The sequence below is a fragment of the Pogona vitticeps genome, chromosome 3 (assembly GCF_051106095.1).
Source record: "Pogona vitticeps strain Pit_001003342236 chromosome 3, PviZW2.1, whole genome shotgun sequence".
Lineage (NCBI taxonomy): Eukaryota > Metazoa > Chordata > Lepidosauria > Squamata > Agamidae > Pogona > Pogona vitticeps.
The window spans coordinates 41,923,877-42,062,500 of NC_135785.1; the positions used below are offsets into that span (position 1 = coordinate 41,923,877).

Here is a 138,624-nt window from a genome sequence, read left to right on the forward strand (position 1 = left end):
TCCTGCAGGTCATTAGAAAAGCCAGAGGTCATTGTCCAAACATTCCAGGTGCCCAACTTTAGGGCAGAAGTGTTCTTATGATTGTTGCATGGTGCAGGTTTATCGACCTGCTTGTTGGCTTTCACCTTAAACCCCACGCATCCTGTGAGGTTTAACAGACCATGGCAAGGCAGTATCTTACTGGCTGGGGGCTGCCCAGGTTAAGGTGGGTGGTAACTACCTAGTGAGGTGCAATGCCCTCTCCTGTCAGAAGTAGCCCCTGATGTCATGCTCTACGCCAATCGAGCAAAGACCTATAACTGGTAACTGCTACTTCCTGTGTTATTTCTACACTGTATGCAAAGCTAGAGTGTCCTCTCCAGATCACAAAGCCTGAGTAAAATAATATGGGGGATAGGCTGTTACCCAAACAGCACCCCCCCTCCACATCACTGAAATAGTCTAATGGAAAGGCAAGAGCCAATACAATTGGTTCCAGCAATGTTGCAGGAGTTGCCAGAACAGCCCGAACTGCCTCCGGGACTCCAGCTCTGGATTTTGCCTTGAAGTTAACTCCTGAAGCCTTTTCCGGCAGTAGATATAGCCCCAAGGCAGTGGAGGTTTGAAATCAGCGTTTTCCTGCTGCTAGATGGGCTGCCTTCCAAGGCTGATGAGCCCCACCTACCTGGGGATAGGACACAAAGAAATGAATTCTAAGTACAAGTAAAGACATTTCAGCCAAATGGTAGAAGAGAATTCTCAGTAGCGAGAGCTGTTCAATCATGGTTCTGAGAGACAACTGCTAGGATTCTACAAAATGATTTCTGTGAGAGACTGAAAGCAGTAGAAGGGTACTGCTCAGGTTTTTGGATTCCAGTTCTCAGACCCACACCTGACAGGCCTCAAAGACTTAAATTTCACTCACCTAGAGAATGACCTAGCTCCAAGGGTCCATGGCCCAACTCCAGGCTAGCTTGGATTATGACAGTTGGTCCAAAACATCCAAATGGTATATCCCCAGAAAACAGCTCTTTTAAATTAATGAGTTTATTATCTTGAACCCATTCCCTCTCCCTGAAGAGACTTGCCTTTACACATTGCTCCTTGCTTTGTGGAAAGACCAGACAAAGGTTTATAACATAGCTTTTGATCTTTCAAAATGCTGGGGATTAAATCCAATTATTAACCCTAGCTGGAGCAGATCTACTGAATGAACGGGGTTTATTAATCCAGCATTTACATCATGGGTCTAGTGTTTGGACTACCTGTTGAATTTAGCTCAGAAATCCAAATCCTGACTGCATGAAGAAGGAATCATTGTTTTAAATAAATAAGAAAATAAATATCATACAATATTCTATACTATTCAATAAATATGTGCACTATTTTCAGACAAATGTGTAAAAATGAACAGACTCAAGAAAGTGTTTCCAGGCTGACCAATGGGCAGCAAAGAGTTGAGCAGCATTATTGGGGTATAATGTTACACAGAGATCCTCCATAGGGAGTCCAATGTTCACACATTATGATTAAAAGCGGAGAAAGAGAAAGAAAATCCTAGGAAGTCACTAAAATGGTAATAAAAGAAAAGAAGTATATGCTCTTTACTTAGAAATGAAACATTTTTGCCTTTTCTCCTACAAGGTCATCTGTTAAATACTCTTCCATACCACTAAATTCAGATATAGAAAAGAGGGAGGATGTGAGGAAAGAGAAAAAGCAACAAAAGGAAAGTATACTTTTCAAGAAAGAATTTAAAAGGGCCATGCCCACTGCAGCCTCCCAAATCCTTTCCCTATGGCTGCATTAAGAAGCTGACAGGAATTTATTCTTGGCAGCTATTAAAAGGGGGGGGGAATAGGGCACCTAGCTCTGCACATAAGTTGTTGCCTAGCCAGAAGCCTTTCTGTCGTATCCATGCAACTCAGTCTATAACCTAGCCTTGATGTTTGTATTTTCTCACTGATGATAATGGGGTTTTCCTGGAGAACCGGAACTACATAAATACCGGCAGACACTTGGACAAAAACAGGATTAGCGTGTCTTCATAAGGACCACAGCAAACTATGGCAAGTTCTTAAAGAAATGGGAGTGCCTGACCACTCTATCTGTCTCCTGAGAAACCTATATGTGGGACAGGAAGCAACAGTTAGAACTGGTCATGGAACAACTGAGTGGTTCAAAATTGGGAAAGGAGTACGGCAAGGCTGTATATTGTCCCCCAGCTTATTTAACTTATATGCAGAATACATCATGCGGAAGGCTGGACTGGAAGAAACCCAAGCCGGAATTAAGATTGCCGGAAGAAATATCAACAACCTCCGATATGCAGATGATACCACTCTGATGGCAGAAAGTGAGGAGGAATTAAAGAACCTTGTAATGAGAGTGAAAGAGGAGAGTGCAAAAAACGGTCTGAAACTCAACATCAAAAAAACTAAGATCATGGCCACTGGTCCCATCACCTCCTGGGAAATAGAAGGGGAAGATATGGAGGCAGTGTCAAATTTTATCTTCCTGGGCTCCATGATCACTGCAGATGGAGACAGCAGCCCTGAAATTAAAAGGCGCCTTCTTCTTGGGAGGAAAGCGATGACAAATCTGGACAGCATCTTGAAAAGCAGAGACATCACCTTGCCAACAAAAGTCCGAATAGTCAAAGCTATGGTTTTTCCTGTCGTGATGTATGGAAGTGAGAGCTGGACCATAAAGAAAGCAGACCGCCGAAGAATTGATGCCTTTGAATTGTGGTGCTGGAGGAGGCTCTTGAGAATCCCCTGGACTGCAAGGAGAACAAACCTATCAGTTCTAAAGGAAATCAACCCTGAGTGCTCACTGGAAGGACAGATCCTGAAGCTGAGGCTCCAGTACTTTGGCCATCTAATGAGAAGAAAAGACTCCCTGGAAAAGACCCTGATGTTGGGAAAGTGTGATGGCAAGAGGAGAAGGGGACGACCGAGGATGAGATGGCTGGACAGTGTCTGCGAAGCAACCAACATGAACCTGACACAACTCCGGGAGGCAGTAGAAGACAGGAGGGCCTGGCGTGCTCTGGTCCAAGGGGTCACGAAGAGTCGGACACGACTAAACGACTAAACACACACATAAGGGCACAGGGCAGAGTAGGCCTATTCCGGCACAGAGAAGATCATGGGACAGTTGTAGAAATATCAGTATTTGTAGGGATACTTATTTCAGTCCCCTTCTTCAAGTGCTGTCATGTCTGCAGCCAGAATGGCAGTCCTTGTGCATATATGATCAGACTTGGAATAACAGCAATTAAACAACTAGGAAAATTTGGAGGGGAGACTCCTAAAAGGGAGTATCAAACAAACTCTGTGCCTGTTTGGTGGCTGTGTGATGCCAAATGACATTTAAAAACAGAAGATGGGTTGGAAAATGAAGTGGAATGGAGTGGCTGGAAAAAGGAGGACAGAAGAAGAAGAGATATACCTTGTCTCAACACATAATTTCCTGCCTCGTTCTGAAAATAATGATGGGGAAAGGTATACACAGACGGAAAAAGAAGCCCTAACAGAAGATGGACTGACTGAATAAAGGGAAAAACAGCCTTTAGTTTACATGTGGTTAACTGGCAGCCATTAAGTTGCCTTAAATTGGAGAGTTTTCCAAAGTTCTCAATAATGTACTAACATTATTGTATGGAAGCACAGTAGCCTAATTCTAATTCTTTGGACTTGTGTCTATTTCATATGGATTTTTATTCTTATTTTGTCTAAGCAGAGGTGATCCAGCACTAAACTGTGAGGCAGATCAGTGGTTTAGTTCTCTGGCTACGAAGCCAGAGATTGGGAGTTCAGTTACTCACTGTGCCTTCTTGACAGGGACTGGACTCCATGTTCGATAGGGTCTCTTCCAGCTCTTCAGGTCTAAAATGAGGAGGAGGAGGATGGCCTAAGGTATCAATGTAGGAATAAGGTGATCTAGAACGAAACTCAGTAGCTTTAAAAAAATACTTAGGGGCAACTAGGGAGAAACATTGAGAGGGCGGGTATTCCCATCATCCAAAATATCATACTGTACTTAGTACATCACCAGAATACCACCCATAGTCATTCACCCCATTCTTTCTGAGAGAAAAAACACACAACTAGTCACAAAGTAACGAAGCCATGCTACAGTCAGTACTAATTGTGAGGATCATCTCTGAGGAATTACTGGAGAATTTCTCATTTCCCTGGAGATTTTAGGTGAAAATGACCAACTAATTTTCCTTCTCACAAAGAGGCTGGAGCATTTCAAAATGCCATTCACACACCACTACAGTTTGGGTAAAATACTGACCGAGAGAATTCCCACCATCTCACCAAACTACTATTTGCAAGGAAAACACGCCAGGTGAAGTGGTTAAAAAAAAAAAATCAATATGCATTTGTTGAGCAGCTGTGCCCTTGGGAAACTTTTTAGTCACCCAGCATTGGCCTGCTTTGATGCCTCACATTATTCATTTTCTGTCTTTCATTCACTGAGGTCAGCATGGCATTCACTCAAGAATAGTGTCCTCAAATGGCTTCTAATAGCAAGAAAAGCTGGGCCAAGAAGCCACTTTAGCCAATGCAAACTCCCTAGATTTCACGGAACATTGTAGACTGAATTGATTCTTTTTCAGTGTCATTATATAAAATGTCTGTAGTTTTGTTTTTAGTTACAGTAAAGTATTATATGGGTCTTGGTTCTGGGCAAGGATGCTCTAGGGCAGTAGCCTTGCTGTTCAAATGAGCTCAACAGCAAAAGGATAGGAGCATTATGGAGGCATAGAGAGCTGCTCTGAAACCTACTGTTTTTTGCCTTGAAACACCACCACCCCCCCAATTCTGCCTGGAGATTTCTGGGTGAGTTCTTGAAGTCCTAAAAATTCCAAAGCCCCACCCCTGCTCATCCTTATGGAAGAAAACATACACCATTCATTTGGTTTTCATCAGAATGTGATCTAACGGTAATGATAAACATATTACAATATCCCAACTCTAAACCATTATTCTCCTTCTTGGTACAGATGTGTCTGGACTGATACTATGCGGTAAATATATTTGCACATAGGTTTGCATTTGCAAGCATGGCAGGTGACTGAGATCTGATTGATAGTTGTCCACTGGATGTGTATCAGGAGAGCCAGTTACATTACAATGATTGAGAGGTGTGGAAAAATGTTTGTGAATAATTGGCATGATTTTTGCCTGGAGAGATGCTATTTTTTAATATGTGTATGTGTGAAAGAGACCGAGAGCCCCATCCCACTATTAAAAAACTCCTATTTAAATCGAGTTTAGCATGTTTTCCTTTAGTCATCCTTCAGTCTTGTGAGACTATGGTAACATGCTCTGAATAGAGGTCTTGGAACAGCATCTAGTGTGACTGAGAAGGCCAATTCGAGAGTGCCAATCCCTTCCACACTGAAGACAAATACAATCTGTCCCCTGTCCAGCTCCTGGTTTTGCTGGTTTTGGGACTGCCTCTTTGCTTCGGCCTCCTGAACAATTGTCTCTTCAAATTGGGAGAGGCCATGCTGTACCACCTGCCCCCAGGCTGAACGCTCAGATGTCAGAGTTTCTCATCTGTTGAGGGCCATTCCTAAGGCCTTCAGATCCCATTTGCGGATATCCTTGTATCACAGCTGTGGTCTCCCTCTGGGGTGCTTTCTCTGCACTAATTCTCCATACAGGAGATCTTTTGGAATCCGACCGTCAGCCATTCTCACAACATGCCCGAGCCAACGGAGATTTTGCTGTTTCAGTAATGTATACATGCTAACAATTGCAGCTCATTCTACGACTACTCTGTTTGGAACTTTTTCCTCCCAGGTGATACCAAAAATGCATTGGAGACAACGCATATGGAACATGTTCAACTTCCTCTCCTGCTGTGCACAAAGGGTACAGGACTCACTGCAGTTCAGGAGTTTACTCAGGACACAGGCTCTATAGACCTGGTTTACAGAGTCTATAGACCTGGAGCATGTTTTCCATCTATTTAAATTTGGGCATTTACATGCAGCTTAATTTGGAAGCGGATTTGGTTTTTGTGTGTATGGCAGTGAGTTGTTTTACTCCTCCATTAGAGATCTGTTTTGTTTTAGCACAGATGTGGAATTGATTCCACACATGTAAACACCCCTCTCCACCTTTTAAAAATTCCTGATATCTGATATACCACTACACCAGCTAGGAGGATTTATTTGAAAAAAAAAGCATCACAGTCCACTTGGCTTGCTCTCCTGCTCTTCCTGCCTTGCTTGTTTGCCCCCCGTTTACCCCCCCTGCTCACCCATGACTCAGCCACCCTCCCTGCCTTGCTAACCCCCGGGCCTCTACTCACCCCTTGCTTGCTCGCTTATATCTCCTGCCTTATTCACTGCCTGCCCACACACATACCTTGCTTGCTTGCTTGCTCACCCAGCTCTCTCATGTGGAGCCCTCTCTCTGCAATGGAGCACAGGTGGCACAAACTCCAGCAGCAGTGAAGATGAGTGGTGAGGATGCACACACTGTCTTGAGTGCAGACTGAAGTCAATGGGACATTAGCCCTAATCCAGAAAAAGATATTGTTCTGATGGTTTATTGGGGCAGTGGGGTCAGGGCCTGAGAGGGAGGGAGTAAGAGAGAAATATTTTAGAGAAAGGGTTGTGCTGTTAATTCAAAGTAAGGGTGGTCTGCTTTTGTGAAGAAGCTGTGAAAATTTGTTGGCCCTTATGTCAAAAACAAGTGTCCATCTATTCATTTCTATGCAGAAAGAACTGACTTTAAGTAGGATGGATTTAAATCAAGTTGATTAAATTATTAGGAAAAAGAAAGTGTGGTTTTAATGACTCTTTTAAGACATGTTTTCCATTGGTATACACAAATTTTATAAACTACAATGCAAATTGACTAGCTCATTTATCATGTTGCTGTAAATGCTCCCTATTTAGTTATAAATAATCTTGAATGGCATGTTTTCCTGCTTGTTTTAGAACTTATTCAACTGATAACCTGCTTTTCTCAAGACCAAGAGTTGACAGTTAATTGCAGAGAACAGCTTACTGTCAAAAAAGATGAAATGAAAATGTCTTTTGTGAACAGATCACTTTGTTCATTATGTCAGCCAGAACTGGTAGTTGCTGGGCACAGCAGTTTATTTTCAGAAGATTAAAAAGAAATGTCCTTGTCTCTTAGGCTCTAAATGTGTTTAGTATGAAAGCTGTGGTGCTCAGGTAGTTACAGAGCATTAGAACAGGAATATGAAAGATCAACTAGAGTCAGATAAGAATTATGAATGTTTAAACTAGTGGCACACATAGAGTGCTACTGGCATTTCATGACCAAACTAGGCAATAGAGTCCAAAAGTCATTAAAAGGGAAAGACAATTTGTTTATTCTAAAAGGAGCATTGGCTGTCTGTATGGCTGGCATACTAGGCACATAGTGCTGAAAGAGTTGCATGCTTGGAGGGATTATGTTGTGAGAAGAGGAAATGTACATTTGGTTGTTGTGGGTTTTTTTGGGCTCTTTGGCTGTGTTCTGAAGGTTATTCTTCCTAACGTTTCGCCAATTTCTGTGACCGGCATCTTCAGAGGATAGCACTCTGTACTCTAGTGTAGTTGGCTTGGGAGTGGAGTATTTATGGCTGTGAGACAGGCTTTTGTCTTTTTCTGTAAATGGGTGATTAGTGTGTCTTGTTGTGGGTATATTGTGGTGATAAGGAGGAGAGGTTATCTGTCACTGTGACTGATGGTCTTTTGTGTGTAGTGATCCCTGGTCCTTGTGGCTGGGTAGAGTTTGTTGACCTTTTGGACTCTGCATTTTTGAGAGCTGGGAGCCAGGTTTTGTTGAGTTTCAAACTTTCCCCTTTTTTGTTAAAGTTCTGCTGGTGCTTGTGGATTTCAATGGCTTCCCTGTGTAGTCTGACGTAATGATTGCTGGTGTCATCCAGTATTTCAGTATTTTGAAATAGAATTTCATGTCCAGTTTGTTTTAGGGCATGTTCATTTGCCTCAATGTGTGATCTGACCCTAGAAAACTGTGGTAACTTGTGAGGCCTTGGTCCCTATTAGCAAGGCCATTGCAACTATATAGTCTATGGCCTGTATTTGTAGTGATTTATATCAGAAAAGATATTGTCATTGTGACTTATTTAAGAAATGATTATTAGTTTGTTTTAGGACCACTGATTCATTTTTAGGAGACTATAAGTGAAATGTTGATATGCCTTAGGGTAGTGTTTGGAGGAGAATCGTGTTACTGTATGGCATGAAAACAACAAAGAGTGGCACAAGCTGTTGTTTTGACTTACATGCTTCCAGACATAATCTTCAGAATACTGTAAAAAGATTAAACTATTTTTAAAAGAGATTTTGGTAACAAAATCACTGATCCTTATTTTATAGCATAGATAAAAATCAATTCAATTCTTTAAAAAACTCAATTTTATGAATATAGGATATTGTGCTTCTCTATCCATGATTCAAAACACCAGGAAATGACTCAATATTGCTGCATAATATGATGTCCATGTTGCCAGCAGGAAAAAGGATGCTAAGTTTTACATAGCAAGGGGCAGCCTGAATGTTGAGAACACCAATGGCAGCAGTCAATACATTTTCTTGTGCTTACCATTGTTAGCTTTTAACACTGTCTTTTAATGATGTAAGCTGCCTTAGGTCCTTTTTAAAGAGAAAGGTGGGATAAAACTATGTAAATTAATTAATTTCCAGAAACGGACTACTTTTTTCATCAGTTAACCACTTCTCAGCCAAACCCAAAGCAATGGCCAAGGTTATTTTTTGACAAGTGTGAATGGCAGTAAGCATAAGAGGGTATCATATAGACCTGTGATTCCCAACCCAAGTGTTCTTAGACTGTGATTCCCAGAAGCCTTCACGACCGGCTGTGCTGGCTGGGGATTCTGGGGGTTGCAGTCCTAGAACACCTGGGTTACCCAAGGTGGGGAACCACTACTGCAGACCTTATCTTAACTCCTGCTATTAGTGTTGTCAAAAACAAAACAAAACAAAAAAAAGTCAGGCATCCTTCTTCCTACAGCAGCACAGGCACAATATTCTACAGCATTATCAGGCCATTTCCTGGCATTTTGAATCATGGGTACAGGAATACAATATTCCACAGTGATAAACTGAAGGTATTTTTTAAAAGAATTTTATTTCCTGGCTTTTAAAAATGGAAGTTTAGTATAAATGCACTACACACAAAGTCCAACAGAAACCTTCCTCATGTCAAATTACCCAGCGATAGAGGAACACAGAAGATGAACCTATGGATCCGTACAATCGCTGCTGGGAAAGGAGAAAAGGAAAAACAGCTGGGATGTGCCTGCAGTCCATCTGTACCAAAATATTTTGAATGGCTGTTTTGGATTTAATGAGACAGTGAAGCAAAGATGTGAGTAAGTGCAACACGTACATTGGAGAAACACACACATCCTTTAACCGCTCTTTAAACTAATGTTGCTCGGTCTGCTCTGCAGAATGCAGACTGAAAAGCCATCTTGCAATTTCAAAACCCTTTTCTTGGGATAAACATCCTGAAAAAGAGAGGCTATATCAGAACAAAAAGCTCTATGAACATGATGTGTGTATGTTTTTCAAACAATGTCCCCTCGCCTTTTGAAATAAAATAAAAGGGAAAGCTAGGAGCTGTCAAAGATAATTACTGGAAACCAAAGTCAAAATCATCCATACTATTAAAAGAAAGATGGTGAACAAAGACAGGGGCAAAAAAAAGAGAACTCATTTGGAAGAGATCCTTACAGATACCACAGACAGCCAGAAAGGCAGAAAAGTGGAGGCTCAAACAAGTCAAGCGTGAACTCACACTAGAAGAAAAATTATTAAACTGAGATTGTCTTACCATGTACATATAATTAAAATACAGAACTGACCATAAAAGAGAATATTGCTGAGGAAAGTGGAGGGGTAGGAAGAGATGAAGACTTAACATGAGACAGATTGTCTCAATAAAGGAAGCCACAACTGTTAGTTTGCAAGACCTGAACAGAAATTAATGGAAAAGATAATATTGCTAGGAAGGGGTGGGTTGGGGGATAGTAGGAAAAGAGATCAACCTAACATGAGATGTTGTTAGTTTGCAAGATTTCAGCAGAGCTGTTAATGTTAAGACATGTCATTAACTCATTAAGTCACCACATATCAGAAGTGACTTGACGGCTCTTTGGAAGTCTTTTGCCTTAGTTACCAGATTATTGTACAGTGGACCCTTGACTTACAGACGGCTTGACTTACAGACTTTTTGAGTTACAGACTTCTCTGGCCGCAAAATTTAGGTTTGACTTGCAGACTGAGATTTGACTTACAGACCAGAAAAAAAAACCAAAATGGAACAAAAACAGCCTGTTACGGGATTAATCGGTTTTCAATGCACTGTAGGTCAATGGAGACTTGACTTACAGACTTTTTGACTTGAGAACCGCCTTCCAATACGGATTAAGTTCTCAAGTCAAGACCCCACTGTATATTGATAAAATGGGTGGAATGTAGGCACTAAAGCTTTGGCTGGTGAATAAGACCATTCTGAGCCACAAAGCAAAAACAAACAAACAAAAAACAGTAATTTCACAGCTTAAATGAGTGAGCTTCTGAAGATTTGTTCTTTTAAAAATATATATATATATAAATATTTTTACAACCAGACACAGAATCCCTTTGTCAACAACGAATGCTTGTTTGGCCAAGAAGAAATTAAGAAGTTCTCCTCCAGAGAGTCAGCCAATTGGGTCCTGACTGATAGGGTCAAGTGTTCAGAACCTGGTTTTTTTTAACTATTCCAAGAAAACCTGTGTTTTGACTGTCTTTGTGAGAGGTCATTGCCCTCAAAATATCTCCCTTCCCAGCCAAGGAAGCTGCAATGATGTATTTACTTCGTAATGTTCTTGCTGGTAAACCTGTTCCATGCACTTCTAACAAAGTGGTTGTTTTTCCTTTTAGAAATAGTTTTTGCACTGTGGTGGGGTGGGTAACAATTCTAGTTTGAAAAGATCATCACTTGAAAACTCTTACTGTATTTGTCACAGAGCAAGAGCAGGCTGCTACACTTGTGCCATTGGTGCTGATCTGAAGTCCCATTTCAAAGTTATAATTTTTTGTTTGGGCACCCCCATTTTTAGAATTGCCTTGTAAAATGTTGATTTTCTTTGCTGCGCAATAAAATTGCTACACTCTCATGCACCTATAATAAATCAATGAAACAATAAAACTTATTCATTGATTTTTGTTTTTTTCACCCTAGAATATATATGCATATAATTTAGGAACATCTGAAAGCAATTCTGATCATCCCACTGGCAACATTACTGATTTTTTGTAACAGATACAAGATGAAACCGAATGGTAAATATGGTTCTTATTTTATTTTAACATCACACAGACACAGAGCCTGAAGGAAGGAAAATTATACCTTCTCAGGAAATCTGCTGCCTGGAATGCCTGTTTCATGTTATTTTGTGCTCCATTTGGTCCTGGATAATTTAGCACCACCTGTATTCAAAATACTTGGGTCTTCTTGAAACAGGATATTCCAGAAATGCAGTCTTTTTGTACATGCTTTAACGTCCCTTACCGATATCCAGCTAGCATTGTCTACAATATTTCAGTAGCGGGAAGTAAACATTGAGGTGCAAACAACAGAATCCAGACTAAGAGTAGAAGAACATGAGAAAAATGTTACAAATGCTACAAAAATGATGGATCTGGTGTTGAAATTATTATAGGAATTGTATCAGAACAGAATCTTTCTTTTCCTGTTAAGGCTACTGTTGTTTCAGTTCTCCTTAATTCATTTCTACAACAGAGTGGATAAAAATAACTAAAAAGAAGAAGCTGTGGCCATATAAATCTTTCAGTGAAGCCGAGTGCTGCCTAACATGTCACAAACTGAAAATAAACAATGCTTTGGCACAGTGGGAAGCACCTTGAAAACAGTTATCTTGTATTCAGTCATTAAGTGAAATACTGGTGCAAACTTAGAGGGAAAAACAATGTTTCTGACATCGACCTACTTGGGAGTTCCAAATTTAGTTTTTTGTTGCCACCTAAATTCAACTTTACCAGCAATGCCTCTACCGACAAGGGAAGATGGCAAACATTGACAGAACTGAGGAAATTGAAAAGTGAAACTGACTACACATCTGACTTTCTACTATGGTGAAATAGAACTCTGTTCAAAAACATATGGTCTGAGGGGAGTAGGGTGATGAAGGTTGATGAGAAATGATTAATTTTACACATGGTTCTGTGATAAATAAGGTTAAGGAAAGTGTTGATATGTGACTGAAAGGAAGATTAAGTTGGCTGATGAAAACATCTTAAATAGATTATAATGACAGATTAAGATAAATTGAGTGTTCAAGACCTGGTAAACTAGCCTATCTCTAATTAATGTTTAACCACCTCTACTAATGAATTAATATTTTAATCTAATCCACTGACATTCTAATCTAAATTTATCAGTCTGTTTCTCTGTTGTGGCTATTTCACGCTAGCAGGAAGGAGGGCTTTAAATCTAATTTAATAATCCATTACTGATTCATCATAATTAATATTTTCCAATAATTACTATATAAATTGTTTTCATTGTGTGCATTTCATTTCATTAATTTATAGCTACATTTTAGAGCTTTGGAGCTTCATGTCATCAATGTGCAGATGACATCCAGTTCTATCTTTCCTCCCACCCTTCTGCAGTGGATGCTGTCCCGTTCCTTGAGTGTGTCTGGATGCCGTACTGGGGTGGATGAAGGATAACAGACTGAGGCTGAACCCAGACAAAACAGAAATCCTGGAGGTAGGGGCCTCTAGTGTCTGTGGTCTGGGTGCTTCCCTTTCTTTTGGAGGGTTTCTCTTGCTGTGAAGGGGGAGGTGCACAGCTTGAGCATACTTTTGGACTGAGCACTATCAATGGAATATCAGATAGCGTCTGTAATCCACACCACCTACTTCCATCTAAGGCAGATTGCTCAGCTGTGTCCCTACCTTGACATCGGGTCCTGCATCAATTTTTTTCTTGCACTGATAGTCTTGAGATTAGACTACTGCAATGGTCTCTACGTGGGGCTGCCCTTGGTGCTGTTACAGAGACTTCAGCAGGTCCAGAATTGACTGCCAGATTGCTAAGTGGAGTGAGGAGATATCAACATATCTCCCCCACCCTGGCAACATTGCACTTGCTAGTTGCTCGTTTCTGTGCCAGCTTCAAGGCAATGGTGTTAACATACAAAGCCCTAAGTGATTTGGGACCTTCTTATCTGGCAGAATGCCTCCTTTTGACCAGATTTGCCCATCCTGTAAGATCTTCCCAAGCTAGGCGGATGAGAGTTTTGACCCCAATAGAAGCTTAGAAATCAGTGACCAGAAACTGGGGTTTCCCCAAAAAGTGGGAATTATTGTATACTGCATATTCTTTGTGAGAGTCATGTATATGTCCTTTTGGTAAGTTGTGCCTCACACATTTCCCACTAAAATTTATCCTATGCATCTTAAAAATAATCCAGATGTCTAGGTGACATCATCCCCAAACCTATTTTGAGACAGCCTTTAGGAACATTAGTAATAGATGTCAGCTGCATGTAGTAAAGTAGTGTAAAAACTGCTCTTATAGTCTGACCAACTTGATTGCTTAAAACCATAGATCATCACGATGATCATCAACAACACAAAACATATATGGCTCTGACATCACATAAAGGTAAAGGTAAAGGTTCCCTTGACAATTTTTGTCCAGTCGTGTTTGACTCTAGGGGGCGGTGCTCATCCCCGTTTCCAAGCCATAGAGCCAGCATTTGTCTGAAGACAATCTTCCGTGGTCACATGGCCAGTGCAACTTAGACACAGAACGCTGTTACCTTCCCACCAAGGTGGTCCCTATTTATCTACTCACATTTGCATGCCTTCGAACCACTAAGTTGGTGGGAGCTGGGACAAGCGACGGGCGCTCACTCCGTCATGTGGATTTGATCTTACAGCTGAAGATCTACAGACCTTATAGCACAGAGGCTTCTGCAGTTTAAGCCACAGCACCACCACGTCCCTCACCTGACATCACATATTTACACAAAAATATAAAGTGAGATAGCTTCCCACCTTCCTTAACTTTTTTTAAAAATGTATCATCTTTGCTGCCAAAGCAAATTTTGCTACTTGATAGGTAGTGGTTGCATCCCTGCCCGCAAGTACCATAGGAAGCTGAACCAGGGCAGCTGGTCAAAGAATGTCAGCAAGAAATTGACTTCTGGGGTGCTCAAATAAAGGGCAACTTAATAAATAATGGAAAGCATTATTTATTTTAATACAATCTCTCGTAATCCACAAATACAGAATCTTTGATGGAATGGGACATTATTATATTTCCCCTCCAAAATGGCTGATATCATACACTGAAAGCATAGAGCTGTGAATGCTTTGATCAAAGGGGCTGTAGTTAGATTGAAATAAACTTCAACAGCCGGCATCTTCAACATCTATGTGGATTTCCCCCCAAAGCAGCTAGAAAAGGGGCTGCTTATCCAAAAAGCAAAGTTGTCCCAAGTAATTGGAAATACCTGGAAATAACCAACTTTCCTTATAACAGTCAGGAGAATGAATCAGTACAATTTCATTACTATCAGTTATTAAGCAAGTGAATAAATAGGCCATGTCTTCGTTGATGTTTTAGTAAGAAAATAATAAATGAGATTTAATGACCACTGTTACAAAAGACCTTGAAATAACAGAAATGATCTCTTTTTTCCCTGGAAATACAAAATATCACAATTATCTCTGACAAATACGTGTCTGTTTGCAGGCAGACAGATAGCAATGGCAAATCTTTATGCACTGATGGACATTTCAAAGTCCAATGAGGGGTCAAAGGCCAAATTTTGCAGACAAAGCAAATATAGTACATATTATGTGACCCATGTTCTGAATAAACTAGAGTTCAAGTTTGAGAATTCTAGGAATTAGGGCTTTTAAAAGGTCTGGGGGGGGGGGTTGGGGACAGGGAGTACAGGAGGCAATTGCCCTGGGCATCACGTATGAGGAGAGCCTCACATATGAAAAAAAATCACCAATATTCATTCATTGTGACCAGTTCCTTCTTTTTGAATCCCACCAATTTAAGCTTCATAAACCTAAAAGGGAGGATCATATAATTTATACTGAAGATGGTAGTGTACTTTTGTAATGAGCAAAAATGTTTTCAGCCACAGGTGTTATTAGTATCAAACCATAGTCAGACATATTTACAGTAGGACCCCCAAATGAGTTGCACAATCTAGTGTGGATACCTGAACCTGTGGATACAAGGGGACCCTATATGCAACAAGGGGTTCCTTTGTATGTTGTATACAGGGCTGCAGTAATCTGGAGATAAGTGAAACTGCAGAGATTGATCCCATGGATACAGGGATCCTACTGTATATTATTTAAGTTCAGCTTTTTTTCTTTCAAGAAACATACAATTGACTCATTCTTCCCAAACTTATAATACACAGGAAAGGAATGCAAAATTTTAGTGAGAGCTTATTTGAATGATCTCCCAATTTCCTTGGGAAAAAAATATTTTATTTATTAGTTAGACAGCACTGTTTTTCCACCGGGGGGAGAAGGGGCAGATGCACAATGCCCCAATAGAGACTATTTTCTAACTTACTCCTAGAAGATACAGACATCATTAAGAGCACAAATGACAGAAGGAAAAGCCAGGACAGGGACTGCAGAGGGATTGTGGAGCAAGAGGAAGCAAAGAGTAGCTGGACTGGTATCAGGCAGAGGCAGGCATTTGAGCTGTGCAGGTGTGTGCAGACATTGCTGCTTGCTTCAGTGGAACGGGAGGAAGTAAGGGCAGTGGCACCGCATCCCAGGGAAGCATCAGGGTGAACAGCAGCTGCCCTGGCCACCTGATGTTAATGCATATGTTTCCTGCTCACCTTGCCACAAGAGATGATTTTGGAGGCCACCAGTGTCTTGAATCGGAGAATCTCACCTTGAATAAAATTATTTGAAGAGATTGCTGGCTCAAGAGAGAGCTGGCCCTTAATAGGAAGCTTTTGTCTCTTTTAAGGGATGCTGTGTTGCAGAGCCTTGAATTTCTGGTAAAACCTATTTTTTGTTATACAGTAGGAGTACAGAAGCTCACAGAGCAGAACAGCTTCAAGTTCCCCAGAGTTCACTCCATTCTCATTAATTGGCCCTTAAAGTCTCCATTACTCACTCTGAGACATTTGTAGGAGAATGAATAAAAACATCTTTTTAAAAATTACATACTTGTGTATGCTGCTTTTTTATGCACTCATATTAACAACCAACTGAACAGATTAACAGCAAACAAACCACTGGCACCAGCCAAGGAACAAAACGGGGAAAGAAGGCTGGAAGAAATGATTGATTAGTGCTGGAAAGACATTCACCCCAGCCCCGAAAAGTCCCTCCCAGTCACACAATACACAGACAGTATGCAGTGTTGCAAGTAAAACTCCAACATGGTGCAGGTGGCACCTACATGTTAGCAGCCAGGGTTGCCACTCACTGTGATCTACCACCAGCTGCCACTGCTTGCCTTCACCAACACCCCCCCTTCCTACCTCAGTGATGGAGCTAAGTCAGTGGAACAGTTGTGTGTGTTTTTCTTCTTTTTCCTCCTTCTCCACTTCTTCCTGTTCCTGTCTCTCAAAAATTGCCTTTTTTGAATGGAAAGCCTCAGAATCCTCCAGTCAGCATAGTCTGTATATTACTATGTAGTAAAATTCTGAGCTCACGCAGTGGTACAAAACAGGCAATGCAACAAGTGCGCAAAAGTGAGGTCTTCCCACCAGGCTCTAAACATTAATAACTACCTATTTTTGAAAATTACCTTCTCCCCGTGCCTCCCCAAGAACCTGCACATTCGGATTAGGTCTTGTGAGAGACCCGATAATTACCACATTTCACAGGAGAACATTCCTTTTAATCCTAATCCCCCTACCCAGGCCTTTTACAATTTCTTTTTTGTGTTGTGAGAGCTTAGTCCAGCTCTTTTTGGAAAAAAAAAAAACACTTCCTGCATTCCATTTCAGCCATCATAGTCAACAGCAAGCAAGAGAAATGACTGTGATTTTTTTCTTTTAAATTGTCCCTTATTTTAAAATTTTGAACTATAAAATCCCAGGATGTTGAAATTGATGGCCATGGAGAGGTGGGGAGGATAGAGGGATTCTCAAAAACCCAAAGGTGTGGGCATGGTGCCGAAATGTTTGGGGACCTCAGCTGCAGAGGGAGGGAACACATCTGTGACTGCTGCACATAGTTGTGTGAAGAAACATTACAGTAGGGTCTTCTTAGAAGCTCTTCCCAAATGGTACCATACTATGGTTTGCAATCTTGGTTTGAAAGACAAGCATAACTCCATAGATCACTAATTCCGATGTTACAAAAAAATAAAGATTTCTGCTAAAGTGGAAATAAATACAGTGGACCCTCGACTTACAGACGGCTTGACTTACAGACTTTTCGAGTTACAGACTTCTCTGGCTGCAAAATTTAGATTCGACTTGCAGCCAGAGAATCGACTTACAGGCCAGAAAAAAAACAAAATGGAATAAAAATAGAATAAAAACCACTGGTTATGGGATTAATCGGTTTGCAGTGCATTGTAGGTCAATGGAGATTCGACTTACAGACTTTTCGACTTGCAGCCACCATTCCAATACGGATTAATTCCTTAAGTAGAGGGTCCACTGTAGTTGAAGCAAAACTGTATGAAAGCAAGAGCTATTTGTACACAAGCACAATTCTGCAGCACCAAACTGACCTGGCATTATATCTGGGCCACATTTCTTTTATGGACTACCAGAATCCCTGAAATCCCCCTATATATGCTATCTTCTAAATTGGTCCACTGGATATAGTCAGACATAATACTAGTGCATGGCACTCAGGCGCAATGTGTAGCCTGCATAATTCATTTGTAAACTGCCCAGAGACTGCTTTAAGTGCTATGGGGTAGGATATAAGCAGCACACTTTGCTTTGCTTTACTAAACAAGCCTCAAGCCCAGGAGTTACCCCTCCTCCTCGGTTTGTGAGGAGGACACTGGATGCTTTTGGCTGGCTTTTTAACTAATTGTAGTTATGTCCAAATCTGGACAAACTATGGGATAGTTATAACAACTTTGAACAACTTTATATGTAACTTGCTAATGGCTGGGCCATCACCACAACTTACATTGCTGAATTCTGTAGATGAACCATATGTTGTGTGTGAAAGTACTTTTTTTTTTTTTACCAATCTGGTACCTACTGTCAGTCTATTTCACTCCATCACAAAAATCTCATCAGTCCAACTTTTTCAGAACATCCATCTCCTGATGAATTATCTTTATTCAAAATTCTGAAGGTTGCTTGACTTCTGCTCAATGCCCTTTCCTCCCACACTTTCCCAGGTCTAAAGGCAAACCTTAGGGCTGAGGGGTGGCAAAAGCATGCCAGCTAGAAATGGATGTTCTGTATGTCATTAACGCTAAGAGCTGTTTCCCACCAATATTTTATTAATTTCTCTTCTCTATAGTGGGAGCTGCTGAGGCCTTTCTGATGGTATAATTATTTTCATGGATAATGGATGAACAATTGCCAATTTCTATTTCTCGTTCAGCAATTTTTGCTGCTGCTGCGTTAGATTGAGACTTTTAGGTTCAGAAATAGTGTACATAGATGCCTTGTGACCAAAGCACAGGGTGATTCCCTGTTTGGGGGTGAGATGTACTCCTGCTTGGTCCTCAAACTGCCTCTGTTGTCAAACAACAATATTATTGTTCTTGTGTCCTGCAGGTGAACATTCCAAAAGCATTCACTTAGTCAATAACAGAAACAAAATGAACTACTTTGCATTCCAACAAGACGCCTGCTTCTGGGGAGGAAAGCGATGACAAACCTTGACAGCATCTTTAAAAGCAGAGACATCACCTTGCCAACAAAAGTCCGAATAGTCAGAGCTATGGTTTTTCCTGTCGTGATGTATGGAAGTGAGAGCTGGACCATAAAGAAAGCAGACCGCCGAAGAATTGATGCCTTTGAACTGTGGTGCTGGAGGAGGCTCTTGAGAGTCCCCTGGACTGCAAGGAGAACAAACCTATCAATTCTAAAGGAAATCAACCCTGAGTGCTCACTGGAAGGACAGATCCTGAAGCTGAGGCTCCAGTACTTTGGCCATCTCATGAGAAGAGAAGACTCCTTGGAAAAGACCTTGATGTTAGGAAAGTGCGACGGCAAGAGGAGAAGGGGATGACAGAGGATGAGATGGCTGGACAGTGTCATTGAAGCAACCAACATGAAATTGAAAGAACTCCGGGAAGCAGTGGAAGATAGGAGGGGCTGGCGTGCTCTGGTCCATGGGGTCACAAAGAGTCGGACATGACTAAACGACTAAACAACGACAACACTTATGCTTATGCCATATCCCCTAACTGACATGCTGCTGTTAGGTGCTGTCCAGTCAATCGTGACATAATGGAAAATATGTGAGCTAATTGCCTCTGAAAGATGCTTTGATTAATGGCCCTGTTCAGCCTTGTAAACTAAAGGCTGTGGTTTCCTTTACTTAGTCTACCTCGCCTTCCTCTTTTTCTATTGCCATCAATATCTCCTAGCATTATGGTATTTTCCAGTGGGTTTTTTCCCATGGTATATCTACAGTCGGATAACCACAGTTTAGTCATTTTAGCCTCTACTGAAGTTCAGATTTCATTTGGTCTGTTACACCTTTCTTTTCTTTTCTGGCAGTCCACAGTATGGAACACCACATTTTCAACATTTTCCCTCTTATTTGACTGAGATATCAAACTTTAATAGGCAACATCTTCACCACAGCAGAGAAAGATTCAAATACTACATTTCTAAGCATAGACAACAATGAAAAGTATTGGAGCAGGGTGAGAAATGGAGAGGACAGCCTTATTAAACCAATAGACCAGTTAACAACTTTGTCTTTATCTTTAACTAATGTACAGTAACTGCCCTCTCCTGGTTCATACAAACACTACAACCAATCAAAATCCACAGGTGCACAAAATATTCATAAGGAACACATGTAAATCCACACAAAAATGGATCCTCAACTCTTCATCAGGCTAGATAGTTTTTTTAATGGAATGGGGAAATGGCATGGAAGCCTCTACATCCCACAGTATAAAAATGAAACAGGAAGGAGCCTTCTTTAAGCACTTCTCCTTGATTAGAGTTGAAAAGGTCATAAAAACAACTACTGTAATCAGTGTAGCAGTGCGAATATATTCCGAACATCTTTTTTATAAAGACATGATGCCACAGCTTCAACAAATAAATTTAAGCATACCTTGACTTGCTTGCAAACATACAACCATTTTCAAATCGCTCACTGGATCCAGGCCAAGCCATGCTTTAGTTAAAGGTAGGGAACCCTTTACAGCCTGAGAGCTGAACTCCATTTCAGAGATGTTATGGTGGTGGTGAAGGGAGTCATCCACTGGTGAGCAGGCTGAAAGGTTAAAAGAATGGGCAGAAGGATTTGGAAAATCAGGATTCCAAGTATGGCTTCTGCATGTCATTATATTCACGTTTCTTAAATGTAACTGTTGAAGTATTCATTACATTTAAGCTTAGTATAATCCTAAATTTAAGCTCTGGTTATTAAAAAACTGAAAATCCAAAACTATACTTTTACCCTTCTTTTGTCTTAACAATTGTTTAAAGTAATCAAGTCCCCCTGATTTCAATACCTATGTCTTCTTCATAGAAGGAACAAAAGTTTCTGCTCTGCACAAAAAAAGAAAGAAAAAGAAAGAAAGAAAGAAAAGAAAAAAGAGAGTATGCCTGAAGTTCTAGTGTGATCATAAATCTATTACAGCCATTACCTAGTCTATCTTCCTTTTCCTTTTTTTTTTTCTCTTTCTTCTTCTTTTTCCTTTTCCCATCATGGACTTTGTGATTAATTTGGATTTTACCTCCATTTATTTTTATGTTATATGTAAACCACCCAGAGTAGACATGTTCTAGATGGGCAGTATAAAGATCTGATAAATAAATAAAAAAATATAATATAATGCCAGTTGTCTGTATAACAAAAAAACAAAAAATGTGGCACTTTAACAGTTTTATTCCAGCATGGGTTTTCCTGGATTGCACTCCATTTCCTCGGACACATGGAGTAAAATATTTGCATTGTGTGTTGTTTGCTATCAAGTAGGGACTGATGTACAGGGACCCTAATAGGAAAATGTCAAGATAAATAAGGTATTTAAGGGGTGGTTTTACCAGTTTGACTCCCCTAGCAAGTTTCCAGGTGTCCCAAACTGTCATTTGTCACTCTGTCCACTACATGACACTACGTACAGTGAAGTATTTAGCCACAGGTTAATATACAAATGTATACTGTGGAGGGTGAGGATTCAGGGAAGATGGTTATATACAGAAAAAATTAACATTTGAAGTCTCCATTTCTGCACTATATTATAACAACCATCTCATTGTACTTTGGAATAAAGATTCAAACACCAAATATATCTTATGTCAGCAATGGCAAACCTATGGCAGGCGTGCCACAGCTGGCACACAGAGCCTTCTCTGTGGGCACGCAAGCCATAAGTCACTAGATCACTACCCCCAGCAGCCAAACCTGAGAAGGAGGCAACAGGCGGTGGGCGAGAATCCGGAGCAGCTGGTGGTGGTGGCAGGAGGCTGGCTGAGCTATAGGTAGTGGCGGGGTTGGGTACGACTGGAGGCGGATCCGGAGTGGGGTCTGGAGGCACCTCCATGCCCGGGATTCCTGCTTCTGCCACTGCTTCCTCTGTTGCCACGGCTGCCTGCCGCCCACTGGGTTGTTTGCTTTTTTTTCCAGTTTGCATACTCGGGCTCAAAAAGGTTCGCCATCACTGCCTTATGTTGTCCTTGTCTTGTATTATTGTTATATGTGACTCTAAGAAGAAAACACATACACATACAGAGAGGTTTCTCTGTTTAAGATGGGACTTGGCTATATCTAGGCTGATGGCATTCAAATACAACATTTTAGATACAATTAAAGGTCATGAAATATTTCACCAAGGTTTTCTTTTCATGTTCTAATCTATGAATGCATCTGTTTCCTCTCCTTGTCCGTCCCCTGCTTCTTCTTTTTTTTTTTGTAACAATATAATAATTTTTATATAGCATTTTATTTGAGTTAGGATGACACTGGAAGCCTTACTTGCATAAAATAGGATGAGGGCTGAAAAAGAAAACAAAAATAATTGGTTTGATTTGTAAAAAACAAAAAAATTGAAGACTCAGATGTAAATTGTTTTTAACTTTTCAAAGCAATGAAACCGCAAAGATAAACATGCAGACAAATATTGTCTTAGCCAACAAAGCTTGCTTGATCAAGAACAATGTGTTCTTAAGAACATCAGAACTGGTCGTGTTATCACAGGAAATATTGTACAAGAAACAGAACTTCCCTTCCTGTGAGAGTTACTACCGATGCAAGAAAGAGTGGATTGTATTTTTTTTTTTACAAAGTTGCATGTCTGTAGTTTCTCTACAATCTATATTTTAGATGAATATATTCATGACACAATGATGCAAAAGGGGGGGTTACACCTTTATTACTATGAAGAAAATAAACTGAGACAAAGTTGGAGATTATACCTGAGTGTAGTTATGGCAGCCTTCCCCAGATTTGCAGATGATTTAACCTGGAAGGGATAGCTGACATGTCAAAATATAAGAAGAGAAATTGATGTAGATAGCAAGAGAAACTAAACTGAAGACAACACAGTGAAATTCAACAGGGTTTCAGAATACATGGCCCAGTAAGCTTGGCACCCATCTCCACCTGTTTCCAGCTAGTGCCAAGGATCACTAGCAGAGCACAAAACTGTTTTTATGTCTATTTCATTTGCACAACATTGGTACATCAAAAATTCACAAGTGAGAGTTGGAGACTGGGGACAGACCTGGTGGTTTATAGTACAGTGGACCCTCTACTTAAGGAATTAATCCGTATTGGAATGGTGGCTGCAAGTCGAAAAGTCTGTAAGTGGAATCTCCATTGACCTACAATGCATTGAAAACCAATTAATCCCATAACCAGAGGTTTTTATTCTATTTTTGTTCCATTTTGGGTTTTTTCTGGTCTGTAAGTCGATTCTCCGGCTGTAAGTCGAATCTAAATTTTGCAGCCAGAGAAGTCTGTAACTCGAAAAGTCTGTAAGTCAAGCCGTCTGTAAGTTGAGGGTCCACTGTATATCCACTTGGCCCACTATGCCATCAGGAGCAAGGCAGAGCATTGCAACTCGCGAGCCTTCTTGTGGCAGTGCAGGATGTGAATCCTAGTGAGAACTGCAGTGTCTATTGCAGTTGATGAATCAATTTTGCTAGGTGGATAACTGCCCAAAAAATGCAGCCCTCACCACCACCACCCCAGTTGGTGACTCTGGATTGTCCTATTATGTGGTGGTTTGACCAGTTCTACTCCTGCAGTGTAGCTAGGATTTACTTGGATTCAGGGCTCATTCTCTTTTGGTGTTTTCACAGTCAGCTGGTCCAGGAGCTGTTCTGTCCTGCCATCATTTACCTGGCCTCTGTGATGTCCTGAAATCTCAAGGAAGGGGATACTGCTAAATAGCACCTGCACACATAAACACATTCCTTTATGCTGAGCCAGGAGGCCTTCCATTCTTCCATACTTCATGCACAAGAATAAGATCATCTTCTCTTCCGGTGCTGAATGCTGAATGCTGCCTGGAGATCCAGGGAAGCATAGCCATTCCATGATACTCCAGCTGGTTCTCTTAGTTGTCTGCACTGTAACAGGAAAACAGGACATCATGTCTCTGCATCACTTAGAATGTTGTCTGCAGGGCTTTCTGAAGACATGTTGTGGCCTTATGTATACAACAGTGCTACCCTCTCCACTCCACAAGCAGAATTTGACCAGACTTGCAGTCAACATGACTATAATCAGTGTCCTCCATCACACATGAGGCTTGCAGGCTAGCTTAGGATGTTTGGGGCAGGGAACATTTGAGAGGCTGCTCTTGTAACACTCTCCATGCCATTTGCCATCTGAGATATCTGCTTCATTTTATTTTACTTATAGGGTCAGCCCTGGCTGTCCAGTTACCTAGAGAATGTGATTTGGATAAATCTGCTGCATGTCAGGGGTGGATTTCCTTAAGCACCCTGATAATTCTTCCATTATTTCAGTGCTGGGTCTTCACCTTATGGACAAAAGTACCTTTAAGGGTTAACTCATGATATTATCTCTTGCTGGAGAAAGCAACAACCTGTCCAGCTGCCTCACATGCCAGGAGCTCTTGCATGTCCTAAGACAGAATGGTTCAAGTGCTGTCGTATCATGCAGCCAAATATAACTCATTGTATCACATGTATTGTATATTCCTCTTGTCACTGGGGCCAAAGGGGGTGGGAAATGGGATTACCGCCATCAAGGGCTGCACTGAATAAACTGGATACATTTAAAAGACAAAGGTAATCAAATGTCAAAATGTGAAACAGCGGTTCTAGCATGATAATGAGCCATTTGTATAAAAGGAGCCTTTCCTTTCCATTTTATGCAGCCCCCCCTCTCCTTATTGGAATCTGAAGAAAGAACTGAAAGCCCTTATCTGAGTTGAGAAAAACAGAATGAAATACCCCCAAAAGACAAATACAAGAAGCAAATATTGGTCTGGTTTTCATCTTATAAATCCACATGGACACAATTGCAAAGCTTTAACAAAGGGATTATGTAAGTATTTAGGTTCCATTCTTATCAGCTGAAATAGATATGATCTTCCCTGTGTGTGTGTGTTTAGTCGTTTAGTCGTGTCCGACTCTTCGTGACCCCATGGACCAGAGCACGCCAGGCCCTCCTGTCTTCTACTGCCTCCCGGAGTTGTGTCAGGTTCATGTTGGTTGCTTCGCAGACACTGTCCAGCCATCTCATCCTCGGTCGTCCCCTTCTCCTCTTGCCGTCACACCTTCCTAACATCAGGGTTTTTTCCAAGGACTCTTTTCTTCTCATGAGATGGCCAAAGTACTGGAGCCTCAGCTTCAGGATCTGTCCTTCCAGTGAGCACTCAGGGTTGATTTCCTTTAGAACTGATAGGTTTGTTCTCCTTGCAGTCTAGGGGATTCCCTAGGAGTGATTAACACATGACATTCTGAACAGGTGAATACTGTACTATTTTTCAGATACAAGAAAGGGTCTGAAGATTACATAACATAAGCCAGAAGCAAGAGAAGTCTACCTGCTCACTTCAAAGGATGAAAAAAACGCACAGTCTCTTAAATTAGGATCCACCTGTGAGTTAGGGCGAATACATCCCGACCCCAAACATTTGTTTGTTTAGCTCTCAAATTGCACATCTCAAGTGATGCCCAAAATAAATTAAAAAATCAGAATGGCATATCAGAGAGAATTGAATTCATTCCTGTCTACACAAGAGTAAGCTTACTGGAAGTTGGTCCAAGGCAGCAAGCTATAGGATTACCCTCTAAATATTAAAGACATATGTTTGTTTTAGTTGCTGTTGTCACTTACTGCTCCGAAAACGTAAAACTGTGATATCACCGATGTAGCAATTGCCAGAAAAGCAGATGAATTGCTCTGTAATCTTTTTGGCCTGAAGACTACTATTAGTCCCAATTAGAGTAGACCCACTGAAATGATGGGACTTTGGTAAGTTAGCTCTTAATGTAAGTCCCCTTAATTCAGTGGTTTCACTCCAGCAGAGACTAATAACTAAATAGAAGCCTTTAAACGATGCCTTGCTAGACAGAACACAATTAAAATAATTCCAAATTGATAATGAAATGGGAAACTGATATAAAATACCTAGATCTGAAATAGCTCACTCAGCAGCAAATGGAAGGACAGCATTTTAACTGACAGTTCCACATGCCTCAATATGATACGTGATCCAGAGCCCAGACTATTTTATCCACCACAGTTCTGATGTGACTGCAGCACATTCAGGACATCACCCAAACAATTGGTAAGAATCCCTTTTCATTAGAACTTTGTATTATGCTATTCAAATAGATAATATATTTTCTACAGAAACTATACAGTAGTTCTATTTTATGTAACAGCCTATGACTTAAAATGTGTTAACACACATAATTATGATGAAGATTGTATTGTTCTGTGTCCTTGGGGTGTCTGACCAGCTGTAAAGAATTAATTAAAATAATTCAGAAATGAGGAAAAAAATTCTTTTGAGAAGAACGTTATGAGAACAAAGTATCTTTCCGGAATCTTTCCGGCTTCTTTTGGTTACCAGATAAGATTCTTCAAGACTGACTGCCAGTTATATGCCAATGTAGACAGTTTAACAGGGTAATCCCATGCACATCTACTCAAAAGTAAGCCACAATGAATTAAATAAAAATGTCTCCTCAGGAAGCTGGCAACAAGAATAAAAGTTTTCCATTCTAGCCATGTGCATGAGTATATGTTGCATGGAAGAATGTAGCCTGGAAGAAGAGAGAGAGAAAGGGAGATAATTTTGTGCCCAAATTTAAAGTTAACTGACATACATGATAGCCTCTAATACTGTGATTGTCAAATGTTGGATTCTCCAGGCAAACATTTGTAACTATTGACAAGTTTTTATCTTTCTCTTATGATACAACGCAAACAACACTTGCTTTAGCTGTTTGTATTTCTCTTTGCTATGATATTCTTGCACCTTGGTCTTGTTGAGCCTAGTCGTGCTTGCACCATGCTTGTGTGACCTGTGATATGATCCATATAAGTGCATGTTTCTTAAGAATGCACAGGCCAAATGGATCTTGCTTGTGAAGTTTAAAAACAACAACAACACACAGAAAATATAGTCTAGAAATATTAATTTTTAAATGTCAGTTTGGTTTCTGTCATGAAACTTCAAGAACATGTAATACCATATAATCAGCACAGATTAGTGCAATATAACCCCAAATCCATTATATCTTGCTCTTATTTGTGTTGGGTAATCTGAGCCTATGTATCCTTACTTGAAACCACACCCCACTGAGTTCAGCAGAACTGACTCCCAGTTAGGTGAGCGTAAGATGTAGCCATCCATCCAGTCATATGCTTGTTGACTTAGGGGTAAGTTGCACTTTGTTCACTGGTTTACTTCCCTAATAAGTTTGCATAGAGCACCAGTCTCACAAGTCAATTAAATGCATCTCTATTCAGAAATAAGTCCTAGTGAGTTTAGTGGGCCTTACTCCCAAGTATGAATATATGTGTTATTCATCATCTCCATCATCCTTCAATTGCCTTCTGAAATTATGTTAGATATACTTAAGAAGAATTTTGTGTACTTTTGACTGAAATAGGTTCAATTTGATGGGTATCAAAATCCTATCTTCCTGCACTTCTTTACAACAAAATATTGGGAAGAAAGTCAAAGCATGTTGCTAGAATACCATGCTGAAGCATGGCGATGCTACTACATGCTGCCTGTGTGACGGGGTGTGTGAACATTTTTGCCTCCCAAATCAAAAGTTTGGGATGCAAAATATGATTGAACTGTTTGAAATGCAGCACCAGAAATGTACGTTGGCAACAGAGATATGCACTGAAACAAACACAAAAATTATATAGAGGGTGTCATCAGAATATGAAGAGGTGCATATTATATCCCAGATGGGCAGGATATAAATCAAATAAATAAATAAATAGTTGTACTGTATACTACATGCCTGTTCTTTATACTAGGACCCAAATGTTTACTCCTGGGTTATGTAGCAATGATGACAGCGAAGTGGAACAAGTATACCTCATCCAAATATGTACCTTACTGTCTGCCAAACATTCTGTTGTATATACTATGAAGATAATGTTTCTGGAAACAAAAGGTCATGTCATTGTTTCATCCTTGTTTGGAATGATTGGCTTATCATGAACTAAGAAGAACTAGTATGGTTAGCACAAAGCCTCCTTAGATCATAAAACGCACATGTCTGTACAGGACAGAGGATTACACAAAATGTCTATCCTATCACTCAGGATGAATTTCGGAGCACACAATATAACTGTGTTTAAGTAAAACTGCAATCATGTGCACACATACCTCAATATATGAATAAAAGGATTGACCTGAAGTAAACATAAATAAATAGGATCATAAGATGCATCTGTTTGTAGCCCTCGGTCCTTTTCCTAGGAAGCTGCCATGCATGCAGGGGTTCTTACATGTATGCATTATCTGATATATTTTGCTGCTAAGTTGGAGCAACAAATACCCTACCCCACTGCCTCACCCAAATATTACTATGAAAGAAAAAAATGTTACTATTGCACACAAGGCAAAAAATCCTATAAACACACTTGCCCATCCCCAGAAGGACAATGGAATAATAATTAATTCTTTACCTATCAGCTTGCGGCGGCTTCAAAATACCTGAAGTCTGTCTACAGCACCTGAAGCAACTGTCTCAACTCTGCCTAATGATAGGACTGCCTCTGATTACTTCACGGTTCCAGAACGCAGCATACATTTTCATATGGATCTATGGTGCATTTTGTGAGGGTTTTAGGAGTCCTTCCCTATTTCCAAAGCCTTTTGATGTAACAGCAGAGCTCCTTATAGCTGGGACTGAGAGGATGAAGAAAACACAAGGCTGGGCAGAGACTGGGCAGGTTTTGGAAAGTAATTACAAGCAGTGGCAGGCTTGTAAATAAAAGGGAGGGAGGCAGGAAGTTGTCAAAAAAGGGAAAGGAAATGGTGTGACAAGAAGGAAACTCTTCATGGTTCTTCCTAGACAGGAAGAAAACCGATACTGTGAGGTGGAAAGAAGCTAGATGTTATTGTTAGCCTGTGTGAAAGCTGATTCCTGAAATCACCTACAAAAGACTCTTCCATGAACAATGCATTTATTAGAGTTATAGTTTGAAGACCCAAGTAGTTGTGTTGTGTACTGCCAAGTCACTTCCGACTTATGACCATTCTAATAGTATATTCAAGGTATGAAAGATGTTTAAGAAGTGGTTTTATTATTGCAATCCAGCAGTGAATTGTCTCGGCCAATCAGGAAACTCAGGTCTCCTGAGTCTTAGTTCAGCATGCTACCCTTTATCTCATTTCCCACATAGTTACTCACCACTATAGTTACATTTTAAAAATGTAATTATTTATATTCCTATTATTTTTTAAAAAGCTCTGACTCTTACAAGCCACTGGCTTGGAATGTGAAAAAAAAACATCTCCCTTGTGACTTTGTTTCCATTTCAATATCCACAACACAATGCAAGACAGTGACACAAAGCAGCACCCAGAAGCAACACCATAGAGTGAAGCCAAATCTCTGTGACTAGAAGAGTACGTAACTCAACAGTTACCACTAGACTGAACAATAAATGAAGATTCCTTTATCAGTACACCTAGCGTGCAAGTAATCTATGCACTGTTGTTCTTCTGACTTACTGCAACCCTAATAGGTGAGAAATATGAGATGTTCAAGAGAGATTTATCAGTGTCATTCATTCCTCAGTTTCCATAGCCAAGTGGGGATTTCAATCCAAGTCTACTCAGTCTGACACTCTGTCCATGACAGCACATTGGCTTCTCAAGTCATTATACTGTATCTGTTGTAAAAACAAAGTCATGCACTAGAAAAGGAATTATTTACAATTAACTAGTGAGTTGTACTAGTAACTTCTAAGTTGGCAATTGTACTCCTGTGTTTTTCCCCCATCTGAAAGGCTAGAAATCAATTTACGCAAGCCTCAGTATTTTTGTCTCTGATTTCCTCTCTGTTCAGTAGCCCATCTGTGTCACATTTTGGCAACAATGCAATTACATCACTTTCGAGAATGATCTTTTTAATTATTATTATTTTTAAAGCAGCTTATGTAATGAACAAGGAAACCAAGACATTTCAATACCTCATTTGTTCTTTATGGATACAGGTTCTACATTAGCTTTTTAGAAGCAAAGGAAGCAGCTGATGATAACAGCCAAATGCACTAAAACAGTCCAAAGAATATCATAATGGGAAAACCTGATCATTCATAATGAATGACAGTGGCTGCTTAAATGGAACATTATTGTTCAAGTTGAAAGCTACTCATACTAACGGAGCACTTAGAAACATTGACTCCATAGCCTGGAGTCAATGTAGAGTTGAAACAGTAGTTCTGATGTAATAATAATGATGTAATAAATGAAGGTTCAGGATTTCATGGCTGCCATGACAACCATGGGGCTGTCTCAATATGTTATTGGCCCGACACATGAAAAGGGCCATACCTTGGACTTGGGTTTTCTCAATGGGACTGGAAGATGGTGGTTTAGATATGGAGGGGCTGGTTGTGACCCCATTGTCCTGGTCAAGTCTATTAGCTTCTTCTCCCCTCTGAAAGGGTCAGGAATCTAGTAAGATGATCCACCCCTGGAGACTAATGGATCCAGATGGTTTCCTGAATGCTCTGGGAGATTATCCATCTGATATGGTCAGCGCTCCTGTTGAAGCTCATGTCACCCTATGGAATAGGGAGATGACCCGGGCGGTTGACACGATTGCGCCTAAGCGCCCTCTCCCTGCATACAGAGCCCAGACAGCTCCTTGGTATACTTCTGAACTGCAGGAAATGAAGAGAGAGGGGAGACAGTTGGAGCGCAGGTAGAGGAAATCCCACCGGGAGTCCAATCGAACACAACTTAGAGCCCATTATTTGGCCTATTTTGTGGCAGTATGGCTGGCAAAATGGCAATATTTCTCCAGCTGTATTGCTTCCTCAGAATGTCATCCAGCAGAGCTGTTTCGGGTGCTCAACCGGGAAATACAGTGGAGGTCCTGGACTGCTCATCAGCTCGCTGTAATGTGTTTGCCATCCATTTTGAGGGGAAAATCACTCAGTTTCGCAATGGGTTGGACTCCACCGTTACTGCAGAATCAGAGGATGTGTCCAGTGTGCTGTGCTTAGGTCAAATATTAATGGATGAATTTCAATTGTTGAGACCTGAGGATGTGGACAGGGTGCTTGGATCTGTCCGTTCTACCACCACTCTGCTCAACTCTTGCCCATCTTGGCTAATTGGAAGATCTGCCAGGGGGGTTCGCACCTGGGTCCAGGAGGCTGTGAACAGCTCTTTGAGAGAGAGAATGGTCCCTACCACCTTGAAAGAAGTGGTAATTCGGCCACTCCTTTAAAAGCCTAACCTGGATCCAAGGCTTGTGGTTAACTACCGACCGGTAACGAACCTCCCTTACTTGGGCAAAGTGTTGGAGTGGGTTGTGACCGGGCAACTCCAGGTGCTGCTGGATGAAATGGATTTTATGGATCTATTTCAATCAGGTTTCAGGACAGGTTTTGGTATGGAGATTGCCTTGGTCACCCTGTATGATGACCTTTGCCGGAAGAGAGACGGGAGTGTGACCCTGTTGGTACTCCTGGACCTCTCAGCAGCTTTTGACACCATCAGCCATGGTGTCCTTCTGAATAGACTGGCTGGGTTGGGAGTTGGGGGCACCACTTTTTGGTGGTTCTGCTCCTTCCTAGCTGACCATGTCCAGAGGGTTGTGCTGGGGGAAAGTTGTTCTGTCCCATGGCATTTATGTCATGGAGTTCCTCAGGGCTCGATACTGCCCCCCATGCTGTTTAACATTTACATGAAACCGCTGGGAGAGGTCATCAGGAGGTTTGGGCTGAGGAGTCAGCAATATGCTGACAACACTCAGATCTACCTCTCGTTTTCCACCAATCCAGGTAGGCGGTTTCTATGCTGAACTCCTGTCTGGACCTGATAATGAACTGGATGAGGGTTAATAAACTGAAACTCAATCCAGACAAGACAGAAATGCTGTTAGTGGGTGCTTCGCTGGACAGGCTGGAGGGCCATTTCTCTGCCCTGAAATGGGTTACACTCCCCCTAAGGGACAGGGTCGACAGCCTGGGGGTGCTCCTGGACCTCAGTCTAACTCTGGAAGCCCAGGTGGACTCGGCACCTTCCTTCAGATGAGCAAATTATACAAAAAGAAAATAAATAAATAACTAAAAAAAACACAGTTTATAAATAAAAAACTAAAAATATACAGCAAATTTTAAAAGAACACCAGGTGATTAGCCCTGAAATGTAGTCCTGTTCTGTCTTCCTCTGTTGTGAGACCTTGTCCTCTTAGTTATTGCTGGTCTTGATGTTATTATCGATGTTATTGAGATTGCTGTTAATAATAATAAAGGTGCTGTTATAATAATAAAGGTTCCAAAGGCAGGAACGCTGGTCCAGCTGGGCCCTGGCACAAGCTTCTGGCCTTTACAGCCTTCCTCCCCTTCAAGCCAAGTGGCTGGTGTTGAAGAAGGGGTGAGGCAGCCTGAAGCAGCAACAGGGGCCCAGTCCTGCAGGGCCAAGGGAGTCCAAGCTGGAAATTCCCTCAGAACACTGTCTCTCACCCAGTATTTAGGTATTTCGTTAAAATTTGTATCTGTCATAAAATACCAGTTGGTATTTTTATAATTTTGATTGACTGCCTGATATCTTTGAATCATCATCATCATCACCACCATCTTAGAACTGCAGGGCTAGATGGGTTGCTATAAATCATTGAGTCCATCCTCTGTCAATTTGTACCCAAACCACTGAGCTCTCCAAGAGTTCATAAAACTCTTGTTCCAAATTCAACATGTTGGACTAAGTATGTGCCATGAAGTTCCTTCTCCCGTCCCATAAATAATACTATGTGGAAGTGGGGGGTGGGGAATTTTCATTGGGAACATAGCATGCAGAGAGATCAAATTATTCCCTCACCTGACATGATCCCCACTACACCCAGCAAAGCAATTTGCTTCAGAAAACTTTGCACAAAGTAATTGCTATTTGGTGAAGATTGGGTGTTCCCAACTTTCCTAGGGGGACCACTTTGTGGGTGTATAACTTTGATGTCTGAAATCTGATCTTCATCAAACGTGGAGGGATTGCAGAGGAGAGTCATTAGAAGCTTCTCTGGATTTTGGTGTATCTATGTGTCTGGGGAAAACTTTCCTGTTTTTTTCCCTTTTTAAAAATTATTTAAAACATGCTAAACCCAATTCAAATACATTTCCCCCAGTAAAACGAAGCTCTTAGACAACCAAAATTGGTAAAATACAAAATCAATGTTCTGCCCACTTCATTGGAAGTTGGAAACATATATTTTTTAGTACCAGTTATTGCACCTTGAGATTCTGCAAGTTCTAGTCCAAAAATAATAATTCCAAACACTGCTTCAAATACAAATTCAGAACAGTTCATCTTCACTTGCATTTTAACAAGGATTTGCTTCCCTGTGTTGCATTCTTAGTGTGCATCCCATTTCTACACTCCATGAGACTGCTAGAAATTAGAGATCAAAAAAAATTTCATTGTATTAGACAGCATTCATGGAACATTTTAACAGCTCCTGAGACTTGTTATAAGGGGGGGAAAAGAGTCCTCCTCAAGAATTCACACATCGTAAGGATCATGAGTGTTTCATAGGGGAAAAATCACACACAGAGAAATCTGCACATTTAAAAATGTGAAATGTTCAAATGTGTGCAATTGAAAAAAATACACAAACATACTTGAGTTAATGAGAAAAAGGGTGCATTAGGTGAAATGTGTAAATAAGTGTTCAGAATCATAAGAATAGATTAATGGTATACAGAATTCAGTATGAGGAGGAGTAAAACAACCACAACAGGAAATAAGATCGGAAAGAAATGCAGGTGGGGTTTGGAGAAAGGAAACAAAATTAAGGCTGAAAAATTTTCACATACGTATCTTATAGAAATGCAGGAAAGAAATAACTATCAAGGTTTATTTGTTCTCCTGGCAAAATTTTCAAGTTGTATGCCCCCCCCTTCCTGTTTCACAATCCGCCCTGGATGAGGGGCCAAGTTGGGTTTTTTCTACACGTTTCTTATGCAGACATTATTATTTCTAGCAGGTTCAGTATGAAGCAAAGATCAAGACTTCTTTTCTGTTCACTGGTCCTTCTGGTGAAACTTTGCTGTTACTTGGATGTAGTCGCTGAGGAAGACCCTCAACCCTCTGCTGGAGGAACTTGTGCAAACTGGATGGCAGGTGCACCTGGCTACCCAGGTCACAATGGAGCCCCAGGCAGAGACGGCAGAGATGGAAGAGATGGCGAAAAGGGAGAGAAAGGAGAACAAGGTGAGAGGCTTTCCTCATCCATTCTTTTCAAGGCAGCTGTTCCCTCAAGAGGTGTAAACTTTTGTGGACTTGTATATGACTCTCAATAAATCAGGAGGATTGTGATCAGAATTAATCAAAATTTAATTATACATGAATGTTCTCCCTTTCAATGGGGAAACATAAAAACAAAGTTAAAGATGGTCTTTGTTCTCCTCTCCTTAAAAGACAGACAGACAGACACATGACTTTATATTCATATATAATAGATAATAGAAAGTAAGAGATTCTGCAAAGTGGTAGTGCAAAACATGCCATGAAGTTGAAGCATTAAGTAAAATCTCAGTAATATCAGACATAAACTCCTACGTACTAGGAAAAAAACTAAGAGAGCCTGCCTGAAAAAAGTGCTCTGTTTTACTGATATTTCCAATGCAAGGGCACAGTGAAAACAAATACAAGAAGTGATTATGAGGACAATTATGAAACATTCCAATATATATATTTTATTACTGTTACCATAACGTTGCCAAAAAAAAAAAAAAAAACAATCCAGAGATGGGACATGTTTCATTTTTGAATATAATTTCCAAAACCCTGAAGCCAGCATGGCATTTTGGCATTAGAGAAAATCTGATGGGGGTGAGTCTACCATGTGGATTAAGAGGGAGGTCATCTTCCTGCCCTCTTGGCACCATCACATCCCTTCACCAGAGGACTCCAGAGCAAGATTTTCAGAGTCTTCAGAGGAAGAGGGAAAGGGGAAGAAGAAAGGGATGGCATACCCCACTGTTCTTCTATGTTAAACATGCTGGTTCATCAATATAGATGGGGAAGTGTCCAGTCTTTGCCACTTCTTTACATGCAGTAACGGTAATGCTATTTTCTGCTTACACATGTTGTTCCTTCCACTTTAGGGTAATGGCCTACTAATATGAAGAAGAAAAACACACACACACACACACACAAATATATCAGAAAAATAAGAAAAGGGAAAAGGCATACTTGGCTTCAGACTTACACAATCTGAAGAGTTCCTTCCTCACAAGTATTTGTCTTTGAACTTTGCATTGGGCCTTGCCTTCCTCTTCTATATTTCAGGCAGAGGTTTTAAATGATGGTAAATTGCACGGAATGAAAGATGGTGACATTAACAACAACAATAACATGAAATGAAGAGTTGAGAATAAAAAGACCACCTTAATAATTAAAGCATTTCAAAATTGAAAGAGCTGTTAGTTTTAGTTTATTTATTTATTATTTATTTATTTACAATATTTTTTAGCCGCACCATTGCCAGTGGCTTTGATCTCTATTCTTCAGCTGTTTCTTTTTATTCAGGCTTTTATATTATGTTTTATTGCCATCTAATATTTTATGGTTTTAATCTCACTTTTGTGAACTGTTTAGCGTGCACTAAATACTGGATATTACAGAAATGAATGAAATAAATATAATACACTTGAACAAATCAACAGAATCATAAAACCTAAAGGAAACTCAATAGCAGCAAACTCAATCTCTCAGAACATACTCGGGAGCAAATTACATAAAAACTATTAGGATCTGTGGCGGTTTTTGTTTTGTAATTTTAGTAGCCTTGGTGAAGGGTGTAGTACCTTTTATTGGCTGAAATCCAGTCATAGGACACAACTGGAGTAGGCTCACTGAATCAGTGGGACTTATGGAGTACTTGACTAACCCAATCTCCATCGATTCAATGGGATTTCTAGTTGCATCTTTCGACTGGATTTCAGCCAATATTTCTTTCCATGCCCCTTTTCCAAATGTCATTTCCCCCCACAACTCTTATGAGCATTAGTGAGAGAAATGGGAGCCTCACCTCAACATTTCAGAGTGAAGCACTCTATCCCCATTCATACCATGCACTCAGTACCCATGGTTAGAAGCTCCCACATTCTCCTCCTCCAGTGTTACTTACCCTGCAGTTTGTCTCTTTGCCTGGAGCCCTGGGCAAGCACCAAGTTATTACTAGTATGAAAGTATATTGTGATTTGTAGGCTTGATAACAAACAGGGCAGCATTACTTAGGCAGACTGAAAATATCATACAAAGTGATACATTATATTTTTGTCCTGAAGGAACGTGGGGTCTTTTCAACTTAGTTTCTTTGGATGATTGAGGATGTTCTGCTCTAATAAAAATCAATTTATTTGGTAGGTACACCTGGTCCAAAGGGGGATGATGGAAGTTTAGGAGCCATTGGTGCTCAAGGTCCTCGAGGTCTCGCAGGATCCCCAGGAATGAAAGGAGAAAGAGGCGACAGTGCTGCCATTTACCGATCAGCCTTTAGTGTCGGCCTAACAGCCAGAGTCCCATACCCAAATATCCCCATCAAATTCACAAAAATCTTCTATAATGAGCAAAATCACTACGATCTGACAACAGGGAAGTTCCGGTGCAACATTCCTGGTGTGCACTATTTTGCGTATCATCTCACTGTATATGCTGCAGATGTGAAGGTCAGCTTGTACAAGAAAGACAAGGCAGTCATCATCACCTATGACCAGTACCAGAAAAATGATGTTGACCAGGCATCTGGTTCTGTTTTGCTTCACCTAGAAGTTGGCGATGAAGTCTGGCTTCAAGTCTATGGTGAAGAAGAAAACAATGGGGTCTATGCTGATAATGTTAATGATTCTACTTTTATGGGATTCTTGCTCTATCCAGATATGGTTGTTGGGCAACCCCCTGAGCACTGAGGAGAACAGAGAAGAATAGTTTAATAATAGAATAATACTCGCCTCTCAGACTAAGCAAAGCAAAGTGTTAGATCAGTTCTAGGTGGTTCATATCTATGTAAATGTTCACTGCTAGAACATCGCGATGACCTATGCCTGTGAATGAGCCCAGATTTAGACCTATTAACACAACTTTATTATCACCTATGAAACTCAATGGTGTTTTAGGAAGCCGGTTCCTCTTCCTTACGGGTATAATAATCAAATATAGCAAAATCAAATTACATTCATGCATAAGGGATTCAAGGCTCTCTGCCTTTAGTAATGAGTTTTTTAAATAGTTATTTTAACAAGAAAAGTAAACAATGAATTTGTAATTACGTGCACAAAGTAACAGAGAAGCATTAATTGTACTTTTGGTAGATGTATAGGAATTGGTGGTTGAGAGCATCATTATAAACATGTGGCTTTCAGTGTGGATTTTCATTACACTTAACGTTTTCTGTTACATTTTAACACATATTATTACAGTTTCTTTTGTGGGTTATTTGGCTTCTGCAATAGCATATGGCAGAAATATAGTAAGTACTTTAAAAAGAAATAGGGTTTGTGACATATTTTAGGCATATAATCATTGAATTACAAATAAAAATATTGTCTAGTCACTGTTCTGTTTCTTTATTTGTTATGTATTTGAATTAGGTTCTTTGATCAGAAATAAATTAAGCAAGGAGAATCTGGACAAAACTGTTGCAATACAAACAGTTCAACATTCAGTGAAATTTCACTCATCTTGACTCTTTGAATAGTGCATATCCTTTATTCAAATACATTTATTCAAATACAGTCATGTCATCTTCTTCTGGTTGTTGCACAACGGTGGAGGGCAGAGTTTCGCTTAACTGGGGCTTATTTTTGGGGTAGGACTTATATTACAAGCATCCTGAAAAATCATACTAGGGCTTATTTTCAGGTTAGGTCTATTTTCAGGGAAAGAGGGTACAGGCATACATACAGTCTAAATTGTAAGAAATAATTGCTTTTCAAGCATGTGATGCTCCTTTAATTTGTATTGAGACACACCTGTCACAAGTAAAAGGCATGAGCAATATAATAATCACACTTGCAACCAGTTAAGATGGAGAAAAGTTGACTCAACCTTTGTGTTGTGTGTGACACTGAGCATGGAGAAAAGAATGAAGTGTAAAGAGTTGTCTGTGAATTTGAGAGGAAAAATATGGAAAAACATCAACACTCAAGGCTACAAGTCCATCTCCAGAGATCTTAATGTTCCTGTGTCCACTGTGCGCAATATCATCAAGAGGTTTACAGCCCATGGCACTGTAGCTAACCTCCCTGGATGTGGACGGAAGAGTAAAATGAGTGAAAAATTACAATGAAGGGTTGCTCGAATGGTGGATACAGAACCCAGATTAACTTCCCAACAAATTCAAGCTGATCTGCAGACACAGGGTACAACAGTGTCAGCTCACACTGTCGATTGCCATCTGAATGAAAAGGGACTCCATGGTAGGAGACCCAGGAGGATACCACTGCTGACACAAAGGCTTAAAAAAGCAAGACTAGAGTATGCAACTGCAGCAATTTGAGAGAGGGGTTGCATTTTCTGACACAATTGCAAGGGTGCCATGACTGTACATACATACATACATACATACATACATACATACATACATACATACATACATACATACATACATACATACATACATACATACATACATACATACATACATACATACATACATACATACATACATACATACATACATACATACATACATACATACAGGTCTGGCAAAATGTATTCTTGATAAATGTTGGCACTGAATAATCAAAGCATTGATTCTCAAAATAATGGGTGGGCAACTGTGACTCTCCCTATTTATTTATTTTTTTACTGGTCCTCCTCTAATACCATATAATTGGGAAGGACCTCTGGGCATTGTAGGCCATGAAGGAAGGACCACAGTCACCAGCTCCTATTCTAGATGCTCATAAACTGGAAATGTACTAGTAATCTTTTCTAGAACTGTGCCTGTATAAATATGAGGCTGATTAGTCTGTAGTTTTCTCAGATACATTGTGGTAAGAGATTGAAAAAAATGCAACAAATATTCTTTAAAAACACGAATTTTACACAATTCAACCCAGTAAGTATACATGTTTTCCCTTACATTTTCCTGAATCTTTCCTTGCCTAATGAAAGCTGAAATGTCTAGATTCTGAAAAAGTTACTCATCTGCATTAAACTCTCAATTTTTGCCCTAGTCAATATTATGAGTCCCAGAAAGTAATTTTTGCAGGCTGTAGAAATTGTGTCTTTTGACTTTGACTCATTTAAAGCTGCATTGATAAATGCTTACAGTCAAAAAGACTGAAGAAGCAGGACTAGGCTGTAGTCTCTGTAAGAGTCCACAAGATGGTGCAAGCATATCAATGATCACCCATTCATAGAGATTCCTAGATTTTTCTCTTTTGCTGGAAGGAAAGAGTCCCCTGAGGTGGCTGGCATTAAATCTCTCTCTCTCTCTCTCTCTCTCTCTCTCTCTCTCTCTCTCTCTCTCTCTCTCTCTCTCTCTCTCTCTCACACACACACACACACACACACACACACACACACACACACACACACACACACACACACACACCACTGAAACACTTGTTTCATCCTGTCTTGACCATTTGAACCTAACGGACTGCTTATCTGCCACAGTTGCAAATACGTCTATCACATATTTCAAAACACACAGCACCTGTAGAGCCCCTCTTATTGGCTTGATAATTATTGCTCAGGTGTTTCCTCACAAAGTTTTAGTGCCTTGTAAAAGCACCATCTGTGTCCTCAAGCCACATAGGCTTATATAGTACCCAGAAGTTTTATAAATTATGAATTCTGTTTATTAGCCAGTGGTTCCATACGGGTGGGCTAAGCACACTGTGCTAGCACATTGAAACAATAACATTGACAGCACATATTGTACTGAGAGACCTCAGCAAGTAGCACCAGCAAAAAAACAAACAAAAGTCCCCATATGGAGTGTTTCTGGCTGGCCAGCCACACCCTCTTCCAAGACATTCCATTGATGCCCATACCCCTGTTCCATGTTTTCAATCACTGAAAATCATGTCAGCTCTCTGTTCCATTGAACATGCTGTGTCAGTCCATGAGCTGTGTGTGTGTTTCTCCCATTGAGCTCCCCACACTTCACCAAAGATATTTTATGCAATAGCAAAAATGTGGCTTGCCCAAAGCCTCATGATTCTTCACCTGTTCTGTGAGGATTGCCTTATTTTGGCTGTACTGTATGAAGAGCAATTCTCAAATAATGGAGTTTGCTATTATTATGGGTCAGCTTACAGCTGAGGTGGTCTATGTATGGCCCAACAGGTATTGCTGGACCCTACTGAGCATAGCCAGTGTGAGAAACTGCATGAGCTGCACTTGAAAAATGTGCAGAGGATTACATTTACCCCTAGCCTATAGACATAATTAACAGGCCCTATGAGAGGGGCACAGGAAGACAGGCAACTGTAACCTAAAGATGAAGCTAAATAAAATTATTAAATAATGCATTATACAAATATTTTTTACATGCAGTTCTTTACATTAAACTATTTTTATGCCTCTTCTGAAAGAACGAGGGCCTCACAATGTGAAATCTCAGCTCTCAGAAGGCCTGATCATTAATCTTGCCCAGATCAAACCATGGAACCACTTTTGGCCCCTTTGAAAATATCATTCTGCCTGATGCAGTGTCTTACACTCGTGGGAGAACCATACAATCAGAAATAAAAAAGGACATGGTAGCTGGCTTTTCTTTTGGCTGCAGCAAATGGGATGTCAAAGTACATCTCCCCAGATGTTACTAGACTGTAAATTTTCGTGCAGATTTTTGAATTTCTGGTAATCCTTTTTGCTACACAGTAGAAGTACAAAGATCCACATAGGATAATAGCTACAAGTTCCCCAGAGTCCACCCCTTTCTCAACTGGCTCTTAAAATCTAAATAACATACTCTAAGATATTTATAGGAGAGAGAAAAAAATAAAACAACGTCTTTACTTACAGTTACATGAAATTAGAAACTTGTCTATGCTGATTTCGTTACTGCATATATACTTAGCAACCAACTGCATATATACTTAGCAACCAACAAAAAAACAAGCAACAGCCACCAACCAAGAAGGAAAAGAGACACTCAGCAAAGAGGTGGGACTCTCTTTGAAACCAAAGGCTGGAAGAAATAATTGATAAACAATCACCCCAGACCAGAAATGTCACTCCCAGTCACACAGACAGCATGCAAGGTTGCAAAGAAAACTCCTGACAAAAGCCACCAGTTCTTGCCAGTATAGTCAGTGGTGAAGAAATGCAGTCCAAGAGCTTTGGGTGGCCACATGTTGTTCACTCCATTTTAGGGCTACTTGCCATAAAATCAATAGACAAGGCTGATGGGGGAAAAACAGTCATTATTTGTTTGTGCTGTTGAAAGCTCCAAATCTCGCCCTAGCTCTACTTTTAACTAGAAAATAACAGTACGTACGATCATAATCTACGTAGCTGTATCACAGCATCATTTAATAAATTAAAGAAAACTATAGTACAATGCTATATATATTTATTAAGTTGCACTGAGTGGCAGCACTGAGAACAGTGCCTGGGGAAGTTACTCCTTTCAGGCAGAGCTTTCCCAGAATGCCCCAGCCAGCATGGGGCTTTCTAGCCATTACTCTAAAAAATAAAGATCCAAAGCTGAAATTTAGAATTCAGTCATTGTTGTATTTGCGAACGCTTTCATGGCTGGGATCTAATGGTTCTTGTGGGTTTTTCGGGCTCTTTGGCCATGTTCTGAAGGTTGTTCTTCCTAACGTTTCGCCAGTCTCTGTGGCCGGCATCTTCAGAGGACAGCACATAAACCAACGTTAGGAAGAACAACCTTCAGAACACGGCCAAAGAGCCCGAAAAACCCACAACAACCATCAGTCATTGTTATCCACCAACTCTCCTGTATTATCTACATTTTTCTATATCACAAATCATTTTATGGCAAAATGAGTGTAAGAAACAAGGCAGTTGATCCAACATACAAGTGCACAGAGAGAGAGAGAGGGAGAGAACTGACACCCCCCTTTTTTGCCTTGCCTTTTTTCAAGGACTTTTTTCTTTCGTATTTATTTTCAAACACACATACACCTTTTTTTCTTTCTTCTTTGCTGGCTCTAGGGATGGAGAAAAAGTTTGCTACAAGGGGAATTATCTGTATATTCACCCGTGCACACCCTCTCATGTCCTTGAAAAACAAGAACAACGTTGTAAGGCAATGAAAATTTAAAAAATAAATAAACCCAAATTATCAAGTGCTGTTTTCTTCCCATGAATAAGATTCCAAAGGCTTCTAGGAAAATAAAAATCTAAACACTCAATACTGAGAACTACAAGTTTCTCACTGGCACTTGAAACTGTGCCTTTAATTTCTAATATGCCATTCATGTTTCTAGAAATCGGAGATTTCTTAGCATTGCTGCAATTCCAGTTCTTGAGCTATTGAATAAATCATCCTTGCAGATGGTATTCTAGCAGTTGCGTGCACCACATAGAGTATCAGTGGCAAGCTCATATGATCCCATTTTGGGCAGTATCCAAGGTACTATAAGCAGCACCTGGATCAGCGAAAAGCAGATTACATCCATCTGACTGAAGTGAACAACACCCTTCCCAGCACTTGCTCTGCTGAAATGAGAAGGAAACATGCTGCTGAGGTCTTCTTCCTTCCCCCAGCCTAAACTGTGACCTCCTTCTCTTTCAGCCATGCCAGTGACAGTGCATTTAATCATATCTCCGTGGGGGCCCTGGAAAGAATGTTCTAATTGCTGCCCCTCCCCCGAGTTCCTCTGTGCAAGGGTGGTGACGAGGTTTCACTCTTACTGACAGCCTGATAACAGTTCAGCTTCAGGGAACTGCTTTTAGGCCATGCTGGGTCTCTACCTTGAGCGCAGCTTGCACAGGACAGGACAATCAATAGCTTGACAGCAATACAGAAAAGGTCTGGCAACACAGTTAATAGTGAGAAGGTAAGAGTGCCAGTCACCTTGATGTTGTTTTTTACATAGAGGTGAATGCTGCGCTTGTACCGACCATCCCTGGTGCCTTCCCCATAGCTGTCTCACGTCTGGCTGCAAGAGTCTACCAAGCTCATTCTACTTACTCCAATTCCAGTTCATCTGTTTTGCCTTATAGCATGCAGTAGCCATTCCAGATAAGACAGAAATGGATATTTCTCATATTATAAAAACCAGCATGAGGAAGCCATTATCAGGCTTGAATGTTGAAGGCTCAGGTTCAGGTAGCCACAGAGGCATGAAATCTTTGACTAATCTCTCTCTCTCTCAGCCTGGCCTACCTTATCAGGTTGTCATGAGAGCAGGAGACAGAGGAAAAGAATATGTGCTCCTCTTCAGGCTTTTTGGATGAAAAGCAAGACATAAATGTAGCTAATAAATACCTGAATATATATAAAACATTAATTTAACACAGCAACACTAAAATTGTTAATTTCCTGTTCAACAGGACAAGAAGCCAACATATGCGTATAAAGAATACATAATGTTTAACAGTGAGATTTTAATTTTTAATAGCAATTGTTTTCTTAAGATTGGATCCATTTGCTCATTTAGCTCAAAAGTAATCACAGTAAGATTCCCCGATCTGCAAGATCAGTAAGTATCTCCTGACTCACTCTCTCCTGATATTTGTAGAGTGTTTTTATATTTGTTGTTTCATCTGTTGTGAGCTGTCTTGGGTCCTCTGTGGAGAGAAAAGTGGCATATTAAACAAACAAATAAACATTTTTACATTCTTCAGGAATATTATTTAAATTATATTTCATCAGAATTATTTTTCTTCTTCAGCTTTAATAAATAGTGGTTTGTTTGTTTTTTTAAAAAAATACTACCAGTCTGTGTTCAATAACATAGTCTCTTTGTGGTCTTCTTTTGGCAGACAGAATAAGACTTTTTCAGCTTCTCATTCCATTTATATATCTGTTCAATGCCTCTGTTAGTCATCCGGTGACATCCACATTTACAATGTTCTGTTCTGTTGCTTGAAACATGATTACTGGCTTTATCAGTTTTCCACTGGATAAAGCACGATGATACAAGAAGAGCAAAGCTTCAATAGTTTGTACTCCTTCGTTTTAGATACTAGAGTTTGTGCAATGAATGCTTATTCCAATAGTCCCAAAGGTATCGCAAAGGTGCTAGAGGAGATATTATAAAAAGCTCTGTGTCAAATAGATTCTGTTCAGTTATGCTTTAAAATATATGGAGTCCAAAGAGTTGAGGGGGGACATGTCAACCCCAACTCCCCTCTGACTGCCTGAAGAAAAGGAGGCTGCTATAGCCTAAGCAGCTTCTCAGTGTGAGCCAAACCCCCAAATGATAGCAGTTCTGGATTATGTGGAGAAGCTGTGCAGGTACAACACATTCCTGCTCTTCAGTTGTATTTCTGCAATTAAAGATAGAGGGATGCAGGCTCACACACTTCCCTCAGCATATGTGCTTTAACACAGCTGTTAATGCAGCTACTTATGAGATTTCATCCAGAGGCTTGTTGTTTACATTAATGAGGCATAATCAAAGCATACAGATGATTTAATCCAGTGCCTCTCCTCCATCCTTTGACATTTTCGCTTTCACCACTGCTTCTCCGATTTGGTATTATAGGTCATCCTACTTTGTTGACAGCTATACTTGTGGGTGGAAAACAGAGCTTGCGAGAAGAAGAGAAAATAAAGCATCATTGTACAGTGGGGTCTTGACTTAAGAACGACTTGAGTTAAGAACATTTTGACTTAAGAACCGCTCTCATAGGAAAATATTGACTTGACTTAAGTACTTAGATTTGAGTTAAGAACTGAAAAAAAACCACGTGGGAGGCAGGGAAAGTGCAAAATTTGAACTTTCAGTTAACTGTTGGCCAGTGAAAAGGGTGCCTGTCTGCTTCCTCACTCCTCCCAGCGTTTAGAGAGTGGATTGGGAGACGGTCTTCAGACTGCCTGGTACTGTACTGCCTGGACTGTATTTTCCCTGCCTTCCCTGCCTTCCCTTGACCTAAGAAAAAAGAGAAACAAAATATCCCCCTCTAGTGGTCAAAGGTGGAATAGCAGCTTCCCATTAGTTTCTATGGACGGAAAAGAGCAGATACGGATCAAATGGTTCTCAATGCATTCCTATGGGAAATGCAGATTTGACCTGCGAACTTTTTGACTTGAGAACCGCCTTCCAATACAAATTAAGTTCTCAAGTCAAGACCTCACTGTACAAGAGTTTGTGTTCTGATACGTCCCAAGTGTCTTTAGAACATGTAAAATAACCTGGCCATCTTCTTCACTTACCAATCTCAACTCAATTGAGATATTGATCTAAACTCAGCTCTGTTTTGGAGGAAATGTTCTGAATACTCCATAAAGAATATTCAGTATTTTTGGTAAACTGTGGTCCTAAAAGTACCGAGTTGCAAAATAACAAACCCGTAGGCATACTTCAGTCTCGAGACACTATGGTAACATGTTTTGAATAGAGGTCTACAATAACGAAGCACACAACAGCAAAAAGTCAACTCTGAAATAAAGCTTATCCTTTTCCCAAAGATACAGTATGTTGATTGACCAAATATACTGGGCTTTTTAGCTAAAGCTGCAGTCAGGAAAACTGTGACCTGCCCAGGGACCATGATTTCTAGATGTCGGAATTTTTCCATATGTGATTTGTAACATTCCTTGAGTGTTTTCAGTTTTACATTATATTGTCTGCAAAAGCTGTATTGAATTCTGTATGAAAAGTGGTAGAAACTTGAGTACCAAATGTGCATCAAAGAATCTATTGAAATGGCTTACAAATGGATTTCTAATACAGTGGTGCCTTGCTTAGTGAGTGCTCCGTTTAGCGACGAAATCACTTTGCAACTAACTTTTTGCAATCGCTTTTGCGATTGCTTTACGATGTTCCCTATGGGGTATTTTCGCTTGCGATGACCGATCATCGCAAAGTGACAATTTTCGCACAGCTGATCAGCGGTTTCAAAATGGCCGCTGGGAAAAAACATGGCCGCCCTCTGTTTTCTGGGACGGATTCCCCGTTTAACAGGCAGCGAAAATGGCCACGCTATGGAGGATTTTCACTGAATGGTGAGTTTGAAGCCCCTAAGAACACATTAATCACGTTTTAATGCGTTTCTATGGGCTTTTTTATTTCGCATTGCAACGTTTTCGTTCAACAGCAATTTCGCTGGAACGAATTAACGTCACAATGCGAGGCACCACTGTATAAACTGTGGCTTCCTAGGTACATGTAGAGCACATAGAAGCTGTGTACATGAACAACTTGGTAAACTGATTCCAACCCTAATTCCTTGATTCATCCCCCCCCCCCCCGAAACAGGGAAACAGAACAATATGGCCAGAGAACTATGGCCAGTTTCATGCAGATAATGATTATGGCCTAAATCTAATTATTAGTCCCAAAGAGAGTAGATCTACTGAAACAAAGCAATTCATGTTATATGTTGACTTACCGAAGCTCCATATGCTGCTTTGTGAACAATTTGAACATCTCCAAATTATGTTACAAAGTTTATAGTCTGGAATTTTTCAGTTTACAGTACAAATACATTTTGTGGTTTGTGGTTCATTCCATATTTCCTAACATCTGCTGCAATTTCTCTTCCCCCTCATCCCCAATTACTGATCTTTTTCTGGGTACAAGAGTTTCTGAGATCCTTGGGACTTCAACTGCAGGCCCCACAGCCAGCAATGATCAGTAGTATAGGATTATGGGATTGAATTTATTCATTCATTTAATTTATATCCCGCCCATCTAGACCAAAGTCTACTCTGGGTGGCTAACAACACTCAAGAATAATAAAATAAAATAAAACAACAACATTAGTACAATAGAAGATAGCGAATAAATTAAGTATTGACAGGAGGGAGGTAAAGGTAAAGGTTCCCCTTGACAATTTGTCCAGTTGTGTCCAACTCTAGGGGGCAGTGCTTATCTCCGTTTCCAACCCATAGAGCTAGCGTTTGTCCGTAGACAATCTTCCGTGGTCACGTGGCCAGCACGACTAGACACGGAACGCCATTACCTTCCCACCATGGTAGTACCTATTTATCTACTCGCATTTTGCATTTTGCATGCTTTCGAATTGCTAGGTTGGTGGGAGCTGGGACAAGCAATGGGGGCTCACTCCGACACGTGGATTCAATCTTACGACTGCAGGTCTTCAGACCTTGCAGCACAGAGGCTTCTGCGGTTTAACCTGCAGCGCCACCACATCCCTGGGCTGACAGGAGGGAAGGCCTGCCTAAAGAGCCAGGTCTTGAGTTGGCTCTTAAAAACACCCAGCGAGGGAGCGAGACTAATTTCTGGGGGGAGATTGTTCCAGAGATAAGCTTCCACTGCTGAGAAGGCCCCCTTCCTTGTTCTTTCTCTTTGGGCCTCCCTCAGCATTAGGCATCTCAGCCGCCCATCTTGACTAAAGTGAGTGATTCGATCTAGGTGGGAGGAGGCATTCCACCAGACACTGAGGTCCTAAACCGTTTAGGGCTTTATATGTCATCATTAGTACCTTGATATCAATGCGAAAACAAACAGGCAGTCAATGCAGGGCAGCCAGAGTAGGGGAGATACAGTGATATTTCCTTACCTGAGTCTGGCCACTGCGTTCTGTGCCATTTGAAGCTTTTGCATCAGTCTCAAAGGTAGCCCCAAAATATTGAAGTCCAAAATACCTGGGAGCCCCAAAGCTCTCCAGCCTTGAAATAAAAAGATATTATCAAATTGATGACTATTGTCTGGCAGCTCTTGAAAAATAAATCTGTCTTCAGCAAAGCTAGGTGCATAGCAGCTTTGCCATGTAGTACTGGGTTCACAAATAGAATGACACGAAGAAGAGCTAAACCAGCTTAAGAAAAAATGTCCACATCCACTCCTCCAACATGTGTACTCAAATCCACTAATGCAGCAAAAAGCCTACAGGGATTTTTGCTCCATTAGACAATGCGGCCTTCATCTCTCATACCTTCTCATACAACATTACAGCAAAGTGCTGCAGAAACAATGTGACAGCACATTCCACCTCTGCCCGCACCGCCCCAGTTTCGGCTTTCAAGCAGCTCTGCCTCTTCCTGTTATCCACTTTATCACAGCAGGTGGGAGACTGTATGGGTAACTTACAACACAAGAATGAGTGGAGGAATTACACAGCAGGAGCTGGAGACAGAACAGTAGGTAGAGACAGGGTCAGTTGAGAAAGTTAATTAGAAGTTGGAAGGACTAAAAGAATTGGTTAGAGGTCAGCAACAGTGAGTTGAGTTATGATGGCAAATGCCCACTGCAGAAAGGCCAGTGTTGAGTGTCACTTAAGGTGGTGAAAAGTGAGCAATAACTTATAACCTTATTTCAGAAGGAAATAATGAACATTTTGATAGTCAGGACAGATTTAGAGAACAAAGTCAGGGATATTAGGTTATTTACTGTGGTAGAATAATTTTTAAGGAAGAGATGTGTGGGTTTAGGACTATAATTTCCTAAATTTCTGGGGGATTTTTGAGAGTTGCACTTCACCACCCTAAATCTGCACACCTCTGCTAGTATTAGACAATAAGACTTTTTGCACAGTTTGCTTTGTATTGTAAACCAACTTAGTACAGTTCATAAACTGTACTAAATATAGCAGTGTTCTGAAAGCATCCTAAAACTCATGGCTAGCATTTCAATAACTATCAAATAAACAGTTTCAATGCTTTGGATTGGTATATTAAGAAACAATGCATTGGAACATATTTATCAAATTAATATACTATAGGTCTTTAGATGACCTTGAGCTGTTTTGAATTTTGGTCTTTCTGAAGGAAAGTTTTAAATCTTGTCCTGTCTGTAAATCTAAAACAATGGCCAAAATGCTCTATGGGATATAGGCCTGTGATACTTTGAAGTTCTAAGGTTTATCACTTCAGAGCTATGCTTTCAGAGTCCTGCTGGGTTACCCAAAGATGTACCATCTGCTGTGCTCAGGTTAGAAACTGACATGTAATTCGTAAAAGAAAGCTATGTTACTAGCAACAGTATGACAGATGGATAACACTTGGCTTTCCAAGGCACATCTGATCAAATTTATCACTGGATTTCTTATACTGAACTAAACTGATTTCCAGGAGATATACACAGAAATAACATTAAGAGAACTATAGGGGGAATTGTTATTGGTATAGATTTAAAATTTTGTTTGCATGTCTCCATGTGCACCCCTGACAGGAATTTGCATACCTTTAACTGAGAGTTCTTCATTCCATAGCCATTGGACATTTTATATTTGCAACTTTTCATGGAGCCCTTTTTGCTAATGCTAGGATCAGAAAAAAAATACACAAACTACCTATTACTATGGGGATAATTTTGTTTGCTTATATTGTAAGCCTATTTAAATAGATCAATCTTAATTAATGTGAATTTTAATTATTGCAAATTATGAATTATTCTTTTAATCTCTGCATTTTCTGCTTACTTGGTATGTTCATCTTGCAAAGAGCCAAAAAAAAAAGCTTACTTCTACTTGTTCTGGCTATTCAGCTCTGCAAGCAAACTAGTATTTATTAGGCATCTGTAATCAGGTCTGGATATTCTGAAATTTGCATTTCAGATAAATTCTGCCTTTCCTACATACTGGGGCATTGGGGCAAGAAGGGTGCAGCCCATTAAGGGACTCCTGTATGGTCCCCACCATCAGCTTAAAAAAACGACCCCCCACCAAAAAAGGAAGAACAGGAAACCAAATCATTTCAAGGGATTTTAAACCTCTTACTAAACACTATTCCCATTCGCCACCCACTTTTCATTTTCAAATAGCATTTTTTGAAAACAGGAAGGGACCTTCATACTCACCTTTAGTTTCATAAAAAGGATTGAGTGTAGTTTGTGGGGAGTCAATAGGATAGAGACCTGCTACAGTTTCTCACATCAAGTACACAGGTATGTGTACAAAACAGTTACATCAGAATAGCAGAAAGAAGTATTCTGGATGTACGTATTAAAGAAAATATGGTTTCTAGAGTTCCTGGCCTCATATGGGATCCCTTGGTATGTCACAGTAACGATACATGTCCTCTTCAATCCATTGCCACCTGCACCCACCTTAAAGCCTGTCATCTGTCCTGCCAAGTCCCATGATTCCATACATTTATTTCCAGATGGCTACAGGTTTTGGAATGTCCAAAACACTCTTTCACAAGACAGTTACAGGTTCTCTTACACCAACTCACAAATCCTCATAGCCAAGAGATAGTCTCCAGTTTTGGAATTTCACCTCCACCCTAAATTTACTAGGCTGTAACTGATTTTCTCTCTGCTGCAGTCCCTTTTGTGATACAAAGCTTACTGTAAGGATTAGTGTGATATTTTATATTACTTCTCAGGTGTCCACCATACAGTACTATAAGATTCCCCCATCGGGCTGTGCAGCAGATAGAGAAAAGGGATACTCTTTTGCCTTACCTCATTTCCTTTCCAGTTTCCATTTAGTGGGTTGTTATAAGAACAGGTGCCTGAATTCAGTTTTACTTTCCCTGCCCTGCAAGCCTTGCTTTTTTGTTTTGTATGCTTTTTATTTTATTTATTTATTTATTTATTTATTTATTTATTTACTGTCATTGTAAGTATATACACAGTATACCCATATAGTTTGTGGATGTGAGAACAAAGACAATCCTGTTTATCACTGACTTGGAAGACACTCTGGGATCCTTTCAACAGAAGAGCAGTGTAAAACTACTTTTAATAAATAAATCAAAACCACACATATTTGCAGCATTTCCCCACAATTGGGTACCGCGGGACTGCTATCACAGGCTGAGCAAACTCCATTTGCTTAACTCCAGTCATTCCTCTCAGAAAACAGCCAAGAAATACTTCTGAGGCTGAACTTGTCTTTCCTGCATTTGTACATGTCATGAAGAGTTGGACATGACTAAACAACAAAAATAGGAATTATTGGCTGCGGACAACATGACACTAGGGAGAAAAAGGACAGAAAACACTGGCTGAATAATTATAGCTTCATAGGGATGAGAGGTTCATTCCTGAATTAGATTGGACTGATTAGGAATCTTTTATAAGCCCTTTGGGAGCCCTGCAAGGCTATTCACTCTTATGGGCTGCAAAGTTTCTGATATATGGTAACTATGAATTAATATTCTCAAAAAACTCTTATCATTAACTGCACTGCTCAGCTCTTGCAAGTGAAAGCCTGTGGCTTCCCCATTCAATCCATCTTTTGCTAGATCTGCTTTTTCTGCTGCTTTCTACTTTTCCCAGCACCTTAAGGCTATCAAGCAAAAGTATTCCAAATAAATAAATATGTGGACTCCGAGAAGATATCAGCTATTGGTTAGGATCACTTCTAGAACACATCATTATTTTCATGGATATACATCTGAAATAAACTTAACTCTACTAAATCCTTTCATGTGTCACTTGTGAGTAAGTGAATTCAGGTAAGTCTTAATTATCTTCCCAAACCCCAAGTGCTTCTCTGAGACACAAAACAAAGTAGGAGTACTATTAAACATGCTATAATACACAATTTCCTAAAGAATGAGAAGGAATAAGCATGCTCTTGAGTCCTGCACCAGCAATAAAATGCCCATACCCGGAATATTCTCAGAGTGCAAAACCAAAGAAAAACCCATTCTAGCCCACTGATCAACCAAAGGACTAAAAGCTGCTGGATTTATTGTATTTGTGAGAATGCAGGCATGTAAAGGGGAGGAGTACTTATTACTCATAAACTGTCTTGAGAAGCATGAAAAAGTCCATAAAGCCTTAAAATAAATAGATATTTCTAAGATTTTATTGAAGAAGGCTTGTAAAACAACGTATTTCCTAGAATTTAAGAGCTTCACAGTTCTTCTGTCCATCCATCTTAAGCCATTTTAGAATGTTCTTTCATGTGTCGGAGAAAATAGTCACATTTTCCGGTAATCTTCTAAAATAAACTTGAGGGTGGTTTTCACTGGATATCATCGTCATCAAACATATCTTCAAAATCTAATAAAAAGTTACAAAAAATACATTATTCCAAAATTAATGAAATACATGTTTTATCTAAACAGTTAGGTAGTAATACAGATTTTATTTCTTAGTGATGAAAGAGACTTGAACCTTTTTTGATCAAGTCAACATGAAATTCAAATGAGCAGGAAGCAGGTCACTATTGGTTAAGGGAAAGTTCTCCCACACAAGCATAATCCTCTGAGTCCAACCATTAATTTGATAATTGTGATTTAATTTTGACACAGTTTCCTCACCAACATTTGCTTTACAGCTCAGGTGTCACAAATGTACAAATATGTGGTCGATGTGTACCAATCAGTTCTCTTTGCTCACTCTGCTGGGAGTGATAAGGCTGTATATACTGCAAGGCTTTTGCTCTTTGTATGCCTGAAGTCCATGCTTTCAGTATAAGTATTTAGAGTTTCCCCATGCTTACAACCTAGGTAGATGCAATTTCTGCTTAGCAGCTAACCAGTATTTACACACACAACTAATTTATCCTTTCCTCAAGTCCTCTATATGTGCCAATACATATGAAGGAATGTATTGCTGTTCTTGAATTTGGAACAGGGCAGGCTAAAGCAATATGAATCTGTGAGGCTCCTTTGGCAAGAGCCAGTCTCCTCTGTTTAGAACAGTGGAGAGAAAAGTCCCAAATTATGCTGAGTTTTGGAGCATGCAAAAGGCAGCATCAAAGCTCAGTGCAACGTAAGGTCTCTCCCAACTCCTCTGCAAATCAAGGAGAATCAAAAGAGAAAATGTATATACTGCAAGGGTCGTGCCTGGCCAATAAGCATGGAGCAGCTCCCTGACAAGTAGTACATACATGGAAGCGGGCCATTTTCTATCTAAGGTAACTGAAAATAGTTGATGGAACATACAAAAATGCCCAACCCCCAAGTCACACATGGTAAACTCACTGTAAATCTGAATGTTTTACATTTAAAATTCCATGCAACCATTTTTTATTTTTTTCCCCTGAGTAAGAAATTAGGCATGATGACTGGCTCCTTGTTTGTTAGAAGTACAAGGAAGCACATTCTTTTATCAAACTGCTACATTTGACCTTCCCAAAATTGACTTCTAGCTTAACCCCTTTAAAATATTTATTTATTTATTTATTTATTTATTTATTTATTTATTTATTTATTCATTTATTCATTCATTCATTCATTCATTCATTTAATACACTGCCTATTTAGTGGCAAGCCACTACTGTGGGCAGTTTGTAGGCTTGTAGCTGGGTTTTTCCCCCTGCACCAGTAAGAAAGCAAACAAATGTTTAAAACTGCTGGATATTGGTTTAAGAATAAATAGCTGGTTTAGAATAAAAACATGTTTTTATAACTTTATAGTAGCTTTTATTTTAACACTTACTGTTAAAGAAGTCTGCATGTACTGCCTTTTCATTGGCTGCTAAATCCATCAAAAGTCCTGTACTTCCTCCAGCCTGAGGAAAAAATATTTTGTCAATCATACAAGCAATATAACAGATAATTTAAAACACATGTGTACTTATGATTTTGCACCTTATGATTAAAGATCTAAGGCTCAGTAATTGTACCTTTTAGAACACATTCCATGCACACCATCCCAAGATTCACGACAGTATCTGTACATTTCAATACATAATTCATTCATTTATTCACACCAATGGGGGCAAATCTAGTGGCGATCACCAGAAAGGAGTGGGGTGCAGTACAACACTTAAAATGTGTAAGCTATCAAAGGCCATGTAACAATTTCCCTTCTACTACCATACACACTTAATGTGACAGTGTCACATTAGTGACTCAGTAAAGTTTAGCAAACTAAGCTAAGAAAGAAGAAGACGAATATTTTATTATGCTGAGTATTTGTCCCCCAAGCTCCATTCTGAAAATTACACGCATGTCTAAAAAGCAAAAAAAAAAAAAGGAGGGTTAAAAGAACCAGAGCACAAGCACCATCACCCCGCCCATCCAAGTTGTCTTCAATCTCATAGCCTTGAAAACAGATGTGCAAATAAATCCTTGCGAGGCGAGGAACTCGCCCCACTTCCTACTCAATTCAGGACTTTATGCGGCGAGGGATAGGGAAATTAAATTTTAAATTCTTCTGATGTTTTGGACTTCATCTCCCAGAAGCCTCCAGCGTGCAAGACCAATGGACAGGGGTTCTGGGAAAGATAGTCCAAACACTCGGAGGGTTTGGACTACGCAGCTCTTGCTACCCCCTCGCCTTAATCTTAATTGTCCCGGGGCAGCAACCAGGTAGCCCAAAGCGACGCAGCGTCCGACACCCCAACGCTAAACTACCCGCTGAACAGCTGGGAAGAAACGCTGCCGCCTCTTACCGCGCAGAAAGCACCACCCCCACCCCCACCCCCAAAGAGAGAGCCGTACGAACGCCTTTCCAAGCAAACTGGGCCGTAACACAGCCCGCTTCGCCCGCCTAACCCCTCACCTCATCGAGGTCGACGTAGGGCCCCGCGCCTTCGGGGAACATCTCATCCACGGCCGGCTTCATCATGCCCGACGAGCTCCCCGGCCTCTCGCCTACATCCGCCCGGAGTCTGAATTGACTTCCGGCTGCTCTGGACACCGGGAAGAACGCTGCATCTCTATGGTACAACTCGGCCTCGGCCTCGCTTATTGCCAAGCGGAGGGCCGCCCGCGCTATGGCGGCTGAGCTACTCTGGTCTGAGAGCAGGCCGCTCCCAGGGTGCATTGCGTGAAGACTTACTGTTGCGCGGCTCACCTGGAGAATGAAGTTGGTCTTGTAGGTGGGGGGCAGTATAAATAGCTTGGTTTTATCCTTCCCCCTCCTCCATTGGTTGTACGGCTAGACCTTCCTTGCTTTCTAGAACTCTCTTTGGAAAGTCATGCCTCATTTGTCAAAGAGATACTTACCTTTAGTCGCAGGTTAGAGGATGCTTTAGGCTGAACCACATCTCACATGGTAACCAAGCTGAGGACGGTTCTGTGCTGGAGGGCTCAAGTCCTGTGGTTAAGAGCGGTGCTTTAGACTAGAGCCCGCTGTATTCCACAAAAATGCACACTGCAAGACACTTGCACATCATTAAGGTAACACAGTGAGTTGAGTGGAACTTGCCTCTGAGTTTTGACTGAGCAGCCAAGCTTAGGAGGACTTAGATGAGATCTACGAGCAACCCCTTCTCTCCCTTAAATCAGCTGAAGGTATTGGATACGATGTGGGGGAAACGATAGCAGTTTGGACTGCTTGTGGAGTGGTCTGGTGCAATCTGTTTCTCAGCAATCACAAGACATGCGGTGAAATGCACTTCAGGCTGACCCCTGATCACTATCCAAGCTTTTCTGGTCCAGCTGAAGACTTCTACTGTTTGGAACTGGGCTGGAGCAATTCCCTGGCAGATTCCTTTAAGGAGTATTGCTCCTGCTAAAGTAGCCTTCCTGGTGCAATCGGGCACCTGCCTTTGCATCCCATCTTTACTACACCCTGAGACATACTGGGTTAATGAGTCACACACACCTGAATCAATGATATCAAAACATAGGCTTGTGAGACTGGGAACAACCTCAGCGTCAGAGTCATCTTATCATCCGGCTATCACAACAGGAGGAATGGGAGCGGACAGGGATCTCAAGCCTTCATCTCAGATTAATTTAATTTTGCATTTGGTGAAATAAGTAGTGGTCATGAGAGGAATATGTGCTCCATACTGTGCAGAAGCATAATTTTAAAAGCAGAATGATAGGCTCTTCTAGGATGTACTGTACAGTCCTCTGTCCAATTATAGCTGTAGTAAATTCTTTCTTAGTACTGTAGTATCTCGGTTTGTGAAACAGATCCGTTCTACATGACATTACATATTATGGAAATTTCGCAAACCGAAAGACCAATTGTGCTACGAAAGGGGCAGTGCTATAGGCACAATGCGCCCTGGGAAAATCCTTTCGTAGTGCAAAGAAAAGAAAAGGTAAACCGGGGCTTTATTTCTTATGGATTTCGATTCGTAAACCAAAAAACATGTAAACTGAGGCATTCGCAAACCCCAAGGTACTACTGTACACATAAAAACAAAATGGCTTACCATATGAGGACCAAACAGAGAGATTCACTCCTTTCCCCATGTAGAATTTTTTCCACTATTTTTTGCAAAAATGTTATGAGAAGTACAGTGGTGCCTCGTATAACGAGCGCCCCATTTAACAACGAATGCGCATAGCGATGGCTTTTTTGCCATCGCTTTTGCGATCGCATTACGATGTTGCCTATGGGGAAAAATAGCTTTGCGATTTTTCCCCATAGGTACCATTTTCCCCCAGCTGACCGGCGGGAGCCTCTGAAGGACTGCTCCTGCCGCTCAGCTGGGGGAAAATGCCGGTGGTAGCCTCGGAAGGCCCCTTCCGAAGGGTCCTTCCGAGGCCACCGCAGACATTCCCCTTCGGAGGGGGCATTTCCCCCAAGCTGAGCGGGAGCCCCGCCGCTCAGCTGGGGGAAAATGTCGGCAGTGGGCGGCGGCCTCGGAAGGACCCCGAAGCCACTTCCTACCGCCAACATTTCCCTTCTGAGCTCTCAAAGGGCCCCCCTCCGACATTGGAGAAAGCCCTTTGAGAGCTCGGAAGGCTCTCAGCGGCGGTGGGGGCAGGGTAGGGTGGATCCGGATGGCTTCCAGGCAAAGCACTGGAAGCCGTCCGGACCCCCACCCACCCTGCCGCTGCTTGAAGCCGCCCCGCGCCGCCTTATCCCAACCATGCTCGAACTCCCAGGAGTCCGAGCATGGCTGGGGTAGGCGGGGCGGGGCAGCTCCCAGCGGCGGGGGCAGGGTAGGGGGGTCCGGAAGGCTTCCACTGCTTTGCCTGGCCCGGGATGCCCGGCTGGGTAGAAACACCAACTGGCTCTTGCGAAAGAGGGAGGTGGAGGTCCCCGCTCTCCTTTGCAAGAGCCGGCCCCGTCGTTTCAGCTGGGCAGCGGGCTCTTGCGAAGGAGGGAGGTGGTTCCCTTCTTTGCAAGAGCCCGCTGCCCAGCTGGGTAGAAAGGCTCTTGCGAAGGAGAGGGGGGACCTCCACCTCCCTCCTTCGCAAGAGCCTCCCGGCGTTTCAGCTGGGCAGCAGGCTCTTGCAGAGGAGGGAGGTGGCTCTCTCCTTGCAAGAGCCCGCCACCCAGCTGATCGGTGGTTCCAAAATGGCCGCCTGTTTCGCGCCTCGCTTACCGAGGGCGCGAAAATGGCGGCGGTATGGAGGAACTTCGCTGAACGGTGAGTACGGAAGCCATTGGAACGCATTAAACTAAGTTTAATGCGTTCCAATGGCTTTTTCCGTTCCATACAGTGATGTTTCGCCATAGCGATGGTTAATCCGGAACGGATTAACCTCGCTATGCGAGGCACCACTGTACACATATAAAAGGATGGATGGATGGATGGATGGATGGATGGATGGATGGATGGATATCCTCCCTAATTTTCCACTAATGGCTTGAAATATGGATTAACAGAAGAACATAAGAAGAGCCCTGCTGGATCAGGTCAAAGGCCCATCTCACAGGGGCCTCACCAGATGCCTCTGGGAGCACACAAGACAACTAGATACCTGTCTCCTAAGACCCCTCCTCTGCATCTGGCATTTTGAGATACCTTCTAAGCCTAGAGATTATACATCCCCATCATGGCTTTTAACCTATAATGGACTTTTCCTCCAGAAATATGTCCAATCTCCTTTGAAAGGCATCTAGGCCAGATGTTATCACCACATCCTGTGGCAAGGAGTTCTACAGACTAACAACATGCCAGTAAATAAATATTTTCTTTTGTTCCCACTTTCCCAACTCAATTGGAGTGGATGTCCCCTGGTTCTGGTATTGTGTGAGAAGAAAAAGCGCTTCCCTCTATCCACTTTTTCCACCCCTTGCATAATTTTATATGTCTGAATCATGTCCCCCCTCAGAAGCCTTTTTTCTAGACTAAAGAGCCCCAAATTCTGTAGCCTTGCCTCATAAGGGAGGTGCCCCAGCCCAGTCATTATTTTAGTTGCTCATTTCTGCACCTTTTCCAGTTCAATTTTCAATCTCCCTTTTAATGATGCCTAGCATGGCCTTCTTCACTGCTGCTACACACTGGGTTGATACTTTCATTGAGCTGCTCATCAGCACACCAAGATCTCTTTCCTGACCCATCACAGACAACTTAGAACCAATTAGCTGATAAAGATTTGGTTTTTTGCCCCAATGCGCATTACTTTACATTTTCTTATGTGTAAAGGGATGCATGGAAAAATAGATTGTGTCATGGGGGAAAGGATGCATGGAAAAAAGATTACAACAATTTACAAATAAATGCAACCTCACAAGATTTATTTACTGATACTTTTTTTATTTTTGGATCAAGCAACTCAGAAAATGTTATTAACAAATTGAAGGAAAACATACATATTTGCATATGTTATTTACTTTCTAGCATATGAGTACACGCTGGTTCTAAAAAGACCCAAACAACCTTAGAATCAATTTTTAAAATAATTTTACAAAAACGTGCATATTAAGAATATATTGCCCATTAAAAAGGCACTGTGTCATCATGTTCATTTAAAAAACTGGAACAGAGATTCCACATTTGATTTGTTAAAAAAAAAAGCTTTGTAACAACACAGCTAGGCTAACAATTCCAATGTTTTCTTGCCATGTGAACTAGTGCTCATGATATGGAACATCATATCCAAGGGTGTTGCCAAGAGACTGGTGTGCAAAGAATGTCCTGGCCATCTCATTGATTATATGATAGGCTCCCAGGCTCCGGAAGTATTCTACATATTCCCAGAAATCGTTGCTTGTGAAAGGCCAGTAAGGCATGGCTGCAGGTTCTCTGTAAGGGTCTATAATAATAATAATAATAATAATAATAATAATAATAATAATAATAATAATAATAATAATAATAATAATAATAATAATAATAATATCTCTTTTTCATAGAAAACATTTTTCCATAGCCAAGCAAGATGTCAACAATCCATGAATTATGGATTTTCAAAAATTATGTTTTTATATCTTGAATAAGACTCATACATTATAGCACCTGGTTGAAGATCATATATTGTTGAATTACAATTTACATTATTCCTCACCCTTTACTATGATGCATAAGACTGATGGGGCAGATATATCTGGAGGACAACACATTCCCCACCCACTTAGACTAGCGGTGGTGATTTTCGGAACTTTAAAACTTCATGCCCCCCATCTTACTGCCCCCATTGGCTTGCTAAAACAGCCTAAGGAAGCCTAGGAACCCTATTGGTTTTGTGGGGAGAGGAGTAGGAATTTTCATCATTAAAATGTGAACATAGCTTGTGAGGTTATGAGACTTATGCAGCGTAACTTTATGACACTGAATTTCAGCCAGTATTCAAAGATACCAATTTGGGATTGGACTTGTCAGACATAATTTAGGGCTAATCAACTATGCAGATTTGTTGTGCTTTGGCCAAGGGACCATTGAACAAGCATTTGATACTGCAGCAGGTTCTACAGTTTCAGCAACTGTGGATGCTGTTTTGCACAGGCAGCTCCTGATTCAGCAGAGATGGAGTCATCTCAAAAGTTCTCATTTCCAGAGCAGTATGATGTGTATAGTTTGTACTGATTCACAACTCGTTTTGTTGTTTCTTCAAAATTAAATCTTCTTTATGTGTAGTTTTGTGTACTCTGGTGCAACATTCTTCCACAGAGAATTACTGCAAATACACTGGCAAGCCAAATCGGAGCAATTTAGCTTTGCTGCAGTTTGATTCGCAGCCTATTTAATGCTCCTGTTAGGATTAGTGACCACAACGAGACTGTGGATTGTTTTGGTGCAAGTGTTCACACCAGCCCCTCAATCTGGTGCAAGATTTAATCCTTACCATAGCCCACAACCCCCTTCTTTTGATTTCACCCTTTGCCAATCCTCAGCTCTTCTTTTATAGTTCATTGTAAAACCTGTGGGCTGTTTTCAATTGCTGCACCTCCATAAGAAGAATGGATGGTTTTCCAAAGTTCTACATAAGGTACAACACATACAAACACATACCGTATTTTTTGCTCCATAAGACGCACTTTCCCCCCTAAAAAAGTGTGTGTGGGGGAAGTCTGTGCATCTTATGGAGAGAAGCTGGCGATTTCACCCCCACTGGCCCCGTGGGGGGAGCCTCGCAAGGATCCAAGGGAGCCTTCCAGGACCCTTGCGAGGCTCCCCCCACGCCCCATGGGGCCAGCGGGGGGGGGAATCGCCAGCTTCTAGGACCTTTTCTGAGGCTTGGGAAGCTTCAGAAGAGTCCCTGAAGGTGGCAATTTCACCCCCTCTGGCCCCCGGGGGGGCAGGGTGAGCCTCCAAAGGGTCCTAGGGTGTGATCCATAAGACGGACCTCTCCATAAGGTTCACCAAATTTTTAGGAGAAGAAAACAGATTTTTATTTTCCTGTTTTCTTCTCCTAAAAATTTGGTGCGTCTTATGGAGAGGTGCGTCTTATGGAGCAAAAAATATGGTAATAGTCTGCTGTTAGAGTTGTCTATTTCACATAGATTTTTATCTTTTTTTGGCTATGCAGTATAAATTAGTATAAGGTAAAGGTAAGGCAGGCCTTCCCTCCTGTCAATACTTGACTTTTATTTCTTACTTAGTCTTTTGTTTATATTTTCCCATCTTGATTAATACTTTATTGTCAATTTAATTGTTGTCTTAACTGTTTTATGAATAATTTTATTGCAAGCCGCCCTGAGAAGACATTGTCTAGAAGGATGGGATAAAAATCTAATAAATAAAATAAAATAAAATAAATAATTGTTCCCCTTGACAATTAGTCCAGTCGTGTCCAACTCTAGGAGGCGGTGCTCATCCCCGTTTCCAAGCCGTAGAGACCGCCTTTGTCCGTAGACAGTTTCCATGGTCATGTGGCCAGCGCGACTAGATGCAGTAATAAGGTGACCTATAACTAAACTTGTTTTTTGTTTGTTTTTAATTTAAAATACCTTGTGGCAACTAGGGAGAAAGATCATGGGTTTGAGTGTTCCTCCTATCCAAAGTGGCATGCCCTGCTTAGTACACCACCAAAATATCATCCACAATCACTCATTCATATATACACAAACATCCTTTTGGAAAATGAAACAACCATTCACATAAGGGGGGAGTCCATTTGAATCATTCTGCTTGAAAAAAGTAGGAGCCCACCCCCACGCCCCGCATGGTAGGAAAAACAATTGCAGTTAGGAACAAAGAGGTCTGGATTAATTCAAATTGGCCTTTGCAGCATGTGATTAGTAGGAAAAAAGTGAATGTATTCATTTTATACCTTCAGCAAATCCCATAGTAGTCACAGCCTAAATCTAATACTAACATTCCTCTACTTTTCTTAGGTGCAGTTTAAAATCAGTGTAGATAATTTTAATATTTAATAATATTCACGTCTTTAAGAATTTCCATTTTTAGAGGCACTATCAGAGCTTTGAGGAGAAACAGCTTAAAAATCAAAACTCTCCTTACCTTCATTGTCCTGGATTGGCCTGGCATCTGTAAAGAAGTAAAAGGTTTACCACCACTGTATCTCTAATGAGGAAAAACCGTGTAGCTTACAGCTGGTCTATCACCGACAAACTAGCAGTCAAGGTTCTAATAGTTAAAACAGCTAAGAACATTGTAATTCTGTTTCTGCACAACCCCTTATATGTCATCATAATTTATGGTAATGAGAGAACTAAATATTAATTGTTTTCAGATGTTTTGTATTATTTAGGGCATGCACCAGTCAACAGCTAGAGCAATTGATAGGTAAGAAAAATCTATTAAAAGAAGATAATGTGTTTGATACAATTCATACCTGTGCATCTCTTCACCAGCATTAAGAAGCAAATCATGCCCACAAAGAGAAGCTTCATCTTTCCTGTTTCTGAAGAATTGTGTCTGTAAATGAAAAATAGCAAAACATAGCAAAAAAAATTGAACTTGCTCATTTATTAATAGATATATATGTAATTCTGTTCTTCTGTTGTTTTCTTTTTTCCCCAAATTTTGTTCTTTTTTTTCAAACATTATATCTGATAGCAAAAAAAAACACTTACAATTGATGGTTGAGTTTTAACTTCACTTTAGAGATTACCTTTCTCCTCTTTCTTTTAAATTTACAGAGGTCTGTAGCTCTTAGTCAGCTGCAAACTCCTGAATGAGCTTCTATTGCTGCAAAATAGATGCACTGTTCAAAACAGACTGGACGTGAGTTTTGTAAGGGGAGGAACGTTACCTACTTAGCACACCGATCTACATTTTTCATCCAAATCTTGAATTATTTACAGTGTGAACGCAAGTCAGTTTATTAGCAAATCATGCACGTGGGTGAGAGGGGGGACAGAAAGGCTGCTACTTTGCTAATGCAAGATTACAAATTCCACATTTTTTTTTGCCACTGCAGTTATATGACATTCAGAAGCCAACTACACATGCTTTTAATATCTTGTATCATTAACCAGCATCCTTGGAAATTAGCTAAATAACCTCTGTGAATAAGAGACTGCTCGGAAAAGAATATTAGTCGATTTTTGGTTCATCCATGTCACAAGTCATTTTAGGCCAAATATAAATTAAAATCATCATACTTTTGTTGAAGCTCATGACATCAATGAAGCCCTGTGTGTGTTTTTTTAAACTTTTGTAGAAGCCTACCTGTTGCAAGACTAGCAAGATCAGGTTTATAAATCATCCCAAAACCTAGCAGTGTGGTTTAATTTGGCTATGGATTGGGTTGACTGAATGTCCAATTTATTATTCATAAAAGCAGGTCTTTTTAGCCAGAAGCTTTTTAAAAAAACCCCACTGGCGGCATAGATTGCTTTTGAACTATGTAGCCGTAAGTATAGTTAATTTGCTGCTGTCGCTTCAGGAGCTAGAAAATACTTGAAACGTGCTGTTCCTTCTGTACGCTGTAAGGAGCAAGAGAGCTCCTCTGGTGCTCTTCAGTCGAGCAGAAGGAAGGCTACAAAGGAAATGGATGGGATTTTGCTGCTTCTCTGAAGATCATTTATTCCTACGGACAAATCACAAAGACAACAGAGGGCAAAACTGAACAATAACCTTAGAATATTTTTCAAGGTACGCTCCCAGGTGTCGAAACATCTCCCTCTGCAACGTAACAGTTTATAGACATTATTCTAGAAGATTTTCAAAGACTGAATGTGACTAGATGGCCAAATTATTTCAGACTGGATAGGGACAGATCATTCTAAACAGGGCTGTTTGGAGGTCTGGTGTGTCATTTAGGGTACTCCTTGTATCTACATGCAAGGATAGGGTTGTTTTGGGGCAAGAAATCACGCCACACCTCAAGTGACCCTATTTAGCCCATTTCTCTGTTTAGAGCAAAAGAAAAAAAAACCACCTAAATTATTCCCCTCTTTGTTGCCTCCCGTCTCCTCCTCCATAGGGAAATAAGAAGATGCTTTCAAATCAAAATCAAAATACAGTAGTATAGTGCGGAATTGGCTTGCCGATCAAGCAATTCAGCACTGGATTAGAAGGCCTTTAAACAAATACAATATTCCACCCACATGCCAAAACTGAACCAAAACAAAACTATCCTACTCACACCAAAAAAAGAGAAAGTAGCCCTGACAGGCACCCAAAAAGGTGCGAGTAGGCAAGGATAAGGGTCAGGCTGGTTTGTGATTGGCTGTATGCCATGTGATCTCCAGAAAAAGGAACAAATTAGTCTGTCCCCAAAGTGGACCAAACTGTAGGAGGAAGACCATTAGACCACACCCCTTGCTCAGCTGATAGCAATCACTCCCATCCCAGGCTTTAGGACAAGCTGATCAAAGAAATCGCAAGAGCTCTATACAAATGCATCTGTGTCATGAGTGCATCCGAAGACCTGGAATCAGAAGGGTTAACTGAGGCTGAAGAGAATGCTGAGAGATCAGAAACACCTGAACCGCCTCCAGATTCTCCTTCCACAGCAGTCAAGCTTCGGGCCAGGCTTCAGGAAAGACTTAGGACAAGAAGATCAGAGGATCGCTCAAAGGCTGTCCACAGAAACCTACGTTCATCTTGTCCTGAGTATTAACAGGATAGAAAGCTTTCCAGCAGCTCAAGGAGCTGTTTTACTATAAAACAGCTCCCAGTGAAGCCAGAAATTCTGTGGAATCAGAGTCAAAACCTTGGCTTGCATCCACGCTTCTTGTACCGTGTTCCTGACTCTGAACTCTGCCCCTGGACTATGCTGGTATTGGACTTTGGACTCTGAACTATGCTGTGTATCAGACTCTGGACTTTGACACTGGACTTCATTCTGTGAGTTGATTTATGGACATTGGCTTTGCATTCTTGGTATCCTTGACCCTGGACTGGTTTATCGGACTTTGGCTGTTGTAACCCCCGGGAACATGACAATCTGAAAGCACACTTCAAAATTCTCATGTAGTACCTAACTCAGTGGTTCCCAACCTTGGGTCCCCATATGTTCTTGGACTACAACTGCCAGAAATCCTAGCCAGCACAACTATTGGTGAAGGCTTCTGGGAGTTTTAGTCTAAGAACATCAGGGGACCCATGGTTGGGAACCACTGCCATAAACAAAATTCGATGCTGAAGAATTCAAGAATCTTCAGAATTCCTTACTGCTCTCCAAAGTTGCCTCATACTGTGCTGAGAACATCAAGAAGAAGAAGCCTTTCTTATCAGCTGATGAGTATAACTTGGATATGAATATTGATGTGGAATATAGAAAAATGAAATAAAACAAAACATGCTGCTAGTAATAGATTCCCACTGGAGTATGTCATACTGGTGCTAAGCAATCCAGCCTCTTCATTTATATTAGGAGATCTTCAAGTGCCAAAGAGCTTTCCAAATGTCTCACATGTTCTGCTGGCAGACAATACAGAGTTAGTCATCCTTGATCCCCATATCAATTTCAAATATCCCTCCCTCGGAGCTCTTTCATTGATTCTTGACCCAGATTCATGCCTTCAGCTCAACTTGCAGCCCAAACTAATTTTCTTGTTACTATTCACACAATGTACTGAGCTTGACAGAAAACATCTGGTGTTATGCCGCATCCTAGAGCACAAGGAACTGCATTAGTTTTGTTATCTTTCTTTCTAATTAACCAGCACATCCCAGGATGAATTCCAAATACTTGAGGACACAGGACTTAGTCAAGTGCCAAGGTTTATAACGTCATCTCACATTCTACCATCTGGGAATATTTTTTCTTCCTCACAACATCACTGAAAGCATGATAAAAATGCATGTGGATCATGTTTTTATAGTTAACTTTTATTGACAATAGAGAAATATTGCATATGTTCAGAACAATATATGTATACTGAGTAGGAAGTACTCTTGCTTCTGAGAATCCAAATGTTTCTGAACCTTGGATATATGTTGTATTATGTTACTATTCAAAACTACAACTTCTTTGGTAAATACAGGCACACATCAGTTGTATGCACTAAAAGCAAGAATCTACAATGTAGGAAGAGTTTTCATTGTTTGCTTTATTTATCATTGTTTAGCTCTGAGTGTTTTTTGACTGTAAACTTCTATTGTGACACCAGTGGTGGTAACCAAATATATAAGGGATTGCTTAACTAAAGTTTAATGTCTTCTGTTGATAGGAGACCCACTAAATCAAATAACATCAACACATTTTGTACTACTTAAAGAATCAATCTAGTTTGAATGTAGAGGGCATCATATAGTGGGTTCTAGTAACTCTGTTGGTTGAATTATATTGTTTACTATGGGAGTCCATCATGCATTCTGCCCTGTGAGATAAGCTGATACTTTCTGATTCAGTTCTTATCTTTTGCAAAATCCATGACTTGATGGGCAAATATTAGAAATGGTTTCAGATTTGTTCTTCCTGTAACTAACAAATGTTTTCTGGGTGTATGGTAATGTAACTTCTAGCTCCATTAATCATGACACACCATTAAGAGCCAACCTCTGCTCATCTTTTCACTATTTTGTAATTATAATTAAATGTGTCCATACATGTTTGATGTGTCTCTCCAGAAGACTGCAGGAAACAAATTCCTTAATGCTGATAAAGCAGAAGTACCTGCTCATATTACCTAATCTGGAGGAATTTACTATTACCACTCCAATGTACCCATTAAAATCCACTGGCTTACCCTATTGCATTGTGAGTAAAGGCATAGTGACATATATTATCCAATTCTGCCAGATTTGCAGGTGGCAAATTGTGGAAGGGCATTTCATTAACTTTGAGATGAGCAAAAGGTAAACAAACTGTTTGGGGGGGGGGAAGCAGGGAATGCTGAATACTTAGTTACTTTTTATGCAGTGCACTAAGCAGTGATTTTGAGAATTCTCTGGAGACAGGTAAGATAAAAGTGATTGAGGTTTCTTGCATGTTATTGATAGATAATCCAAGTCTTCGCTCAGTAACATAGACAGGATACAGCAACAGCTTTGTACACTTGTAGTATAATGGGAAGATTGATTCTGCATTGGTTCCATGCAGAAGATCGAGGTCTTCCACAAGATTAAACCTAGATTTGTGTACAAGTGTGCTGAAGACCTTCATGGAGATACCCTCATGACCAGCTTCCCATTGAGGATGAAAGCGAACAAAGGAACAAACAATTTCCTTTAAAAAGGTGGAAGTGATTTGAGGAGGAAATGACCTGAGGAGGAAATGAGCAATCTGCAACTAGTGAAAACCAAGACAGGTCAAGATGTCCAATCCCACCTGGCTGCCTATCTATACCTCACTTTCCCTAGTGACTTTTTAACAGGGGCAACCTGGGCAACAGCCACAGGTAGGACAAGACTGCAAGACAGTATGGATGTGGAGAAGGTCTTCATATTTGTTTTGCTGAGAAAGCATCATCCACTGTATGCTAGTAAAGTCCTTCATTCTTTTTCTTCCTTGTTCCCAACTACTTGGAGAAAAATGTGCTTCCTGAATCTATTTGCCAGGTGAGATCAGTACAAAAGGCCCTTTCCCCCTATACAGTGGGGTCTCTACTTAAGAACGTCCCTACTTAAGAACAATCCAACTTAAGAACAGCTCCATTTGCTAAATTTTGCTTCTACTTGAGAACAGAAATCCAAGATAAGAACAGGAAAAAAAAACCTTTCCTGCTCTTTTTTTAACCTTAGGTCATCTTAGGTTAAAAAAAAAAATTCTCCCCCTTGTGGTAGAGTACGTATTAACCAGCTTTGCATTAGTTCCTATGGGAACTAATGCTTCAATGTACGAACGCACCTCTACATAACAAAAAAACAGCCAGAACGGATTAATTGGTTTTCAGTCCATTCCTATGGGAAATTTTGCTTCAACTTAAGAATGTTTCAACTTAAGAACACCATTCCAAAACGGATTAAGTTCTTAAGTAGAGGTTCCACTGTAGTTTCTATGGATGGAAAAGAGCAGATACGGATTAAATGGTTTTCAATGCATTCCTATGGGAAATGCAGATTCAACATAAGAACTTTTCAACTTGAGAACCACCTTCCAATACGGATTAAGTTCTTAAGTAGAGACCCCACTGTATAGAATCACAGTTTCAATTCTCATGTTGGAATTAGACATCATAGCAGGCATGGAGGCTGACATTAAAGACAACAGCACTTTGATTTGTTTAATCTCCTTCTCTTTGCTTGCAAGACATAGGGGCACTATGGCAAAGGACAGCCAGGGCAATGGGGCATGGGTGGTAAAGTATAATGACAACTGATCAGATGTTGACCATTTTTGGAGGAGTAGCTGTGGCACCTCAAAGATGAACAAATCACTTATGGCAAATACTTTTATCCAAGTAGATAGGGACCACATAAGAGTGGTTGTAACAAATGTGTTGGCTTTTTAAGGTGCAGAACTCTTGTTGTTCATCATTATCTGTTGATTAGATGTTAAGAAAAGGGTGAGACTTGAGGTTGATGGCTTGCACCAACCATTTTTAGAAGCAAGAATGTTTCTGCTTAGCACACAACATACTGTTCTGAGCAGATGGGTTATTTCTCCGGGCAGCATGATAAGTGGACAGAGATTACAGAAGCTGATGTAATGCAACATCTGGAGGATACCAGCATGTGAGTGACCGATATCTAACAAAACATTTATGTCCAAAGCAAACAGGATAGCATCACAAACCTGTGGCACAAGAAAGGGCTGCCTAGCAATGCCAGAAATCCAGAATTAGAGCATTCCTAACAAATGGAAACTTTTAGCAAGGGGGAATCTCACTATCTCCCTAAGTATTTGTTTCCACTGCTAAACTAAAGAATCAAGGCAATCTCAACATCTATGGAATGAGAGATGGCATCTTATCTTTTTGTTTCTTTTTGTAATAGAACAATTATCTCATGAAAAGTGCATAACACAAATAGTACCGTTTTTTCATGTTGTGGAGAAATATAATTTTAACATACATAGTTCTGATGAATGCAGACAGCTATTTCTACTTAGATTCTTCCCCCCCCCTCTCTTTTAGTTTCCTACTCACCTCCATGTGATTTACAGGCTTTAGAATAACTGGAGATAGAGAAGTTAAAAATCAAGTGGTCAATGTAAACAACAATAGACCCAGAAATGATAAGGGTCATTATGCCTACACCTTCTTTGCTATGTCTGGGATGGGTGGAAAATGACTCCAGCTCACAGAACAATGGATCAATTTTATTTTGCTCTTTCATTCTTACTCTCCAGAGCAAAAGACTCAGCTTGGCTTTTCACTTGCTTGGCAAGGATATATGTAAATTCCTCATTCACTGTGCCAAATCAAATTCTGCACAGGCTGGAGTCTGTCCGAAAAGTACCTTCTGTACTCTCTTGTACCATGTAGCACTTTTCAGATGCCGAAAGCACACATACTTGCCCAAATCCCAATGATGCTCCAGTTGTGGTGGAAGACTTTGCATAAGGCAAACAGTAGTCTCTGTCCCTTGTTCTAAATATTTACTGTCACACGATCCAGAAAAGGATAGGAAATTCCAAGGAAACACATGCCTGGCAGTGCACCAGTCACCGTGTCATACAGACCTTGCCACATGCAGTAGATAATAGCGCAGTATAACTGAAAGAATGTAGTATTCTGTCTTCTGGTGTCAGCTACAAAGCAGTGTCATTGTTTAGAATGACTTATAAATATTTCAAACCTTTAGCAGAAAGGCCATGTAAACAACTGGGTGCATTTCTGCAGAGGTACTTTGTAAAAGCAGCATAAAAAGTAAAAGTCACTGTTGGACTGTTATAACACACATGCTACCTATAGTTTGAGTGACTGGGATAGATTTTCTGGGCTAGGGTGATTGTATATCTATTCAGCACTAACCACTTGTTCCTTCTAGCTTTTGAAATTGAAAGAGAGCCCCACCTCTCTGCTGAGTGTTCTCTCCCTCTCTGTCATGGGTTGGTGGCTGTTGTTTGTAGCCCTCAATCTGTTTGATTGGTTGCTAGTATGTTTGCTGTAAAGAAAACAATATAAACAAATCTGTAACTGAAGAAACTTTTTTTTATCTTTTCTCTTGCAAAATGTTGCAGATTAAGTTACTGAGACTTTAAGTGCCAATTAATGAGAAAGGGATGGACTCTGGGGGAAAAGAGGGAGGGGGAAAATCTGGTTTCTCCAGGCAACACATTACAAAGCCTGGGAGCAACCAAGGAGAAGGCCCTCTCTTGTGCCCTCACCCAATGACCTTGGGATGGTGGTAGAACCAAGAGAAGGGCTCCTCCGAAGAGCTTAAGAGCCAAGAAGGCTCATATGTGGTGATGCAATCTTTCAAATAGACAGGACTCAAGCCATAGAGGGCTTTATTGATAATAATCAGCACTTTGGATTTGGTCTGAAAACAGACTGGCAGCCAGTGAAGCTGTTGTAATAAGGGAGCCACATGCTCCCTGTAACCAGAGCCAATCAGCAATCGGGCTGCAGCATTACGAGCCAGCTGAGGTTTCCGAACATTCTTCAAAGACAGCCCCATGTAGAACAGTGATCCAAATGGGATATAACTAAAGTATGTAACATATTGAACATATTGGACATCTCAAGGGATAGGTGCAGCTGGTGCACCAGCTTTAACTGTACAAATGCACTCCAGGCCACTGCAGAAACCTTTGCATTCAAGTTTGGGATTGAGTCCAGAAGAATACCCAAGCTGCAAAGCTGATTTTTTAGGAGGAGTGTAACCCCATCCAATACACAATGAATCCATATCCCCTGATTTGCCTTTTAACTGACCAGGAGTACCCTCTATCTTGTCTCGATTAAGCTTCAGTTTGTTAGCCCTCATCCAGCTCATTACTGACAACAGACACTGGTCTAAGCAGAGAACAACTTCTTTGGAGTCAGACACGAAGGACAGATAGAGTTGGATATAATCTGTGTACTGATGTCTTTGAAGTCCCAAACTTGGGACAATCTCTACCAGTGGTTTAATGTAGATATTGAATAACATGGAAGACAAGGCAGAACCCAGAAGGACACCATTGACCAATGGCTAGGTTGTATAACAGGATTCTCCCAACTCCACCTTCTGACCATGGCCATCTAGGAATGACTGGAACCAGATTAAAACAGTACCTCCAGGACCGATCCAAGAAAAGCACCTCAGAAGAATACCATGGCCAATGGTATCAAAACCTGCTGAGAGGTCCAGCAGAACCAACAGGGACATATTCCCTCTGTTTAGTTCCTAGCCTAGGTCATTGACCATGGAGTTGGGGCACCAACATTTGTTGCAAAAATCTTCCCCAAAATAGAATATAGCCAGTAATTATCCAATACAATGAAATTGAAAGAGGGTCCTTTTTTTTTACAGGGGTCTTACTACTGCCTTCTTTAAGCAACATACTCAGCCAGTCATTCACTGACTGGTTTTATAAGCTAGGAAGAACAGGGTCCGGCACATATGTGGTGTATTTCACGTCTCCAAAGATCCTCAGGCTGCACCAGCTGAAACATAGCCATTATAATGAGACAAGCAGGAGACAAAATTTATAGCAACAGAACTCGCATCTAAGTCAGAATGGCTCCAACTAAATTTCTCTGCAAAGTGCTGTGCAAGTTCTTCGCAGCAGGCCATTAAATTGTCACTGTTCTTCTCTTGTGGCCCTCTGTGCAACAGATCCTTAATCACCTGAAAGAACTCCACTGGACAAGTCTGTGCAGATGCAATGATGGCAGAGAAGAAAAGCTTCTTAGCTGCCACCACTGCCACAAAGTAGCTTCTGCAATGAGTTCAGCTGGATCCACTTTAAATTTGTATCATTGCTCTAATCTCCATTCCACTTGTTTCATCATCTACAGCTTCTTAGTAAACCAAGGAGGTAGTTTGGCTGGACATCATGGTCGGGGACACTTAGGAGTGATGGTGTCAATAGCCCTTGCCATTTCCCCATTCTAGAAATGAACCAAGGCCTCAACAGGATCATCTGCCAAGACAGCAAGAAACTCCCCAAGAACCATCAGGAAACTATTTTGATCCAATAGTCTTCTAGCGTGGGCCCTCTTAATTAGTCCCCGTCCCTGCAGAAGCTCAGAGTTCCAATAAACCTAAACCCAACCAAGTAGTGATCTGTCCATGACAACAGGACTACTGAGAGTTCTTCCACACCCAACTCATCACCATCCTGCCCAGTACAGAAAACCAAGTCAAGAGTGTGCTCTGTAACATGAATGGAGCCAGATACCACTTGGGATAGCCACATGGTCATCATGGTAAGGGTGAAGTATTGAGTTGCTCCTCATAAACTAGCCTCTGTATGGATGTTGAAGTGCCACAGCACAAAAAGGTGAGGCGACTGCAACACTAAATCTGAGACCAGCATAGGCAGGGAGACTATTGTTCAGTATTGTGGGTGGTACAACAGCAGAATCCCCATTCTCAGGTACACATGCACTCAAACCCCAAAGTCTGTGGACAGGGCACATGGTAAGGGTGACTACATTTTGGTAGACTATTGCAGCTTCTGCTCCACCCACCCACCTCACATTTGGCCTGCTGCTGCGCAGAGACCTCAGATGGACAAAGCTGAGAAAGACTACCCCCCCCCCAGTTTCATCCAACCAGGTGTCTATAATGCAAGCCAGGTCAGCATATTCAATTAGGATCAACTCCTGGATGTTAGCTGTCTTATCTTTCACTGACCTGGCATTTAGCAACAGCACCTTCAACCCAAAGGGTTTGCCATCAAGACTGTCCAGGCTATTTGATCTGGGAGACAGTTTGGTAGTGCTGGGGGACAACCAGCACTTTATTTTATAGGAAGAGATGCTTCAGATATTCTGGTCACAAACCATTTAGGACTTCGTGGTTAAGAACCAGTACTTTCAGTTGCAGCTGGAAACAACTTAGTCTGCAATTCTGTACTGATGGTGCATTACTGGACTAGAAGGATCAATAAAACAAGCTATCGTCTTGCATAGTCTCATTCCCATGTTCATGTAGTCACCACAGTGGAGCAAGGCAGCAAGTTCCAGGTAAGCATCATGGTCCAACAAATTGTGGGTCTAGATGAAATATTTTACATCTCCACGGCCAGATTTCTCCCTTCACAAAGAAGGAGAAGTCTTAAATTTGCAGTCTTCTGACCAGTTACCTAATTCTCCACTTTCTCCTCTCAGCCATTCTATCCAGCCATGTGGTCACTGTATGAAATCCAAAAGAACAGATGGGTAAAACCTTTAATAAACTACTAACATATCAAAAGCAGATGAGCTTTCATGTCTTGTAGAACACTTACTCAGAGAGGCCATGTGAAGGATCAGTAAAGCTGAAGAATTATCCTGTCCGGATGTTGAGGTTTTGGTATCTATAGTCTCCAGAATGGAGACTGCAAAATTTTAAATGTGTGCAAATGTGTGTTTGTGTCAAATGTTATGATGTACAGTCAAATGCCTTTCTCCAATTCAATGGACAAATGGGTTTGTCCTCTGGTTTACAAATGTGGGCTATTGTGTTTCCATATCCATGATTCAGAATGCCAGGATATGGCCCAACATTGTTACTCCATATTGTGCTGGCACTGCTAGCAAGAAAAAAAAAGATGCCAAGCTTTATATAGCAAAGAGCAGTATGGATATTGAAAACACTAATGGCAGCAGTCAAAATGTTGTAAGGATACCCTCTTGTGCTCACTACCACTCACAAAGTGACACCACACAAGAGAAAATACCAGAAGCAGACTCATTTTTTTCCTAGTAAATCTTTCACCACCTTTTGTAGAAGGCCAAGGCCATGAGTAAAAGAATGCAGGAATACCACAGGATATGATTCCATAGCTACTGCCTTGGCATTCCAGAGCAAGGCTGGATTCAGAAAAGCATGCTCAAACTCTGTACCTGACTGATCAAGGTGAGTACAACCTGAATCGGGACAAAATGTGTCTCAATTCCCAGTGCAGCTCTCTCTTCCTCCGACTTCATCTGATCCTTGGCTGAAGGCAGAGGTTTAGAAGCAGAGAAAAGCCTTGTTCGGAGGCTGTATTGGCTGCCTTTACGAGCCAAATTGAGAAGGGTGCAAAGGTTCCCTGATTCTGTCATAACCTTTCTGTGATTGCTTGTTGGATCTTCAAATGCAGAACAGGTCATGAGATACATCAGGGTGAGGTCCTGGTGGTGCGTTACTTTGAATTTTTCTAATAATCATATGTTCTTTTTCTAGAGGTAGGGATGCTTCATCAGTGGAGGATGCTACCTGTCAAAATTCTGTATTGGCCAGTTTAAGTTATGTCATCACTGGCTTATTTAGGATGCTGATTACATGTTATTATTTTCCCTAAATGGAACGCACTTCCACAGTGCATGTACATGCCACATTTTGAGGGCAGTCAACATGTTCCTGTCCGTGTTTCATATGGAAGTGTTTTCTGTAATGAGCACAACATTTGAAACGGGCTTTAGACAACCATATTTATAGAGCAAGGATGCTCATGCAACATTAGATATTTTGTGCTGTGTGCAAGCGCCACCTACTGTACAATTTACAAAACAAATGGTTTATAAGCTCAAGGGTTTTGAAAAGCAGCCTTACTAAGCTGTTTCAACATGTGTAATGAAAGGAAAAAGAAAAGTACTATGGTTCCTTAAAGGCTAACAAATTTATTTCCCTCTGAGCTTCGTGGATTGCAATCCATTTCCTGTGTCTGAGATAATGGATTGCAATCTACAAAACTCTGCACTGAAATGAACTTGATAGTTTTTAAGGCACCACATCAACTTGCCTTTTTTGTTTTGCTTTTTTAAAAATAAAACTTCAAGAGGACCTTGTCAACGTTTAGTTGTAGCCCATCTCTAAACCAGACAAGTAAAGCATGATCTCTTCACAGAGGTATGCTAAGCTAAATGAGTGGGCCATTTGGCACCAAATTACTCTTAATACACCTTGATCATTCTTACAAGGGGATGACCTGCCAGATTTGCATACAGACTGATTACATTTGCCTCTTGAGGTGGCTTTGTTACAAAAAGATAAACTTAAATTCTTTATCAATGCCCTGTCCTTGAAAAGTATCTACACATATGGTGAGGTGTTTATCCTTCAAAGCAGGCCAACAATAGGAAAACAGGAATGGAACAGGAGGTAGGGAGAAGGTGTAGATAGACTACTTCCAGAAGACCTTCTGTTGTGAAAGTTTAAGTCCCTGTGCATTTATAGGCACATAGAAACATGCAGAAATCAATTTCATTGTTCATATTCCCTCAATTTCTTGCTTTCTCCATGTACTAATCACTGTTATATATTTTTTTCTCTTCCCTCCTGTATTGGGGAAAGCAGCTGATACCAAGAAGATTCTGTGCAGAGAGGCATACTCTTATCTCCTTCCAATGGTCATAAGTTACTGCCTTAAATGTCATTAGTGAGCTCCATTCATTGTACAATGCACTCCATTCATTGTGTCATGTGATGGGCTAGCTTACCTATACAAGAACTATTCTCAAAGGAAAAGAAACAGGAGGAGACAGAAACTGTCATGTGATATAACTATAACATGAAGTTATACTTTTTGTTTTCTACGTGTGATTGGAAATTGTGATCAGACCCAGTTCCGATCAGTATTAATAATCTCACCTCAAAGCTTTAGCCTTGACATGCAAACGTTAGGAGCAGAGATGGCAGAGAGGCTGGGTCAGGCATATGAGCACACACACACACACACACCCTGCATGTTGTGTGCAAAGAAAACATCTGAAGGGTGCTAGGAACAAATGTCTAGAAGTAATTATTATCTTAATTATCTGCCTCTGAGCTTAGACAGACACGTGGTTGATATTCTTAGCAACAGAATGCAAGACTAGATGAATGTTAGTCTCATCCATAGATATGGTGTTGGTATGTATTTAGCAAGACAGCTGTGGCAGTCAAAATAGATAGTACAGTAGTATATTAACATGACCCATGTCAAGTTTCTTCAGTATAATGATGTTTTAATTTTCACTTTCACATATGACTGTTTAGTACCAATAGACTGATACTTTTGGGGGAAAGAAAATACACCCTATTCTTTTTAAGAAATCAGAATTCTTGTCCAGATAGCTTGTATCGACTACTTATATCCCTATTTTGGTCCTTCAAGTTCCCCACTTCAACCTCTAGAAAATATTCCAGAATCCATTGTGCACTGAAACACTTTCTAAAAGTGTCATTCTCTTAAAAGATCTCACTCCTAAAATGACATACAAAGTGTGAAGACCTTTATATGCTCCTTAGCAATGAACCTCTGGGCGGCAAAAAATCAAATTTCCAAACAGAAACATTAAACAGTATTTGACAAGTCCAAACACATCTTCCAAGATCTGGTTCCTGCTGTTTGGAATCCTCCTGAATGCTCTGTTCATTTCCTGCTCTTGGAAGACAGAATTATGTGCATCATCTAGCCTGTTGTAATCCCCTGTACCAGGCTAATACCTTTAGGTGTGATACAGGATGCTGTCCTTTCACCAATATTGGTCATCCTGTCAGCTTTGCTATATAGAAGAGGGAATGGCATTGTCATTCCAGATGGCAAAGTGAATTGTACAGACTCTGCAAGATGATGTGGCTGTGAACCATCTGAACATATCTTGTTGCGCAGCAAGATGGCAATAAGGTAACAACATCTAAATGCTGATTGTGTCATGAGGCTTGCTTGTCACTCATTTTATAATCCTGTCAATAGAAGGAAAAACATACCCTTTTAGTATGGACACTTTTACTTGGACACTTTTAAAGAAGCTTGTAATTTTAGAGCTAAATCCACTTCTTAGGCCTCATTACTGTAGGCCCACTGAACCAACAGGCCTTATTCAAGCGTTAACAAATCTCTTTCATCCAGTGGGTGTATGCTAGCTTGGACTAATGTTTATGCTAGTTTGGACTTAGCCGATAATGTGTTGAGGAGTGTGTCTCACCTTATCCTGAGGTGTTGTACACTAATATTGCAATTGGTCGTACACTGCCAGAGGATTCCAGATGGAATGAAGCATGCTATACAAATATTTTAAATAAAATGCATACATACTGTACATAAATGGACTGATAATGTTACTTCTCTTGGTGACTGTTCATGCCACCAGAAGGATTGCTATAAATGAAGGACACTATGTAGGTTCAGACTAGGAAGAAATAAAATGTTGGAACAAAGTTCACTGAAATTATAAAAGGACACAAACCACCAAACAATGATGAGGAAAGAGTCAAATCATCCAGGCATCATGTGGGCTATGTAATCTATGGCATCCATGTAATCCCCATCTTCAGGATGGCCACTTTTATGAGGGGAAAATTGACCTTCTTCTAAATGAAGAACATTTCTCCCCAGCCAAGCATCCTGTCAGCTATAATCATTCTCTTTGGCTCCTCAGGTTTAATGACAACCCAGAAGAATTATCTTCTAAGAAATGTGTTGAAAAGAGATAAAAAATCAAATGAAGAATTTACTAGGGCAAGCTTCTACAAGTAAGGAAACTGAAGGGAAAATATAAGCAGGGTAGGGAGAAAGCAGCAACCATGAGATGTAACTCCAGCTTGACCTATTGGTTTTGACATGAATAACGTAAAGGGAGAATTATGAAAAAGCATCATAATAGGAAGGCTGTCTGTTTTTCATTATTGGTACAGTCACAAGATCAAATGACTGACTTGCTCATTACAGCCAATACAACCTGTTTTTGCTTTGAAATGGGAAATGCCAACCAGAATATGATGCCAGCTGTCAAATCAAGTTGCATAGAGCTCTATGGGGAGGGGAGATAAAATTTATTAGGAGATGTTTCGGGAGAGTGCATTATTTTAAAGTTATTGAAAGCCAACAGAATGGGGTGTCCTGGGCATAATGCAGGTGCCTCAGTTTTAATGTTTACACTCTGAAATGTTTGTACACACTTCTCTTTCTGAAATCTCACTTCTGTTACATAAAGGCAAGACCCACTCTTTTGTAATGCCACATACAGAGCTTAAGAGTACTGTACAAACAAGAATGTGACACAGTATGGTGGAGGAGACATAACACTAGTGCTTCCTCCCATATGATGAGCCTTCAAATGTTTCTCTCCTTGAGAGAGCCTCATGGTGCAGTGGTTATACTTCTGTACTGCAGCCAAAACTGTGCTCAAGGTTAACTCAGCTTTCTATTCTTCCACTGTCAGTAAAATGAGTACCCAGCTTGCTAGGGGGGCCGGGGGCAATGTGTAGCCTGCATAATTAACTTGTAAACCACCCAGAGAGTGCTTTAAATGCTATGGGGCCATATATAAGCAGCTCACTTTGTTTTTGCTTTGTAATCACCTCTTTCCCCATAATCTACTAATCCATCATGAATTGAGCATGGACAGAGTTCCTACTCCAGTCCTCTGAATATACCGGCCACAGACACTGGCAAAACGTCAGGAAGAACAACCTTCAGAACACAGCCCAAGAGCCCGAAAAACCCACAACAACCATCAGATCCCAGTTGTGAAAACCTTTGAGAATACCATCATGAATTATTTTTCATTTTGCTCTCATCTAATGGGTGTATGTACTTATACCTAAATCGGGCAAAACTAGCTTCTGACTCCTAGCAGGTACTACATGGTAACCAGAAGACAGTAAAATAATAAGAGGTTAGTGCCTGGGCAATCAAGCAGTGGAATTAAATTCAAAATTATTTAACAAAAATAAGTTACACTGGATATATAATCAATTGACAGTCATCATTATTATAATGAATGATTAATATACAATTATCCAACCTCATTATACCGTTAATGTGAATTAGCTGCCCAAATTAGTTCAGGGAGAAGCTCAGATGTGTTACAAAGGCATTCAATAGTTTGTTTTAGTGATGACAAATTGCCCCCTGTATTCCATAGACTGGAATTTTAAAGAGACAAGAGATCTCTCTGAGGAGAATTGCATTTGCCGCATAACTGTTTCATAGCTTAGTCTGATGCTGTGCCTTGTCAATCAATTTAGATAAATAAATTTGAGGAAAATAATCTGGCTATCTCTCAGAATACCAGACTGGGAGACACTTATCAATATAAACATGAAGGGTGGGAAATCCTGAAAGGTCTGACCCTGATTTCCAGGACATAGAACTATACAGGGGCCTGCTACATAGGGAATAAAGAGAAACACTAACCATATGGCTTGAAAGTCTGTATAAGAAAATGCATCATGCTTCCCTTCCCACTGCTGTTAACCAGAAAAAGATGAGAGACAAGATCAACTATCAAAGGTCAGACCTTGAGGTTTAAACTCTCAGTGGTGGGGAAAAAAGTATTAAGGACTTTAATGTTTATAGAATCAGAAAGCAACATCAGCATTTTCCTCTATGTTTTCTTCGTGTGTTTAGATATTTTAAGAAACACCCAACAAAAATGTGTTAAGTTGGGCTACTGAGGCCTGTCCATGGGGCATTTAAGAACATGTCTTCTAGTCATACCTTATGCCAATGATTCCCAATCTTGGGTAACCCAGATGTTCTTGGACTGCAACTCTCAGAAGCCTTCACCACCAGCTGTACTGGCAGACCAAGAATATCTGGGCTATAGTGTAAGAACACCTGGGTTACCCAGGTTGGGAACCACTCACTGCCTTATGCAGTTGCTGTAGGAAACCCCAGTGTAACTCTGGAGTTCTCACAACAAACATGAGCATCAGAAAGGAGCTTTTTTTAGCGGTTGGACACCAAATATGTAGTGGGGGATGGAAATGTGCAGTTGAAAATTGATAGATGTACAATAGGAGAAATATACAGGTTATGCATATCCGTTTACTAAAATCTTGAAACAACAGATGGCGCCATTCATATAAGGATTTGGAAGGGGTTGGCTTCCATATTTAAATCTAACCACCCGAACCGTATTTTTAAAATGTCCTGTTTTTAGCCAACATCTCCTCCCCTTAATGTTCATCTTTGGGTGGGGAGAATTCAACCTAAAAATTTGTGCTTGAATTTTTGGTGCTGCGGGGAAGAGGACTTTAGCAGGATGTTTGCGCAGTTGGAGAAGCTATTTTTATAAAACCTGACGAATTCTTTGTAAAATGTGGAGTCTGTCACATATCGTCTTTCTTCTTCTTTTTCAATGGCTGGAATGTAGCTCATTACTAGAGCATATGCTTTGTACTCAGAAGATGGCTGGTTCTATCCCCAGAATCTCTAGGTAGGGCAAGGAAACCACCCTTCTCAAAAGAGATGTATTGTCAGTCTGGCTGGAACTACACATGGCAGATAATCTAGAAATGGGCATGAAGGTTCATGCCAGTTTATACAAGCTGCGCTACAGGTGCCTTGCGTTTCCTTCCCCTGCATCCCCAGCCAATGCCCCACTCACCAGCTGGCAGACACTCCTCTCCTCCTGCCTCTTTGTCTGAGTAGGCAACCAGCCACGGAGGCAGGGCAGGGAAGCCTGTGCTCCTGCCAGGAACTGGCTGCACAGCCGAAGAGAAGGAAGAGAGGAGTGTGCACCAGCTGGTTAGTGGAGAAATCCAGCCAGGGAGGTAGGAGACGGGAACGCGTGGCACCTATGGTGCCTGGCTTATGAACCAGCATGAACCTCTGAACCAGAGTTTATTCTCATCTCTGGTTGTGGCCTTTCCCTCAGGAATAAGCCTCCCACAGAGATTCAGCAGGCACCATCTCCATTTGTAGGACGTTAATTAACATGGAACTGTATAAAGCTGCCTTTTACTAGTGTTTTAACTATTGACCTGAGATGTCCAAGTTTGTATTAAACTTGTTTAATTCTAGTCAGTTGCAGATTTTATCGACATCCTGGGCATCAGTGAACTAAAATGGACAGGAATGGGCGAATTCAGCTCAGATGATTATCATATCTACTATTGTGGGCAAGAATCCCGTAGAAGGAATGGAGTAGCCCTCATAGTCAACAAAAGAGTGGGAAAAGCTGTAATGGGATACAATCTCAAAAATGATAGAATGATGTCAATACGAATCCAAGGCAGACCATTCAACATCACAATAATCCAAGTTTATGCACCAACCAGCATTGCTGAGGAGACTGAAATTGAACAATTCTATGAAGATTTACAACACCTTCTAGAACTGACACCAAAGAAAGATGTTCTTCTCATTCTAGGGGACTGGAATGCTAAAGTAGGGAGCCAAGAGATAAAAGGAACAACAGGGAAGTTTGGCCTTGGAGTTCAGAACGAAGCAGGACAAAGGCTAATAGAGTTTTGTCAAGAGAATAAGCTGGTCATCACAAACACTCTTTTCCAACAACACAAGAGGCGACTCTATACATGGAAATCACCAGATGGGCAATATCGAAATCAGATTGATTATATTCTCTGCAGCCAAAGATGGAGAAGCTCTATACAGTCAGCAAAAACAAGACCTGGAGCTGACTGCGGTTCTGATCATCAGCTTCTCATAGCAAAATTCAAGCTTAGACTGAAGAGATTAGGAAAAACCACTGGGCCACTCAGGTATAATCTAAACCAAATCCCTTATGAATACACAGTGGAAGTAAAGAACAGATTTAAGGAACTAGATTTGGTGGACAGAGTGCCTGAAGAACTTTGGATAGAGGCTCGTAACATTGTCCAGGAGGCAGCAACGAAAACCATCCCAAAGAAAAGGAAATGCAAGAAAGCAAAGTGGCTGTCCAACGAGGCCTTAGAAATAGCAGAGAGGAGAAGGGAAGCAAAATGCAAGGGAGATAGGGAAAGTTACAGAAACTTGAATTCAGACTTCCAAAGAATAGCAAGGAGAGACAAGAGGGCCTTCTTAAATGAACAATGCAAAGAAATAGAGGAAGATAACAGAAAAGGAAAGACCAGAGATCTGTTCAGGAAAATTGGACATATTAGAGGAACATTTTGCGCAAAGATGAACATGATAAAAGACAAAAATGGGAGGGACCTAACAGAAGCAGAAGACGTCAAGAAGAGGTGGCAAGAATACACAGAGGAATTATATCAGAAAGATTTGGATATCCTGGACAACCCAGACAATGTAGTTGCTGACCTTGAGCCAGACATCCTGGAGAGCGAAGTCAAGTGGGCCTTAGAAAGCCTGGCTAACAACAAGGCCAGTGGAGGTGATGGCATTCCAGTTGAACTATTTAAAATCTTGAAAGATGATGCTGTTAAGGTGCTACATTCAATATGCCAGCAAGTTTGGAAAACTCAACAGTGGCCAGAGGATTGGAAAAGATCAGTCTACATCCCAATCCCAAAGAAAGGCAGTGCCAAAGAATGCTCCAACTACCGTACAATTGCACTCATTTCGCACGCTAGCAAGGTTATGCTCAAAATCCTCCAAGGTAGGCTTCAGCAGTATGTGGACCGAGAACTCCCAGAAGTACAAGCTGGATTCCGAAGAGGCAGAGGAACTCGAGACCAAATTGCTAACTTGCGCTGGATTATGGAGAAAGCCAGAGAGTTCCAGAAAAATATCTACTTCTGCTTCATTGACTATGCGAAAGCCTTTGACTGTGTGGACCACAGCAAACTATGGCAAGTTCTTAAAGAAATGGGAGTGCCTGACCACTTTATCTGTCTCCTGAGAAACCTATATGTGGGACAGGAAGCAACAGTTAGAACTGGTCATGGAACAACTGAGTGGTTCAAAATTGGGAAAGGAGTACGGCAAGGCTGTATATTGTCCCCCAGCTTATTTAACTTATATGCAGAATACATCATGCGGAAGGCTGGACTGGAAGAAACCCAAGCCGGAATTAAGATTGCCGGAAGAAATATCAACAACCTCCGATATGCAGATGATACCACTCTGATGGCAGAAAGTGAGGAGGAATTAAAGAACCTTGTAATGAGAGTGAAAGAGGAGAGTGCAAAAAACGGTCTGAAACTCAACATCAAAAAAACTAAGGTCATGGCCACTGGTCCCATCACCTCCTGGGAAATAGAAGGGGAAGATATGGAGGCAGTGTCAAATTTTATCTTCCTGGGCTCCATGATTACTTCAGATGGAGACAGCAGCCCTGAAATTAAAAGGCGCCTTCTTCTTGGGAGGAAAGCAATGACAAATCTTGACAGCATCTTGAAAAGCAGAGACATCACCTTGCCAACAAAAGTCCGAATAGTCAAAGCTATGGTTTTTCCTGTCGTGATGTATGGAAGTGAGAGCTGGACCATAAAGAAAGCAGACCGCCGAAGAATTGATGCCTTTGAATTGTGGTGCTGGAGGAGGCTCTTGAGAATCCCCTGGACTGCAAAGAGAACAAACCTATCAGTTCTAAAGGAAATCAACCCTGAATGCTCACTTGAAGGACAGATCCTGAAGCTGAGGCTCCAGTACTTTGGCCATCTCATGAGAAGAAAAGAGTCCTTGGAAAAAACCTTGATGTTAGGAAGGTGTGATGGCAAGAGGAGAAGGGGACGACCGAGGATGAGATGGCTGGACAGTGTCTGTGAAGCAACCAACATGAACCTGACACAACTCCGGGAGGCAGTAGAAGACAGGAGGGCCTGGCGTGCTCTGGTCCATGGGGTCACGAAGAGTCGGACACGACTAAACGACTAAACACACACACACACGCAGATTTTATTGTTCCAGCTAGTGACAGATTTTCATTGTATTTATTGTATATTGTGATTTTTTTTTACTACATGAGCCTTTGGTGGGTTGTGAATCACCCAGGGAGTATTTGCACTAATGGGCCACTATAGAAATTGATAAATATATAAATAAGTTCTGGCCATATCCCCTCACATTATCCAGCTCACTGGTAGAGGTCTTCTTGCACCTCATTCCAATAAGATTCCCCACCACTACTTTGGACAAGGACAGAAACTTCTATCTGGGGATGGGGTCAGGGGTCAATCTTAATTAATTATTGAAGAGCCACACATCCACAGTGGTCCATCAAATGAGCCTTATACAGCCTATATAATTTCTTAATATTATGGACCCAACAAACCCACTGACATTAAGTCATTACTATAATAAAAGTTTAATTTTAGCTCATTAATTTTTTCGTCTTTTTGTCTCGGAACCCATTGAAACTTAAAGATGAACTGAAATTAATTAAAATTACATTCAATTTATTATAGGAGAACTTGAATCATCTTTGAGAACTGTGTGTCTTGAGTTAGAGTACTGTGAAAGAAGAAATGGCAGGAGCTGTTTAAAGAATGAGTGCTTGCAAAGGTTTAAACAACAAAGGAAGAGATTGATGGGTTGATGAAAAAGGAAGAGAAACTTGAATAAGAGATTTGCAATTAAGAGTAATTAAAGGTTTGATCTTTCAATAAACCTGGCAACACTTTCAGTCAACCTGGGTTTATTGACATAAGTGGTCCATTATTGGTCTGCTGCCAAATGTTGGCAGAACACTGCGACTCTGTTTCTGTTTTTAAATAAAATTGTGAGAAGGGGGGAAGGTGACACTGGGGGATTGCTCAAAAGGGCTTGTAGCCCACCTGTAGCCCTTGGATTTCATTTTCCCCACCTTTGTTTTAGAGATCTGGGGAAGGAACACATTCCCTTCCCCGGATCCTGGGGGGCTACACTGCTGTTGTAAGTGTCATTCCAAAATATTTTGTTTTTAAAAGGACTTTTCCTTTTTTTCCCCTGGTTTAGTTGTTGACTGAAAAGGCTCACTTGCACACTCTTTTGGCATGATATATATAAAAAATGCAGTCCCACATCCCTTTTGGAACATATGGGGCCCAAAAGTATCTGGGGTCTCCTCAAAAATAGGGTAAATTGCCTCCTATGCCCCCTTAGAGCTTACAAGAGATTTTTTTTAAAAAAAATGCTCCCTGCAGGTCACAAGAGAACTTCTTGAGCCAAAATGTTTTCCCAAATAATTTTTTGAATTTTGGGGAGCTGAGGTGCTGGGGGCCACATGCAGCCCATGGCCTACCTGTAGCCAAACCCTAGTTTTTACAGGATGACACAGCAGCCGGACACCCTACTTTAGTTAATATTTAGAGAAACTACAACTTTATATAACTTGTAGGATATTTGTATTTTCTGGAATCGAGGTCAGCCTGTTGAAACATATTTATGTTGGCAGGTTTGATTATTTTCTTCATTCTGCCCTCTCCATGAGATGCTAAAATATTTCCCTATTCACCAAGATGTCTTGTTGCTAAGATTCCTATGTGCCTCTCTGTAGGTATTCAATCTTGCTTTGCTTGATTTTGATCTGCCCAGGATTTTCATGGAAGAATAATTTAAAGACTTTTCCAGATGGCTATTCATTGAAGAAGCTCAATAGCACATTAATGTAGAAGTATGGTGCTCTCTAATCTCCATATTTGTCATTTATTTAACTCAGGGGGTTGCAGTGGAGGGAAGAGGAGAAATTCTGTAGCAGCATAATGCTGAACAGCTGTGTTTGCAGCAGATGATTACTGGCCATGTTGAGAAAATGCTCAGTTGCAGTCCATCACTCAGAGAGGATTTTACCCCTGGTGAGGAGCATTTGGTAGGAGAAACTCACTAAAGGTGCATTCAGTCTAGATCATGGAACAAGAGCATCTGTTTTGAGTCTTTCTGTAATACTGTCATGAAATCAAGACATCAAGTGCCTTTTTTGTGCTTTCCATGAAGAATGTTTTGTGGCTGAAAACAATGTAATCCAGAGGTTTCAAACATGGTATGAGATAATCACTATATTCAGCATTAGGGATGTCATTTAAGTCAATAAAGATCTGGTCTGGAATATAAATGTATTTGTCTTGTAATGCTCTCCTGCCCTATGAATGGAGCATCATTACCTGCCAAGTGCTTTGGTTTGGAAGAAGGGACATAGGTCAGTGCCACAGCACATGCTTTATATGAAGAATATTCCAGGTCCTTGGTGTCTGCTGAAGGGATTCCAGAGGACCTTGGTTTTGTTGGGAATTTTGAATAGCATTGATAAAAGATGAGGGTAATTTACCATTATGCACACCACCGTAACCCCTCCTGTGATGCCAGGAGGATGGGGTCCCCAGGCAAAAACTCAATGGGATCCAATTTAGCTTCCTGGCTCAGAACATCATTTATTAGTGGTACAGACTTGTGAGGCAATGGTTAAACTGCAGGACTGAATCGAAACTCTGCCCATGACCTCGGTTCAATCCCAATGGGCTCTGGTAGCTGGGTCAAGGTTGACTCAGCCTTCCATCCTTCCAAGGTCAGTAAACTGAGTACCAAGCTCACTTTGGGGGGGGGGGGGAAGCAATATGTAACCTACATAATTAAATTGTAAATCATCCAGACAGTGCTTTAAGACCTAAGGGGAAATATATAAGCAACACATTTTGCTTCATTTTGCTTTGCTTTATAGTGTAAGTTCTCTCTGGTTTCCCAGCAGCAACAGCACCTCCTGGGCCTCTCACACCTCAGTCTATGGTGCCCGCACAATAGTCCTTCTCTCCTGTCTCCCACTTTTCCTTAAGTCCAAGTTCTGCCATGGCCACAACTGCAACTTTGAGGGGTACCATCCAGCTCCCCCTCACCAACGCCTCAGTCCATAGGGAAAGCTATGGGTAGGGGATCCAGCTGGCGCTCTCTAAGAGGTGGAAAGCCTACTTTCATGGCCAGAGGGACCCTTGCTGGTCCCACAAAGAGGCACAGTGAGAAGCTGATCATTAAACCTCTAGCTCTGCAGTAAGATACCTAACCACTGAGATACCCAACCACTGAGATACCCACAGTGCAGAAAGAAACTCTGGCTATCCAGGGAAGATACAAGGAATTCCTGTGCAATTATCCTTCCTAAATCAGATGCCAGATTCAGGCCCATCCTTTTTGTATTGGCATTCCTGGAAATGAAACCCACTCACTATCTTTTCTTGTTAAACTGAAAGTAAACTTTATCATACATTCAGGGGACATGATGAAATGTGTGGATGTCCAAAGAGGAACAGCTTTCCTCTCTGCTGACATGGAGACATTCAACAATATGTATTGTTTGTACAGAGCAAAGATAATTGTAGCTTATGCTAAAGGCTGTGGGGAGCTGGAGGAACTGAGGTTGGAAAGGAAAATATAAATAGGGATGTTTTTAGAGCACAGGAGTTCTTGGCCATGAGATAGTGGTGCTGAAATAACACAGCAGTCAACTGCAAAATAGAGAATCTTTTCGAAGCCGGTTGTGGAGAAGGGTCATTGTGCGGCTTCTTCTGACCTTCATATCTGCTCTGGCCAGAAACCTTGTGACATATACAGTGTTAGAATCTCAGTCCTTAGGTCATGAGAATTGACATTGTGGTGATTCATTTCTTTTGAACCAGATTACATTGTATCACTTCTGGGCTGTGAGGTTTACACACACACACATCTCTTAAGGTGGACAACATGCAACCATTGAGTTGAATGCAGACCTTCAAGTGCCCAGATGCAACCCACAACACCTTTTTTAACCCAGACCAAGATTTTTCAGCTGTATATTAGGAGGGTCTTCTGTTGTGGCGTCTTTGGAGGGCCTCTTCTGTTGTGGCACACTGTTTAGGACAGAAAGGCTTTGGGCAGAAATATGGGTATCTGTTTTGTTTAGAGACATTTTTGGCCAGCAACATCCATGACCCGGCTGAAGCATTTCAAGAGTTCTAGTTCAAAAAGAGAAAAAGAGTAAAGTTTCCAATCTCTAGTTTAGAGAGCCGTTCCCTATGTAGTAACTCTTGTATGATTTTTGTGGTAAGTAAGTGTTCTTCTGTTATCCCTAGTCCTTTAAAAGTTGATTTGAGGCTTCAGTTTACTGAAGTTATGATTTTATATTTTGAACCGTCTTGTGAATACTATTTACATTGACAAGAATTGGCACAGGTGAGACAGAATAGAAATGCAGGAGGTAGTGGTTTTGGTCATTTAACAGTCATTGAGAGGCAGCAAGCACATTCTTGTATGGCACAAAACCCTTGTGTTTTAAATGCAACAGGCTTGGCAAGGGCACTGCTTCCCTTTACCCCTTTACCCCCCCCTCAAAAAACTGACCTTCCTCTGGACAAATAAAAGGAAGAAAAAATAGAACACTTTTTAGAGTGGTCTAAAAAGTCCAGATAGGCGGGATAGAAATAAAATGAATGAATAAATAAATAAAATATAAAAGGAACATAATTCTTCCTAATATACATGCAGATTTAGGGGGAAATGTGGATTTTACACATTTATGTATATTAATGAATTTGAATAAGAGTATTATTGCACATTCTGAACACATTGTTGAGATTTGCTTGAAAAAAAACATTGTTTGAAAAGAAAAGACAAAACTTTCTTCCCTTTTTTTCTTCTCTACAGTCTTCTGCACCACGTGAGAACTGGCTGTCCAGAAATGGATGCTATATTCATACAGATTTCCATCCATCATTGGATCTGGAGGGGGGTCCAATGATGAATGGAGATCTGTATATTGGATTCTAGCCAATATAATTATAGAATAAGCAGGAGATGCTTATTTTTATTTTAAAATGTTTTCACCTGCATTGAGATTTGTGGGGAAAGGATATGCTAGGTTAAAAGCATTAATTAATCACCATTCCTTCACCAATGATAGATTGCCTTTTCAGACATGTGGAGTGCACACCTAGCCTTCATATATAAAAACACCTATCACTTTTGTTTTTGCTTTGACCCCACTTGCAGAAGAAATATTTTATACTTCTAGAATATGCAATACTTATTTTGGCCTGTAGGGATCACCTGATAAGATACTGTCTCTTACATATTCTGTGTCTTCCATGGCTCTCTTCAACTTTAGATATTTACCTGCATTTTCTCTGTCCATGTTGCAATATCCATTTGAATAAGCAGAAGGACACTGGAATCAACATCACAATTTCATCTACTAGCTTAACATTCTTTAAAGCTTCACAAGGTAGCCGTATAAAATATTTTGTTTCCTCTGCATTTTTGTCATCTAGAGTAGAAATTGACTTGAAGTGGCTGTTCGCTTGATTACAAAATCAAACCAGTTCCCTTGAAACTGAATGACTATGCACTTAACAATATTGATGATGTACACTTAATGATGTAAGAAGAGTGGTGTGACCAATAATCTCAGGGGAAGAGAACCACAGAACTGGATTTTAATTGCCTAATGATTTCTATTCTAATTAAAAAAACCTTCAGAGTAGTCATAATAAGATCGATCTTATAGAGACGATTTCCAAACACCAATTTCCCAAGTCTTTAATTTTAATTGTTTTCTGAACTGAACACTGTAGAACTTTAATTGGTCTAATGATTTTCATTGTGTTCATATAATAATAATAATGTATCATCAAGTCAATTCTGACTTATGGTGACCCTTTTTCAAGGTTTCCAGGTAGAGAATACCCAGAAATGGTTTACCATTCCCTTCTTCTGGGCTCACCCTGAGACTGTGCAACTTGCCCAAGGCCACACAGGCTGGCTCTTCTCCCAGTAGGCACAGCTGGGGAATCAAATTAGGATCCTGTTGTAGAACACTGTTTCTGAACCATAAAGGCTTTTTCTTCTTCTTCTTCTTTTCACAATGGCAGCAAGATGAAGAAATCGGAAGGAGGTGGTCTCTCTCTCTCTCTCTCTCTCTCTCTCTCTCTCTCTCTCTCTCTCTCATTAGATTTTTTTTGCTGTAGTAGCTGATTTCCTCTCTTAGATTAGTGTTGGACTAATTTTTATGTTCCCTCCCCACTCTAAGATTCTGTGATAGAAGGGCTCAGCACACAACAATTTTACAGTCTTCAGGATTGCTTTTGAACATTACATTCATTTCCCAGCTTGCTATGCTTTTACTGTTCCCACATAAATGATGGTTCCATTCCCTTTGACTGAAATGCTTCTCATCCATGATGAGTATGGAAGGATACACCCGCTCCTTGTGAAGTCACATATGATGCAAAAATGCTTGGAAAATGACAAGGACTTGACCCAAACCACATCTCAACAATAGGAATAAGTTGTTTCTATGTCAGACATGAGGAACTTCCTTTTGTAAGGGCCACATGCAGGGTTCAGAGAATTTGTTAGGGATACACACCAACAATAGTGACTATCGGAGCTAAAGAGGTTAAAGCCAACTGGGTAAGAATCATAGCCACAAGTGGGTGTAACTATCCGTTTCTCTCCTTCTGCTTATATGGTGTAGAGATTACAGTCTCAGGCAAGGACACAGTGCCATGAAAATTCACTGTGTGACCTTGTACACACTTTAATTCTGACCTACTTCACAGGATTTTTGTGAGGATAGAGGAAAAGCCATTAAAAAAACACACAAGCAAAACACTAAAGTGATACGAATCTCCCCCTTTTTTACTATGGTACCTACCTACCTACCTACCTACCTACCTACCTACCTACCTACCTACCTACCTACCTACCTACCTACCTACCTACCTACCTACCTGCATACATACATACACACACACACGCACACACACACACACACACACACACACACACACACACACACACACATACATACCTATTTCAACTTATATATCTTTTTAAAATTCTGAATCTCTCACTCAGATTCCAGCATGAGGTATATTGCTGAGTACACATGTGGACAGGTTCTCATACAATTTACCAACCGACAACTAAACAATTCCCTTTGCAGAGATTTCTGTTGGAACATGGGAGGTCTAGCATTACGTCTTTGTCTGATCTCAGTGCAAAAAAATAATAAAAATCAATGCACTCACTTTATACCCTAATGATCTCCCGACACATAGCCCACTGGCTGTTCCTCCACAAGGGTGGCCTTGATAGGATCTGAAGGAATTTCAAGGTGTGTGTTGCGGGTCTGCGTCTAAGCAAATCGGAAACAGATTGTCTTGCCACTGACTCCAGGTTCCGCTGCTCCAGCCATGAATGCTGCATTGTACAACTTGCAGTTTCTTCTCTGCTGGTTTCAATCAGCTGCGGATTACATTTGAATATGGCTCTGAGCAGCTCCGTTTGCTTGATAGATTACCCATCAAATCTCAATTATTTCAATGCCTTAAATTAAATTTCTATGCAGAAAATTTATCCCATGAGAATTTCAGCCATTCTCGATTAATTTGATAGGAAAGAATTTCAAAGGAAAAGAAATTTCATGGAAATTCTCATGGGCAAGGATCAAGATTCTTGTGTTTATCTTACTTATGGGTTGAAGAGTATGTGAAAGTGTGTTGTGCAATTTGCATAATACATAAGTGGACAGTATGGGAACCTTAATGTCATCAATGACATCTCGAACGGTGGAATTTGGAAGGCCTGGACAAGGTGGTGAAGCATGCCGAATGGCAGCTAGTAATGAGTCAAAATCTCTAGAAGACACTTTTACTGAAAAAAATGTTCTTAGATTTTGTTTTTTCTTAATCCCCTAGAAACAGGAAGTCACTTTGCAACACTGTTTCCATTTTTTTCTCCAATATTTTATTTCCTGGGGTGGCATCACACAGCTGCTATCACAGTGTCCTAGAATGGCCCTAGATAGTTGGCCTTGTAGAAGAAGCAAAATAGTGGGGAGGCTGCCCACATCATTGCTTTTGTTGCCATCTGCAGTGCAAAGAATCAAAATCCTGTGGAGGAAAAAATCCACAAAATTGTGCTACAACCACTGGTAATTAGGAATGTGCATTTGGAAATATGAATGGAAACAAAATCCAAAATGGGGCAGCTTTTTTGTTTTCACATTCTTTTGTGGCTTTCTGATAGACTGCCTTTGAAACTTGATATTTTCAGCTTCCCTAAAGAGCAGGTCCAGAAAAAGTTGGGTTTCCATCAGGTTTCTTTTATAAGGTTACCTTTGTTTGATATGTATGTAAACCCTTTCTTTTGCCTTGGCGCTGCTGCTCTTCAAGGCCTGATCTTCCTCTCTCTCCTGTCATTGCCTCCTTGCTGCTGCCATTCTATCCCTGGCCTTCCCCTGCCTCCTTGCCTTGTTAAGCTGTTTAAATGCCAGAATCGCAAATGGAAATCCAAAATGAAACCAACCAATAGAGATAGTCCCTCTATCAGGTTCCCAAAGTACTGAAAGGATCTGAAATGAACGAAGAGCCCTCCTGAAAGAACCCTCTATGCACATCCCTACTGCTCATGGTGAGCCCCATTAGGTAAAGGTAAAGGTTCCCCTTGACAATTTTTGTCCAGTCTTGTTCGACTCTAGGGGGAGGTGCTCATCCCCGTTTCCAAGCCGTAGAGCCAGCATTTTGTCCAAAGACAATCTTCCGTGGTCACAGTGCGACTTAGACACGGAACGCTGTTACCTTCCCACCAAGGTGGTCCCTATTGATCTACTTGTATTTGCATGCTTTCGAACCGCTAGGTGGGCGGGAGCTGGAACAAGTGATAGGAGCTCACTCCATTGCGTGGATTCAATCTTATGACTGCTGGTCTTCTGACCCTGCAGCACAGGCTTCTGCGGTTTAGCCCACAGCGCCACCACATCCCCTTTGAGCCCCATTAGCCTCTAAGAAATTGTTGCAGAATTTGTCCTTCCACAGGAGAAATTAAGTAAAATGATTGCAAGTTTTTGCCTCTGACAAGCAGGGTGGAGGATCTCCAAAGACCATTTGTGTGTTGCTATATCTTAAATCCAAATACCTTCCTTCCTTCCTTCATACCTATGAGACAAAGCCTTTTATAAAACACTTCAAATCCTTTGAGCCTACCTGAACATACAAATGCCAGCCATTTAAAGCACAGAATGTTAGTTCTGTAGCATAAAATATTCTGTGTGGCTACTTACCATAATATTTCTTTAAACTTTCTTACAACATTGTGAAGTTAAACTGCTATTCATGACAGATTTTATCCTGCAGTAATGGGCAGAACCCAGATTCAGCCATATGTAGTGCAGACTCATTGGCTGAAATCTTGTTGCTTGGTGTAATAAGTCACAACTAAAGTGAGACCTTTGAATCAATGGAATATATGAAGAAAAGGTAAAGGTTCCCCTTGACCTTTAGTCCAGTTGTGTCCGACTCTAGGGCGCAGTGCCCATCCCTGTTTCCAAGCCATAGGGCCAGCATTTGTCTGAAGACAGTTTCCATGTTCACGTGGCCAGTGTGACTATATGAAGAAAATGACTCACCAAATTGCACTGATTCAATAGGTCTACTCTAATTGCAATATGTTACACTAAGGAACAAGATTTCAGCATTGAAATCAATAAGATTTAAGTTGGTGGTGATGAATTTCAGTGAGTTTACTCTAACTGTGACAGAATCTGCATCGTCCCAGAGGGATTGGGGTGGAGAGGGGAGAATGAAAGAGAAACAAAACATTTTGGAACTTTAAAAGCTAATAGGTTTATTTCTGTGTGAGCTTTCACAGATCAAAAACTCACTTCTCCAGACACAAAGGTGGCCCTTTCCATCACCTTTCCTAACATGGTGTGCCAGATGTAACACCACTCCATGTTTGGAAAAAGCCAATAAAAAGGGCTTCTTGTCTAGCTCAGTTGCAGTTTTTTAATAATCAATTTATTAGAAACAAATTCCTGGTAGCACAATATTCATCAAATTGTCAATGAACACCTACCTCATATGCTTTTACACACTTGAAAACCCAAGGCCCATTTTGACTTCTCATTCCAACTCATCACCCTCATCCTACCTCTATCGAAGTGGAAGTAATGCCTTCCATCCTTCCAACAGTAGCTGTTGGAAATTTCCATGTATGCAATTAGCATTGTAAGTAGTTGAGTTATTTAGCAAATTTGCAGTGTAACTTGTTGCACAACCGTGTAACTGGTAATACAAACTGCCATGCAGCAGATACATTAGCAAATGCTAGTGAAATGTTACTTGTGTATGTACACACAGAAATGTGCTACGGGATGCTATGTATTTAATTTAGTCATGGAAAAACAATCCTCTTCTAGCCTAATGGGCACATTTGTATGTGTAGTTCTGCAAGAAGATTTTATTTCCCCATCCATTGGTTGAAATATGTACCCTTCACTGTTGAATTTTCTCAGTGGGCCTTCCCTTTATAAATGAGAAACTTTGTTACAGAAAGGGAGAAAGATATAAGCTTCTTCTTCCAAATAAGCCAGGTTAATTTTTTGTAACTTTTTCTTTCATGATAATGTTGCTCACTCAAAAAGAAATAGATAATTTTACACTGAAAAAAATGCTTAGCATTAAGATTTCAAGGAGTAGACCTACCCTTCCTTCCTTTGTTCCTTCCTTCCTTGGTATTTTTTAAATTAAGCAAGCATTTCTTGACATATGGACTAAAATCCTCTTTCGTAATTTACACCTGCATAAAGCCCTTTAAAGTAATTTTTTTACATATATCTAACATTTCCTATTTCTGTCCTAAGGCTCCTACAGTTCCCCTGTAATCCCTTCCACCATCATAAAGCTGTGGGAACTGTAGGATGACATGAGGAAATCTTTAGTCACCAAAAACTGTCCCTGCTGATGACGTCAATAAGCTTACACAGGAGTGTAATGTTTCATAAATGAAAAAAAATATTACTAAATAATAATCATGCATAAAATAAAACAGCAATACAAAACTGATCACATTGGTTTGGAGCTTCTGAGATTTGTAATGCCAAAAACAACTTCTCCAAGCTTTCCAGCAAAATAATGAAATAGACACATGGCAGAGACAGGATGAAAACATGAACATATATATTTGGCGAGGCATATATATTATATAATTATAATAAAATTATAAAATTATATATTATAATATTATATAATATTTATATATATTAAAAATCACAAAGTCCACAAAATGTGCAGTCTATGTGAAACAACAAATTTTAGGTACAGAATGCGACTGATCCTGATGCAGAATTTGGATTTTCTTGCTGGAACATGTAAATAGCAGCACATGCGTATATGTGCATTTGCATTCGCACATGCACACACATTGACTTAATAATGATCTTTTCACAGCTGCGTTGAATATTCCCTTGCAAGTGACTCAAAGAACATTAAAATGATTTAGCTAGAGATGACAGCATTTTAAATAGAAAAATTATGTTAATGCTGAATTACCATGAGAACATACCAGTGTTTTTCAATGTTAGTGGTAATTGCAACATTCTGTCCAGAGGGGTAAGAAAGAAGACAGACCTTTAATCCATTTATATCCCTATTACTTCACTGTAGATATATCAAGAGTGGATATTTTAAGGATAGCAACTTCAATCATAGAATTAACTTGTGATGCCTATGCAGTTATAGTAACAATTAGGCAAAGATCTTTTTAAAAAACATTTATGATTCTATCCTAATCTATGGCAAAACTAATAAACCCCTTTTAAAAAAAGGAAATGGCAAAGAGTGCCAGGTCTGAGCTGCAGTGCATGACTGACAGCACCAACCTTCAAGCCAGCTTTTCTCATAGTCTAATAATAACAGGAAATGAAGTCTGTTGGGGAAATATACGAACAAAGATGTGCTGTCTATGTACATGGTGCCCTCAGTTTTACCCTCAAACATGTGTAATTAATTTGATGGTGGCTGAGAGCCATCTTTATAACGTAGGAACTAATTCTGTAAACTACCCAAAGCAACTGCAGGGGGTTAAGTTTAGAATTCTGTATCCCCTCTTCTGTCTCAATATGTTATTAGTTACATTTCTATTCAGTATTCTATTAAGGTTCTTCATCCATGAACCTTGGACCAATAGGGCTTTTCTCATTAGTATTTTGCCCTCACACTGATCTTTATGAGGTTGGTTTGGCTAGAGGGTAATAATGAGCTCAAATCAGAGCTTGAATGTTTCGTGTACTACAAATCCCAGAATCCTCTAGGCATGTTTCAACAAAAGAAACATTTCCAACCTCTTCCCTAGTAATTTTCATGAATGAGACATCTGAACATGGATGTTCTTGCTCCAGGTGCCCAACAGGAGCAACAAGGCAGTGTGGCCAGTGTCAGGAGAAGCTATAGTCAACAACAGGTAGCATCAACAAATTCTAGTTTTGCACCCTTCATCTGAGAATTGTGAATTGTATTTTCACTGCAGTATTACAGCTGTTTGAAACATCATTTTAATTGTGATTAAAGTGATTCCTATACCACTATGATGGCAGAAAGTGAGGAGGAATTAAGGAACCTTGTAATGAGGGTGAAAGAAGAGAGTGCAAAAAACGGTCTGAAGCTCAACATAAAAAAAAACAAGATCATGGCCACTGGTCCCATCACCTCCTGGCAAACAGAAGGAGAAGATATGGAGGCAGTGACAGATTTTACTGTCCTCGGCTCCATGATCACTGCACATGGTGACAGCAGCCATGAAATTAAAAGACATCTGCTTCTTGGGAGGAAAGCGACAAACCTTGACAGCATCTTAAAAAGCAGAGACATCACCTTGCCAACAAAAGTCCGCATAGTCAAAGCTATGGTTTTCCCTGTAGTGATGTATGGAAGTGAGAGCTGGACCATAAAGAAAGCTGACCGCAGAAGAATTGATGCTGTTGAATTGTGGTGCTGGAGGAGGCTCTTAAGAATCCCTTGGACTTCAAGGAGAGCAAACCTATCAATTCTAAAGCAAATCAACCCTGAGTGCTCACTGGAAGGACAGATCCTGAAGCTGAGGCTCCAATACTTTGGCCATCTCATGAGAAGACTCCTCGGAAAAACCCCTGATGTTGGGAAAGTGTGAAGGCACGAGGAGAAGGGGACGACAGAGGATGAGATGGTTGGACAGTGTCATCGAAGCTACTGTGACACCCGTGAACCGGGTAGAGAGGTGATGCTAGGAGTGCCGTCTCGCCCCAAAGCCTCTGTGGGCACGCAGACAGCCCCCAAGCCATTCCCACCCCGGATGTTACACCAGTCTGTAGATACGGTAGACTTGGAGAAGGGGTTGAAAGGGTTAAACATAGCTACCCAGACTCCTCGGGTCTGGGCAGGGAGGGGGGCGAAGGATCCGGAGGAGGGAGCGACAGGAGAAGTCAGTTACCGACAGGCAGGGGAAGAGAGCGGATGGGAGTGGGTATCCATCCAGGACCCCTGGTCGGGTAAATGGGAACAGGTCTGCCTGACTAAACAGGAGGCAGAGGAGAGGAGGAGGAATGAGGCTAGAGTCCGGCCCTCTTATTGGGGAGAAAGAGAGACCCGAGAGTGGCGCAGGAAATTAGTGGAGGAGAAGAAGAGGGTAGAGCGAGAGAAAGAGGAGAAGACCAGATGGCATCTGGAGGAGCTGAAGAGACTGGGGTACTATCCGGACCCTGGGAACAACCCGGGGCAGAGACCTCCATACCCTGGGGATATGCAGGGTTCGAAGAGACGACCCCACTATTAACAACTGAGCGAGAAGACTTCGACCCCGATGAACCCTCACAGGTTCAGGCCGGTCCATGGGCGTCGAAGTCAAGTAACCCGTTCGACGAAGATTGGAAGACCCTGTATGAACCGTTACCTCAGCAGGAGAAGTTTGTTCCCAAGTTGATTGACATGTCCATCCCTTTACCCCAGTTAAATAAAGAAGACAAATGGTTCAGTTTAAATGCGTCTACGGCTTTATTTGGGACGGGGGAGGTGAAGAATAACGGACCCTCACATATTGGCGCCCAGAACGCGGGGCCTCCCCCGCAACCCACAGACGCAGAGAAATGGATGCAAAGGATAACGGAAGGGCAAGAGGTCTTGTTAAAACAGCTAGCGGACCAACAACGGATGATAATCGAACAGCTGAGATCCCCTCAGTTAAACCAAACCCCAGAGAGCCCCGGACAGAAACAACCCATCGCGACACGACCCCCTATTAAGTTACAGAAAATGGGCCCTCAAGACGACCCAGCGGCGTTCTTACACACATTTGAGAGGATTGCCACCTCAGCGCATTGGCCAAAAGATCAATGGGCACTCATATTGACTCCTTATCTCACAGGGTTACCCCAAGAAATCGTTGATACCCTGGACCCAGAAGAAGCGGGGGATTACGACATAGTAAGGACGGCCATTTTGAACACCCTCAACTTAAACGAGGAAGCCTACCGGAGAAAATTTCGAGGACTGAAACTGAAACCCGGGTTACACCCTAGAACACTAGCCCAGAAATTAAGAGTCAATGCCACGAGGTGGATTCAACCAAAGGGGAAGACCGCAGAACAGGTCTTAGAAATAGTTGTTATGGAGCAGCTAATCTCAACGCTAAACAGCGGGGCACGTAACTGGGTAATCAAGAATAAACCCTCTAGCCTAGAGGGCGCTGTAATGCTGTTAGAAGACTACCTAGAGGCTGAAGACACGTGGCAAATTAGAAGTGCGTCACAAGGAGAAGGAGCTAAGCAGCGGGAGAAAATGGCGGAGCCAAGCGGGCAAGCTGACGCGAGAGGAGCCGGACAGACGGGGGCCAAAAAGAACAGACCGGACCGGATCGAGTACTCAAACCCAGTGGGAACACGGGTACCTAGGCCGACCGTCACGAGCGACCCAGCAGCCTCAAAACAAGCGGCGACCTGGAACCTGGGTAAAGACAAAATGACCGCTTGCTTCTCCTGTGGCCAGTTCGGCCATATCCGGAAGTACTGCCCAGTGACTGAGTGTGGTTGGGCAGAAGCGTACACCGGCGCCACCAAGGTGGGTGAAGAGAACCACCCGGGGTGGGTAGTGGAAGCGAAGGTCAATGGCAAAGTTAAGCAGGCATTGGTGGATACGGGGTGCAGTAAGACCCTAGTGAAAGAGCTAGAGGGCGAACTGTTGCCAGAGATTACTGTCATTCGATGCATTCACGGGGATATCAAAGAATATGCAACCACGAAGGCTGAGGTGGAGGTGGCCGGCCTGAAAAGAAACATGGAAGTGGGGATAGTCCCCGGTATGACCCGTGAAATGCTGTTAGGGAGAGACTGGCCGGGACTGAGTAATTTGACTTCAAAGCCTGGGGAAGTAGGCTGGGCACAAGAAGAAAATGAGGCCAGAGAGTTAGAAGTAATGAATTTGTCTAGAGAACAGATAAGAAATCTTCAACAAGACGATGCAGGACTTTCCAACTGCATGCAACGAGCCCTGGAGGAGGGGACTACCCCAGATGGGGAAAAAGGATTTGAAATGAGGGGAGGCTTGCTATATCACGTGAACAAGGCGTCCAGCGAGGATGAGGCTCAACTGGTAATCCCAGAGGGCTTAAGATTCTGGGTGATGCATTGGGCTCACGATTTACCAGTGGCAGGGCATTTGGCTACCCAAAAGACATTGGACAGAGTGAAACAACGCTTCTTTTGGCCGGGGATGGCTCACGATGTGGAGGAGTTTTGCCGTTCCTGCACCAATTGCCAAATGACCCAACCCAAGGCAGGACCTGGGGCAGAATTGGTCCCTATGCCCCTGGTAGACCGGCCCTTTGACAGAATCGCCTTAGATATCGTAGGGCCCCTCAATAAGTCGACGGGGGGACACCAATATATATTGGTAGTTATTGATTACGCAACCCGATATCCAGAGGCGGTACCCCTAAGGTCGACAACGGCTAAAGTGTTGGCAAAAGAGTTGTTAGAACTATTCTCCAGAGTGGGTTTCCCAAAGGAGGTGCTGACAGACCAAGGCTCCAATTTTATGAGCCTAACCTTTAAACAGATGTGGCAATTACTAGGGGTAAAGCCTTTAAGAACATCTGTATATCATCCTCAGGCTAATGGCCTGGTAGAAAGGTTTAACCGGACCCTAAAAGGGATGCTTAGGAAACTGTCCTTGGAGAAACCCAAATTGTGGCACACTTTTTTAGCACCCTTGATGTTTGCTATTCGGGAAGCCCCTCAGGCTTCTACGGGGTTTTCTCCTTTTGAGCTGTTATACGGGTGGAGACCCCGGGGCATTCTTGATCTAATAAGGGAAAGATGGGAAGAAGGAGAGGATCATTCTAAAGGGGTGCTGCAGCAGATAGCAGAAATGAGAAACCAGCTGCAGTTAGCCTGGGAGATGGCCAAAGAAAATTTAGGCCAAGCGCAGGCGAGGCAAAAGGCCTCTTACCACAAGAGAGTAAGGCCTCGGAGTTTTGAACCCCAACAAAAGGTGTTGGTATTGTTGCCCACAGACACGTCCAAATTTTTAGCTAAGTGGCACGGACCGTACACAGTGTTGAGAAAGATAAATGAGGTGGACTACGAAATAGAAACCCCAGACCGAAGGAAGAAGACCCAGGTGTTCCATGTAAATTTATTGAAAGAATGGGTAGACCGCGAGGCATTGTTCAGGTCTGAGGTAGATGACGAATTGGGACCGGATAGGGAAGAGCTCACCTCAGAAGGTGACGTGGTTATAGGAGACCTTTTGTCAAGGGAACAGAAGCAACAAGCATTACATTTAAAAGAAGATTTTCCCCTGGTGTTCTCCACCACGCCTGGTTGTACTCAGTTGGTAGAACATAATATTGAAACTATCCCAGGAGAAGTAGTAAGGGTTAGTGGAAGGTCCTGGCCCAGACATGTAACGGGAGTCATTAATGAAGAAGTAGAAGAAATGCTAAAATTGGGGGCGATTGAGCCCTCCAACGGGCCTTGGAGGAGCTTCCCCGTGATAGTACCCAAACCTGACGGGTCATTGAGATTTTGTATTGATTTCCGGAAGGTTAATGCCATATCCAGGTTCGATGCATACCCAATGCCCAAGGTGGGAGACTTGTTAGATAAGTTAGGGGGGACCAAATACCTGAGTTCAATCGACCTAACGAAAGGTTATTGGCAAATTCCGTTACGCCCCCAGGATAAGGAGAAAACGGCTTTCTGTACCCCTAAGGGGTTGTTCCAATTTAAAAAGATGCCATTTGGGCTGCATGGCGCGGCAGCCACCTTCCAACGCTTAATGGACCGGGTTTTAGAACCCCTACAGGATTGCGCCGCTGCCTATATCGATGACATAATTATTTTCAGTAGCTCTTGGGACGAGCATCTACACCATCTGAGAAGGGTATTAGAGAGGCTACAGGAAGCGGGGCTAACTGTTAACCCTAAAAAGTGTAAGATAGGGTTACCCAAGGTAGAATACCTAGGCTACAAAGTGGGACAAGGGGAAATACAAGAAGAGAAGGTAACAAAAATTTCTAGGTGGTACAGGCCCAGGACAAAGAAGGAAGTTCAACAGTTTCTAGGCCTGGTAGGATATTACAGGCAGTTCGTGCCTAACTTTGCCTCGATAGCCGCCCCACTCACTGATTTAACGAGAAAAAGGGCCAAGGTGAAAGTAGTGTGGGGTCCTTCCCAAGAAAAGGCATTCCTTACCCTGAAAGAGATCATATGCGAGTTACCAGTGCGGTTCGCCCCTGATTTTGACATACCTTTCACCCTCTTCACGGATGCTTCCGATCGAGGCATAGGAGCTGTTCTCTCGCAATTTAAGGAGGGGGTAGAATACCCAGTGTTATATTTAAGTCGGAAGTTATCACCCCGGGAACAAAAATACGCTGTCATTGAGAGAGAAGCTCTAGCCATTAAGTGGGCTACTAATAACCTTAAATATTATTTATTAGGAGCGCCCTTTGACCTGGTCACAGACCACGCCCCTCTACAGTGGTTAGAAAGAATGAAAGAGACCAATCCTCGACTAACCAGATGGTACCTAGCTTTGCAGCCGTTCTCTTTCCGAGTGAAGTACAGAAAAGGCAAAGAGCATACTAATGTCGATTATTTTTCTCGGCAGGGTCCGTGGGCGCGAAGCGCGGAAGAGCGAGCGGCACTCTCGGAGGGGGGGATGTGTGACACCCGTGAACCGGGTAGAGAGGTGATGCTAGGAGTGCCGTCTCGCCCCAAAGCCTCTGTGGGCACGCAGACAGCCCCCAAGCCATTCCCACCCCGGATGTTACACCAGTCTGTAGATACGGTAGACTTGGAGAAGGGGTTGAAAGGGTTAAATATAGCTACCCAGACTCCTCGGGTCTGGGCAGGGAGGGGGGCGAAGGATCCGGAGGAGGGAGCGACAGGAGAAGTCAGTTACCGACAGGCAGGGGAAGAGAGCGGATGGGAGTGGGTATCCATCCAGGACCCCTGGTCGGGTAAATGGGAACAGGTCTGCCTGACTAAACAGGAGGCAGAGGAGAGGAGGAGGAATGAGGCTAGAGTCCGGCCCTCTTATTGGGGAGAAAGAGAGACCCGAGAGTGGCGCAGGAAATTAGTGGAGGAGAAGAAGAGGGTAGAGCGAGAGAAAGAGGAGAAGACCAGATGGCATCTGGAGGAGCTGAAGAGACTGGGGTACTATCCGGACCCTGGGAACAACCCGGGGCAGAGACCTCCATACCCTGGGGATATGCAGGGTTCGAAGAGACGACCCCACTATTAACAACTGAGCGAGAAGACTTCGACCCCGATGAACCCTCACAGGTTCAGGCCGGTCCATGGGCGTCGAAGTCAAGTAACCCGTTCGACGAAGATTGGAAGACCCTGTATGAACCGTTACCTCAGCAGGAGAAGTTTGTTCCCAAGTTGATTGACATGTCCATCCCTTTACCCCAGTTAAATAAAGAAGACAAATGGTTCAGTTTAAATGCGTCTACGGCTTTATTTGGGACGGGGGAGGTGAAGAATAACGGACCCTCACAGCTACCAACATGAATTTGACACAACTCTGGGAGGCAGTGGAAGACAGGAGGGCCTGGCGTGCTCTGGTCCATGGGGTAAGGAAGAGACGGACACAACTAAACAACAAAAGTGATTCCTATAGAATCCTGGGATGTAAAGTTTGGTGAGATCCCTAGCATTTGTTACCGGAGTACAAGGGTTTGGGCTAATGCTCTGCAGCCAAGACTTCTACATGCCTCACCAAATTATAAATCCCAAGGTTCTCTAGGATGTAGCCAAGGCAGTTAAAGTGGTATGAAACTGCTGTAACGATATAGTGCAGATAAACTAGAATTGCAGTTTCAGAAGGAGTCCCAAGGATTACATAGTTCAACCCCTTCCAAGGCAGGAATTGTCAGCTAGAATATCCCCAACAGACTTACGTGGTGCATTCAATTTCTGTATAAAAGCCTCCAATGTGATGTTCCTGCAGTGCAGCTCTTTAACATTTGCCATAAAAATGGTATCTTACAATGATTCAGTAGGTTTCCACATTTTCATACTGGATTACCATCACAGGGAAGAGTGGGCCACCCAATGGACTGGTTGCCACTTAAGAGGAAGGCAGGAGTATGCTTGCTACGTTAGTTTGACCTGGTGAATAGATTGTCCAGGTGGATTACCCTCCACAGTCTTGTGCATAGTTGGTTAGTTGATTCTAACCACTAAACCACACCTGCTCTCCTAAAAATGTCCCACAAATGGCTTTCTCTGTGCTGTATCTCCAGAAAGCTTCTCTGCTGAAGACTGAACCTTCAAGCTTATTTTAAATTGATTATTCTCAGTCTATTTAGATGGGCATGGAATGTGTGGGATGTTTTAATAATATTTAATAATAAAGAATATTTTAAGAATATTATCTTGGTTCATTACTGATGCATAAGAATTTGGGGTTTTAATGAATTCTGAATTTGCCCATTTCTTCTGAATGATTGCAATCAAACTGCTGGTGAGGTGGGCACATGTATACAGGAGTAAAATCAAGAATTCACCATTACTGTACTTGCTGCTTCTTGCTTGGTCTTCCTGCTTTCCTCAAACTTCGAGTATTTTATCATGAAAACAAATCACTGGCTTAAGTCCAAAGGGATGCCTTTGTCAGGTTCTCTGGTGTTTGCATAGATAATCACAGTTATCAGCGCCGTTTCTACTTTACTCAACTCATAATCACACCTAACCGTTTCAGCTCATTTGCTTCTGTTATCTTGTTCAATGCAGTTCAAGATGATGATGATGATAGCAATAAAACCAACAATTTTAATCTTAGAAAGGGGAAGCACTGGGACCGTATGGCCACATAGGTGCCAGAAGAGGGTGCCAAAGAGCAATGACAAGAGCAAATACTGTATGCCATTTTTCTTATTTCCCTCCTTGTCCTTTTGCACAAGGAGAAATCCAGAACATATGTAAATGATTAATATTTGCTGCTTTGCTTCAAGTAGCTACATTTATTGGGCATAGCTCTTCCTTCATTGCCAGCACCTATCCAACACAGCCTTATCAAACTCAAAGGGCTAGTTGAACTTAAATGTGACTGAAATCAATGGGACAACTTAGCTTTGACTTAATGTAAGTCTCCCCCCCCCCCCCCCGTGGGAGCTGAAGGCATCTAACCTAGCCTGAATCAAGCTCACTAAAAAACACCCCCAACCTGTGTAGAAGAGCAGGTCAGGGCACTGATTTGCCTTGCAAAAAGTGCTACACTCTGTTGCATATGCATCATAAACAACAATAGAGCAGCAAGTTAGATATGATATGCAAATTAGACAAACAATTGACAACTATAGCATTTTGTTGCATTGAATAATTTTACACAGAGAAGGGGAGTGTTTGGGTTTTTGGACTACAGCTCCCAGAATTCCAAAGCCAACACAGTGATGTAGAAGAATATTCTGTGTCTCCAAAGGCACTGGAAATGTTATGCCCAATAAAACTGCATAGACCCAAAGCTGTGTACTGCTTTTCTAGGAGCTTATAATCAGAGCTCTAGAATGGGCCTCTGATCACAGCCCACTCACAATAAACCATAATATAATTATTTCAAACAGCATTCTCAGAGAATTAGTTTCTATTAGTAAGAATGTAATTTCTCTTGCACAGGCCATGTGGTGCTCACCTCTGCAGAAAAGAAATAATCACCCCTCACTAATGCATGACTCAATGGCATGGCTGGGCATTATGACAACAGATTTAATAGAAGGCAGATCATGATCTTCAATCCTATACAGTATTCCAAACATGATTTCAAGCCTTTAAAAGTCCTCTTCACTGTCACAAAAACAAAGCAAGAGTAGGAATGGTAAACTTACTGAATTGCTGGTTGGTTGGTTGGTTGGTTGGTTGGTTGGTTGGTTGGTTGGTTGGTTGGTTGGTTGGTTGGTTGGTTGGTTGGTTGGTTGGTTGGTTGGTTGGTTTATGTATTTATCTGGTCTTAATTTCCCTTTTATTTTCAGACATCTCTCTGTAAAAGTGCAGGGATTGAAGGTGCTTCAAACATAAAGAACTCTGTTTTACTTTCCATGCAAATACATTAACACAGCCCTATTTAGTGTACTTACACAAGAATGATCTTCCTCATACATTTCCAATCCAGCTGCTGGTTCCCGATGGAGCTCACACCCATCCAACACTTAATCACTTACTGTGGCTTTTTAAAGCTGTGTTACGCTCACCCAGGGCAACCCCCTAACTCACTTGAATTCTCCTCTTCCCCAAGCAGGATGCAGTCTGACAAATATTTGCATTTAACTATTCAGTACTTAATGGTTTATTATGACTTTGTGTTAGACTGAATGAAGTCAGTCCACTAATTTGCTGAGGTCTCCTTGTCCCATAGCAGGATAGAGTCCTGTAAATATTTGCATTTAACAATCCAAATGGGAGGCTTCATCCTTGATGGTCATTAAGACAATTGTTAGCAGAAGACCTCCTGGGTTCCAGTTCTCTTCCCTGCACATATGACCGGATAGAAGACTACTACCTGAAGAAAGTGGCTACCCTAAGTGGATGCCACCAGAAGCAGGAGGCCAGCCAGTTGCCTATGCCAAGACATGAGTTGAAATCAGGCTACACACACACATCCTGCTGCTCATGTTCCTCAGCAATTGATGCATGGAGATAAACTCTGCTATGTGAGCCATATTTATCCATCTTAACTAACAGCCTCTGTTCTTCCAATCTTCCTGCAATTTGTCCAGCTACTTTTTAAAACAACCACATTAGTGGTCATCCATAAATCTTATAGCAGTGAATTCCACAGTTCAATTGTGTTAAATGACTTCCTTTTACATATCTGGAATCTCTTTCCATTCATCTTCAGTGGTTAAGCTAAGATTCAAATGTTATTTGGGTTGGGATGGGGAATCATTTTCTCCATTTTTCTCCAAACCAAGTTATATATCCTTTTATCATGTTTTCTGTTAATTCATCTCTCTTTTCTTTCTTTTTTTAAAAAATACTTTGCCATGTTTTCTCCCAGAGGAGTTGCTTCAGCCACTTGATCATTTCAATTTTCATTTTCTGCACAAAATGTTCTACTAGTTGCCACACAAGCAATTGCACAAGGCATTTCACAAGCTGTTCCATTATTTGTTCTGCACGTCACAGTCCAACTGAGTGGGACTTAATTCAGCTAAGTTTTGCTTCCACTAGTTATGCTCATTATTCTGTTAGTTTGCATAAGTGAAATTGCACCAACCCAACTGTGGGTGATTGTTATCTGTGATAATGTGGAATTATTGTTGTGTGCTATTGTTGTTAAATGCCTCTGGCCTTCAAAATATAATCAGTTTCCTCCTAGAAGCCTACATAAAAGCTTTTGATTTCTTCTTCAGCATCTTTTGGCTGAAGCATAAACCTGAATGATGGTTATGCTGATAGGTATCTGACTGAAATCATTTGGCCCCTAACAGACAGACAGACAGATAGACAGACAGACAGACAGACAGACAACGTTGCCTCAGTATTAGAGCTACACTATTTCTTCTGATGTTGTCATTTCTGAAGATCCAGTTATATATCATGCAGCATCTGACTTTATTTTTGCTTCCATACACATTGGCCGCTAGATGTCCTTTAAGCTTTAATCTAATTGCTCTATTAATGACAGTGGCATGCCTATATATCCTTTCTTCCATCCCAGTAGCCTTGAGAACCTTCTGACTTGGGAGTCTCGTCTTCCAGCAATATCTCTTGTTTCAGTTTCAGGAATTCCTGCATCCCTGTCACAATTGGAACTGTACATGATTTTCTGCTGTTGTGATCATTAATCCTGAAGAAGGTGAATGCAGCTCAGTCTGGTGACCCTGTTTTGACCTTGGGTGACCTTGTTAGGAGTTCAGTCCAGTAATGGAGGTTAGCCTCCTGACAGCATTTTTTTCTTTGATACACTCAAATCCCCTCTCCGTGTTAAGGTGTGTGGAGAGAGGAATACTGTTAGTTGCAACCCCTTATGTCTGTTTTCTTCTGTATTATAAAGTATTATAAAGTAGGAGCAATCTGACTTGTGCTTGAAGCCTGTGTTTACTTCCAGATGGCCAGTCACAAAACAAAGCAACTTAGTTTGCAAACTAGAGAGGTGAGAAAGCTGAATTTATAGCAAAGTGTTTCAGCACTTTAGGAATTATTGCTTCTGATGACATGTTCTCTACCTTCTACAGTATGCTTGTAAAAGATTACATTGAGGCAGCTAGTCTGTGAGAGTACTTCATGAGCCCACTGTGGCCATTGTGTGGTGTCATTACAATCATCCCTCCTCGGGGCCTCACCTTCTTGTTCCAGTGAGCAAGAAGGCGTCTCTGTGGCACAATGTTCTGGGGCCCAATAGCTTTGAGAGGTGAACTCTCTGATCAGTCTCCTCTCCCAGGAATCCCTAAACTCTGGAATTCAAGTCTCAAGAACCACCAGTGCTAGAAGGATGCCAGAGGGTGCTCATGAATTCTATGTCCTGCCTGAATTCTCCCAGATACTCACCAGAGAAATGTGACCAAATTAATCCAAACACTACACTTTTCTTCATGTGATCGTTCTGATTAAGTAAAAATATGACCCTGCTACCTTGGCCAATAGGCGGCCAAGCCCCAAATTCTTATTTGGCATCCTAAATGTGACTTAGGTTTATACACCTATACTAGCAAGAGAAGGCTCCCTGGAAAAGAACCTGATGTTTGGAAAGTGTGAAGGCAAGAGGAGAAGGGGACGACAGAGGACGAGATGGTTGGACAGTGTCACCGAAGCTACCAACATGAAGTTGACCAAACTCCGGGAGGCAGTGGAAGACAGGAGGGCCTGGCGTGCTCTGGTCCATAGGGTCATGAAGAGTCGGACACAACTTAATGACTAAACTAAAACAACTAGCATATTCAGCAGGCAAGTGAGAGCCAGAAAGCTAAGTGTCTAGCCAGGAGACATGGCAGATCTGTATTTGTCCCAACCCCATTCCTCATAGTGTGTACAGTACACACATGGATGTAAATGATTTCATGTTCTTTCCTGTCTCCATTTGCAGCCTTGTCTTTGTGCTGAAGCTCACTGTTGGAGAAAACATCATATAATGTCCCCTCATCTCAACTTAGGAAAATCTATCTATATTTAGCCTGGGACAACTGATAGACCTGCTAGGCCTGGGTACTTAAATGTGACTTATACTTCAGTGTTACTCGTAAACTTAGGTGCTGTTGCATTTAATGCTCCTCCTGCGTGTGTGTGTTTAAGAAAACAAAGCACCACAAGAGGCTTGAGCTTTAAGCTCTAATGGGGAGGGGAAAGTCATGCTTAATCCTTTCTTCCCAGGCTGCTGTGCCACTGACAATAGAGCACTCAGCTGCTTTCCCATCCCATATAGATTTCCCAGCATATATTTCCCCCTTCCTGGGGAAAGAGGCAAAGGGGGGTTGAAGGGATAAAATGCTCCAAAGTGTTGAGCACCCATTAGAAATCTTACAGCTGTTTTTTTTTAAAGTCACAATAAAGTTACATGCATCTTTGTGTAATATGTAGTTTGGTTATCGCAGCGCATGAGTAGGAAAAGCGTGAGGGGGAACTTCATCAAACCAATATGACAAAAAGAAAAACAAACTCTTGAGACAATTTCTGTATCACCTTTCTGCCACTTCTCCCCTTCTCCCCAATCCCAACTAACATCACCATGTTAGTTTGGGTTGGGTAGTTGCATCTCTCAAGCTATTTGTAACCTTACAAGCCAGGCAACAGCCTGGCAATGAACAGAAGCAAAAGGCTTAATAAAATCAGCCATAAAGAGCAAGCCCTCAAGTAAGCATTCCCTTTTTTTTAGTGTATTATGAAGTAAATACTGAGCTGAAGTGAGTTACCATTGGTATGTTGTTTTGGTGAAGATCACAACAATATTTGTATCCGATTCCCTAGCCAATCACTACTTCTAAAATAGCAATAAAAATAGGCTGCTCAATGAAATATGTGAATAACAGTGCAATGAATACCTTGTGTATCTGAAGTACGTGTCTGAAGTCATGAAAATTCGAGTATTCTTCTCCCCTCATGTGATTTAGTGTTACAATATTATCTAAAAGGTACACCCCAATTATTTCAGTGTCTTCCTTACCTAGAGGTATATGTAAAATATCTTGTGCTTACTTGCTTCTGCTTTACCAAGTAAAATAAACAAATGTAATTAAAAAGAATCTGCTCAAATCATGCCAAGTGGCATCATGACAACAATGTAAAAAATGCAGGGGAGGCATATGATATAAAAAGATGGTGCAAGGATGGTGTAAAAATCCAGTGGTTATACACTCTTAATATCAAAGGCAGATTCCACGCAGTGATACCATGAAGGAGCACATGGTTTGCCCCTTGCAAACTGCCTGCAGGCTAGCGCTAAGAATACTTTAAATACGTTGCCCTTGGTTTTAGTTTCATGGATAATTTTAGAAAGCATATGTCTGAGTCTTTCATTTCCACACTAGCACTGCTGGTAACATGTGTCTAGTAATATCTGGCTTTTTCCTGGCCAAATTTTCTCATCATCCTAACTGACATTCAATACTTTTCTCACATGTTGGGTACTGTTTTCTCCGATGGGAAAGCTGCAGTGCTTTGCATGATTCCTCTAATTCTTCTGATGCAAAAGGATAAGAATAAAAGTCAAGATAAATGTTTATATAGGATGTATTACTTGCAGAGATTCAGATGTCTCGCTGTTTCTATTTGCAATGAAAAGTAGCAGCTTCTTTGCAAATATCTTATCTTTCAGACTTTTCCAAGAGGAGACTGAAGATGGACAATCAAGCAAACAAGTGATTCTCAAAATGTTTTAGTTGCCCATTCATTATTATATGAGAAAACTATAAGTTAGATCTTGAAATATTATTTTTCAAAGGAATTTGTTACTGCTGTATTTCCAAGCCTCCTCCAAATACTTAATTAACATTATAGTTACAGTTTTGAAACTGGAGTGTCTTGTTTTGGATGGATGTCTCAAAGTCTCGCACTGTCTAAGGCAGGACATGAACATTGCTGACATCCATATTGCGCCATTGCTGCTGCCTCCAAATACCTTCCTTATAGGGAAAAAGAATTTAATTCCGAATAACTAGTAACCTGTAACTAGTTGCTTCCGAGCTCTGCTAGAGACCTTGCAAAATGCCATATCCATTGCTGGGTTGTTTCACTCTGTGAGCCTTTCTTCATATTCCCTAATTATTAATCAATTGGGTTTTTGTGTTTTTGTTTAAGCAAGAGGCTTATTTCTCCTATCCTGTCTTCTCTCCCGGAGTGAAGTCATAAGGTTGACATTGACCATACTGCCATGGCAACAGACACTGCTGCTGTACACAATAGGCTGTGCTTTCCACCATGGAGAAAGAAGGTGATTTTGAAAAGCAGGCCTTTTTTTGCTTCATTCTTTCTTCTCTTTTTCCTTTCCTTTTTTTTTTTTTCATGAACAGTCATGTCTAATAATAACCAGGGAGAAAATGTAAAAGTACATTCATTTCACTGTGAAAGTTGAGTTTTCAACTACTTTTGCCAAATTTGACACCTCTATGTATGTATCTCTGAGGTGCCTTTAATATATGATATATAGCCAGATTTATTGCTCTGTAAATTTTGGATCAGCTAAGCAACTTATTTCTAGTTCATACTAAGGAAATGTGAATGCAGTTTTCAAAGGGTCCTAGTTTGGATTACTCTGGCCATTCTGAATAACTTTTGCTGAGCCAAAAATCTCATTTAGAACCAGTGATGTACAGCATGATCTTATATGTCCATTTACTCAAAATAAATTCTGTGAGGTTAATGGAATTTTCCCCAAAGAAAAACAAGAGATTGTGTTCAAAAGGTGCAAGCCTTTCTAAGAATTTGTAACACAGCAGGACATCTTTCTAAATACTTACATTCTAAGTCATGGCATCTGTAGGATCACATATTCTCCACCCCTGCCATAGCTGAATGATGGGAAAGGGCTGATCATTTGTTATTGTTTAGGGTTGCCAATGACTTTTGATAGGAATTTAATGAAAAATAAATTAGGGTATGATCACATCAGGAAATAGTTTGCATTTTGAGACATTTTTTGGTCCAGCTGCAGTGCTACTACATTTGGGGGCCAAGATGGAGCAATTCCCTGACAGAGGAAAAGGTTGCTTAAAGGAAGATTGCTCTGGGCAAAGCAATCCTTTCCAGTGCAATCAAATACATGCCTTTTCCATCATCTGATCAAACCCTCTGATCCATGTAAGAGTAATAGCAAGTGTGACAGCAATAATCCTGCAAATAGCTATTGTTTGAGAGAGAGAGAGAGTTGCTTCATTGGCATTAACTGACATGTGATTTTTAGCAGCAAGACTAGAAGAAGGAGCTGCTTGATCTCCTTTAGAACAGCATCAGGCAGGAGCAATGGGTAAAATTCCCATTCCCCACATTGATACCAGTTCCATCTAATAACTGCGTAGAGCAGGGGTTTGGAATTTTGGTGGCCCTAAGGCTATTTTTCAGAAAAGCTGGCAATAAATGGCTTTTTAACTTTTTAAATCATGTCTTTAGTTCTGTGAAGATTCTCAGTCATCTACTGGAAGTAGAGTCATGGCAAGTAGCTTCTTCAGTCTAAGGAGAGTTGGTAGGAGATCTCTAATATATCCTCCACATTGGTTTCACTTCCCCCTAGTTTGAATAGGCTCATTATAAGGACAAAGGACTGGGGGTGAGGGATAATCCCACTTCTGCAGTCCTTCTCCATCCATTGGGTCATTGATGGTCAACAGTGATCTTTCTTGCATGTGTCCCTAATCCTTCTGGGGACAGATGAAAGGGCAGCATGATAAATAGGAGACATTGTATCTAAGGTCTCCATCCCTATTGAGTAAGGGATTTTCTATATGCACATATATAAATCTTCCCTGACCCTCTCTCAAACCATCTATCTTCTTGGTTTAAAATGAATACATTTTGGTAGTACAAAGTGCATCTGCATTCATAGTGGCTAGGATGGTGTCATCTGGAAGGTTGTGAATGGACTGTAATTGTAAATTAGCTGTACCTCTTCCGTTGTGATTCTAAAAAGTATTGTGTGGAAACATCAGTTTAAGTAGATTAAGCAGGAATGAGAAGACAGCTTAGACACATGAGCATGTGGTGGGGAAATATCCACCCCAAATTTATTCTCCCTTTTGCCTTCAGTTGTTTTTTAAATGGCACCAATAGTCCTCCATTCTACTGAAACCACCACTTTATGCAAAGAGGCCTAGAATAAAAATGCCATGCTACTTATTCCAGGGGCCTTTGAAAGTTGAAAGAGTTGTGCATTGGAATGGTTTTGAACTAGAGCACTTGGAAGAGCTTGAAATTGTGCCTTAAAGGCAGTGGAGGGGTAGTTTTTACTCCCAGAATGGTAGCTGGGTGGTCTGCAAGACCCCAAGTACAGTCAGATGTTCCAGCTTCCATAGCTGCCTGAGTACTCTGAAACTAGCAAAGGGATTTTCAAAAAGCAGCTGCTGGATTACAGTGATATTCCACTTAGTAGTCACCTGTTCTACAAGGCACCGACTGCCACTGTGCCTGTGACTCAATTCAAAGCCCACTTTAAGTGAATGGCAGCATCTTCAGATTTTGGCTCAAACTGGCAGGCAATTGCACAGGGAAGCCGATGGTTTCCTCAAAGAACACACACACTCCTTGAAGCATCAAAATAGCCCTTGCTGTGTATATATGTGGCAACCATCCTTTGCATCACTTCCATATTTTACACTTTTTTCTGACATATTGGAGTAAAGCACAAGCTAGACTCCAGTGTTCCTTTGATTATTTCCTTTTCATATAGAGCTGAAATATTTAAAACAAGAATTTAGAAAACCATTAGTCAATCCCTGATGCCCTTTCCCCCCCTCTATTTGCCTTTTTTATTACGTCTATTTTATGTAATATTGTTTTATATACTGTATATTTATTGTTCTATTTTATGTTGTTAGCCACCTAGAGTGGTCTTAACCAGCTAGATAGGCGGGATATAAATAAAATAAATAAATAAATAAAAATAAATTAGCAAAGAGGTTTTAGGGGAAAAAACATTTCCAGCCAATTTCTGTTAGGGTTATTACCCTGGTATGTGCTTCTAATACAAAGGTAAAGGTAAACATTGCCAGTCGTATCCAACTCTAGAGCGTTTTGTCCGAAGACAGTTTCTGTGGTCATGCGGCCAGCACGACTAGACATGGAATGCTGTTACCTTCCCACTGAGGTGGTACCTATTTATCTACTTGCATTTACTTGCTTTCAAGCTGCTAGGTTGGCAAGGAGCTGGGACAAGTGATGGGAGCTCACTCCGTCGCATGGATTCGATCTTACAACTGCTGGTCTTCTGACCCTGCAGTACAGAGGCTTCTGTGGTTTAATCCGCAGCGCCACCACACTTAAATACTGGTATTAATTCCACTTAAGAGTTGAAAACAATGAGTATACAACAGTGATTAACATTAACATTAAAACAATCAAGAATGAATAAGGAGCCATCTTGCATCATTAATAGGCAAAAATTAAAGCAAAGATCAAGAAGTATACAATTTTTTTACAAAAATCACTCTGAAAAATGGGAAACATAGAAAACACAAGTAGTACTGAAAATCCATTCAAAGCAGTAATGCATAACAATCTATCTACATGTCACAAACCTGCTTGCTGAAGGACAACAAAGATGGAGCCAGTCTGGCCTCATGTGGGAGGGAGTTCCAAAGTCTGGGAGCAGCTACAGAGAAGGCTCTCTTTTGTCCCCATCAGATACACTTGTGAAGGTGGTAGGGCTGAGAGAAAGGTCTCTCCTGATTACCTTAACACCTGAACCAGCTCATTATGGGAGATATGATCTTTGAGATAACTTGGAGCAGGCCATTTAGGACTTTATAGGTTATAATCAGCACTTTAAATTGTGCTTGATAACTGAATAGCAGCCAGTGGAGCTGCTGTAGCAGGGGGGTTATGTGACTCCTGTAACCAACCCTAATCAGCAGTCTGGCTGATGCATTTTGGACTCGTTGAATCTTCAAAACACTTCAATACTAAAATTGCTTTGTTGTCAATAGAACTTGATTATTGTTCAAAGGAATAGATTTTGACTTTTATGACACGTGCTAGAATATTAATAGCTAGATTCTGAAATGATAAAAATGATAAAAAATTAGAAGATTGATATAATGAAGTTTGAGGCATTGCTTTAAATCAGTGGTTCATAACCTGGACGATATCTCTCCCCAGGGGACAATTTCATTTTTCAGGGGGGAGATGGAACAACAAGGGGTGATGCGGGGGTGAAGGACCAGAAGGGGGTGATAGGGGGTGATGGAGCAACCGGACTACCTCCACCATTGAGGAAGCTATCATCGCCCCCCTCCCCGCACCATCGGATCCAGAGCAGCTGGTGCTGGCAGTGAATGTGGTGCCACCAGTGCTGCTGCTGCTGCCACTGAGGAAGTTATCATTGCCCCCCTCCCCGTGTTGGTGGCGTGGCACTGCTGCAGTGGTTAGTACTACTAACGGCATCGGTGTTCTGTGCCTAGTCATGATTGCCGCATGAGGAAGTTGGCAGCAGCAACGTAGACTGTGTGTTGACAACAAAGATTGCCCTCAGAGATTTTGGGGGGCTTGGACTGGCCAGCTCTTTTGACACGGGCTGAAAAACTAGATCAGGTCTGCAATCTGAAGCCGTGCGATGGGGCAATGGGGTGACACCTGGACAGGCTTGGATGGGGCACAGCCTGGCTTTGGGTGTGCCAACATGGCTAGACAGCCCTCTGTCTTGGCATATTATGGGCATCACCCAACACTTTGCTCTTGTACACTTTAGTTGTACAACAGCAACTATTTATTCATTTTTCTTACTGCTTAGTCTGGGTCTGCCAAGAAAGCTGGATGGCCCTCTTCGCTTGTTCGGGGATGCCAGGACCGGCTCTGGGTGTGCCAGCCAAGAGGGTTAGATGGCCCTCATGGCATGTTTGGGTGATGCGCAGACAGGCTTTGGGTGGGGCAGAGCCCTGCCGCACTGCTAGATGACTGTCTTCAAACATAGCATCAAACACAATCCACTAAAGTATCTAGTTGAGATACAACCACTGGTTGAGTAACTGAGGCAGGATCTGATATGTCTAGATAAGGTCATCACCCTGAGCTGATAAATGGCATTTTGAGCCCTTCCTGTCTGGTTTTGCAAACACAGAAAGACTGAGTCAGTTAACTCTGCAACATGAATGTGTTGTCAGCTCTGATTATAGGCTATCTCTAACATACTATGTCTGGCCTAAGATTTTTTTACCACCTGAACATCACCATTTACCACTGGTCATCATACTGCAAACACAAAAAGTGAGGTGAAGTCTCTTACCCTGTTTCCCCGAAAATAACACCTAACCTGAAAATAAGGCCTAGTATGATTTCTCAGGATGCTTGTAATATAAGCCCTACCCCCAAAATAAGTCCCAGTTAAGTGAAACCCCACCCTCCACCATGGTGCAGCATTGTGCAGCAACCAGAAAATGACATGACTGTATTTGAATAAATGGAAATTGTTGTACATGGAAAAAAAATCCCCTGAAAATAAGAAAATAATTTTTTGACAAAAATAATATAAGACCCTGTCTTATTTTCAGGGAAACACAGCATCACCATCTCTGCCACAGTGTATGCCCGATAGTGATTACTTACTTGCTGTAAATTCCATCCTAATCATGACACATCTTCTGTTAATTGCACTCTAGTCTTTGAACCAAATACTACATTGCTTGCAGGGCTCTGGAATGGCAGAGAGGTGACATGACATGGCTGTATAACTTGGACAATTTTGTTTTCAGCTGTTTTTAAAACCCCTCTCATACAGCCAGTCACTAAGGGAAAGGCTGCTGGAAGAGAAAGGTCTTCATCTGCTTGTGGAGGGACACAAAAAATGGGGCCAGCCTGGCCAACCATGGGAAGCAGTTTCAGAGTCTGGGAGCAGTAACAGACTCTCCTATGTCTTCCCCTGCACCTATATTGGCCACCCCCCCCATGGGGAAATGATAAGCTCCAGGCTTATTTACAAGGAGACAAGTTTACTGACTAGTTTACAAGACACAGATGTACCCAATGGATTGGAACAGACAACAATATGGCTCACAAGTCATCACAAAAGGTCTGAACACCCATTGAGTAAAGCAAGCACTCTATGCATTTTTGTTGTTTACACTAATAAGTGGCAGCTTCATTATGCTTTACATTATGCTATCCACTATCTCAAATATATTGATCCTGACAACACTGAAGAAAGCAATTATTAAGTCTTGGCAGAATGACTAGCTCTGGAAATACATAGTTTCAGGCATGCATTTCCTAAGATCAAAGGTTGTATAAGGGAAATTATATTTAAAGCTGAAAAGTCCATTTTTCTGCAGTTTTGCTGTGTGTTTTCAGATACACGAGGTGCTGGATTTCAGGGATAAACTCCCCTCATGATAAAATTGGTTGGATGGCATGCAGGTGGCCACCCATTGTGAGGAAACCAGGTTCAATTGGAAAATAAGGTATTCTCTTTTTCTGTATAACGAATATTTTCTCATGAATCTTTTTCTGCCAGATTTTCATTAGCTGAGAAAAATTGGTTTAAATTTCATACCTGACTGAAATCTTGTCCATAATCTGAAACTCTGATAGCATTAACATTAAGACATTTTTTTTAAAAAAAAGGAATATCAATATCACATCTAGGCAGAAGGAAAAATCTATAAGCTATAAAGTATCCTAGGAACTGACTGGGAGTTGAGCTTGTATACTGAGTTATTCACATAAAAATTGCATACATCTTGAACATGTGAAATTGCTGTTACTAGTTATCATGTGGTGATGATTGCCTCCTATTATCTCCACCACCCCCGTAACCCTAAAATGTTGGCCACTTGCCACATAATCCAGTTTCATTGTCTGCTCTTCTGTCAGTATCATTACTTAATTAAAGCATACTGGAAGGCCTACTGAGATCATAGATATAGATGGCTTCAATTCATTTATTAAACACCTCATAAATTTTTTTCTCTAGGCAGTGTACAAAAGTTAAAATGAAATATAAATAGTAAAACATCAGAATAAACAAAAATGCTTATGAAATCTCTGATATTCAAAAGAGAGAAAAAAACTCAGTAACTACACGCAACAATGAATACAACATGAAATACAGAGTTAAAAGAAGTTAAATTTTCTTTCTTAAAGAAAGAATGGATCTGAAATAGAATGGATCTGAAATAGTTAAAAGTTAAAGGGGCAAAAGGAGAGAAATAAAAGGGAAGGGGGGGCAAACATGCCGGAAAGACCCACAACAGTGTTAGGGAAGGGCTAGTGGCAACCAGAGGTTATGGTAGAGGACCGTCCAGGTTGACAGGTTCCTCCAACTAGTAATTTGATTCTACTATTTATTTATTTATTTATTTATTTATTTATTTATTTATTTATTTATTTATTTGTACCCCACCCATCTAGACTCAAGTCTACTCTGGGCGGCTAATAATAAAAAATGGAATAAAAACAATATAATAAAGTATCAAACAACAATGCGACACAAGATGGAGAAAAGAAAAAAAAGTAGCTGTTGCACTTGACTCTTGTGGGTTTCTCAAACACCTCTTCTTGGGCATTTTGAGAAAGTGGATGCTGAACTAAGTAGGCCTTTAGTCTGATTTAGCTGATTCAGCAAGATTCTCCAGGATTCTTTGTCGGAGCTAAGAGGAAGACAACATAGGAGTCCTCTGCATCTAAGTATGAGTAATCTAAAGCAGAGTGTTGACAGTGGGACTTTCTTACAAGCTGGGTCCCCCAGTCCCATCCTAAATAGGGCCCTGGTTTGTTGTCCACCAAGGCAGCACCACACCTGGAACTGCCGCCTCATGCTACTACCATATTGTAGACTCAAGGTATGCTGAGTGGCCCAGTCAGAGGTCATCCAGGATCCAAAGGATCCAGTTGGAGGTTGTTGACTGGCTGGAGGCTGTGGCCAATCAGGAACTGTTTGGTGGACTAGAAGGGAGTGTTTTTTTTAGTTTGGTCCACCAAACAGGTATGTAAGTGGCTTTGAGGGCTCCTCACAAGCACTCATCATTGGATCCTCACTCACCCACTCTTCCCTCATGTATTATAAGGGAGTTGTAACCGGTGCATGATATGTGCAGTTTTTAATACATATATCCATCACAAGCATCGCTGGTGGCACTGGGGGCTGTGGTTTGTGGCAAATGAGAGCAGATACTAGGTGAAGGAGACAGGCAGTGGCCTTTTCCAGGTTGGAGATTCTCAGATGAGTTCATGGAGTTGGGAAGGGTCCTTTTGAAGACAAAGGCGGGTTTAAAAATATTTTAAATATATAAATAAATTCAAAATTCCAGGGCAGGGGAATGAAGCCTGGGTTCTCTCACCTGGATCTGCAAATAATTTGGGCTAAAGTTGTGGTCTCAAGCTTTAAACATTTAATACAGCATTTAGCCATGATAACTGATAAATAACTTTCCATGGGGAGTAGGGGAGACATACCAGAGCACAAAAAGAAATGAGGTACAGGTCTGCATTCATTCCAAATTTTATTCTTCATCTCTCACTGCCACTGTATCTGCTTAACCTCAGTACCTGAAGGCTCTTGTTGGAGCAGAGAAGTCTTCCTGTTTTTATCACAAAAGAGTTCTTTGAAGTTTGTCTTTGGTCCTTGTTTCCAGGTGATTACCTGTGAAATATTGCTAGGAGAAATGGCCTTCAGGGAGAGTGTGCAAATAACCTACTTTTACTGTCTCTGTCTGGCTTTGGGGAATGAGCACCTGCTGCTTTTTCTGTTAAATATTCTGTGGGCACAATATTTCAAGGTACATTAATGCTGAAACTTCCAGACCCATGTATCTAAAATAAAGAGAAAGAAATGCATAGCTCTTGTAGTATTTTCCAAATACCAAGAGATAGCACAGCTTAAGATACTGGTTTATTAAACACCATTGTTGCTTGTCAGAAAGTCTCCTTAGAGATGGGCAAGTCTCCGGTGGTTTGGCAGTTTGTGCCAATTTAGCCGATGGCTCCACAGCTGTTCTGTGATTTGGTGCTCTGTCTCCTCTGGCAGTGCTCTGGCTTTCCTGCCGTGCCTCCTCTGGGTGCTGCCTCTGAGGGGGCACATGCCAGAGGGAGCAGGGTGCCAAAACACTGAACATCTGTGCACCGGTCGGGCGAACTGGCAAAACTGCCAAAGTGGTGGTTTGTGTCCATCTCTAATCTCAATGATGTGAGGTGCTCCAGAGCAATCTACACCTCTGGAGCACTTACACGATTGTTTAGACACATCTAATCTACAGAATGAAGGCCATAATATAATGTATTGATGCCGAAGGGATATTTGTCCTCCTCATCCTCAAGGTCTTCTCATATGATCCATAAAAAACCCCTAAAAATTGACTTTTAATTTCTTTTTCTTGCCACATTGTCATGGGAATGGATTTAGTTCCACCATTAGGCAGCAATACAGAAAGAAAGTACTGTTCTTTCATGTTGCAGCTAAGATGACACCAAGAGAAGTTCAATATCATGAGCCAGTGATGTCAGCAATAATGTTGTTGTAGCTCACAACTATTAGCCAATCAGGCTTATTTAGGCATCTTTAGGCAGGAAGTCTGAGAAAGTTCATTCCTTCATGATTTGGCCACGAAATAGGGAAAATCATACAGGCAGCTGAGTCCTTGCTAGGGCAGTAGTGGACTAGGAAGCAAGAAAACCCCTAGTGGGCACCTGCCAGTGGGGACAGTAACCACTTATTGATACCTAAGGGAAATGTATTGTAATTGATTGATTATGGTTACTCAGAGATGTTTCTGGGTATTTTGTTTAATTAAGTTATGGTCAAGGAAAAGGTCCTGTGATATTTTACTGCCGTTGCATTATCCTTTTTTAGGGATGTCTTCTGTTTCTTTCTCCCTTCCTAAGAAATAAGACTTCACTATTTCTTAGACAAGAAGACCCAGTGCTTCTTGTGCTCTCTGTGCACACCAGAAGCCTCCCTCATTAGGAAACGGGGAAACAGTCCTTTATAGCTTGGGTTCTTACTTGTTGAATATTCCAGTAATAGAAGGGGGATGTACTTCCCACTAGGGGAGCACCCCTCCTGCTTGTTGTCTAGAGAAGAAAGTGAAGCTGATGGTCCTCCATTTATTCAGACAGATCCAGCTAAGAGAAAACTCTTTATACACAATATAGCCCTCTTCAGAGTTAGTGAATCAGGTAGGATAGATAAGTGAGGAGGAGGTGGGTGCTGGCATGTCCAACACATTTCTTCATTTGTTTCCACTATACTCTGCACAAGGTGGAAGATGAAGAGAAGACTCTATCCAAGAACGTGTTTCAAGTGAATCCTGGAATGTCCTGTCCTATCCTACAAGAACATTTGTACACAGGCATCAGTGATTCAGACACATCATTAAATAAAACCTGAAAGACACTCCCCATTCTTGATGCAGACCATTCCAAAGAGGACACTGTTGGTAAAGTACATATACCAAAACACATTCATTCAGTTTTTAAATGATCATAGGTAAAGGTAAAGATAAAGTTCCCCTTGACAATATTTGTCCAGTCGTGTTCGACTCTAGGGGGCGGTGCTCATCCCCGTTTCCAAGCCATAGAGCCTGCGTTTTTGTCTGAAGACAATCTTCTGTGGTCACATGGCCAGTGCGACTTAGACACGGAACGCTGTTACCTTCCCACCGAGGTGGTCCCTATTGATCTACTTGCATTTGCATGCTTTCGAACCGCTAGGTTGGCGGGAGCTGGGACAAGTGACGGGAGCTCACTCCGTCACGTGGATTCGATCTTACTACTGCTGGTCTTCTGACCCTGCTGTTTATCTGTTTGTATACCCACCTTATACCCACCCTATTGGCCAGAATTTATTTATTGTGCATTTATCCCAGTGAAAGTACAATGGCATAAACCACAGTGGTGAGTGGCCAATAATCAGCAAGCTGTCCCTCATATCTCTAGTCTTTCAACAAGCAGCACAACTGGTGCATGAGTAGAAATGCAAGCAGTAATCAATTAGTTAGAAGCAGTTCACCACTGCATTTTATGCTATTACATGGCATTCACATCCATGTCTATGCAATGGTGTAGGTTTCATAGGATCTGGAATAAATGATAAATAGCATAGGCATCCTTCAGTCTCAAGAGACTATGGTAACATGCTCTGAATCGAGGAGTGTCCTCTCCATGAAGCCCGGGTAAGGTAATGTGGAGGATAGGCTGTTACCCAAGCAGCAGATCCCCCCTCTCCACATTGCTGAAATGGTCCAATGGAAAGGCAAGAGCCAATACAACTGGTTCCAGCAATGTCGCAGGAGTTGGCAGAACGACACATGCTGCCTTCGGGACTCCAGCTCCGGATTTTGCCTCGAGGTTAACTCCTGAAGCCTTTTCCATGAGTGGATATAGCCACAAGGCAGTGGAGGTTTGAAATTGGAGTTTTCCTTCTCCTAGATGGGCTGCCTTCCATGGCTGACGAGCCCCACCTACCCGGCAAATGATAAAGTAGCTAAATGAAACACAATATGGAAGATGTTGCCCACACGAGTAATTTATCTGTAGTAGTACAGTATTTCTCTTCCTAGGGTAATTGCTTTCACAGCACCAAAAGCAGATATGGAATTCAAAACAAGAATTGAAGAGGATTCTGATCTGCACAAAATCTGGCCATGCTTATTTCTATTTGTAGATGAAAATATGGGAATAATTGTTATCATCTACATAGAAATAATTATCAGTGTTGGAAGAAAGACTGTGACTAAGTGACCTTGACTGCTGTCCAAGTGATAACTGAGCCTGGGCAACCCTCAAAGCCTCTCTTCTAATGGTTAACTTTAAAACAGACACCCTTCAAACAAAGGACATCTTCAGACAGTGCTGTTCTCTGTGAAGTATGGCCTATTTGTATGCTGTATTACCACTCAAAGAAAGTTGTACATGGACATGCTCTGCTGAAACTGCCTCATATCAGCATCCTAAAGGTTTTCTGGTGCATATCAATTCTCACGGGCCCTGTGCAAAGACGTGCTGGAAAATGTTGCAGTAGGGAATTTGACAGCTTTCAAATGGCCAGCAAACTAGAAAAGATGACCCAGCGGTACCTATGTTAGGAGTCTAAAAGAGACTGTGTTGTATAAATTATGTGAATGAAAAACAAGCATGGAAGGATGCAAAGCAGTTAATGGCCACAGCTACCTCTTGAGTAAGAACTGAAATATAAATGAAAAAGATGCTTACCAAGATGTTCTGAATCACTGAGTCCAAACTAAGCCTTGATGAAACATTCATTTTCTTAGTTCTGAAGAGAAGCAAAACACATAGAAAGGCACAGCCACATGGTACTGAAGGGAACAGAACTCTTACTTATACAGGGGGCAAATCTTTTTTAAAAAATCTTTGAGGCCCTGGTTAGTTGCTAGGCAACATTATCCCATGCTGATATCCAGGCCTGTTAATTAGCAGTGCACCCTGGATGATCTTTGCTGGAAGACGGGCTAACAAATAACCGAAACAAATTAATTCTTATGTGAATGTTTTCTCCAGTGGAATCTATTCCCTACCCCTATGCCAACAAGTGGCACCAAGGAACAGGGGAGTTCAAGAAAGGAAAGTTCTTATTGGATGTTAAAAAATATGCTTTACATGACCACACTGGCTGAGGATGATAGGAGTTGTCAAATAGATCTGTGTCAGCTTAGGGGAAGTCAGAAATGTGATTTGTGTAAAAACCTATCTTGAACAGAATTTAACTTAACTGCTGTTGCCAGGTAAATTCACTTATATTGTCTCCAAGCCTCACATAATCTTCCCTATGGTGAGACAGTAGATCATAAAAGATTAGTGGGTCAAACTTGGGATGAGCACCTTTTGTTAATTTTGTTAGTTCAAATGTCAATGGCCACCCCAAGAGGTATGATAAATATAGAATGTTATATCTCAAACCATCAAGAATGAAGATTTATTCTTCATCTTAACAACCCGCTGCTTAACCTGGGTTTTCTTTTCTTTGCTTTGCTTGTGCTCATCAACCAATTATCAAACAGTGTTCACAACAATCCCCTATTCAAATGTTGACATTTCCTAAATCATAGTATTTATCTTTTCGTCCAGGTTTGCGGTATATAAGGAGTGTGGATAGCCAGTGAATGTGCTATGAATTTAATTGATAGACCTGGTAAATGTCAAGACTTTTAACGGCACCTGCTATTTTATTAAATATGTTAATAGCCTTGTGATAACAAAGTATTTACCCGATTGGGATTTAAGTTAAAAGGGCAGTGCTGGAACCTTTTGTTTGTCCAGCTGCTCTAGTCTGATGCATAGGCCAGAGATACAGAGTGTAGTGTGCTTGCATTGTTCTGAACTGATATACCATACATGTGATGTTCTGAAAGACCTCAGACACACATCTGGAACAGTATTGATGGGTCAGTCAATGGATGGAGTGAAAAAAAGTGTAATCTGTAAAGCGAGAAAAAGAGCAGAAATAAGATAATGTGTTCTTTCTTGGTGGTTTATTTCAAATCTATTGGCACTCCAAGCTTCTATCACAGAAGTGACTTTTGCTTTCCTCTATGTGGTTAGATAATATTCCAGTTGACCCCCCCCCACTTTCCCAATACTTCCAATGATTATATTTCTGAAGTTTTAATATGTGTGGTTCAGAAACCAGACCATTCTTCTCAATTTCCCCACAGCTATGTTCCCTTAAATTCAAAAACCTTCAGCGTCTACAGATTTTCAGTGCTCACTCAAGGAAACTGATGCTTCAGTATAGAGCAGAGGCTACAGTTACTATCTGATGTTGCTTCTGTCCAGAACTTGTCAGAATTGGGTTTTGGGGACTACAAGTCCCAGAAAATGCCAGCCAGCATAAAAAGAAAGCTCTGCCACTGCACAATAAGCAATAGTTCCCAAAATTTCCTCTGTTATAAAACTATTAAAGATAATAGGACCACCAAAGGCCCATGATCAGGGTAAAGAAGCTGTCACACACCGACATTCTAGGGTGACAGACCTGGCTGACAAATAGGAGTTCTGCCAACTTTTGTACCTTATCATCCAACAACAACAACAAAGCCCAAAAATCGATTGGATGAAAAAGTAAATATGGTTCCTGTTTTGTGGATGTGCAAAACTGGAAAACTGAAAGGCTATAGCTCTGTAGTCCTATTTTCAGCTAGTTCTGTATGCCTGTGTTTGAATGCAGATATGTCCTACATGAGGGCAAGATTCTTCAAAAAAGAATAGAACCTTCAGCAATGGACAATGAAATGGCTTAGGCACAGTTGCCACAGTTGAACTACACATACTGTATTATTCTTGCTACTTCTCAAACTGAGGCTTTTTTTTTTTTTGGACTTATATACCGCCCCATAGTGCTACAAGCACTCTCCGGGCGGTTTACAATTTTAATTATACAGGCTACACATTGCCCCCCCCCAGCAAGCTGGGTACTCATTTTACCGACCTCGGAAGGATGGAAGGCTGAGTCAACCTTGAGCCGGCTACCTGGGATTTGAACCCCAGGTCGTGAGCACAGTTTTAGCTGCAATACAGCGTTTTAACCACTGTGCCACGAGGCTCTATTTTATATATATATATATATTTTATATATAAGAAATCAGAGCCCCATGTAAGATCTCAGTACAATCTATTAGGGATTCTTAAAAATTAGCTGTGTAAGGATAACTGTATGAATGAGGAATATTTTACTGTCATGGAGCTTTATCTAGATACCTGTTCAAGCCATAAAGATGCTGGCCTGCCTCTTTAGGCCTTAAAACTCTCAACAATTTAGGAATAGCTCAGCACTACCATGTCACTCCTTTTATGGGGAGGGTGTTGGTCCTCTGACATTTCTTTTTCAGGCACAGGCTCCTGCTGAACCCCAAGCTCAAGATGTTCCTGATGGTCACTGCTTCAAGACCTATCTTTTTTGCTAGAGGCCCTAAGTTTTGGGTTATTTTAGAAGAGCTCATCCTACAAGATACTAGAAAAACATAATCCCTTCCCATCACTAGGAAGCATTCAGTTTGTATTGTTGTTGCAATAGCGGTGGAACCATCAGACCCAATCTGCCTTTCTAACTGCCATCCCACCATACAGCTGTTACATTGGGGTCATGTCTGCTGAGGAAAAGTCTGATGAATATGTGTAGGCTCTCCTTGCCAATTGGAGCCATGCTCATGCAAAGTTCCAGCACAAGGGAAACTCTACAAAGACTCGGCTGACTTCCTCTCTTAGACAATGCAGAAAGCATGGGGGAAGAGCTGGTCGGAACGTTGAACTGGAGGTATGATCAATGGTTGTAGTTCATCTTTCCATAAGATCATGCATGTGAATAATCTGATCTGTCTCGCCATTCATTCCATGCTCAGTTTCAAGTTCTGGTTTTAATCTTTTATCTTGCATATTAAGATAGGCCTCAAAGTACCCACCATGAAGATCATGACTTTCAAATTATTCCATTCTGAAAAGTCAGTTACATCCACAATATGACTTTGATCATACAATCTAAAATACACCGTTTTTTATGATTATATGTGCACTACTGTTGCCTCTCTTCACAAAATACTAATATGTTATATTTACAAAGAGAGGATTCCCAATTTTGCCTGGCGACTGCTGAAGAAGAAGAAGAAGAAGAAGAAGAAGAAGAAGAAGAAGAAGAAGAAGAAGAAGAAGAAGAAGAAGAAGAAGAAGAGGAAGAAGAAGAAGAAGAAGAAGAAGAAGAAGGAAAGGTGTCTAAAATTACAGTCCTACTGCTGAGTTATGCCATTGTAGGAGTATGGTATCTTATGCATGCTAAACATAGGGACATTTAGCTCTTTCCCCATCATATTGAAGTGGCTGACCCTTGTGTGAACAGAATTATGGACTACACAGGCCCTGAGTGTGATCCAGCATATGGCTGTTATGCTCTTACATCATTGCCTTAAACCATTGGTCCCCAACCTTGGGCCTCCAGATGTTCTTGGACTTCAACTCCCAGAAGTCCTGGCCAGTGAAGGATTCTGGAAGGTGTAGTCCAAGAACATCTGGAGGCCCAAGGTTGGGAACCATTGCCTTAAACCACACACACACACACACACACACACACACACACACACACACACACACACACACAGAGAGAGAGAGAGAGAGAGAGAGAGAGAGAGAGAGAGAGAGGAGATTGCATTAATTATGAATGAATTAGTAATTTTTTCAAATTGGTTATAAATGCTTGACAGATTTTGGTAATTACAGTTTAAATTAGAGAAAAACTTCAGATGGGTGCATGTGAAAATATTCTGCATGGGAATTGTGGATTCTAAGAGTGATCCACACTGAATGAATCTACTTTTCCAGGAATCAGACAGTGCCACATATGATTAAAAATCATATGTTTTTAAAGCTCATATGTAACTTCACTGTATTTTTCTTTATTAAACTAGCAAATAAAGCTACACTTGTACTATATGATCCACTTATTCCCAAAGTATTTGAGTAGGATTTACTCCAGATAGTCTTTAGGGACTGACATGTACCCTTTATAACTTAAAATACTAAATGCTGGATATCTTGTATATGAACAGAGATGATAGATTAGGGGGGGCTGCTTTGCAGAACCTGCAGAGGGATTATAGTTGCATGAACTATGAATGAAGCAAGATCTTAGGAACTGAGTTAATGGAATGTTTAACAAATTATGAAATATTGACAGTAGGTAGATCATGAACTGTCTCGGAAAGCTGATGTTAATTTTCAGGATGGCGCTCTTAAATTATGCTTTCTTGGCTGAGTTGGAGCACTGTTGTGTAATTTATTAATGTTGTGGATTTGCATTGTTGAGCTCAACTGTTTCCATATGAGGTTGTTTGTTTCTGGCAAAATTTGGATTCGAAGCAAATGAATTGTATCGTTAAGCTAACTTAACCATCAGAGTTTGGGAAATCTAATTTTATGACTGAAACTTCTCAAATCCAATATGCCCAAAAATCTTTTCAAGATCTGTGACAAATTTCAGTACAAAGCCTTTAGAAAATTTGTGGAGGAATATGTAATTGTTGAAATGGTCCAGTGTCTCTTTGAATGTAGAGGGAAAGTAAGGCAAGCAGATCTCAACACAATGCTACTCTTCTCATTAAGTCAATGTTTTTCACTTTGTGGGTTATGGGCCAATGGCAGCTCTCAAGAAATCCAAGTGCATATTCTTCCATCCATGGTCAGCTCTGAACTTGGAAATGTCACTTTTATGAACTACTAGTACCACTCAAAGTACTCTCCCCCCCTCCAGCTTCTGCAGTAATTTCTCTCCTCCCACCTCATTTATAAGCTGCTTCTGTCTACATAGCCATCCTCACTGCCTATGCCTTCCAGGATTCTGGGAGCTGCAGTCTAAAGCAATAACCTCTTCATGGACACAGTAAATAAAAACATTGTCTGTCTATCCCCTTTATCCACAGGAACTTTATTTTAAGGAAAATCAAACTGGAATCTGCATGTTTTAAATTCTAAATATGTTTAAAATGCCTATTAATGAGAGCCTCGTGGTGCAGTGGTTAAACTGATGTACTGTAGCCAAAACTGTGCTCACGACCCGGGGTTCAATCCCAGGTAGCTGGCTAAAGGTTGACTCAGCCTTCTATCCTTCCAAGGTCGGTAAAATGAATACCCAGCTTGCTGGGGGGGGGCAATGTGTAGCCTGCATAAGTAACTTGTAAACCGCTCAGAGAGTGCTTGAAGCACTATGGGGCGGTATATAAGCAGCATGCTTTGCTTTGCTTTTATTAAGGATGATAACCAAACTAATGCATAACTATGCTAAGCAATGTGTAATGATGTTAATGAAGCCAAAATGCAGCTGATCGTAGAAGTAAAAGAAAGCACACAAAATCAAATTTGTGAGCATAGTTTATTATTTATTTTATAATATATCTGTATCCTGTCTTTCTCCCAGTGAGGTGGCTCAAGGTGGTATACAACAGCTAAAAAAAGTGCATATGTTTAAAATGACAATAAATTACGATATTAATATTAAAATATGATTAAACCTGAACAATGTTAAAAACGTTACTACTTTGAAACAATATTAAAACAAACAAACAAAAAAATGCTGCACCTCCTGCTAAAAACTCTAGAGTTGAAAAGGTAAAGACAATCTGGAAAGCAGGCCAGTTTGATATTAGACTGGGCGAGGGCGGTGTCTCTTCTTGATGAGCTACCAAACATAAAATGTGTTGTGATGGAGTGATTATGCTGCACAGTGAAAACCAAAAGCTGTAGGTCATGAGGTAAGTAGCAGAAGCAACAAATCGAGAACAAGTAGATCTTGGAAGGAGACATATGCTCGTAAGTTAACCTTCTTTGGAAAATGTCTGGGAAGTGCTGATTTGAAGGGATGCAATCAACCAACTATTTACTAAAGAATACTTTCATTGTAGTATATGGAACCATCCCAAAGGATGTGGTTTGTGGACTCCATTCATAGGCCACAGCTCTCAAAGTGAAATTCTGTGGAATGCCCAATTTCAGAACTGCTGAGTTACACTTTGATTGTCATCCCTCTGTGAAATATATTCTTGATTGCAATGTGGAATCCATTTAGTTTCGTGCTGCCCTAATAACAGCACGAAACTAAATGGGGGACCTAGTCTGGTCATTGCTCCATCACTTGGTACAGTACCTTCTTCAGTTTCATCCTACTACCTGAGATCTTCTATCACTTTCTTTTTATATTTCAAAGAACTTAAACTCAGTTTCTCATGGCAGTCATGATTTTCAGAACTGCTGAAAAGAGCCAATATTTTGTTGTTGTTTTAAAAGATAATAGGGAAATGCTTAGGTTTTGGTAAGACAGTGGTTATCAGGGTGGTTTATCTACTGTTTTCAGCATAATCTAAATAGCTGCAGACAAATAGTTTTTCTGCAAGACTGGGAAGACATCCTAAGGAGTATTCAAATAGATCAGTCAAGGACCTAAATAAGGAAAATCTTAATCCTCCAGCTCATCTTTTTTTTTAAGACAATGGCATACACTCCTATTTCTAAAATTAATATTTTGAAATATAGTGGTAAATATCAGTTTTTTTTTAAAAAAAGCACAACAATTTTATAGTCTACCTTTCCTTGATTCATTTTTCAGAAATAAAAAACCCAAAAGGTTTTCTTTCTGTTCTGTAACTGAAGCACGGTTCTCCCAAGATTAGATATACATGAGAAAATTAGACTTCTGGGGAAAACATAGCCTTCAGGGATAGGGTAGAAAGATAATATATGTTTCCTAGTAAATGGGACTTGGCATAAATATGTGTGTTAACAACATGGCAAAATGCTGTGCCAATTGAAGCACCACTGTGATGACTAGTTAGAGCTTGTCCCAGTATATTGGGTGGTCTTAATGCCTGCGTTTGCGAGTGAGAAATTAATCATATTGACAAAAGCTTAGTCAAAGTCAAGCATATTGTTGAACTAAGATCCCTGTTTTATTTATAGGAAGATAGAAAGATAGTTTGAGAACATCTTTACAATGTTGCAACCTCATAATGTTTTAATCAGGTAGGTAAGGAATTTTAATAAAAGGCTGGATAGTTTAGTGGTTTAGGTATCTGGCTGTGGAGTCAGAGGTTGGGGTTTTGATTCATCACTGTGCCTCTAGGAAGAAGAGCTAGCCTGTGTGACTTTGGAGAAGCTGCACAGTCCCAGGAAGGGAATGGTAAGCTACTTATGAGTATTTTCTACTTGGAAAAATCTGAAAAGGGTCACCATAAGACAGAATCAAGACAGCACATGATGATGATGATGATGATGATGATGATGATGATGATGATGATGATGATGATGATGATGATGATGATGATGATTATTATTATTATTATTATTATTATTATTATTATTATTATTATTATTATTATTATTATTATTATTAAGTAATATCATGATGGCTTTTCTCTGATACCATTGGTATATTCCACTATAGAATGCATCCTTGGTAGTGGAGAAGGGATAAGGCAATATAGTACTGAGGAACTGACCATAACTAGAGATGGACACAAATTAAAAAATGAATCACCACGTTCATTCAAAAATAACTAATTTCTTGATTCATATTCGTATGAATCAATGCCCCCAATGAATAGAAATCAATGAATTTTTAATTTGTCAGTTCCTTTGGCTATAAAAACAAATTGATGAATTGATGCATCAATTCATAAGAAAAAAATCACAAATTTGTAATTCATAATTTGTCAACCTTGATGAATAATGAATCAAAATGAATCACAGTTTTTCTGATTCGTGCCCATCTCAACTATAATTCATTGGTAGTGACTGTGCTTTGCATGGAGAATCCTATGTTCAAATCCAGACATCTTCAGTTTGAAGGATCAGGTAAAAGGTGAGGGCACTACAACTGCTTTGGCTGAATTCAACTGAATGGCCAGTTTGGATTGATTCAAACTGAACCTCCATCAATTTGGGCCCAACTGCTTTGGACCAGTTGGGCAATCTGGATAGTAAGAAAACCAGACAATGTGTCTTCAACATACTGCAAAACAGTAGAATATAACGAAAGGGGAAGGGGGAAAGCTCTTTAACACTCTGGCATCTGTCTGGACAAGGAATCTTTCCACTGTTCTCCAGTCACTGTGCTTCATGGGAAAGGGATGATAAAATACCCATCCACCACACACACACACTTGTACTCTTCACTGGCTGTCTCTTGGAAGCCTAATATTATAGAAATAGTCCTATTGGAATCTGTTGACAATTTTCTATAACCTACATTTCTCCTTCCTTTATCCTGCTGGTACCCAGTCATCAATCTCCCTTGCCTAACCTGTTCCCAACCACCTGCTGTCATCCTTCTGTTTACATTCATTTGAGTGTGTGCTGTTCTGAATTGTTTTATAATAATAATCATAAGCTGTCAAGTTGATTCCAACTTTTCACAGGTTTCTAAAGGTAAAGGTAAAGGTTCCCATTGACAATTTTTGTCCAGTTGTGTTCCACCCTAGGGGGCGTGCTCATCCCTGTTTCCAAGCCATAGAGCCAGCATTTTGTCCGAAGACAATCTTCCGTGGTCACATGGCCAGTGCGACTTAGACACGGAACACTGTTACCTTCCCACCAAGGTGGTCCCTATTGATCTACTTGCATTTGCATGCTTTCGAACCGCTAGGTTGGCGGGAGCTGGGACAAGCGACAGGCGCTCACTCCATCGCATGGATTTGATCTTGCGACTGCTGGTCTTCTGACCCTGCAGCACAGGCTTCTGCGGTTTAGCCCACAGCACCACCACATCCCTGTCAGAAGTAATATACCATTCCCTTTTTCTGGCAGTGCCCTGGGACTATGCAGCTTGACCAAGGTTATATAGGTTTAACTCTTCTTCTTGGGCAGCGAGTGAGAAATTGAACTCTCAACCTGTCATGCTGCAGTCAGATACCTAATTCACTGAGCTATCCAGCCCAGAGTTGTTTTAGAAACAGTTTTATTATGAAGTGGTGCCCCCTGTATTCCCCACCTTCTCTTTATTGGTCCTAGTTTTTTTAGCTTAGGTTTGATTTTTAAAAAACTTTGTTTTTTGTTTATATGCTTGATTCACCTTTTTCACTTCGGTGTACAAATCAGCCCAATCTCAGATTGATTGAAAATGGTCAAAACTCTCCCAGGAGAAATTTATGGCACAGCAGTAATTTCAGTTGCCAGTTTCATTAAGTCAGGAGCTCATACCATGATATAGGACTCACTTTGCTTTATTTCCAGTGATTTCATGTGTTTGGAAACAATCCAAAATGGAATGAGCTCACCTGCTCCAAAAAAAAGTAGAAGTCTCTGACAGGGACTCAGAAAGGTGTGGTTAGGAACTTTCTGGGGTTCACTCCAGAAATTACATTGTGCAGTTGTCAGAAAAAGAATGAACAAGACAGTCCTTGCAGCAGACCAAATAGCAGTACGAATACCTGTCTGATGCACCCTAAGATTTACATTCTAAAGCTGCCAATATGTATCATGACCAAAATTCAGGAAGTGAGGGAAAGCAGGATGAAGCAAACAATATGTATTTTGGACTAGACATTGTCTAGAGGGGCGGGGTAAAAATCCAATAAATAAATAAATAGACTAAACTTACTAGATTTAAGTTACACTGATTCAAGAAACCTGAATGGGATGAAGATGGGCAGTATTGTAACAAATTGTACCTGTTCAAAATGCTACTAATTGTTTTAGTAGGGGGTTACTACTAGGGTCAGAATTTTCCCCTTCTGTCCACTTTATGTTCAATCTTGACTGTTCCAAGACAACTGTAAAAGCTGTCCTAGGATCAGATAACAAATGTATCTATGGTTTGAGAATATCATCATCATCAAAGAACTGCAGAGCTGGAAGGAATGCTATGGATCATCAACCCCATCCCCCATTGAGGAGGCACAGTGGGGAACTGAGTTCCCGAACTCTGGCTCTGCAGACACAGACCTAAACCATTGAGTGATGAGTTATGCAGTTCCAGCTATTCTACAAAAGTGAAGAAAAAAAAAACTGGTGAAAACACAGCACATTTAAGTTTCTATGCAGACTTCATATATAGATAGTAATCATCAAAGTCAAAGAAACAAGTAGCACTACATACACTAGACCTGCCTCAAAACCACTTCACTTATGAATTCTTCATTTATGAGATAACCTTTTCAATTATTTCCAGGTGTCATTCTTCATGTGTAAAATCTGAAAATGCAACTCTATTTCATCATGTTGTTATAAGGATAATAATGTTCATATTGTGGTGACCTATGGTTTTGAACAATAAAGCTTGTTCTGTTCAGCATATTTTTAAATAAATAATTCACAGTACAATTTCAGCAGTGGTCAGGAGTGCCTTTGCACAGTTAAAACTAGTGTGCCAACTGTGCCTGTCCCTTGAGAGATCTGAATTGGCCATGATGACAAATGTCTTAGTTACATCTCCGCTAGATTACTGCAGCACACCCTACATGGGGTTGCCTTTCAAAAGTGTTTGGAAACCCCAGAAGGTCCAAAATGCTGCAGCCAGATTATTAACTGAGAATGGTTATAGAAAATATATAACCCCACTGTTATAGCAGCTCTACTGGCTGCCAATCAGTTTCCAGGCACAATTCAAAGTGCTGATTTTAACCTGTAAACCCCTGTACAAATGCGCTGAAATCTAGTTCAAATTGGTGTAACATAAATTATACCTGCAGAAGTGTGATGAGCCTTATGTCTAGCCAGACAGCATTGCATGATCAACCATACAATTCCTGTCATGGTTGCACAATCAGTTGAGCAGGATCAGGTTAGGACTGTTGCATGACATGCCTGTGGAAGTGCTTTGTGGATATTATTTCCATTCTGCCACAATTTCTTCTACCATTCTACAGCTTCACGTTATACATATGTAGCTGTTCAACAGGATTTCAGCCATAGTGGTGAGCCAGTTACATATGAGAAGCCAACAAGACGTGAGTGGAGCCAAACTCTCCATCTTGTAATTCTCCAGCAACTGATACACAGAGGCATTTTGACTGATGCTGGGTGTGGCATAATGCTACCATCATATGGAAGAGTCAAGTGCTCACCACATATAGGCCCTTTTCATGATCACTGAACATGAAAACAGAAGGGTACATAGCTGACAGGTACATTTCTCTACAGGGAAAAAAAAACCCACATCCTTCAATTTCCTCACATGTGCTTTCAAAATGCACAGGGGTTCATCTGAACCAACCATTTTGGACATTCAGCTTGTGTGGGCAAACACCCACCAATCTTGAGCTCTTCTCTCATACACATGCTTAGCTATTTCTTTTGTCATTTTGAAATGTATAGAACAGATGTTAGTCATACTCAAAATCTCTGTAGTACACATATAAACATCCCTAGATCAAAACATATGAACATGCATAGGGTATGCAGAAGTGTTGGAATAATGGCAAGGGAATTTCCAACATGAGCACATCAGAGACATTCGGCTTCAAAGGAAATTTCACATATGGTGTTGATTGCACAAATTCAGATTATAATGAAACAAAATAGCAGACTTAAGGATGCTGAACCTAGTTAACACCAATATAGTAATCTTTCTGAACAGTCGAATAAAATAGACATTTCAGTTATACTGTGTTCTAGATGTCAAAATTCTTCTTGGGGCAGAATTGGATTCATATTCAATAGGAGTACTCACGAAAGAATTCCCGGTTTTATTCTTGAAACATAATTACACTGTTGTATTGAAATAGAACTGTAGATCAGCTTGATCCAGTAATTTGGATGTTTTTGTTTTATATTCGTAAATTGAACCACCAAGCCTCTGGGAAACTAAATCTGCTTCTACTGCGGGAGCCAACAAAACCACCAATACCATATGGTAACAGTCAGATGGAGATTGTTATGACATGATCTCATCTTGAATATTTCTTCTCAATGACTCTGTGTCAGCAAGAAAGCAGAATGGTAAAGAAAGGAAGGGTATGGGTTCAGCATCAAAATTCTCTTCTCATTTCCTTTGACTCCGAGGTACTCTAACATTCAATATACTAGGAAATAACTTTGGGCACGAAATCCGAAAGAAGGAGATTGATAGCTTACAATCACTTTGCATTCTTGCCATTTTTATGGAGGGGTTGAAAAAGAATCTTTTAAAATTGTCTTATGATACTGTTTAATTTTTTGCAATGATTTTAATTATCTGTAGACTGATTTTCATGGTTCTATGGCTGAATCTACTTTTCCACCATGCAGTTACATGGTGCAATTGCTTCCACTTGTTTTTATTTTATTTAATTATTATTGTGAAATGCCTTGATAACTACTCTGTAGCTGAGAAATGGAGGAGCTGATGATAGTAGGGATGAGGTCAGTGACCATTACATTGATTCATTGTGCTCATGTCTTCACTGTTAATAAGGTGTTGATGAGAATGTGGTTGCTGCTTGAAATTTCTGCAACCCTGTTCAGCCTTTCCGGTTTCAGCAATCTAGGCAATGTACAATCACAAACCACCTACAAAATGACTTCCTCGACGGAAGGACATATTGGTCTTTAAAATATTCTATCTAATTTTTCTATAGTTTAAAGGAAAGTAATTTTGCTCTGTTTCCACTTTTCCCTTCATTTTCTTTAATTCAGTGAACCTAACATATAAAATGTAATGAAAACTAACTGTCATCTACAAGCATTATTTTAAGCTACTCCCTCAGTAGCTAAAAAGGTTATCAACAACTCATTGTTCATCACATTTATTCACACATTAAGTTGTACTGATTTCAAGGGGATTTGTTCTGGAAAAATGTTGCATTCATGTGAATATATACTTATGAGTAAATGTCTTAGATTAATGGGATTTACCTCTAAATAAATACATCTAGGATTGAGATATTAGTTACTCTGCATTGGTGGCAGGAAAGTAATCTCTTTTCCAGCAGACTCGTTTCCCATAGCCCGCTGACTTAAAGTATCAACATTTCCATTGTATTTGCAGTTCCTAGTCTTTTTAACACATTCAGAGCTGCTTCATTCTTTCCCTTAAGAGGAGCATATTCAGCCAAATCCAGTAATCAAATATATCATTCACCCAAAGTCTGTTTGAAAAGCTATATGATTTTGGCTGTATAATGTCTTTTTTAATATATGCATTCACGGGAGTGTGTATATATACATAAATGTATCACACATAGAGACACACACAAACATATACACCAGGACTTAGAAGTAAGTGGGCATCATATTCCTATACAAATATGAAGCCTGCTGGCACAGGTGGCCAGCTGGGTGAACACCCGCTCCTAGACCCCGCTGGACCACTTACCACATGGCCTGCATGGCTGGTGCCATTGTCTGTGCCCCAATCATGGCTGTAGCTTAACTGCCGCAGCCCCGCCTCCCTGCTCACCCAGCCACTCTGGCAAGGGGGCGGGAGGACAAGTCTCCCTACTCAGCCATGCAGTGGTGGTAAGTGGTCCAGCAGGGGTCTGAGGGGTGGGTGTTCATCACGTTGGCCACCTGTATCAGCAGGCTTCCTATTCATATATGAATACGAAACCTCCATCTCTAAACATGATTTACAAGCACAGATCAGATAAACTTGAAGCTTGTCAAGATATGCTTCTTCTCACTGTGTTCAGTGTGACAACAAAGAACAGGCACTTCTTTTCTGCTGTATCAGTCATAACTTGTTGTGACCTTCCAGATTCATGCCCTTTCAGCATCTGAATTTATCAAGAGCAAATGGCCATGGCCACTGCTCCTGCCGAAAAGCAGATAGTTTTATCCAAAGTGAGTTTCTCTGTGTTATAGTCCCCTGCTATCATCTTGATTCTTGGTGACTGCTGGATTGGCAGCACTGCAGACAGCTTAACTCATATATGTCAAAAAGCAATTTTTTTACAGCAATATTAGAAAATGATGGATGACTGTACACAAAGGTTTGGTCATGGTCATTGAAGCCCCAGGTTTTCCAGATTAAGAAGACACAGAAAACAATGAGAAAACTGAAGTGACTATAAAAGTGAACTCTCCATCCCAAGTAAAGTCTTAATTCAGCCATTATGAAACATGTGTACTCCATAAATAATAAAGTTGGCATGATACCCCACCCACTCAGTGTTACTTTCATCAAGTAAAAGTTATGGTCTAGAAGGAAAGCCTATTATATCCATGTAGGCAAAGATGGGGAGTATCCAGGGACCGAGGAGCCACACATATCCATCCTTAGACCTTGAAGGGCAGTACCTGCTTCTACAGCTCCCCCATTCCAAATTCTTTTCTTATGGAAGCAGGGGCAAAAGCCTCCTTGAGTCCTTTAGAGGTCCCAAACATATTTTTAAAACGTATACCCTGGGGACACCAAGGGTACTGGAGTTGCTCAAAATAAGAGAAAACTGGCCACTGCCATTAGAGGCGGACTTTAGGATACTTTTTTTCCATGAAGTTTGTTACGGAGGTTGGGGTATTAGGAAGCCACATGCTGTCCACTCTGGTGTGAGGTTTCTTTATGTTCCTGAAAAACATTTTGGAGAGAGTGGTTCCGATTCATGCGGATGACCATGAACAAGCTACCATTTTTTTAATGGTCACTTTTGCATGTTGAAAGTAACAATGGGGCTTGGGGGGGGGCTCACTCCCTTACTGTGTATGTTGTATACATGATCTACATACTTTAATAATACCAAGGCTGAATAGCTCAGTGGGTTAGACATCTGTAGAATCAGAGGTTTAGAGTTCAGTTCCCCCCCTAGAAGAGCCATCTGGTGCAGCTTTGGTAAAGCTGCACAGTCCCAGGAATCCCCCCCAGAAGAGGGAAACCATAAAGTACTGCTAAATATACCTGGAAAACCCTGAAAAGGATAGCAATAAATCAAAGTTGACTTGACAACACATGAATATTATTAGGAAGCTTAAGGGTACACAATGCTATGTATGTTTTCCATCTTTTGCATACCTGGTGTTTATCCACTACCACTGTCTCAAGGTGATAAAGAAAGGATACTGAATATTTTCTAGTGGCAACCACCAGCTAACAGATAAGAAATCTATCCCTAATCAAAGAGAGTAGATGCCTCAGTTCATAGTTGAGGAGGCGAAGTGCCACATATTTATTTGTTTGTTCATTCATTCGTTTGTTTGTTTATACATTAATTTAATAATTTATTCATTTAAAACATTTTTGCCACACCTTTCTCTTTAAGAAGGACTCAAAGTGGCTTACATCATTAAACAAGAATATTTAAAGTTAAAATAGTAAGTATACAAATATTAAAAAGGATAAAAACAAATACCACACCGAAAGACAGTATTCAAAAGCAACACTAAAAATGCACTCAAAGCAGTAAGGCAGAAGTATCTATTTTAAGCCCTCATTCAGCCAGTCGTTAAGGGAAAGTCTGCCTGAAGAGAAAGGTCTTTGCCTGTTTGTGAAAGGACAGCAAAGATGGGGCCAACCTGGCCTCCTGTGGGACGGAGCTCCAGAGTCTGTTTCCCCACCTGTGAGGGTAGTGGGACCAAGAGAGAGCCCTCTCTCTTAACACTCAGGCAGGCTCATAAAGGGAGATGCAATCCTTGAGATAGCTCCAGCAGTCCGGCAAGTGTTAGACACCCTCATACAAATGCAGCATGGAAGCACTGGGCCTTCTTTAATTGCCATTTGGTAACAAGTTGGGAAATACATAACGTCCTCCCTTTCTTTGGTGTGACCTGTAAGATAAGTCTTCCCATTAGGCAGAGTGAGTCATCCATGTCAGATGGAATATCTTAAGCCCATCAGCCACTTACCTCTTGGAGGACAAAGCCGTGCAGTACATAGTCTGTTCTGTACACTTCCACTGGCCTTGTACCCTGAGGTGTTGTGAGGGCTCTATCTGTCTGTCATTGTTTGAAGGATGATTCATCTGCCTATCCATGTTGGCTGAACCCAGGTTTGTATAAGTTCAGTGACTGTGTCAAAAACAAATAGAACCAGTGGGTACTGCTTTGATCTTTATTTCCATTCATTCTTCATAACAAACATTGAAGTAATTAATAAAGTTATACTGATAGAATCAGCATCTGTTATGGTAGTGTCTTTTGTCTGTTGCGTGCAATTATTTGAATATATTACTGCTTCCTTCACATGAGAGCACCAACTTGAATGCAATCTCCTGAAGGCTGGCTTGGGCTGTCAGCAACTAATTAACAGGATCTCTTGCACTGAGACAGGCAACAGGTCTACATTATAGGCTGGAAACTTAGCCCACTCACTTCCCTGTCAACACTTTGTAAAACTTTATGCAAGGTTGGAAAACTTTGTCCTTTGATTAATTCAAAATGAAAGAAAGTGGAGGGTGTGTATATTGTGCACTGTTCCAAGGCAAAGACTTAAAACCTAGAGTATAAGACGCTCCAATTTTCCTTTTCCAGTCCTCAAGTATCATTGGATTAAAAGCAACAACACCCAACATGTATAGTAGAAGTAAACAACAACAACAAACCCAAAGTAAAAACCGAGTTAAATCTACAGTAGTTGTTTCTCCCATCTAAAGCAGACTTGAATGAATGTGACTTGCTAAGTTAATACTTATACATGTCCCACTGGTTCTGTGGGTTTGCTTTAATCAGGACTAACAACTGGATTTAGTTTTGTCCAAAAAAAGAAAACAAATTGCATCCTGAAATATGGTACAGTACTCCAAAATATATTGAAGATCATTTCTAAATACCATCTCTGGTGTGGCAACAACAAATGCTCAGATTTAGTTTGATCTCTGAAACAATTTTTTCTTGTCGTTTGAAACCATTGCTCCTTGTCCTAGTTGCTGGAGACATAGAAAACAAACCTGCCCCTTTCTGGACATGACATCCCTTCAAATATTTAA

The 138,624-nt window shown here is 41.0% G+C and overlaps 3 protein-coding genes and 1 long non-coding RNA gene across 13 annotated transcripts; 2 read left to right on the plus strand and 2 right to left on the minus strand.

Moving 5' to 3' along the window:
* Nucleotides 1-11,167: 11,167 nt before the first annotated feature.
* On the plus strand, nucleotides 11,168-13,379 carry LOC144587843 (uncharacterized). Its single transcript, XR_013543021.1, has 2 exons — nucleotides 11,168-11,338; nucleotides 12,692-13,379. It is a non-coding gene; the product is annotated as an uncharacterized LOC144587843 (long non-coding RNA).
* Nucleotides 13,380-24,456: 11,077 nt separating this feature from the next.
* ADIPOQ (adiponectin, C1Q and collagen domain containing) lies at nucleotides 24,457-37,449 on the plus strand. 2 transcript variants are annotated; one of them, XM_072995920.2, is made up of 4 exons: nucleotides 24,457-24,721; nucleotides 25,168-25,970; nucleotides 33,874-34,103; nucleotides 36,264-37,449. In XM_072995920.2, exons 3-4 carry the CDS (start codon nucleotides 33,884-33,886, stop codon nucleotides 36,803-36,805), a joined length of 762 nt encoding a protein of 253 aa, XP_072852021.2. In that variant the 5' UTR covers nucleotides 24,457-24,721; nucleotides 25,168-25,970; nucleotides 33,874-33,883; the 3' UTR covers nucleotides 36,806-37,449. The 2 variants fall into 2 exon arrangements, with proteins under 2 accessions (XP_072852021.2, XP_020667240.3); XM_020811581.3 differs by having other exon boundaries at nucleotides 33,877-34,103.
* Nucleotides 37,450-51,694: 14,245 nt separating this feature from the next.
* Nucleotides 51,695-54,608, minus strand: COPS9 (COP9 signalosome subunit 9). Its single transcript, XM_020811577.3, has 3 exons — nucleotides 54,365-54,608; nucleotides 53,297-53,369; nucleotides 51,695-51,913 (listed from the first exon to the last, which is right to left on the minus strand). Exons 1-3 carry the CDS (start codon nucleotides 54,428-54,430, stop codon nucleotides 51,876-51,878), a joined length of 177 nt encoding a protein of 58 aa, XP_020667236.2. The 5' UTR covers nucleotides 54,431-54,608; the 3' UTR covers nucleotides 51,695-51,875.
* A 3,624-nt stretch (nucleotides 54,609-58,232) lies between these two features.
* OTOS (otospiralin) lies at nucleotides 58,233-121,636 on the minus strand. Of its 9 annotated transcripts, none has more exons than XM_072993231.2 (5): nucleotides 110,125-110,278; nucleotides 104,062-104,213; nucleotides 61,735-61,817; nucleotides 61,401-61,427; nucleotides 58,233-58,752 (listed from the first exon to the last, which is right to left on the minus strand). In XM_072993231.2, exons 3-5 carry the CDS (start codon nucleotides 61,790-61,792, stop codon nucleotides 58,568-58,570), a joined length of 270 nt encoding a protein of 89 aa, XP_072849332.2. In that variant the 5' UTR covers nucleotides 61,793-61,817; nucleotides 104,062-104,213; nucleotides 110,125-110,278; the 3' UTR covers nucleotides 58,233-58,567. The 9 variants fall into 9 exon arrangements, with proteins under 9 accessions (XP_072849332.2, XP_078245368.1, XP_072849334.2 ...); XM_078389242.1 differs by lacking the exon at nucleotides 110,125-110,278 and adding an exon at nucleotides 104,311-104,395; XM_072993233.2 differs by lacking the exons at nucleotides 104,062-104,213; nucleotides 110,125-110,278 and adding an exon at nucleotides 121,514-121,636.
* Nucleotides 121,637-138,624: the final 16,988 nt, after the last annotated feature.

Excerpts from the sequence above, each read along its gene's own strand:
- ADIPOQ (XM_072995920.2), top strand. The coding sequence starts at position 33,884 with ATGAAGCAAAGATCAAGACTTCTTTTCTGTTCACTGGTCCTTCTGGTG. Across the intron at positions 34,104-36,263 it reads GGGAGAGAAAGGAGAACAAG|GTACACCTGGTCCAAAGGGG; the intron begins GTGAGAGGCTTT and ends TTTATTTGGTAG.
- COPS9 (XM_020811577.3), bottom strand. The coding sequence starts at position 54,430 with ATGATGAAGCCGGCCGTGGATGAGATGTTCCCCGAAGGCGCGGGGCCC. Across the intron at positions 53,370-54,364 it reads CCTACGTCGACCTCGATGAG|GCTGGAGGAAGTACAGGACT; the intron begins GTGAGGGGTTAG and ends TTTTTTCCTCAG. Across the intron at positions 51,914-53,296 it reads ACATGCAGACTTCTTTAACA|ATTTTGAAGATATGTTTGAT; the intron begins GTAAGTGTTAAA and ends ACTTTTTATTAG.
- OTOS (XM_072993233.2), bottom strand. The coding sequence starts at position 61,792 with ATGAAGCTTCTCTTTGTGGGCATGATTTGCTTCTTAATGCTGGTGAAG. Across the intron at positions 61,428-61,734 it reads GCTGGTGAAGAGATGCACAG|ATGCCAGGCCAATCCAGGAC; the intron begins GTATGAATTGTA and ends ACTTCTTTACAG. Across the intron at positions 58,753-61,400 it reads GCCAATCCAGGACAATGAAG|ACCCTTACAGAGAACCTGCA; the intron begins GTAAGGAGAGTT and ends TTATTATTATAG.